Below are 144179 nucleotides of genomic sequence, written 5' to 3'. Positions count from 1 at the left end.
ATGTCAGAACTATATTCAAGCCTGCATAAAGCAGCATTTTCTCCTTCTCAGGGGAATTATTCAAAAGCTACAAGAAGTTTTTAATACATTCACAAACCATTTTTGGAGAACTTGTAAACACATATAATTCCCAGACTTCATTTTATATCAAACACTGACAAAAGCAGATGACATTCATTTGGGGAAAAAAGGAGGCAGTGGAAACAAGACTTTGTAGAGAGAAATCTCAAGATCAGGGAACCAGTGAAAACAGATGTCCAAAAGCATCAGCAAAAATATACTTCCCGAAAATTGAGGTACATCTTGAAGTCAAAAAGTAATATTCCATGGCTATGATCCTGGGCGTAAGGACTAGCTGGAGCTGGTACATCTAAGAAAGACCCTCATGTCTTTCTTACTTTGAAGAGGTGGGGCTATAAAAAGATTTATACAGAAAAGTCATATTTGCAGGAAGAAATATGACTCTGTAACAGAAAAAAGAGAAAGCCCATGCTCTGTGAAAACTAGCAAGCCTAAAACCTGACCTTGTCATTTTCTCCCAAAAGGAAAATCTTACAAATGATGAATTCAAGAAAGTGTAACCCATTAATGATGATATTTACATTAACACTTTAAAATTAAAATTAATATTTTAAAAGGACAGAATTGATTTTCTTAAATACCCTTTTTAAAAAGATTTTATTTATTTATTTGACAGGCAGAGATCACAGGTAGACAGAGAGGCAGGCAGAGAGAGAGAGAGGGAAGCATGCTTCCTGCTGAGCAGAGAGCCCTGATGTGGGGCTCAATCCCAGGACCCTAGGATCACAACCTGAGCTGAAGGCAGAGGCTTTAACCCACTGAGCCACCCAGGTGCCCCCGTCTTAAATTCCATTTTTAAAAGTCTTTTCTCCCTTTCACTCTTTAAAAAATATTTATCTATTCCTTTCACCTCCTTTCTCTTGAGGCAGCCAAGGCCAGTGAGACCTATAGGGCCAAGGAGACTGTTGAGGCTTTGAAGCAGGAAGAGTAGAGGAGTAATCAACTGAGTCAATAGTTTGATTACATATAGAATGAATGAGAAAATAAGTAAATGATTTAAAAATAATGAAAAACATTTTTCACTATTAGAAAAAGGCATTACAAGTATGGAAAAACCAAAGACCAAAATCAGCCAAATTCAACAGTATTGAATTGGAATTGGATTATCACTGTGAATGCATGCTATTGATTATATAGATGTAGATCTAGAAATAGATACAAATGCTTGTAGGTAAGCATAGATGGATGATTGGATGGATGGATGGATGGATAGATGATAGATAATAGATAGACAGATAGATGGATGGATGGATATTTCCTCTACCTGATGGGAAAGCTTAGAAGTCACTGCATACCAGAAGCAGCAAATAGATCTAGTGGTCAGATTTTGGTTTCTAAATAGAATTTTCCACTATATAGAATGAGAACTCCTTGGGAAAATAAAATAATAATATGAACCTGGAGATCTTGTGCCAGAAAGTAAGAAAGAGCTGAAAAGAAAATGATAGGAAATTATTATTGATTGAATAACAGGATATTTACATAATTTCAAAATATCTCCCTTCAAAATACTTCTAATTACAAAGAGAATAGATAAACGTGGCAGATACCACTTAAAAAAGAGATAAATTTATTATCACCAATAACGGAACAAATTGATAACATATGCTTATTAATATAGTACAATAAGAACACAGCTTTACTTCTATAATATTCCTCAAAACACATAAGCTGAATGTAATCATAAGGAACATCAGATAAATCCAAAGATGAGAGGCATTCAACAGTTTAACTGGACTGGCATGCTTCAAAAAATAACAGGGTCATGGGAAAAAAGGAAAACCTGAGGACTGGCTCCAGATAATAAACAGACACGATAACTAAATGCAACATGTAACCCTTCATTGGATCCTGGACCAGATTTTTTTAAAAATCTAGTTATCTATCTAATTATCATAATTAGATAGGTAGATAGATATATATAGGGAGGAAAATAGACAGATAGATAGATAGATAGATACTGCTGAAACATAGAAGATAAAACTAAAAAATGAACCAGTGAAAGGGAAATAAATTTAAAATTAATGAAGACAATATAGAAGATGAAGAGGGTTGGATCAAGCAACTATGATTGGAACCTTCAAAGAAAAAGCTAAAATAATGAAATAGAACAAATAGTTAATCACATAATTTATAAAAATATTATAGTTGCTACTCTAAAATGAACACAGTAATTACTTAATTGAGACTGAGTTTAGGGGGACTAAGATGACCGCAGGACTTTTCATTATCTGAAATATGACCCAAAATGATGAAACCAGATTCCAGATTTCTTCCATTGCCACAGGAAGAAGTAGCATCATGACTTAGAAGAGATAGTGGTAGACAAAAAAAAATTGCTTTATTTCTAAATTTATATGTTCAATCTATCAGTTACATTTTTATCTGTGTCTGTGAATATATTCTGTCTAGAAGAGAACCATAAACTGGCATTAGAGGTTGCTGCTGGGGAAAGAAATTTGTTGGAGATTTGGAGGACAAAAGTGGAAGAGAGGCTTAATTTTGGTGACCAACTTCGCTGCCACACAAAAAAAGAGAAAAGGCAAGAAAGATCCAGCCTGCTCAAGCGCACTCATTTTTAATTCATGATAAGGAAGATATCAACGGATCCAGTTAAGGATTCTATCTTCAGGCACATCTCAGTCTGCTGAGGATTTTTTTTGCCACTCTCATGTCAGAAACCTGAACTTGATCTCCCATTTTAACACTGCCTTTGATGTTTCTGCTGTTAACTAGCCATTCTCTACTCTCTTCCCGCTTTGACTTGGAAGTGTGTTAACCCTCTTTTGTTTCTTTTCTTTTTTTTTTTTTTAAGATTTTATTTATTTATTTGACAGACAGAGATCACAAGCAGGCAGAGAGGCAGGCAGAGAGAAAGAGGAGGAAGCAGGCTCCCTGCCCAGCAGAGAGCCGGATGCGGGACTCGATCCCAGGACCCTGAGATCATGACCTGAGCCAAAGGCAGCGGCTTAACCCACTGAGCCACCTAGGCGCCCGACCCTCTTTTGTTTCTTAATTTGTTTCTTGTTTGCTACGTGCACTTCCCTTGGATCCTAATTTCTGTATTCCAGTCACATACTACTGATTTTATCCTTAGTCTTAATCATTCCAAAGAATTTAATGTTGTTTTTATTGCTGCTACTTCTGCCTTTTACCTGGAGGATGGTAATACTTAGACAAATTAGTTTGTTCTAATATTTTAACCCAAACCCCTCAAATAAATACTTCATGGATGGCTATCTGTTCTACTTATAAAATAAGATTTTAATTTTTCCTTGGGAAATAAATTCAGTGTATAGATTCTTATTTAGAACCCTTATTTATATCCCACGTAATAGATTAATCCAGTTTTCCCACTTTGTCTCATTTTATTCTCAATGGAAATATAAACCACCTAGTTACCATGTTCTGAAAAAGAGGTATATTTGAACAGTGTTTCCTCAAGCATAACCCATGATATGTGATATGTTAATTGTTTTGTTTTGTCTCAGGAGACAGGAAGTCCTGAGGTTATATAAATTAAACACTGGCTTAATAGGTTTATCACAGGATTTCTCAAAACCTGTAAAAGTAATATGTGCTGTGAATCTCTAACAGAGAAAACACTTATTTGAAAAAGATCTCTTTACTTTGGTCCCCCCTTTTACTTCAGAATTCTCCTTTCTTCTATTTTCCTTATAGAATTGTGATGAGGATTAAATGAGTCAGTACATGTAAATACTTATAACAGCATGCATATAGTACAAGTTTTGGATTATAACTGTTATTATTATTATTATTATTGATGGTGTTGATGATAATAAGAGTCATGTAGCAACGAGGCAATTATTTTTCCTATCCTGGAAATAAATGTGCCTTCAAATTGAACATAAAACCAATGAACTAACTCGGCAAATGGATAAACGGTCAACTAAAATATTCTTGTTGACTTTTACTTTTTAAATGGAATATCATTCAAGAATGTCAGCTCTCTTAAATTGAAACTCATGTTTTAAAAGTAAATCTATATTATAAAAATATCAGAGTCAATGGAAAAAAATTGCTTCTGATAATTCAAACACTGCCTAGATAGATTATTAAAAAGAAAATAAATCCGGTAATAACTTAAAACCACAATTCATGTCAAAAATAAGATTTTTAAAGTGCATTTATTCTAGAGTACTCCATTACCTTGCCTTGGGCAGGACTAAACCTTACTGCAGAGAAACGATATGCACAATCTCTTTTAAATCTCAGGCTATTTTGCACTCCATATATTTCTCCCCAGGACATAATCAATAATGTAATAAATAAGTCAGGATTCTTACTCTTAAACATTCTGACCCAAGTTGCAACTGTTTCAGTGTGTAGTTTCCAAGATAAAATGTAAACACCAATACAGAATAAAACTCCTATTTGGAAATGAAGTACTAATTTAAACATAAATATATACAGAATCAATAACCTATTTTTAGAAGAGATAGTCAGCTGTTCTGCTTCCTCAGACAAAACATTGGCTATATTTATATAAAAGCAACCATAGTTATTGGCTGGCATAAATGATGCCCACACAGATCTCTCAAGCATTACAAAGCCTGCTGTTTATGACGCCGACATGCTGGCTTTACATACAGACGGAAGGTCAAGCTGTGAAAGTCAAAAGAATTTATGACATTGTTCCACTACTAGAGCCTACAGAAGAGGGTATTACTGAAGAAGCACTAAAGAGCTCTTAAAGAATCAAAAATGAATCCATTTGCAGCTAGCTGTTGGCTGCAGACATTTATGGAAGAGGGAGTAAATGCACTAGAAAAATCTTATTTTTACTTGTAAGTAAATACCAAATTATACGTCCTCTGGGAGTTTGGGGAACAACAAATGACAAATTTTTTAAAATGACAAATAAGATGTGCCTGTAATGATGGAATTATTTGCAAGCACACTACAGGTGAGATGTTTTATTTTTTATTCACTTACAAGATATTCACATTCAAGCTTTATCCTTTCAGTTTAAGATTTTATTTATTTATTTGTCACAAAGAGAGAGAGAGAGCACAAGTAGGCAGAGTGGCAGGCAGAAGCAGAGAGAGAAGCCGGCTCCCTACTGAGGAAGGAGCCCAATGCAGAACTCCATCCCAGGATCCTGGGATCATAATCTGAGCCAAAGGCAGCGACCTAACCAACTGAGCCACCCAGGCATCCCTATCCTTTCAGTTTAATTTGTTTTTCTATTTCTTTCCTCAGTGACTGAAAACATTTCATGGATTTTGTTGTTAAAAGCAATCATATTTTCTGTAAGACTTGCTTCCTTCCCTGCATCTTTTTAATTCCAATTCTCCATGTCAGGACTGATACCATCTGGAAAAGAGGATGAATTGAATGCCATGAACCTTTAAATTTGCATGATATTTCTAAAAACTAAGAGGAAAAGTTTTTAAATTCTTCAAGATTTCAAGGTCTTTCTTCCTTTTTTTCTTTTTTCCTTCCTTTCTTTTTTTTTTTTTTTTTTTTTTTTTTTTTTTTTTTTGGCAAGGTATTCCTGAACTAAAATTCATAGCATATCATATTTCTGGCTTTCTAAATCTTACAATTTGTAGCAACTTTTATTTCTGGCTTTCTAAATTAAATTCTAACCCAAGCCATCAATTCAAGTTTTGTTTCCAGGATAGTCACTTATCTATGCACTCATGTACAAAAGAGGTCAAATGTTTTCAATCTCATTCATTAGACAAGGAAATTTGAGATATTTCATTATAATATACCACCCTTATTTCTGTAACTGAGGAAGAGCAAAGTCAAAAACAAAATTTTGCTTTGTGAGCTAGAGGTCAGTTTAATATTGTTTTCCATTAAAAATCTTCTATTTACTGGAATTTGGAGGCGGGGATAAGAGATAAGAAGGAAACTCAAAGAGATTTTCTTGATAGTATCATAGATTGCTTTTCTCTAGATTTGCTAATGTTCTAAGATTTAGTAATTATTATTCATTTAGGACCATAAACATGCTTGCTTGTCTTCTTTCATAGAAAATAATAATCCATCTGGGAAAAATAAATATGATTACCAGATTATGATATCTTGGATTATTTTCAAGAAAATAATTTTGAAAAGTCTCAGAAAATTTGAGTCTCCTAAAGAAATACTTTCACAGCAGAATCAAAAACAGGTGAGATATGCCCAGGTGACTCAGTCAATGAAGCATCTGCCTTCAGCTCAGGTCATGAGCCATGGGGTCCTGGGATCGAATCCTGCATCAGGCTTCTTGCTCAGCCAGGAGTCTGTTTCTCCCTCTGTCTGCCACTCACTCTGCTTTGGTATCTCTCTCTCTCTGACAAATAAATAAATAAAATCTCTAAAAAAAAAAAAAAAAAAGGTGAGAAGGGACCTTAAGTAACTACTCACTGTCATCCAAATCCTTCTTCATTTATTTCCTCCTGCTATGAAATTTACCCTTAAGCTCATTGATTTATATTTAATATTTAACTAATTTTAATTAATTAATTAATTAATATTTACTGAATGTAGGCTATGTACAAAGACATGCCCAGTACCTTCAAAGCATATAAAATAATCTATGGCCTTATGGAATTTACACTATATGGGACATTCAAGGAGGGATGATTCACAGAAAGAAAACCAAAGGGAACTATCAAATTCATTTCACACCGGCAAAATTACATTCATTTAAAAATACATCCTATGTAAAAGGCATGTTCTCATTTTACAAATATAGCAAATTGTAGGGGTATCATGTGATTAAATTTTGAGTATAGTGTTTGAGGCATGATAAAGACCACATATATTTAAATGTGGTAGCAGTAAGGTGACCTTAAGGATACAAACCAGATTAGTCATTAAAATTTTCATGTAACTACTCTGCAAATGTGTTATTTATTTTTCAATAATATTAAAATATTTTCTTAAAAGATTAGGTTATTTTCCACAGACAACAATCACAAAAAATTAAGGAAAATAAAAATTTATTAATCAAAAAATGACAAACTCTACAGTTATTGCCAAAATCAGAGCGCCTGTCCTAGTCCAAATAGCTCCTCTGAAGAAGGGCACATCCTAATTTCTAGAATCTGTGAATATATCACCTTATAAGGCAACGGGGACTTTGCAGGATAATTAAGATAAAGATATGGAGGTGGGAAATTAGCCTGGATTATCCAGCTGGGCTCAATGTAATTGAAAGGGTCCTTATAAAATAAAGAGGTAGGTAGAAAAATAAGAAAGAGATATGACAACACAAGCAGAGATCAACGTGATAAGCAGCTATAGGCCAAAGAATGTCAGTAGCCTCTAAAGCTAGAAAAAGCAAGGAAATGGATTCTCCCCAGAACGTCCAGAAAGAATGCACCTTAATTTTAGCTCAAAGAGACCTATTTTGGACTTTTGACCCACAAAACCAGAAGATAATAAATTCATGTTGTTTTAGGCCACTGGTTTGTGCTAATCTGCTATAGCAGCAACAGAAAAATAATTGTAGCACCTTTAGAGCATTTGCTCTGTGCAACTACACATTTAATGTATTTAATCATCCTAAGAGCCCTATAAAGTAGATACTGGAGTTACATCAACAAGGTGGTGTCATAGGTCAATTTCCTCAAAAGAATAATAACTATTCAAAAACAAGATACCAATGAGACAATCCTAGAACAGGAAAGTGAGACTCAAGCACCCCTTGCACCACAGAGACCAAGACAGACCGCTTTACAAGGGTAAGGGAAGCAGTTACATGTTGACCACACTGCCCCTACACTAGGCCAGTGCAGCACCACAAGAAAATGAAAAGTCTCTTTTGAGCTTCCAGTTCTTCCAGTAGGAAAAGAGAACACACAGGGGATAACCAGCTTTCCCCCAACGTTGTGTGTTGCTTTGTGGGAGCTTGTACTCTGATCTTGCCCCAGGGGGATTGCAGGGTAATTTGCCAGACTCAATCACTGTGAATTTGAATGACAGAGCAGGGAGGATGGGCCTGTAACAACCAGCATAGGGATGTTGGCAGACTGAGTTCTTACCTGCAGTGCACAAGTACTAATTCAAAAGGTAGTTTTGCTCATCTATAGAACCTAGTCGGGTATACACTTGGATCAGGGAACTCAGTACAGTGCATATATGCCTGGTTTGGATCCTCAAACATCTCTCTCTCTCTCTGTCAAATAAATAAGTAGAATGAGTAAAAATCTTAAAAAGGAAAAAAAAGCACACAGATTGAAAGTTGGGGATAGAAGGTCATTCCAAGCAAATGGTAACAACAACAAAACAGGGTTAGCTATACTTATATCAGAAAAATAGACTTTAAACTAAAATATGGTATAAAGAGACAAAGAAGGTCATTATACTACGATAAAGGGGTCAATAATAAGACATAACAATGGTAAAAATGTATGTTCCCAGTATTGGAGCACCTAAATATGTAAAGCAAAACTAACAGATCTAAAAGGAAAAATGAATGGTAATACAATAATAGTTGAGGATTTCAATAACCAACTCTCAACAGTAGATAGGTCATCCAGACAGAGAATTAATAAGGAAATAGATCAGAAAACACTATAGATCAAATGGAGCTAACAGACATATACAGAACATTCTATCCAATGACAACAGAATACATATTTTTTTCAAGAGCACATGGAACATTTTCTAGGAAAGACCATATGTTGGGCCACAAAACAGTCAAATTCAAGAAGACCGGAATCATACCAAGAATCCTATTTGACCACAATGGCATGAAACTAGAAATTAACAGCAAGAAAAAAACCAGATAATTCATAAATATAGATATTATGAATAACTAATGGATCAAAGAAGAAATTAAAGGGTTATAAAAAAAGGTGGAGACAAATAAAAATTGAAAACTAATATTTCATAACTTATGGGATGCAGCAAAAGCAGTTCTAGGAGGGAAGTTCATAGAAATAAGTGCCTACAACAGAAGTAAAAAAGGTCGGAAATAAGGCACTTAACTCTATGCTTTAAGGAGCTAGAAAAAGAACAATCTGAGTCCCAAGTTAGCAAAAGAAAGGAAATAATAAATATTAGAATGAAAATAAATTAAATAAAGAACAGAAAAACAACAGAAAAGATTAAACAAACTAAGGGTTATTTCTTTAAAGAGATAAACAAAATTGACAAACCCTTAGCTAGACTAACCGAGGGGGAAGAAAAGAAGGCACCTAAATCAGTAAACCTATAAATGAAAAAGAAGACATTACAACTGATATCACAGAAATACAAAGGATCATTAGAGGCTACTGTGAACAACTATATACCAATAAACTAGAAGTCTAAAAGAAATGGAAGGGTGCCTGGGTGGCTCAGTCAGTTAAGCATCTGACTCTTGATTTCTATTTAGGTCTTGATCTCAGGGTCAGGAGACTGAGACCCAGCATGGGCTCCATGCTGGGCAAGGAACCTGCTTAATATTTACTCCCCCTCTCTTTACCTCTGCCCTACCCCACTCTCTCACCTCTCTCTAAAAAAGAAGGATGGATGGATGGATGGATGGATGGAAGAAAGGAAGCTAGACTTCCTTCCTTTAGTTCCTGCAATTTCTTGCATTAATAGAAAAGAGAAAAAAAATGGAAAAATGCTTAGAAACACATATAACTTACCAAGACTGAATCAGGAAGAAATAGAAAATCAGAATAGACCAATTGTATCATTTAATAAGAAATTAACACCAATCTTTTTCAAACTCTCCAAAACAACTGAAGAGAAACAACTCTCCAAAACAACCTCATTTTATGAGGTCAGCATTATAACGATTCTAAAACCAGAAAAGGATACTACTAGAAAATTATAGGCCAAGATACCTGAGAGATATAGATTCAAAAATTCTCAAAAAAAAAAAAAATGCTAGCAAATTGAATACAGTAGCACACTGAAAAGATCATTTACCATGATCAGGTGGAATTTAACTCTGGGACACAAGGATGGTTCACCATATAAAAATCTATCAATGTGATATATCGATGTGATAGAATGAAAGAAAGAGCAAAAGAAAGAATTGATAGAAAGAAAAGAATGATATAATTATCACAATTGGTACCAAAAAAGCATTTGACAAAATTTAACATCCATTCATGATTAAAAAAGAAATAAAGAAAGAAAGAAAAAAAGAAAGAAAGAAAAAAAGAAAGAAAGAAAGAAAGAAGAAAGAGCTCTTCACAAATCAGGAATAGAAGGAACATATCTCAATAATGACTATATATGACAAGCCCATAGCTAAACTCATACTCAATAGTGAAAGGTTGAAAACTTCTAAGATCAGAAATAAGACAAAGGTGACCAATCTCACCACTCCTCTCAACATAGTATTAGAAGTCCTGGCTAGAACAATCAGGCATGGAAAAGAAAATGTATCAAAATTGAAAAGGAGAAGTAAAATTATCTCTATTTGCAGATGACATGATTTTACATATGGAAAACCTGAAGGCTCAACCAAAAACCTGTTAGATCTAATCAATGAATTAAGTAATGTTACAAGATACAAAATCAGCATACAAAATTCAGTAGAAGTTCTAAATTCTGACAACAAATTTTATGAAAAAGAAGTTAAGAAATGAATCCCACTTACATCAAAAACAATAAAATACTTAGAAATAAATTTACCCAGGGAAGTAAAAGATACCACTCTGAAAACTACAAGGGACATGCAAGAAATTGAAGAAGACAGAAATAAATGGAAAGTTATCCCATGTTCATTAATATTGTTAAAATGTCAATTCTACCAAAAGCCATCTATAGATTCAATGTAGTAACTATTAAGATTCCAATGGCATTTAGAATTACAATTTACAGAATTAGAAAAGAACACTCTTTCAATTTCTATGGAACCACAAAAGATCCTGAATAGCCAAAGAAATCCTGAGAAAGAACAAAACAGAAGGCATCACACTTCCTAATTTCAAGCTATCCTATAAAGCTATAGAAATTAGGGGTGCCTGGGTGGCTCAGTGGGTTAAGCCTCTGCCTTTGGCTCAGGTCATGATCCCAGGGTCCTGGGATGGATGCCACTTCAGGCTCTCCACTCAGTGGGTAGCCTGCTATCCCCTCCCCCACCTGCCTTTCTGCCTACTTGTGATTACTCTCTCTCTCTGTCAAATAAATAAATAAAATCTTAAAAAAAAAAAGCTATAGAAATTAGAACATTATAGTTACATTGTAAAAACAGACAAATATGTCAGTGGAACAGAACTGAGAACTCAGAAATAAAACCCAAGTATATGTGGTCAACTAATATTTGACAAGGAAGCCAAGAATATTCGGAGAAAAGACAGTCTCTTCAATAAACTGTGCCAGGATAACTGGATATTCCATGTAAAACAATGAAACTGGATCTCATCTTACACCACTCACAAAAATTAACTTTAAATGGATTAAAGACTTAAATGTAAAACCTAAAACCATGAAACTACTAGAAGAAAACATAGGAATAAAGCTTCTTGACATAGGTCTTGGTAATAATATTTTCCAAAACACAAGCAACAAAGCAAAAAAATTAACTACATCAAACTAAAAAGCTTTATACACCAAAATAAAACCATCAACAAAGTGTAAAGGCAGCCTATAGAATGGGAAAAAATATTTGCAAACCATATATCCAAAATATATAAACAACTCATATAACTAAGTAACAAACAAAAAAACAACAAAAAATAATCCAGTTAAAACATGGGCAAAAAACTGAGCAAACATTTATTCAAATAAGACATATGAAAGGCTAGCAGATACATTAAAAATTATCAATATCACTAATCATAAAGAAAATGCAAGCTAAAACCACAATGTGATATTACCTCATGCCTAGTAAATGGCCTGATATCATCAAAAGAACAAGGGATAACAAATGCTGGTGTGGAGGTGAAGAAACGGGAACCCTTGTCCAATGTTGCTGGGATTGAAAATTGGTACTATGTAAATAGCCACTATGTAAATAGCATGGAGGATCCTCAAAAAATTTAAAAAATGGGGATGCCTGGGTGGCTCAGTTGGTTAAGCATCTGCCTTCGGCTCAGGTCATGATCTCAGGGTCTTGAGATCAAGTTCCGCATCAGGGAGCCCAATTCTCCCTCTGCCTGCTGCTCCTTCTGCTTGTCCTCTCTCTCTCTCTATCTCTCTCTCTTTCCCTTTCTGTGTGTGTGTCAAATAAATAAATAAAATCTTTAAAAAAGAATTTAAAAAACAGAACTATGATCCAGCAATTCTACTTCTGGGAACATAGCAAAAGGAAATGAAAACACAAACTCAAAAGATATCTATATGCCCATGTTGGTTACAGCATTATTTACAATCACCAGGACATGGGAATAAACCAAGTGTCTACTGGTGGTGAATGGATAAGGAAGTTATGGTGTATGTACACGCACGCACGCACACACACACACACAGAGGCATATTACTGAGCCATAAAAAAATGAGAAAACCCTACCATTTGTAACAACATGTATGGACCTTGAAGGCATTATGCTAAAAGACATAAATCAGGCAAAGAAAAGACAAATACTATACATTTTTACTTATTATACATTCTTACTTACATAGAACCTAAACAAAGCAAAACAAAAAACCCACTGCCCCAAACTCATATGAGTTTCTATGAGATCAGACTTGCAGTTACCAGAGGCAAAGGGTTGGGGATGAAGAACTGGAAGAAGTTGGTCAAAAGGTATGGACTTCCAGTTATAAAATAAATCAGTAATAGGGATATAATGTACAACACGATGACTGTAGCTAACACCATCGTATAATATACAGGAAAGTTGTTAAGAGAGTAAGTCCAAGGAGTTCTCATCAAAAGGAGAATTTTTTCTTTCTTTTGTTTCTTTCTTTTCTTTATATTGTACCTATATGAGATGATGAGTATTAGCTGAATCTATTAAGGTAACCTTTTCACAATACGTGTAAAACAAACCATCACGCTGTAGGCCTTAAACGTGTATAGTGACATATGTCAATTATTTCTCAATAAAACTAGAAAAAAGTAAGTATTATAATTATCCCAGTTTCCCAGAGGAGAGAACTAAGACAAACTGTTTAAGGAATTTGCCAAAGATGCTGAACTCTTAATCATCACTAGATTTCCTCCTGACTAAGCAAGATGATACATACACATGGATACCAAAGTACTAGCAATTGTACTATCGAAGTGTTCTACCAAAGTGTTCATAGTTTCCTTAAATTTTGTTTTATACTTTGATGGGAATTTTCTAAGTTTACAATATTACAGATTTGAATGAGTACTTGAATTTCATGATAAATGTAGTGACGTTTGTTTATTCTTGATGACTGTAAACCATTTCCAACATTTTCCATTTGTTTCACTTCTGGAAATTTGGTGAGCTCTCTGCCACTGTTTCTGTCTCCCTCTCAGTCTTGTACCAAGACTACCAACCCACACCATACATAAAAGATATTTGAACAACTTGAGGATAAGCAGTTTATTTAACCAAGGCTGCTTGAGGGATAGTAGAGCTGTCATTGTTTAAAAATAACAAGAAATTGTTGAAGCAGTTTAATAAAGGTATGGATTTTATGTCCCAGTTTAAGCTTTAACTCATTTCTTCATTGCAAACTTTTTCTAGAAATGAAAGAAAAATATTCTTTAGCATATATATAGGTATTCCTGTTTAGATTCCAGGTATATGTAATCAAACATAATATGAAACACCCACAGATATACCTTCTATTCAGCCATATGAAAATAGAGAAAGTATCTGTCAACATATTAGAAATTGTCTTTTATAAATATTTATCAGACTACGTAATTTTGATTATCCCTAACAATAAGAATGTATATAACTTATTTTATTATATCTTTTGTTTGGTTAAACAATAAAATGTGCTTCTTCATATTTACTCTTTATAGTAAATGGTCTAATAGTACTACCTTCTCTTCAAAACAAAAAAGAAAAAAATATTATATGATGCTCTTTTTCATGGGTCTGTCTTTATTTCCAAAAGGTTTATAGAGTAATTAAAAAACCAAGTTCAATGTAGTTTTGCTTTTGCAAAAATGAGAAAGACATATGTTAGTTTTATATTGCTAAATGTCAGAGATATATTTCTCAAGGAGTTAAAAGTGAATACTAAACCCTTAAACTTGACATTAAGGTATCTGGTGTTACTATATATAAGAAAGCAACTGATTTCTGTACATTGATTTTGTATCCTGCCACATTACTGAATTGCTGTATGAGTTCTAGTAGTTTAGGGGTGGAGTTTTTTGGGTTTTCCACATAAAGTATCATGTCATCTGTGAAAAGAGAGAGTTTGACTTCTTTGCCAATCTGAATACCTTTTATTTCTTTTTGTTGTCTGATTGCTGTTGCTAGGACTTCTAGTACTATGTTGAACAACGTAGTGACAGTGGACATCCTTGTCGTGTTCCTGATCTCAAAACGAAGGCTGTCAGCTTTTCCCCATTGAGTAAGATACTCACCATGGGTTTTTCATAGATAGATTTTATGAAGTTGAGGAATGTTCCCTCTATCCCTATACTTTGAGTCGTTTTAATCAGGAACAGATGCTGTATCTTGTCAAATGCTTTTTCTGCAGCAGTTGAGAGGACCATGTGGTTCTTCTCTATTCTCTTATTGATTTGTTCTATCACATTGATTGATCAGTGAATGTTGAACCACTTTTGCATCCCATGGATTAACCCCACCTGGTCATGGTGATAATCTTTTTAATGTACTGTTGGATCCTATCAGCTAGGATCTTGTTGAGAATCTTGGCATCTGTATTCAGCAAGGATATTGGTCTGAAATTCTTTTTGGTTGGGTCTTTGCCTGGTTTGGGGAATCAGGGTAATGCTGGCTTCATAAAAAGAGTCTGGAAGTTTTCCTTACATTTCCATCTTTTGAAACAGCTTTAGGAGAATAGGTATTATTTCTTCTTTGAATGTTTGATAGAATTCTCCAGGGAATCTGTCAGTTCCTGGGCTCTTGTTTTTGGGGATGCATTTGATGACTACTTCAATCTCATGACTAGATATTGGTCTGTTCAGGTTGTCAATTTCTTCCTGATTCAGTTGTGGAAGTTTATAGGTTTCCAGGAATGCTTCCATTTCATCCAGATTGCTTAACTTATTGGTATATAACTGTTGATAATAACTTCTGATGATTATTTCTATCTCCTTGGTGTTAGTCATGATCTCTCCCTTTTCATTCATAATTTTATTAATTTGGGTCCTCTCTCTTCTTTTGGATTAGTTTGGCCAATGGTTTATTGATCTTATTGATTCTTTCAAAAAACCAACTTCTGGTTTTATTGATGTGTTCTACTTTATCCCTAGTTTCTATCTCATTGATATCTGCTCTAATCTTGATTATTTCCCTTCTTGTGTGTGGGATTGGCTTAATTTGTTGTTGATTCTCCAGTTCTTTAAGGTGTGTATTCTGGATTTTTCAATTTTTTTGAGGGAGGCTTGTATGGCTATGTATTTCCCTCTTAGGACCACCTTTGCCGTAACCAAAACCCATAGGTTTTGGACCAAAGTGTCTTCATTCTCATTGGTTTCCATAAATTGCTTAAGTTCTTCTTTGATTTTCTGGTTAATCCAAACATTCCTAAGCTGGGTGGTCTTTAGCTTCCAAGTGTTTGAATTCCTTCCAAACTTTTTCTTGTGATTAAGTTCCAGTTTCAAAACATTGTAGTCTGAGAATATGCAGGAAGTAATCTCAATCTTTTTGTATCAGTTTAGCCCTGATTTGTGACCCAGTATGTGGTCTATTCTGGAGAAAGTTCCATGTGAACTTGAGAAGAATGAGTATTCTGTTGTTTTAGGGTGGAATGTTCTGTGTATGTCTATGAGGTCCATCTGGTCCAATGTGTCATTCAATGTTCTTGTTTCTTTATTGATTTTCTGCTTGGATGATCTGTCTGTTACTGAGAGTGACGTTTTAAGATCCCCTACTACTAATGTATTCATAGCAGTATGATTCTTCATCTTTATTAACAGTTGTCTTATGTAGTTGGCTGCTCCCATATTGGGGTCATAAATATTTACAATTGTCAGATCTTCTTGGTGGATAGACCCTTTAAGAGTGGTGTAGTGTCCTACTTTATCTCTGACTACTAACAATGAAAAAATAGAAATGGAAATTAGAGAATTGATTCCATTTACTATAGCACCAAGAACCATAAGATACCTAAGAATAAACCTAACTAAAGAGGTAAAGGATCTGTACTCGAAGAACTACAGAACACTCATGAAAGAAATTGAAGAAGGCACAAAAAGATGGAAGAGCACTCCATGCTCATGGATCAGAAAAATAAACACTGTCAATATGTCTATACTGCCTAGTGTCATCTATACTTCCAATGCTATCCCAATCAAAATTCCACTGGCATTGTTCAAAGAGCAGGAACAAACTATCCTAAAATGTGCCTGGAATCAAAAGAGACCCCAAATTGCTAAGGGAATGTTGAAAAAGAAAACCAAAACTGGGGGCATCACGTTGCCTGATTTCAAGCTTTACTACAAAGCTGTGATCACCCAAGACAACATGGTTCTGGCACAAAAACAGACACATAGACCAGGGGAACAGAGTAGAGAGCCCAGATATGGACCCTCAACTCTATGGTCAAATAATCTTTGACAAAGCAGGAAAAAATATACAGAGGGAAAAAGATAGTCTTTTCAATAAATGGTGCTGGGAAAATTGGACAGCTATGTGTAGAAGAATGAAACTTGACCGTTCTCTTATATCATGCATAAAGATAAACTTGAAATGGATAAAAGACCTCAATGTGAGACAGTAATCTATCAAAATCCTAGAGGAGAACATAGACAGTAACCTCTTCAACATCGACCACAGCAACTTCTTTCAAGATATGTCTCCAAAGGCGAAGGAAACAAAAGTGAAAATGAACTTTTGGGACTTCATCAAGATCAAAAGCTTCCGCACAGCAAAGGAAACAGTCAGCAAAATAAGGAGGGAGAAGATATTTGCAAATGACACTGCAGACAAAGGGCTGATATCCAAGATCTATAAAGAACTCCTCAAACTCAACACACACCAAACAGATAATCACGCCAAAAAATGGGCAGAAGACATAAACAGATACTTCTCCATAAAACAATTGGCTAACAGACACATGAAAAAAGTGTTCATCATCTTTAGCCATCAGAGAGATTCAAATCAAAACCACATTGAGATACCACCTTACACCAGTTAGAATGGCCAAAATTAACAAGAAAGTACACAACAAGTGTTGGAGAGGATGTGGAGAAAGGGGAAAACTTTTACACTGTTGGTGGGAATGCAAGTTGGTGCAGCCACTTTGGAAAACAGTGTGGAGATTCCTCAAAAAATTAAAAATAGAGCTACCCTATGACCCTGCAATTGCACTACTGGGTATTTAACCCAAAGATACAGATGTAGTGAAAAGAAGGACCATCTTTACCACAATGTTCATAGCAGCAATGGCCACAGTCTCCAAACTGTGGAAAGAACCAAGATAACCTTCAACAGACAAATTGATAAGGAAGATATGGCCCAGATATACAACGGAGTATTATGCCTCCATCAGAAAGGATGAATACCTAACTTTTGTATCAACATGGATGGGACTGGAAGAGATAATACTGAGTGGAATACATCAAGCAGAGAGAGTCAATTATCATATGGTTTCACTTACTTGTGGAGCATAAGGAATAAGAAGACATTGGGAGTTGGAGAAGAGAAGTGAGTTGGGGGAAATCAGAGGGGGGGAAGAACTATGAGAGACTGTGGTCTCTGAGAAACAAACTGAGGTTTTTGGAGGGGGATGGTGGGAGGGTGAGTCTGGTGGTGGGTATTATGGAGGGCACGTATTGCATGGAGCACTGGGTGTGGTGCATAAACAATGAATTTTGGAGCAATGAAAAAAAATTAAATTAAAAATATATATATATATATGATGTTAGATTACATGAAAGTATTACTTTTTATATTACTAAAAGGCTAACTTTTCCAGTTATATATTACAAAAAGAATAATACCATGTTTCTCTTACACTGCAGAATGAGAACTGTCAGCTACAATCCAATTGCAATAATTATTACTGATGAGGATACAAAAAACAGAAATAGCACTACTTACTGACAGATTGTAGGTGGATTGTGGGTTACCAGAAGCAATAAAAATTACATTTCCAGTTGAATAGCAAACTTGCTATGGAAATCTCTGAGAAATGAATAGGTTCACTCACTGTAATCTTAATCACACAAACCGATGTTGCTGCAGCTGAGTTGCTATTTTTTTAAAGTTATATCTACACATGTTATTATTTATAAATGTTTTAAAAACTAAATTCTAAATTAATGCATTCTTTTATGCTCAGGAATGTTATGATACTGGTCACATATTTTGAGAGTTGTCTCTCTAAATAATCTATTTATTCATTCAACTAGCTTGATTGTTTATCACAGGCCTTACGCTTTTTTTTAACCTGAGAATACAAAAATGCCTAAGACAGTCACTATTCTCAAGAATCCTAGTATGGTTGGGAGATAAAAGCACAACGAATAACAACAAGAGATGCCAGTAACAATATAATAAATGTAGGCATGCAAAACTGCTCAGGCCTCATCGAGAGTAGATAAATCATCATACTTAATGTTTGAGATTAGCCAAAAAAAGGAGAAGCTGTCAGGAGATTTCTTGCAGGAGCTGCAACTGAGTATTAGCTGATGAATTGGTATCAGCTATAAAAAAGCATTTATGAGAAATGGTGCTGGTAGAAATACATACAGAAGCAAAGACAGGAAGATTAAAAAGTCCATGGCATGTTGGGTAAACTCCAAGCAATGTGGAGTGACTTAAGCATAAAATAAAATGCAAGTCACAAGAGTAGATTTCCAGTTTCAAGGTGGAAGTGAGATGTGGCATTTTGCTTAGTCTATTTCTGGAAGTCATCCAAATTGAATGAGGAGAAAGAAAAACAAAAATATGATCTCATTTTCAAAGTAAAATCAAGGGTAGCTAAATTCCCAGTGAAATTGAAGAAAAGGATGACAAAAATTACTGGAGAAGAGAAGGGGATACATTCAAGAGGAAGCAAAGGGAGGATGCCTTGGCTATAGATCCCCGAAAGAACCAGCAAAATCCACTTATCAATGGAAAAGGGCACACTTTGACGTGAAAAAATACATTCTTTATTTGCAATAATGAAAACCAATTGTAGACAATGGTTCTAATGTTTCTCTGGACCTAGTTTGGGTATGAAAAGCAGAGGCAGGGTTATCTGAGGATCATGAAAATAAGCTCAGAAGAAAAACAAAAGAGAAACTTTTGGGGGGTGGTAGGGGATAAAAACAATTTGCCCTAAGGAGAAATAAAATATAAATAACACCCCTCATAATCTCCCCCATCAAAAAAAAAAAAAAAAAAAACCAGGTCAAAAAATTTCAGATAGGGTGGAAAGTGGTGCTGGCCATTTCTCCATATAAATTTCCTTTAATTACTAAGTCCAGGACCAAATTCACCATTTAAGATGAGAAATTTAAATATTATAAGCACAGGAATGATGAAAAGAGGAAGAAGAAAAACAAATAGCAGATGATGCTCATAAACCAGAGGAACCATAACCTTAAAGAAGCAAACTGACTTCTATGAAGCAATAGATCAAAGCAAAGACTAAAAGAACTCAGTGAAGAAATGAGGAAATAACAGGAAGAGAGAAATGTTAATAGCAGATGTGAGGCACTAAGTGGTAGAAGGTGAACAACATAAGACAAATAAAGAGTTTAAAATGGTTAGGGAGAAGAGTTTGTATGGGAGGCAGGTAAGAGAGCCAACATTAAACAGTTGGTTCTTATAGAAGAAAAATAAAATAATGGAAATAAGCAAATAACTTACATTTATAATTCAAGATAACTTTCTTGAAAAAAAAAATCTGTACTTTCCTTTAATGGTTTCCCCATACTCCAGAGAAACCGGATTCGGAATGTTCAATACCAAGATATATCCTAATGAAGTTACTGGACTTGGAATTAATAAAATAACACTTTGGAGATGAAGGTTAAAAACATTAGATTGCATATAAAAGGGAAAAAAATTAGACTGAGCTCAGACTTCTCCTCAGAAACATTTAATTTAAATAAAAAAGACAATTGATATACATCTAAAAAAAAAAACTTACAAAAAGAGAAGGTGATCCAGTAATTTTATTTCTAGGCTAACTACTATACAAATACAAAGGCAAAAACAATCTAAAACAGGGAATAACTAAAGGAATCTTGTTTTCATCAGTCCTTTCTTGGAGAATCCACAGAGAAGAACTTCACTAATCAAAAGATGATTTAAGAAACTACAGCAAAATACTGGAAGTGAACACTGACTATATTTTACTATAGAACAAATATTAAAATAAACATAGAACTGAGGCGGTCAGAAGAGAACTTAAATGTTATAGGCCCTCATGCCTTAGAAATAACAAAATAACAAAAACTGAGGCAAGAGGATGAGGGAAGAAGTGTAAGAATGCTGATTGCTTCAGTTAAAACAGCAAATGATATCATTTAAAGCAAATAAAAAGAAAGTAGGAATACTCATATAAACATCAGAGAAAGTGAACAGTAAGGTATGACACAGCAGAATGAAGAAGGATTCAGTGTAATAAAAGTTATAATTGAACAAGTTCATACAACCATAAACTTGAACATATCAAAGAAACGACTAACCACCAAGTAAATACTATGAGAAATTATAAGAAAAAAGTGATTTAAAAACTTAATAACAGTGGGAGATTCAGCAGACCCCACTTACAACTGGATTTATCTAGCAAATAAAAAATAAAGACAAAGGAACTAAATAATAGATGTAATAACCCTAATTTAATAGACTTGTGGATCTTTAAATTCCTTTAATAGACAATGTACTTTTTCCTTTTTATGTCAGTGTGATGTTTAGAAAAACTAATCAGATGCTTGGTCACACACTGAAAAACTAAACCAATAACATAAGTCAATAACATTAGAAAAGTTGTAAGCCAGTAACATTTAGAAAAGTCTTTTCTATTTGGAAATTGAGAAATATCATTACTGCTGATAACATTCATATCAAAAAGGGAATTTTAAAGGAAATCATAACCTTTATATAATGCAATGAAAGGGAGAACTTTTCATACTATAAGAAATGGAAAATATTATTCAGGGGAAAAATCTATTGCTTTAACTGTCTTCACTATTAAAATAGAATTATGAGTAATAAAAGACATATGCATTCATACTGAGAAATGTAAAATATTTGTAGAAAGAATAAATAATTGAAAAATGAAGAAATGGAGAGGAGACTGGAGACATAGGCAGATAAGCTACATGGCACCTTCAACTTTATTCTTTAGACCAGGAATAAAAATGCACATGACTTCAGAATAATATATATGCTTGAAGAAAATTCAACACCTAAGACATTGTGAACCACTGAGGGGAAATTAAATATCTTTACCTCACCCGAAGATATTTAATTATTTTTTTCTAATCATTTTGCAATTGTTTAAGTATTAGATCAATCCCAACACCATTGTCTCCATTGCTCTTGACTATAGAGTAGAGCTGCCAGGTCTAACTGTTCAGGACAGGTACCATACAGGGGGGTTCCTCATCTAAGTAAGCATGATTTACAGCATACAAATTTTTATTAATAGGAACACATTTAATTGTAGTATAAATATTACTGACTCTAGTGATGAGTAATTTGTACAATTATTTTCCACTATATTCTAATGAAGTATCTTATCTATTAACTCTGTTAAAACTAATTTCAAATTGATGAAAATAAATGTCTATCTTAACAGGGTTGATACATATTATGCTACTTGAATTTATGCAAGAGAAATATGCCAGTAATTGAACATCCTTGGTGTGACTGCTCTTAAAATATTATATTTAGCACTAATTCCAAATACTTTTACAGCTTTCAGAATTTTTATATTCTGTATATATTTTTATTTATGCAAATATACAAATATATTTATGCAATATTATTTGCCAGTGGAGGCTTCTCAAAATTAAAAATTATTAACGACTAGTTGAGGTGTACAATGCCACAGGAAAGACTTTCAGATCTAGCAATCATTTCTATAGAAAATGAGATTGAAGCACACAAGATTTGGCTTTCAAAAGAATTTTATTTCCCGGACCCCTAGGTAGCTCAGTTGGTTAAGCATCTGCGTTTGGCTCAGGTTATGATCCAAGAGTCCTGGGATTGAGTCCCACATTGAACTCCCTGTCAGAGGGGAGCCTGCTTCTCCCTGCTTCTGCGCTCGCTTGCTCTTTCTCTCACTCTCTCAAATAAATAAATAAAATCTATTTTTTAAAAAAGAATTTTATTTCCTAGAAAAGAAGATGGGTAGTTATTTTATAGAAAATTAGTGTTCTGGGGCACCTATGTGGCTCAGTCAGTTAAGCATCCAACTCTTGATTTCAACTTGTAAGGACCTATTTTATATTTTTATTTTGGCCAGAGGCTTCCATTGAGGTTAAACAATAACTTTATTGTTTAACCCTTAAACTGTCCCTGCTCCCCTTCCCCCAGGGGACTTAAAAACAAGTCCCAGAAAACCAGCTCCAGGTGTGAAGGCCAAGAAAAACAAGGCTGTACCCACCTCAAGTCTAGCCCTGACTTAAGTACAGCCATCTTGGCAAAGCAAAAGCCGGCACCTTGCACTGTAAGAGTGGGTTAGCATAAGAATGGCCATCCTGAAGGCCGGGAAGCCATTTTACTGAGCGTCCCTAACCAGCCGCCAGGCGCACATAACTTGAGATAAGAGAAAGTAGCTAAAACCTAAGAAACAACTTAATCATATACCACCAGGGTGGTTAGGCGGTGGCGCCACAGGGACCGGATATTAAAGAAAAACAAATAGTTAACTTGCAGAGATCACAATCCTGCAAGACAGGAGTCTCCCTTGGTTTGCAAATGTCCTGGTGATTTACAACAAAAAGGCCATCTCTTCAATGGCCCAATTTCCAGAGACAAATGGCTCAGTTCCTCAAGGCCTAAGGTCACGCTCCCCACCGTAAAACTGAAGGAGGCTGAGGCAGAAGGAAATGTAAATAAAGTTAAATTTCTTCTAAACCTAAATCTCACTTAATTGCCAGGATGATGCCAGGGTGATGCTGTGGTGGCAAAAAGTTAAACAAAGTTAAACTGTCAAAGTGGGGCGCAAGATATGTATGTAGCCATGAAAAAGTGCCTTGAAAATGCTATATAAAATCCTTGGCTTTGAGTGTTCAGGGTCCCTGTTGAAACCCGCTGCACCGGGCGGATACTTGGACCCTAGCTAGCTGGAAATAAACCTCGCTGTGTGATTTGCATTATTGAGAGTGTTTTCTGTCTAATTGAGGGGTGGTCGACTCCGTACCCTAACAATCTCAGGTCATGATCTCAGGGTCCTAGGATCAAGCCCTGCACTGGGCTCATGCTCAGCACAATCTGTGTGAGATTCTCTTTCTCCCTCCCTCCCCGCTGCTCTCTCTAAATAATAAATAAATATATGAAAAAATCCTTTTTTTAAAAGAAATTTAGTATCCTACTGATTTAAGTTCCTAATTATTGTGAATAAAAATTTACATTTTCTATTTACTTATGAAAACGGTATTTTAATTCTAATTTTTATTATTGAGAAGTTATATACTGAATTTTAAAACATTTGCTTGAGAATGAAGCAGCTTCTAGACTGGAGGTGGCTTGGTTATTGAACTTCAGTTTTGTTCAGGTTTGATCCAAGACTGCGTTCTTCAGGGCTTTATGGTGGGAATACTGATGAGTAAATCTATCATGGTATCTCAACTCCTTTTCTCAAGAATTGTTTAAAGCAGATACATATAACACAGTTCTGATCTTGAGACTGAAGAAGAATCTGATAACAGGTGGTCAGGGCTTCTGGAAAATACTTTCCTTCCTTGAGGAAAAGAGATGTTTGGTAAGGTGTAAGGAAGGTACAAAGAATTTCTCTCTTTTTCAAAATTATCAGGCTTAAGTGCGTAATTTAGCCAATCCTAGAACTGTTCTGCCTCCAGGATAGATTCTAAATGGCTCCATTCTCACCTCCTCCTGAAATGGGGTTTTTAGTAAGATTTTAAAAAGAAAAAATTCTCTTAACAAAACAATGTATGGCAATTGTACTTTGATAAATTGTGTGAAAATTTAAAAACAGCAACAAGAGGGGCGCCTGGGTGGCTCAGTGGGTTGATCCTCTGCCTTGGGCTCAGGTCATGATCTCAGGGTCCTGGGATCGAGTCCCACATCGGGCTCTCTGCTCGGCGGGGGGCCTGCTTCCTCCTCTCTGCCTGTGTCTCTGCCTACTTCTGATCTCTGTCTGTCAAATAAATAAATAAAATCTTAAAAAAAAAAAAAAAACAGCAACAAGAAAAAACCTCGTTTAGATGAAGACCGGAGGCCAGCAGGGGGAGCTCTTACATGTAGCACCAGTTACCAATTGCACACCCAACAGAAGAAAGGGACCTTACAAGTCCCTATCAGAGAAAGGAAGATTTCTTCTTGGCCTGGCAACAGCCTAGCCAATGAAAAGCCTCTATACTTCAACCTCCCAATTTACTCCAATTGACTTTAGCCTTATAATAGTCCCTCCCAGCTACCTCTTTACAGAACACTCCTCTCCTTTGTTTCCCATACCTGCTTATGATTTTGCTGCAGCTTACTTGTCCTGGATGGCAGTTCTCGGCTATTCCTGAATAAACCCTTCTTTGGCTGACAAAATAACTGGCAGTTTTATTTTCAAGGTTAACAGTTAATACAAATTAAGGAAAAGGCCTGTTTTGTCTTGTAGTTACTTACTTAGCAGGACCTGAAGCCTATGCATACCATATTCTCCCTTCAGTTTTATTGCGGAGAAAATTAGATGGAAACATTTGACTTAGAGCCAGACACAGGGTTTCAAACATTAAGAAACTATGGGGGTGGGGGGAGATACTAAAGAAAAAGAAAACAGAAGAAAAGTCCCTGTTATCTAGGAGTAGCTAATATTTATTGAGTACCTACTGAAGCCTAACACCCTTCTGTGCACTTTGCTTGTTTCATTTAATCCACACAGCAACATTGTGAAGAAGGTACTGTTACTCTCCCATCTTAAAGTTGACGAATCTGAAGCAAAAAAAATGAAATTTGCCCAAGATTACACAGCTAATTTGAGGTGGGGATAGCATTTAAGCACAGGCATCCTTACTTCAGATTTAAGCATGTCTCTAAACACTTCCTCAACTGACATTTAATCCAAGGTTGTGTCTATATGGAGATTCAATGGGAAAAGTCCATCTTCTGGACTCTGTTTGCATGAGAGAACTCCTTTTTTAAAGCACAATTCTCATGTATTACTATATTAGCCAACTTTTGTTTTTCTCTCTTACTGAAGACTAACATTTGGTATTGCTGAACTATGGTGCAGTGTCTAACCATGCCTGAATCAAAGTATTAGCCTAAATTATAAGAACTTAACATTTACTCTTCCTACAGTCTCTCAGATTTGATTTTATGCAAAAATAAATTAGATGAAACCAATTCAATGTCTGAAGTAAATTAGCAGGCTGAAAGCCACTTTACTCTGAAATATCTATGATTTATACAAAGAAAATTGTGTTTATTTATTTAGTTTGTACTGGGTTCTTTGGATAATTGCTAATAGATAATTGCTTCGTTCCCCCCACTTAGATATACATTGTACAATGTGGGGTCTATCAAACTCTTGTAATGTGGCGGGTCTGAACTGAGATGTGCTATAAATGTATAATATAAACTAGATTTAGAAAACTTAACAAGAGGCATTCCTGGGTGGCTCAGTCTGTTAAGTGGCTGCCTTCTGCTCAGGTCATGATCCCAGGACCCTGGGATCCAGTACTGCATTGGGCATTGGGCTCCCTGCTTAGGGGGACTCTGTTTCCTCTCCCTCTGCCCCTGCCCCTACCCCTGCTCTGCTCTCTTGTTCATTCTCTCTCAAATAAATAAAATCTTAAAAAAAAAAAAAGGAAAACATGAAAAATAATGTAAAACATCTCATTAGTAATTTTTATATTAATGTCATGTTGAAATTATATTGGGTTAAATTAGATGTATCATTAAAATTTTATTAAAATTAATTTAATCTGTTCCTTTTCCTTTTTAATGTGGCTACTAGAAAATTTTGAATTATAAAAGTGGCTCATATTATATTTCTACTGGAAAGTGATGATTTAAACATTGCCCTAATAACGTATTTAGTAAGAATTCAAAAATCTGATAAATGCATAAATAGAAATAGTTGGCTCCTTTCTACAGCCTAATAACATTTTTTTGGTGAATTAATGCTTGATTTTAATAGTTCTTCAAAATATGATAACATTAAATTTTATCAGCTCCTATGTGAGGACAATAAATCCTTAACATTATTTTAGCTAATTGCCCTTGAGAAGCAAAATGTTTTATAAATGCCATTAGCATTTCTTCAAGTATTCATTCTAAATGATTATAAAATAGCATTTAAACCCTAGAAACATTTGAATTCTCTATCACTTCATTATTTACATTGTGAATATTTGCCTTTTTCCCTAAATTTATATATGTTCTACCTGAAATAAATATTATACTTTTGTCCTCATCTACGTATAGACATATCTGGTTGTCATGGGAATTACTGGCTTACATTGGGCTGGGGGAGGGAAAAAAAACCTGTGTGGAAATAAAATTGTTCATAGGCTATCTTAATATTAAGGTAATAAATTAGGAGGGTGTTTTACCTTTATTATGTCTTGATTTTTAATTAAAAAATCAAAATATGTCTTCACTAACAAAAGCATGTCTTTAATCAGGATACAGCCTCTTGCAATTCTAAGTTTATACTGACCCCTATAGGTTATTTTGTCCTAATCTACTCCTAGTTTATTCTTATTGAACATATGTTAAAATATTTAAACATGTTTACATTTAGAATTTAATTATTTTAGGATTAAAGTCATAACACATTTTTCATAGATCCTTTCTCTCCTTGTATTGTACAATATAAACTATGCATAAATTTTATTCATCCTTTAAGACAATTTATTTTGAGGGAAACTAGCTTGTATTTATGGTCTACAATAGGCTTACACTGTGCTTTAATTTTAAGACCACGTGATTATTATTTAATCCCCTCAACTCTTTAAGGTTGATATATTACTAACAAAAATTCTGAGATTCTGAGAAGTCAAGTACCTTACTAACACTATTTTCACAATGTATATTGAAAGCAGAATTTAAAACTCAGAAGAACTTGAAAGGAGAAAGAAAAGAACTTGAAAGGAGAAAGACTATTGAAAGGAGGGGTGTGTAAATGACATTAACCACAGTGAGAAGTTAAAAACTAAGTCAATAGCTTCTCCCCACTTGGTAATTTTTCCAGTGGTAAATTTTTTGGATTCATATTAAGGACTCCTGTAACTCTACAACATTTCTCTTTGGATATCTACCTCAATCCTCTATCTTTTTAAAAATGACTTAAGTAGAGCCATTTTAAAAGGGAGCCAGAACAGCCATTTCAGGACAACTGGTTTTCACATCCTGTTTCTTGAACCTTGAACTCGGCCAAACGGTCAACATTCAAGAAGTCAACAAGCAGGAGAAAATCCCTTTTGAAACGACTAATAAAAGTGAACTTTTGCCTAGGGATCACTTCACCTGACCAATCAATGAGTGCAAATCCAGCCCTACCTGTCAGCACCAATGAACTCTTCTTTAAAACTATTTACCCAATCTTCCTCCTTTTTTTCTTCATGAAAATCCTGTCAACCTCCTGAAATCTGGACACTATTTGGGATTCTACATAAATCTTTGTACCTTAATTGCAATTCTTTGATTCCAATTAAATGCTCTGCTTCTCGAACTGGCTTCTTGTTTTCAGGCTGACATCTTCAACTCTAAGGGCAATTTAAGTTACTTTAAATTTTGCATCTCATTACTCTTGGTTTTTAAGCTTGCATTTTCACGTGCTGAGGGATAGCATTTCTGAGACTTCAAGTTCAACATGCCCAAACTAAACCCATTGTCGTTTACCGAATTCCATTCCTTCCTTTTTACTACTTATTTAATGGTCACAGTTCTAGAGTCCTAGGTGTTACTTCACCTTCACCCATCTAATTTTTGTAATCTTTATAAAACTGTCATTATTAATGACAAAGACTATTTCTATTTTATTTCTGTGCACCAAACTGTTCTCCCAGATTATCTTTTTATATCACTATAAAAAGAATTAGAACTTTGTGTACTCACTAGAGATGATCACTACCACTTAATTTGCAAGGATTCCAAATGTCCCCTGAACAGCTCATGACGTTCAATAAAATCAATGCCATATTTAAGTCTTTATAATCAGTATGTCTTTTCACTTAATTAAAATTTTTGAACGGGCAAACTTCCTGTAACACCTTAATTGGACGAGAAATTAAAATGCGTGTCAACAACAAAAAGTGATACAAAGAACTGTTAGTACCCAAACGAATGGAAATACCCCAGTAGAACTTGTCCTAGGCAGTGGCCTGCAGGAATATCTGAGAATGTAAGTGGGGCAAAAAGACGCTAAAGTGTAAAAACGAGAAATAAGTGGACGAACGTATGAGCACCGAGAAGGCAATCCTTCAAAAGCGGTTAGAGGACAAAATCATCAAGCACCACCTCAGCCTCTACTGAACCCAAACTCAAATAAACATTACGCAAAGGCGAGTTTTTCTCACACCGTTTCCTTAATGTAGCAAACTACGACCACTGCATTAGCCAAAAACTTCCGCCAGCGGTGTTAAAAGAACCCTGCTCCGAAAGCAGCCCCAAATTCCAAGAATGCGCACGCGCAATCTGATCACGACGCCCTCCTCCACCCCACCCAACTCAGGCCTGAAAGGAAGTGACGCAAAGCTGAGGGGCGGGGTGAGCTATGCGCCGGAAGTGGCTCGCAAATAGTAAATAAGGCCCGAAAGGGTGGAGAAGTACTGTCTCCATCTTGTTGCCTGTGGGTGCTCCTGCGACGTTGCGGAGATGGGGAACGTCTTGGGACTGTGCTCCATGGCGAGCTGGGTAAGGAGGTTTTTTGTGACATTCATGGTGCTAAGCGTAAGAGGCGAAGGCGACAGGAACCCGAGCCGGGCTGGATGGGTTGCAGAGGTAACGTGGTACCCCACCCAACAGGGAGTGCCTTCCGTCCCCATTTTCTCCCTGTATCCCGTGGTCACGCCGATTCAGCTTTAGGGCCCCGAGTCTTGGGTAGAGCTGTCAGCAGTGGCCGTGAGGAGCAGTGAGATGGAAAGTTAAACCCCGATGGGAGAAGCAAAGACGAGACAGCTGTAGTTTCCCACCCCTAACTGTCTTTCGTGAGTAGCTTTCATGAAAGCTACTCCCCATTCTTCTAGGTGCCTTTTTGTTGCTCTTTTTCCTGTGGCTGCGTAGGCCGTCTGTACGTAGGTTTTAGGCCCATTCCGTGGAGTACCCTGTCTTTTCTCGTCCTGTTCCCAGCGACCTCAGACTGCAGCACTGTCATCCCTGGAGGCATGTTGGCCTCTTTGTTCTGTCGGGCGGACTCTGCAGTTAAACGCCCGCTATTTGGGACAGCTTGGTGGTAATATTTACTAGTACTGTTTAGTCTTAGCTCTGTGGCTGGGTCCTCGACCTTCATGCTAGGAAGAAATTACTGTATTTCTCAAGTAATAAATGTATGTATCTGTAAAAGCTGGTCAGTTCAGTGGTGTTACAAATCTTGTATCTTGACGTAAAGCATACTTCTGTAATCTGAAATTTCATGTTTAATTCGGTGTAGGTTGCATTTTAATTAGATAGCATCGTTAGAGTGATACTATTTTTCATTATAGTGGTACAGTTTCTTTATTCAGGTGGTGCAAATAAACTTCAGTTTAAGATAATCATTCCATCCCCCCCCCCCCCACAGACTGCATATTAACATTAGAGTTACTAAAGTTATTTTTAATTTTGGGCGAGGTATTTGCGTTAAAATCATATTTCATTAATCCATGATTTCTAAATTCCACTTCTAACGCTTGTCGGATTTCCCAAATGATTCCCATTATATACACGAGTCCGAATTTTACATAAATTTTACATAAATCACTATTTTTTCATAAAGTTTTGATATTGCTTGAACTGTAAGTGTTACATTTTAATAAAATAATACCTGGAGGTTGTTAATTCAACTGAGATCATTCTCTTGATTATATTTCTTGTAGTTGGGCATGGAAAACAGGTATTTTTAATCTCAGTAATAAACTGGAATATCTACTTGAGTCTGTTTAATACAAAAGAGGCATAGGGTAATAAATATATTACAGAATAATAAATTTTAAAACACTACTTTTATTTTTTGGGGGTAGGAAGAATGTGTGATTTGTAAAGTCAGATTTTGGCCATTTATCAAGTAGGCATGTTCTTTGTGTATAGTAAAGACTTAAAAGGAGGGATTCATGTTTCCAGTTTTGTTCTCCTCTCCAGAACCATGATGAACACCTTTTTTTCCCCTTAAAAAACAATTATGGTTGGGGGAGGGGTGTGAAGGATTTTTTTTTTAATATATATTTTTTATGTTTATGTGTTTTAAATCAGAAAATCACTTTAGTGAACAATATGGAAAATTATATTCCTATTAAAATTTCTACAACTATTTCTTCACCTTTATTGACTAGGAAACTGATAAAATTGACACTGCATTTTAGTCACTGTTAATAAGTCACTATCTCTGGCAGGTAGGCTGGGTGGCCAAGGTTGATCTTAAGTATGCTAGATTATGGTGGCCAGCCTAGGAATTGACTCTGTAGTATGTAATTCTATGTAGTATATGATACTACCTCCTTTCATTCTTGGTGCTTTTGTCTCTATTCATGAACTGTTCAGTTTTAGTGTAGTTTGTTAGCAACTGGAGGGGATTTTGTCTTGCATTAAGTCCGATTTTTCAACAGTCTTAATAGTCAATATGCTTATTTACTTAAAGGTTTTGACAAATTCAAAACTTAATCAAATGTTCAAAAGTACTCAAGTCATTAAATTAGAACAGTTAAACTGTATCTAAACAAGGCTTACTTTTTACTCAGATTTTTTGAGGCTTAATCTATTTTTTGTATGTTTTTTTTTCTGATTTATTTATAAAACAGCTGTAGAAAATTTCTGAGCTATAAAAAAAGCACATAAAAGAAAAAATACATGTTCTACTATTGTGTATTGATTGGAGCTTTAATTTTTATTTTGAGCTTCTTTGGTAAGTGTCCTAGAATTAGATTGATCATAAATCTTGGTTCATGTGGCTGTCTTTTGGATCGGTGATTACATTAACCACTTAAATATCTGGATCTTTCACCTAATCCTGGAACTACATTACCAGCAATTTATGCCTACTTCAGTGCCTTTCTCCACCCCAATATCAACAATGATACTAAGGACTAGAATTGATTTTTTGAATGATTGGACTTCATTTTTTTTGTCCAAGTTACTTAGTATACTTAAGAAGAAAGAGCTAGTGATTACTGCCTACATATTTTGTGTCAGCTTTTGCTAGATTTTTATTTTTTAGTACGATGACTTGTTTTTGCAGAAATGATTCATAGTCACTGAATAGTCAAGCAAAGCAGAGTACACAAAGTTAAAGTGTCACCAAAAAAAAAATGCCACTACCAATAATATTCCTTCTCTCTGTGTATATGTACATAGATGGGTCATGGCATGCTAAACATGTATTTTTAAACAAAGCATTAAATCTAATTCTTCTGGAATTGAATTTGGGCTGTGTGGTTCCCTTAACTTTCCACATAAATTTTTAAAGCAACTGATTTATTTCTACCAGCCTCCTGCTGGGATTGTGATTGGAATTTGGTTGTCTATAGGCAAGTTTGGAAAGAATTGACATCTTAAAATACTGAGTTTTCAATTCATGAGCCCAGAGTATCTTGCCGTTTATTTAAGTCTTTGTTTCATCATTGTTTTCTAATATTCATCATTTGGGATCTAGTATATATTTCATTAGATTTATACTTTAGTATTTCTTTTTGTTTAATTTCAGTTTTCAGTTGGTATGTTGGATTATAATTCATGTGTGTATAATGACCTTGTATCCTGGGACCTTGTTAAACTTCCTTGTACTTCTAGTAGCATTTTTAAGTTTTTTTGGATTTCCATGTAAACAGTTATTTGTGAATGGAAGAGTTTTAGTTTTCCCTTTCCTGTGTATATTCCTTTTTTTTTTTTAAAGCTTTTTTTTTTTTTTAAAGCTTTTTACTTATTTATCAGAGAGAGAGATGGGGAGAGAGCGAGCACAGGCAGACAGAATGGCAGGCAGAGGCAGAGGGAGAAGCAGGCTCCCTGTCGAGCAAGGAGCCCGATGTGGGACTCGATCCCAGGACGCTGGGATCATGACCTGAGCCGAAGGCAGCTGCTTAACCAACTGAGCCACCCAGGCGTCCCTGTATATTCCTTTTTTTTTTTTTTTTAAATTGTCTTCTTTTATGGACTTGACCCTCTAGTGTGAAGTTAAATATCTGTCATGAGAGCAGATACCCTTGCCTCGTTTTGACTCTTAGGGGAAATAGACTTTCACCATGATGGCAGCTATAGATTTCTTGTAAATACACTTTATCAAGTTGAGGATATGGTGTTTTCTTTGCAGAAAGTTTTGTTCGATCTGTCATGTGTGGCTATTGAATTTTGTCAAGTGATTTTCCTCCATCAGTTGAGATGACCATAAATGGTTTTTCCTTATTATGTGAATATGATGAATTGCATTGGTTGATTTTCAGAAATTCAGTCAGCCTTAATTTTTCTCACTAAACCCTACCTGGTTACAATGTATTATCCTTTCTTTATTTTATTTATTTATTTATTTATTTATTTATTGAATTTTATTTAGCAGGGAGAGAGAGAGTGAGAGAGCAAGCATACAGGCAGGGGGAGCTGCAGGCAGAGGGAGAAGCAGGCTCCCTGCTGAGCAAGGACACCCCACCCCCCGCCTGCCTTGGGGGGGCTCCATCCCCAGGACCCTAGAACAATGATCTGAGCCAGAAGCAGATGCTTAACCAACTGAGTCACCCAGGCATCCCATATAGCCTTTATTTTTAAAGGTTTCTCTAGAGGCACCTGGGTGGCTCAGTTTTGTGTCTGACTCTTAATTCCTGTTCAGGTCATGATCTCAGTGTCGTAAGATTGAACCCTGTGTTGGTCTCTGCAGTGAGCATGGAGTCTGCTTAAGATTCTCTCTCGCCCTTTCCCCCGTCCCTCCCCCCACCCACTTTTACACTCATGCTGTCCTTCTCACTTTAAAAAAAGGGGGGGTTCTTTAGAGCAGTCTTAGGTTCATAGAATAATTGAGAGAAAGATAACAAAGATTTCCCATATATCCCCTGAACTTACTAAATCCCCCATCAGAGTGATACATTTATTAAAATTAATGAACCTATGAACCTACAGTGACACATAATCACCCAAAGTCTGTAGTTACAGTATGGTTCCCTCTTGGTGTTGGACACTCTGGGAGTTTGGGCAAATGTATAATGACATGTAGCCACCATTATAATAGTATACAGAATATTTTTACTACCCTTAAAATCCTCTATGCCTTGCCTATTCATTCCTGTACCTACTCCAGTCACTGATCTTACTGTCTCCACAGTTTTGCCTTTTCCAGAATTTCATACAGTCGAAGTCATACAAGTTGTAGTCTTTTCATATTGCCTTCTTTTAGTTAGTAATACCCATCTAAGGTTTCTTCATGTCTTTTTATGGCTTGAGAGCTCCTTTGTTTTCAGCACTGCATAATGTACAATTTTTTAGAGATACCATAGTTTATTAGTTCATTCACCTACGAAAGGACATTTTGATTGCTTCCAAGTTTGGGCATTTAGGAATAAAGCTACTATAAATATCCATTTATAGGCTTTTGTATGTACATGAGTTTTAATATGCACTTCCCATATGCATATGAAATATGTAGAAGTCCTTTTATATGCTTATTAGCCATCTATAATTTGGTGAGGTGTCCAGTGACCCTTTTTCTTTTTTTTTATTAACCTGTAATAATGTATTATTTGTTTCAGGGGTACAGGTCTGTGAATCATACGTCTTACACCATTCATAGCACTCACCATAGCGCATATCCTCTCCAATGTCCATAACCCAGCCAACCTATCTGCCCGCCCCCACGCCCACCAACCCCAGCAGCCCTCAGTTTGTTTCCTGAGATTAAGAGTCTTTTATGGTTTAGCTCCCTTCCCAGTTCCATCTTGTTTCATTTTTCCCTCCTTTCCCCCACAACCCCTGCCCTGCCTCTAAAATTCCTCATCAGAGAGATCATATGATCTCTTCTTTTTGATCATATGATCAATTCTTTTTCTCTGATTGACTTATTTCGCTTAGCCTAATATCCTCTAGTTCCATCCACATCATTGCAAATGGCAAGATTTTGTGTTTTTTTGATGAGCTGCGTAATATTCCATTGTATACCACACACACACACACAAACACCACTTTTTCGTCATCCATTCATCTGTTGATGGACATCTAGGTTCTTTTCATAGTTTGGCTATTGTGGACATTGCTGCTATAAATATTCAGGTGCACATACTCCTTGTTTGTATCTTTAGGATAAATACTCCGTAGTGTGATTGCTAGGTCATAGGGTACTTCTGTTTTCAACTTTCTGAGGAAGCTCCATACTGTTTTCCAGAGTGGCTGAACCAGCTTGCATTCCCATCAACAGTGTAGGAGGGTTCCCCTTTCTCTGCATCCTTTCCAACATCTGTTGTTTCCTGACTGGTTAATTTTAGCCATTCTGACTGGTGTGAGGTGGTATCGATTTGTATTTCCCTGGTGCCAAGTGATGTTGAGCAGTTTTTCCTGTGTCTGATGGCCATTTGGATGTCTTTGCAGAAATGTCTATTCATGTCTCTTGCCCATTTCTTAATTGGATTATTTGTTCTTTGGGTATTGAGTTTGATTAGTTCTTTATAGGGGGTATCCAAAACCAGCCCTTTATTTGATAACTCATTTGCAAATATCTGTGGAAAAGCTTTTGATCTTGATGAAGTCCCAGTAGTTCATTTTTGCCCTTGCTTCCCTTGCCTTTAGCGATGTTTCTAGGAAGAAGTTGGTTGGTGTGGCTGAGATTGAAGGGGTAGCTGCCTGTGTTCTCCTCAAGGAGTTTTGATGGATTCTTGTCTCACATTGAGGTCTTTCATCTATTTTGAATCTATTTTTGTGTGTGGTGTAAGGAAATGGTTTCAATCCTCTGCATGTAGCTGTCCAATTTTCCCAACACCATTTGTTGAAGAGACTGTCTTTTTTCCATTGGACATTCTTTCTTGCTTTGTTGAAGATTAGTTGAACATTGAGTTGAGGGTCTATTTCTGGGCTCTCTATTCTGTTCCGTTGGTCTATGTGTCTGTTTTTGTGCACTACTATACTGTCTTGATGATTACAACTTTGTAAAAGAGCTTGAAGTTTGGACTTGTGATGCCACCAACTTTGACTTTCCTTTTAAACATTCCTCTGGCTATTTAGGGTCCATATATATTTTAGGATTATTTGATTTGTTCCATGTCTTTTAAAAAAGTTGCTGGTGTTTTGATAGGGATTGCATTAAATGTGTAGATTGCTTTAGGTAGCATAGACATTTTCACAATATTTGTTCGTCTAATCCATGAGCATGGAACATTTTTCCGTTCTTTGTGTCTTGCTCAGTTTATTTCACGAGTACTTCTTAGTTTTCTGAGTACAGATTCTTTGCCTCTTTGGTAAGTTTATTCCTAGATACCTTAAGGTTTTGGGTACAGTTGTAAATGGGAGTGACTCCTTAATTTCTCTTTTTTCTGTTCTTGCTGTTGGGGTATAGAAATAAAACTGATTTCTGTGAATTGATTTTATATCTTGACACATTACTGAATTCTTGGATGAATTCTAGCAGTTTTGGAGTGGATTCTTTTGGGTTTTCCACATAAAGTATATCATTTGCAAAGAGTGAGCGTTTGACTCCTTTTTTGCCGATTTGGATGCCTTTAATTTCTTTCTGTTGTCTGATTGCTGAGGCTAGGACTTCTAGTACTGTGTTGAATAGCAGTGGTGATCGTGGACATCCCTGATGTGTTCCTGACCTTAGGGGAAGAGCTGTTTTTCCCCATAGTGAATGATAATTTGCTGCGGGTTTTTCAGAGATGGCTTTGATAATATTGAGGTATGTACCGTCTATGCTTACATTGTGAAGTTTTGATCAAGAAAGGATGCTATATATTGTCACATGCTTTCTCAGCATCTATTGAGAGTATCATATGGTTCTTGTTCTTTATTAATATATTGTATCACATTGATTGATTTATGGATGTTGAACCAAACTTGCAGCCCAGGAATAAAGCCCACTTGGTTGTGGTGAATAATCCTTTTAATGTACTGTTGGAGCCTGTTGGCTAGTATTTTGGTGAGAATTTTCACATCCGTGTTATTCAAGGATATTGGTCTGTAATTCTCCCTTTTGATTGGGTCTTTGGTTTTGGGACCAAGATAATGCTGGCCTCAAAATGAGTTTGGAAGTTTCCTTCCTTTTCTGTTTTTTGGAACAGTTTCAAGAGAATACATGTTAATTCTTTAAATGTTTGGTAGAATTCCCCTGGCAAGCCGTCTGGCTCTGGGCTCTTGTTGGGAGATTTTTTATGGCACCTTCAGTCTCCTCACTGGTTATGGGTCTGTTCAGGTTTTCTGTTTCTTCCTGGTTCAGTTTTAGTAGTTTTTATGTCTCTAGGAATGGAACCATTTCTTCCAGATTGTCAAATTTGCTGGCGTATAGTTGCTCATAATATGTTCTTATAATTGTATTTTTTTTTGGTGTTGGTTGTGATCTTTTCTCTCTCATTCATGATTTTATTAATTTGGATACTTTCTCTATTTTTTTTTTTTTTTTTTTTATAAATCTGGCAAAGAGTTTATCAGTCTTACTAATTCTTCAAGGAGCCAGTTTTGTTCTACTGCTCTACTGTTCTTTTGGTTTCTGGTTCATTGATTTTTGCTCTTAATATTTCTCTTCTGCTGGGTTCTTTTCAGCTCCTTTAGGTATAGGGTTAGATAGTGTACTTGATACTGTTCTTGTTTCTTGAGAAAGGCTTGTATTGCTATATACTTTCCTCTTTTTTTTTTTTTTTAAGATTTTATTTATTTGACAGAGATCACAAGTAGGCAGAGATGCAGGTAGAGAGAGAGGATGAAGCAGGCTCCCCGCTGAGCAGAGAGCCTGATACGGGGCTCCATCCCAAGACCCTGGAATCATGACCTGAGCCGAAGGCAGAGGCTTAACCCACTGAGCCACCCAGGCTCCCCTATATACTTTCCTCTTAAGACCACCTTTGCTATTTCCCAAAGATTCTAAACTGTTATGTTTTCATTTTCATTTGTTTCTCAGAAGTTTTTTAAATTTTCTTTAATTTCCTGGTTAACCCATTCATTCTTTAGTAGGATGCTCTTTAGCCTCCATGTATTTGAGTTCTTTCCAACTTTTCTCTTTTGATTGAGTTCTAGCTTCAGAGCATTGTGGTCTGAAAATATGCAGGGATGATCCCAATCTTTTGGTACCGGTTGAGACCTGATTTGTGACCCAGGGTGTGATTTGTTCTGGAGAATGTTCCATGTGCACTAGAGAAGAATGCATATTCTGTTGCTTTGGGATAAAAGGTTCTAAATATATCTGTGAGGTCCATCTGCTCCAGTGTGTCATTTAAAACCTTTATTTCTTTGTTGATCTTTTGCTTTAGATGCTCTGTCCATTTTAGTAAGGGGGGTGTTAAAGTCCCATACTATTACAGTATTATTGTCAATGTGTTTCTTTGATTTTGTTATTAATTGGCTTATGTAGTTGCCTGCTCCCATGTTAGGGGCATAGATATTTAAAATTGTTATTTCTTCTTGTTGGATAGACCCTTTAAGTATGATAAAGTGTCCTTCTTCATCCCTTATTAATAGCCTTTGGCTTAAAATCTAATTATATGTTATAAGGATTGTCGCCCCAGCTTTCTTTTGATGTCCATTAGCATGGTAAATTGTTTTCCACCTCCTCACTTTAAATCTGGAGCTGTCTTTGGGTCTAAAATGAGTTTCTTATACACAGCGTAGTGATGGGTCTTGTTTTTTTATCCATTCTTATAACTTGTGTCTTTTGATTGGGGGCATTTATTCTATTCACATTTAGGGTAACTATTGAGTGCTCGCTTCGGCAGCACATATACTAAAATAGGGTAACACTTTGAGATGAATGAAAAATGAAAGAATGAAGATCTGAATCGAGTGCCATTCTTTTGCTTGTAAGGTGACTATTACTGTATATTGTGTCTGTTCCTTTCTCATCTCTTTAAGGTCCTCTCTTAGAAGACTCCTTTCAGTATTTCCTGTAGGGCTGGTTTGGTATTTGCAAATTCTCTTAATTTTTGTTTGCCCTGGAAGCGTTTTATCTCCTTCTATTTTCAATGAGAGCCTGACTATATACAGTATTTGTGGCTTGCATTTTCAGGCTCAGCTGGCTCCTTAATAATTGTCATTCTGAACTCTAGTTCTGACATATTACAAATGTTTGTATTGATTAGGTCCCTAGCCATTGGTACTGCCTTTTGTTCTTTTCTTTTTGGTGAGTTTTTCTACCTTGTCATTTTATCAGATAAGAATAGATGAATAGGAACAAAATACCAAAAGAGTAGCAACAACCTCAGAAAAATATACATTAACGAATCAGAAGAGACCTGAAACCAGGGGGAGAAGATGGGGAAAAAAAAGGAGGGGGATATACATACACATACACACACATATATATACACATATACAAATACATGTACATATACATATACATACACTAATTAGACTGGTGAAGAGAACAGAGCCACACGCTTGATTTTGGGTGTATTTTGGTCTGTTAGAAGAGACTACCTCCCAAAATTTTAAAGAAAGAAAACATCTATATACAAAAATAAGGGTAAACAATGTGGAGGGATAAAAATGACTGTAAAGATGAAATTTTTAAAGATTTTATTTATTTATTTGTCAGAGAGAGAGGGAGAGAGAGCGAGTACAGGTGGACAGAATGGCAGGCAGAGGCAGAGGGAGAAGCAGGCTCCCTGCCGAGCAAGGAGCCCGATGCGGGACTTGATCCCAGGATGCTGGGATCATGACCTGAGCCGAAGGCAGCTGCTTAACCAACTGAGCCACCCAGGCGTCCCTAAAGATGAAATTTTTAAAAGATTCTAAACAAGGAATTGATAAGTTGGTTGGGGGAAATAAAAAAGGGAAAAAATGTGATCAGGCTGGAGATTAGAACATAGCCATGTACCAGATTTAGGGTATATTTTGATTAGAAGAAATTGTATCCCAAAATTTTAAAGAAAAATCTATATGTAAACAAAAAATAAGGTTAAATACAGTGAAGGGGTAAAATATGATTATAACAAAGAAAAGTAAAAAAAGATTTTAAAAAAGATATTGGTAAGATAAAATAGTTAAAAAGCCTTAAAAAAGTAAAGAGGAAAATTTTGAAAAATAGAATATGAAAAAGAATTTTAAAAATTTAACTTTGAAAGACTAAAGAAAGGATCATGGGAGAGAAGCTGTGAACTCTTATTTGTTGCTTTTCCTAGCTCTGGAGTTCTGCAGTTCTCCTAGATCAGTGAACTTGGTTTTGGCTGGATGTTTTGGGGGATCTTCTGGGGGATGGGTCTGTTGCAGGGATTCTCAAATATCTTTGCCTGAGGCAAAATTGCACCGCCCTTGTCAGGGACCAGCTAAGTAATGTGCTTAGGCGAGCTTTTGATAGCTTTTGTTCCCTGAACACTTTCTGTACAGCTTTGGAGGAGGAGAATGAAAATGGCAACCTCCAATCTGTGGCCCTGGAGGAGGCAAGAGCTCGTGGCCCCACTCCTCAGTGCACTTCCAGTGAAAAACAATCACTCCCATCTCCCTGGTCTCCGGCTGTGCTCTGTGCACTCCTGGCCTGTGACCGAGCATTTTTATCTCTGGTGCACAGCACCATTTAGAGTCTCCAAACCCAGCAGATTCCTGCAGCGCTGCTGCACTGCCTCTCCCGGAGGAAGAAGGAGAGAGTCTCCCCAGATCCGCCTCTTGTGTGGTCTCTGCTCAAAGAGTAGTGGTCCGACTGTGCCTCAGATCACAGTTTAAAATAACCCTGAGTTGAGAACCCCCTTCTTAGCTCCATCTCTGCAGCCAGCTTCCCTGCTTCAATACCTGGGAGCTCTGCCACACTCAGGCATCCCTGGTCTGTGACCCCATGGTTCCTGAGACCACACTGTCCCCATGAGGGTTCCACCCACCCCACCCCCCAGGTAGCCTGTGGAGCAACATCACTCAGTGGAGCAGTCCTCTAAAAGTTCTGATTTTGTGCTCCCGTGCTTCACTGCTTGCAGGGAGCTGGCCCTTCCTGCTGTGTTATATCTTTGTGTGGCTTCAGATTCACTTCTCCCCAAGTCCTACCTTCCAGAAAGTGGTTGATTTTCTGTTCCTAGAATTGCTGTTCTCGTCTAGCTCTAGCTGTTGGGCTGGTAGGTGTTCAGAATGGTTTGATAACTATCTAGCTGAACTCCTTGGACCTGATGATATTTCTGTCTCTTACTTCTCCTCCATCTTGCTCCCTCCTCTGTTTGATTTTTTTTTTTTTTTAAGGTAGAAGCGCAGATTGTTCCATTGAAATCTTCATTTTGTCTAATGTAGTTATTTGTTTAGTACTGTAAGTTTCACAAATGTAATGTGTTATTTTCATTTGTTGTAACTTCTTTTAGGTATTTTTTTTTTCCCCTGTGGGTTAAATAGAAGTGTGTTACTTAGTTTCCATATATTTTTTCTGTTACTGATTTCTAACTTAATTCCATTGTTGGTCAAGAATACATGGTGGTGGTTTGATTTGAGACATTTTGCATCTTTATTGAAATTTGAGATTTGTTTTATGGCCAAAAATGTCTGTTTTGGTGCATTCTGGAAAACAATTTGTGCCCTACTTTGGTTGTATTGAGTATTCCCTAAATGTCAGGCACAATTAATTGGTAATGTACAAATTTTCTTTATCCTTACTGATTTTTGTTTGGCTTCTTAATGAGTGAGTATAAATGTGAATTTGTTATTCTTTTCAGTTTTATTGTTTTTCCCTAGCGTAAATATGTAGGATTAGTGGTCTCCTCCATGAATATACCCATGTATGTCTCCTTTTCATTATGAAGTGTCCCTCCTTAACGTTGGTAGGTTCTTTGCTCTGAAATCAATTTAGTCTGGTACTACTATAGCATGGTATTTATTTTTTCTTTCTTTCACTCTTAACCTATATGCATTTTTATATTTAAGTAAGATTCTTATAGAAGAGAGAATTGGATCTCAAGATTTTATCTAACATAGTCTCTGCCTTTTTGTTGGGAGTCTTTATGCCATTTACATTTAGTGTGATTATGTTTGGGCTTTAATCAACCATTTTTCTATTTTGTGTTTGTGTATTTGTTTTCTGTAGGTTTTTGTTTTGTTTTGTTTTGTTTTTTGCATTACTTTACGTTAATTAGCCATTTTTAGTGTTTTATTTCCATCGCTTTACTAGTATACTTCTTTGCCTTGAGTTTCTCAGAAGTCACTCTAGGGTGTATATTATTCATTTTTAACTTTCTACAATCTGTTTTCATTCATTCATTCATTCATTCAGTCATGCCACTTACAATTTAATAATCGTGCAGTAGTATAAAGTTGAATGTCTTGAATGTCTCCTCTTGCATGCTATTTGCAGTCATCATATTATTTTTCTTCCACCTTTGTTATAACTACCCACAGTATTTTTGCTTTAGTTTTAATCGTTTTAATAGTTTTAAACACAACTAATGAATCATTGAACACTACATCAGAAACTAAGGATAGGTACTGTAAGTGGCTAACTGAACATAATAAAAGGATAATTATCCTTTAAAGGATTTCCTTGTATTTTGTCATTTGCATTGTTCTTAATTCCTTTTATATAGATCTGCTGTCTGGTCTGATCTTTCTTCTGCTTGAAGGATTTCCTTCAACATTTCTGGTAGTTCAGGTCTGCTAGTTTTGGATTCTTTTGTCCTTTGTCTGAAAGTGGTTTTATATTACATTCATTTTTGAAAGACTTACCCTGAGCCTAAAATTTTATTGTTTGTGGGGATTTTATTTATTTATTTATTTATTTAAAAAAGATTTTATTTATTTCTTTGACAGAGAGAGATCACAAGTAGGCAGAGAGGCAGGCAGAGAGAGAGAGAGAGAGAGAGAGAGAGAGGAGGAAGGCTCCCTGCCAAGCAGAGAGCCCGATGCGGGACTCGATCCCAGGACCTTGAGATCAGGACCTGAGCTGAAGGCAGAGGCTTAACCCACTGAGCCACTCAGGTGCCCTGTTTGTGGTTTTTTTAATGTTAGCCATTGTTTAATTAAATTTGACCCATTCCTTTGTTTATATATATATAAAAACCTTAATTTTTTTGCCTGCTTTTAAAATATGTCTCTATTTAAGGTTGTTTTTAAGCTGTTTGTGGTATAAGTTGTTATGGTTTTCCTCATGCTTATTTTTCTAGAATTTCATTGAGCTTGGATCTGGGAATTTATAATCTTGATTAAATTGGGGAATATTTTGACAATTATTTCCTCAGTAGCACTCTTCTGGTCATCTCCCCTTTTGAGAACTCCAGTTTCACTTATATTAGGCAGCTTGAAGTTGTCAACGTTGCTCTTTTCATTTTTATCCTAGCATTTTTGTCTCACTTGTTTTGCTGTGTTTTGGGGTTCACTGATCTTTTTTTGCAGTATATTAGTATTTTTTGGTTTATTTTATTTTTCATTTCTACAGGTTCTGTGTAGATCTTTTATATTATCTTCTATGGCTCTCCTTAACATATTGATGGGGTTTTTAAAATCTTTCATATTCCTTGAGAGTATAAAGTACAGTTAAAATAGTAATGTTATGCCATTGTCTATAATTCAGTCATCTGTGTTTAATCAGATTTATTTTGACTGATTGATTTTTCTTATTAAAAGTTGTGTTTTCCTAGGGCGCCTGGGTGGCTCAGGGGGTTAAAGCCTCTGCCTTCGGCTCAGGTCATGATCCCAGGGTCCTGGGATCAGGCCCCACATCAGGCTCTCTGCTCAGCCGGGAGCCTGCTTTCCCCTTCTCTGTCTGCCTGCCTCTCTGCCTGCCTGCCTCTCTGCCTACTTGTGATCTCTCTTTGTCAAATAAGTAAATAAAACCTTTAAAAAAAAAGTTGTATTTTCCTACTTTCTTGCATAACTGTCAAATTTTTATTAGATGTCAGGTATTGTAAATTTTATTTTCATGGAGTTGGATGTACTTGTATTTTAAAAAGAAAATATTGGAGGCTTTGTTCTTGGGCATAGGTGAGTTACTTAAAGAAAATTTGATGTTTTTGATGTTTCCTTTATGCTTTGTTAAGCGAGACTGGAGTAGCCTTTAATCTTATGCCTTACTTTTATTCTGAGTAATAGCCTATAACTCATTGCCTCTTGGATTACAAGGTTTTTCCACTGGCTGGTGGGAATACCATCTCTTCCCCTCCTTGGGTATTTTATTCAGATGGTTGCAGTGAGAAGTGCTTTGCTGAAGATTCAAGTTGAAGCCTCTGCAGATTTCCAGAGCTCACTTTGTAGCTTTCTTTTCTCCAGGATTCTGCCCTGTAAACTCTAGCTGCCTTTACTTTTCTGAGTGACCTATTCTGTTCCAGCTCCCAGTTGTCTCCTTAATTCAGGTGGACTGCTGGCCCCTGCTTAGATTCTCCTCCCTGTTCTGGAAGCTTTCCCCAAGCAGAAAGATGGATCAGTTCAGTCATGGAGTTCACATTGTTTCCTTTCTCAGAAATTACTGTCGTGTATTGCCTATTATTAATTGTCTGAAAAACCATTTTTTTGTTTAACTTTTTCCATTGATTAAGGCAGTATAGTATGTCTGGTCACTATTAACTCCCATCATGACTTAAGTTTATAGTAATTATCTCAACCTTTTTTCTGTTTGTAATTTTATTTTCAGCTGTGTCTGTTTTGTTCCTTGATAGTATTCTTTGTTAGACTTTCTTTTTTCATTATCTTATTTTATTCTTTTCCCATTCCAGTTTTGAACTCTTACATTTGCTTTTTGTTATTTTTCTGTAGTTTAGGTAAAACGCTTGTACAGAATTTCCTTTTACTAAGTTTTGTTTTGTTTCAGGCAGGATTCTTCAAATGTCTCTCCCTCATCCTTTTTTCCACTTCCCTGAGGGTTGTGCTTATTTATTTATTTCTTTTGCTAGAGTATGTGTGCATAGTTGCTATGACTTTTATTTCTTTCTTTCTTAAGCTTGCTATAAACAGCTTTGTCTCTGCATTATATGGGTTGCTGTAGTGTGTAGGACTGCTGCCATACTCCCTTCCCTTGGTTTCTGAGACTTTTCCCCCCAGAGCTGCAGCTCTAAGTTTGGAATATACTAGTCTGTCCAACTTTCTGAAGTCTGGTAGTATGGGGAGCTCAACCAGGGTTATGGTGAATCCTTGTGAGAACACTTAATGCTTAACCTTTCTGAAATATTGGCAGATTCACTAATCAGTGTTCATCTCTCCTGGTGAGGGAATTACCCGGTTTCCCTGGTATATTCCAGTAGTTTACTGTGGAGTTCCAGGGGAGAAAGTTAGCTAGCCTCAGTTTTCACTGTTTTCACTACTACCATCTCAGAAGAGGAAAAGATAAGGATACCAATTCCCTTTTTTTTTCTCTTCTGGGGTATTTGAGAATTCTCAGAATTTTGTGAATTCACCAGTATGATACCTGGGGGCTAGAGGACAGGAGCCAGAGATGGGCTTGTTATTATCCCAGGGTTTTGGTTTTTTGTTTGTTTTTGCTGAACTTTGCTGCGGTTTTTTTTTTTTTTTCCCATTGTTTTAGCTGATTTGATTTATTTTAATTGATTTAGTGGTCAAACACTTTTATTTTTGACTTTGGCCCATCTTTACACAGAAAGTACATAGAAAGTTGTGGATAATTACATGTGAACCGAATACATTTTGTTCCTTGGTAATTACTTTAACATCAGTCTTTTTTTTTTTTTTTTTTTTTTTTGAGTAGGTGAAACAAATTCTCAGTGTATCATTTTAAAACATACTAATTTTTAATACTCTTTTCCCCAGATACCATGTTTATGTGGCAGTGCCCCATGTTTGCTGTGTCGATGCTGTCCTAGTGGAAACAACTCTACTGTAACTAGATTGATCTATGCACTTTTCCTTCTTGTTGGAGTGTGTGTAGCTTGTGTAATGCTGATACCAGGAATGGAAGAACAGCTCAATAAGGTTAGTTTTGTTTTTGTTTTTGTTTTGTTTTGTTTTGTTTTAATTGATTAACTGAACCTGTAATGAGTATGCTTAAAACCAGTTGTTGGGTTTTGGAAATTGTAATGTACAAAGTAAGATAACTTATAATTCCAGTTTTAGTAATCCTAATAGTCTTTTAGGAAAGAAAGGCAATGTAAGACTAATATAAGCTTAACTTCTGTGATGGTTGTACAGAAAATGTGCTGTGGTAATAAGGAGAAATAAGTAATTCTAACCAGTTAAATATCAGAACTCTGGGTCTCATGGAAAAAGCAACATTCTAAGAATGAGAACTTTTATATGCAGAGATTGAAAATAGGAAGCAAAATGAGGATAAAGAGCTTGTTGAGCAGAATATGTATGCTTTAGGAAGACTGGTAGTTAAATGTGGAGGCTCTTTTAGTTGTGTAATCAAGAATTGTATAGGGGGCCAGCAGTAGCTTTTCTGAATGTAGAATTAACTGAATCTGGATTTGAAAACTGGCAGTGATAGTCATACATAATACCCAGATTCTGATTCTGGACAACTAGCAGGAAACTTATTGTTAACCATGGTGGGGAATGGGGGTGATGTGTTTTATTTTAAAAAAATTTATTTTCAGGGAGTCAGGTTATAAAAGGAAATGAGGAAAATACTCATTTAGTTTATAAAACGTTGACTTAGAAATATTGCACCACATAGGTGTTCAAGAAAGTGTGTGTGTGTATCTAACAGGAATTAGTATGTAACAAAAAAGTGTGTAACAAAAAAGAAATCCTAGCTGGAGGTGTTTTGGGAATGAAAGTTGAAACCATGGCAGCATATGCTGAAGAAGACCATTCAAAGTGAGCAGACTGTAACTTTTACAAAAGCTGTTATTGAAAGGGGTTGGTAGAGAAAAGGGAGCTTTAGAAGGAACAATGAAAAGGGGTGAAACAGGTGAATGCCCTGTTGTGCAGACCTTAGGAAGAAAGTATTTGACAGCCAGTATATCATTAGTGTTTTGAGAAAGTGATTTCTTTAGAGTGCTGGGATTAGAAGTGGAAGGAGACCCAAATAGCTGTGAGGAAATGTATCTAGTAGTTATAAACTGCTGATTCGAGGAGTTTTGTAACAAAGATGATGGTCTCAGAGGGCAGCTGAGTTAAGGATGAGATTTAGTCATTTATATTTTGATATGAGCTTTAATCTGTATGGGGGAGAGAGGGAGGAGGTGATCAAGAGAAGTTACAAAAGTTGGCTTTCCACCAAGACAAGACGAATGATAACAGAAAATTTGAGGTTGAGAAGGATAGTATGGCAGTTGACCTCCGTTTTAAAGCACAGTATCTGCTTGATGTTGGCTTTAGGATAAGGAAAGGTGGTGAAAGTTTGGAAAATGAGATTATTACGATTTTAAAAGAGCTAGCATTGTACATAGTAAATGTGGATGACCAGCTAATGGCATCCTTGGCTATAAGCAAAAGACATAAGGTTTTGTCATGGATCCAGTTGACTGTGGTTTTAAAATAGTTTAGATGGTAGATGTTAATTCTCATCACCAAATGTTTCTGCTTCTCTGCTTTCTGAAGGTCATCAATGATTTGCATTTCCTAGAGTGCCATGTCTTTAATACTTATTCATCAGTGAGTTGTGAGTTGAAGAAATACTTATCAGCTTCTACTTACTGATAGAAGATTTCCTTTTTTCAATTTGTCACAACATGTACATCATTTGAAATGGTGGCTTCTCCAACAGCCTGGACTCCTGAAGTGACTATCAGAACCAGTTATGTACATGCACAAGAGCAAGAACTATATATTTGCTGTTTTAAGCCACTGATACTTGGGGATTGTTACTGAACTAGCTTAACCTGACTGATCTTAACCTGACTAATTAGTGATGGGAATTTGCCAGGTAGTGTCCTGCTACCACACAAGGGAGTGGGATAATTAAGGATGTCTAGTTGTGTACGTGTTGCAAGTGAGTATGGGTAAGTATATACTGCCCTAGGGCTTACACTGGGTTGGAAAGGTGAGATTTGAGTGAGACCAGGAAAGGGTTTATAGACTGTGCAGGAACTAGCAAAAGGAAGTAGTGCCTGTCCATTAGCTTAAACACAATTATAAGTTCTTGGTTTTAAAGGCACAAATTAACAGTCATATTTGGCATATCCATTTGCTTTAACATTTTCTAGAGGAAATTTGTTCTCATATGTAGTAGTAGTGTATGTGGTTCTGAGGATTGCTCCCATTTATTTCATTTAAGGTCCTTTTGTTTTGTTTTTTGTATGTGTGTGTTCAGATTCCAGTGTGACTTTCAGTAATGGCCATCCAGTTTTTTTCAGATTTCTAAGTTAAAATAAATCAGTGGCAGCTATTTTTTAATCCAGATCAATTCATTATCAAAAATAACACCTGTAGAATAAGAGAACAAAACTCAAAATGTATTTAGGTCACATTGGCTTCAAGAAGCTATCGTTATTTTCCTTGGTATTTAGAAGCTGACTTAACTTTATAATTCCTTGAACTTTTATTGATTATATTTCTTTCTTATACAGATATTTGAGATATCACGGGAGAATGCAAGTTTTAGGACATTTGGACTAAGTCTGCAAGTCAAAATAAACATCCAGTTTTGGATCAGTTTATAGTTTATCATGGGTTCAAAAAAGTGAAAAGAAAGTTAATTATCTAGCTGATGAAAATGTTCCAGACTTACCTTGCTTACATATTCAGCAGAAACTGTAAAGCATATTTCTGTTTTCTAAACCTGAAAACTATCTGATTACCTAGAACTTGTCTTTATTTGAAAAAATTCGACATCATAAACTCTTTGTTTTTTCTAGATTCCTGGATTTTGTGAAAATGAAAAAGGCATTGTTCCTTGTAATATTTTGGTTGGCTATAAAGCTGTGTACCGTTTGTGCTTTGGCTTGGCTATGTTCTATCTTCTCCTCTCTCTCCTAATGATCAAAGTGAAGAGTAGCAGTGATCCAAGAGCTGCAGTGCATAATGGGTATGTCTTTGAATAATACAAAAGTCTAGGTGGTGTTTTCTCAGTTATTTTAGTTTGTCTACAGAAACTATAAAATAAGTTATGCAATTTTCAGATTTGTTATTCATGAATGACCAGGTAAAAATATCTTTTTGTCTTTACTGAGAATATCAGATTTTAGAAATATATTAAATAGTAACCTTGGGTCATTTATTGGTATAATCTCTGATGCATGATGTTTTATAGTTCATGATAAAAAGAGGATTTACTGGGGCACCTGGGTGCGGCAGTCAGTGAGCACCCGACTCTGGGTTTTGGCTCAGGTCATGATCTGAAGGTCATGAGATTTAGCCCGCCTCGGGCTCCACACTCAGTGTAGAGTCTACTGGCAATTCTCCCTCTCTCACTGTCCATCCTGCTTGTGCATTCTTTCCCTCTAAATAAATTTTAAAAGGTGGCAGGGAACTGCCATATCTGTTACTAATAACAGGGAATTCATTCTTCCTTTTCCTTGTAGTTCTTGGTAGATCAGTGTTACTACTACATGAAACTGAACTTGGTTACTTAGAACTACAGTGCGACCAAAATGAAAAATTTTAATCCTCAGCAGGGTGATTTTCTAAATGGTTGGTTGTAGTAGACAATCTAGAAAAAAACTTTAGGGTCCTTTTTACTAATCTTCCTTAATGAAGAGCATCACTTCCGGTACTTAATTTGAATGTTTTGAATTTTATCTGTTCTTTTCTTCCCATAAAAATTAAAAAAAATTTTTTTTTGAATATTTGCTGTTGCTTATTTATTACTAAGACAGGAAGAATGAGCAAGTGAGAAATACAAATGGTAGTGAAAAATACATTGTGCCAGGTTGAATTTATTTTGTTTATTTTGTTCTTGTAGTCAACTGGTATTTGTTTATTTGCACTTTTACAACTATAATTATTAAATGTGTTTTTAAACACTTTTCAGCGTGCATCACAGAACGGCTATTACAGCTATTCGCTGAGATAACACTCTACTCAAAGTAGCATGCTTGTAGCACACTTAACCATTTTCCTTACATGTGTTTTCATTTTAATTGATATAATTAACATATAACATTGTAGATTTAGCACCTACAAAATGTTGATTTCATAGATTTGTATATTGCAGTGTTATTACCATTGTAGGGTTAGCTAACACCTCAGTCATGTCACTTAGTGATTACTTATTTCTTGGGGTAAGAACAGTTAGCAGCTTTGAGGTCTGTAATACAGTTTTGCTGCTTACAGTCACTATGCTGTGCATTAGATCTCCAGGATTTATGTACTTATTGCAAGTTTGTTCCCCTTAATGACCTGTCCCAGTTTCGCCCCCCACATACCCCATACTCTGGTAACCATTCTACTCTCAATAGAGAATTCTATTCTCAGTGAACAAGCTTGGCTTTTCTAGGTTCCACCTATGAGTGATATCATGTGGTATTTGTTTTTCTTCAGCTTATCTCAGCACAATGTCTACAGTTAATATATGTCCTTGCAAATGGGAGGGTTTGCTTCTTCTTTGTGGCTGTATAACATTCCATTGTGTATCTGTCTATACCACAGTTTCTTTATTCATTGACAGACACTTGGGTTGTTTTCATATCTTGCCTATTGTGAATAATGCTGCCATAAACATGGGAGAGCAGGTATCTTTCTGGTATCTTGTTTGTACTTCCTTTGGATATGTGACTAGAAGTGGAATTGCTAGATCATATGGTAGTTTATATTAATTTTTTTTGAGGAAACTTTATACTGTTTTTCATCATGGCTGACCTAGTTTATATTCTCACCAGCAGTGCGCAAGGGTTTCCTTTTCACCACATCCTTGTCAACACTTGTTACTTCTTGTCTTCTTAATGATAGCCATTTCAGTTTAACAAGTGTGAGATGATATTTCATCTTTATATATAATGGCTTTGATTTGCATTTCCCAGATGATTAGTGATACTAAGCACCTTTTTAAATACCTTTTGGCCATTTGTATGTCTTTGGAAAAATAGCTGAGTTCCTCTGCCCATCTTTTAATGGATTTTCTTTTTCTTGATTTAATCTTGATAGGTTGTATGTTTTTAAGAGTTTATCCATGTCTTCTGGTTATGCAATTTGTTGACGTAAAATTCTTCAAGCAGTTTCTTATGAATGTATTTCCATAAAATCGGTTGTAATGTCTCCTGTTTTTGATTTTGAGTACTCTTTTTCTTAGTCTAGCTAAAGGTTTGTCACTTTTATCTTTTTGAAATACCAGCTCTGGTTTCATTGATCTTTTTTTATTTTTTTTCTGTTCTGTATCACGTTTATTTCCACTCTGATCTTTGTTATTTCCCTGCTTCTGCTAACTTTGGCCTCGCTTTTTCTAGTCCTTGAGGTATATAGTTAAGGTTATTAGAGATCTATTTTCTTTATATATGCATTTTTCACTATATACTTCCTCTCAGAACTTTTTTTTTAATGCAGGTTTTATTTTCTTTATTTTTTTATCTTTTTACTAATTATTTTTATTGACCTATAATGTGTATTATTTGCCCCAGGGGTACAGGTATGTGAATTGTCCGGTTTACACATTTCACAGCACTCACCATATCCCATACCCTTCCTAATGTCCATAACCCAGCCACCCTCTCCATAACCCCCCTCCCCCCAGCAACCCTCAGTTTGTTTTATGAGATTAAGAGTCTGTTATGGTTTGTCTCCCTCCTGATCCCATCTTGTTTCATTTTCCCCCCAGACCCCCATCCTGTGTCTCAAATTATTATTATTATTATATATATATAATATATTATATATATAATATATATTAAGATGATGTATATATACACATGTTTTTTATCAATTCATCTGTTGATGGACATCTAGGTTCTTTCCATAGTTTGGCTATTGTGAACACTGCTGCTCTAAATATTCAGGTGCAGTGCCCCTTCGGATCACAACATTTGCATCTTTAGGGTAAATACCCAGTGGTGCGATTGCTGGGTCATAGGGTAGCTCTATTTTCAACTTGTTGAGGAACCTTCATGCTGTCTTCCGGAGTGGCTGCACTAGCTTGCATTCCCACCAACAGTGTAGGATCGTTTCCCTTTCTCCGCATCCTCTCCAGTATCTATCATTTCCTGACTTGTTAATTTTAGCCATTTTGACTGGTGTGAGGTGGCATCTCATTGTGGTTTTGATTAGTATTTCCCTGGTGTCGGGTGATATTGAGCACTTTTTCATGTGTCTGTTGGCCATCTGGATGCCTTCTTTGCAGAAATGTCTGTTCATGTCCTCTACCCCTTTCTTGATTGGATTACTTGTTCTTTGGGTGTTGAGTTTGAAAAGCTCCTTATAGGTTTTGGATACTAGCCCTTATCTGATAAGTCATTTGCGAATATCTTCACCCATTCAGAACTGCTTTTGCAGTGTCCTGTATGTTTTATTTATTATGTTGTTTCTATTTTCATTTGTTTAGAGATAATTTCTCTTTTGATTTCTTCTTTGATCTCTTGATTTTGCAGGAGTGTGTTGTTTAGTTTCCATGTGCTTGGAAATTTTCCAGGTTTCCGTTCTAGTTTCATTCTGTTGTCATTGGGGAAAAAAAAAGTTGGTATGATTTCAGTCTTTTTAAATTTAAAAAGACTTTCTGGGGTTCTATCATGTGATTTCTTCATGCTGGAGAATGCTCCGTATGCACTTGAGAAGCATGTGTATTCTGTTGCTGTTGGATGGATTGTTCTTTAAATGTGTTCATTCCATTTGGCCTAAACATATTGTTCAAATCCAGCATTTCCTTGTTGATTTTCTGTCTGGAGGATTTATCCATTGCTGAAAGTTTGGGGTATTGAGGTCTCTTACTGTTACTGTTACCCATTTCTCCCTTAAATTTTGTTAGTGTTTGCTTAATATACTCAAGTGTTCTAATGTTGGGTATATATATATTTATGATTGTATCTTCATGGAGAATTGAGTTGGCCCTTTTACTATTATTTAACAGCCTTCTTTGTCTTATTACCTTTTATTTATTTATTTCTTTAAAGATTTTATTTATTTGTCAGAGCACAAGCAGGGAGAGCGGCAGGCAGAGCAGGTGGAGGGAGAAGCAGGCTCCTGGCTGAGCAGGGAGCCCACCCGATGCGGGGCTTGATCCCAGGAATACCCGAGCCAAAGGTAGACAGACGCTTAACTGACTTGAGCCACCCAAGCATCCCTCCTGTTACCTTTTTTGTCTTAAAGTTTTCTTGTTTGATATAGGTATGCTAGCCCTACTTCTTTTGCTCTCCAATTGCATGGAATATCCTTTACTATCCCTTCACTTTGAGCCTGGGAGACTTCTTAAATCTGAAGTGAGTTTTCTATGCAGCATATAGTTGGGTCTTGGTTTTTTATCCATCTAACCACACCATGCCTTTTGATTGGTAAATTTAGTCATATACACATTTAGGGTAATAATTATTGGTAATAATTATTGGTATGTAAGGCCTTAGTAATGTTACCTTACTTATTGCTTTTTGATTGTTTTGTATTTCCGTTGTTTCTTTTTCCTCCATTTCTGCTTGCTTTTGTAAATTGGTGTTCTTTGCTTCTTGTTTGCCTTTATCTTTTGTGAACCTACTGTAGGCTTTCCCTTTCTGGTTACTGTGGGGCTTATCTAAAACATCTTTTAGATAAAACAGGCCATTTTAAGCTGTTAGCATAGCAGCTTAACTCCAATTGTATACAAAAGCTCTATCCAGTTAATCCTCCCCTTTTAGAGTTTTGATGTCAGTTTAATAATTTTTATATTATGTATTAACATAGTGTAGTTTTTTAATAGTTCTTACTAGCCTTTATAGTTAGATATTAACATTTCATATTATAGAATTAGTTTCCTAAATCTTACTGTTTATCTTCACCAGTCTGTTATATATGTTCATACACTTTCATATCACTAATTAGCATTTTTTCACTTAAGCTTGGACTGTCACCAATGTTTTTTTTTTTTTTCCAAGAACTCAGCACTCACCTTTTATTTATCTGGGAAAGTATTTCTCTTTCATATCTGAAGGATGACTGGTAGAAGGAATATTCTTGGCTGGCAGTTTTTTCTTTCAAAACTTAGAATGTGTCGTTGCCCTCCTTCCTGGCCTGGAGAATTTCTGCTGAGAAGTCGGCTGCTAGCTTAGTGGGAGATCATTTGTAGATTAAGATCCTTTTTTCTCTGGCTGCTTTTAGGATTCTTTTTCTTCCATCTTTTGACAGTTTGTGTTTTAGAGAGGGTCTTTTGCATTGAGATAATAGCAGTAATAAATTTATTAGATTTGTGAACTCAGGTGTATAATACTTCCCAAGCTTGGGAAATTTTCCATTACTTCTTTAAATAAACTTTCCCCCCTTCTTTCTTTCCTCTCCTCTGGAACACTAATTATTCTAATATTTAAATACCATAGATCAAATGGCTGGCTTCACTCTTTTTCATTCTTTTTTCCTCTGTTCACTCTTATGGGGGTATTTCAAAATTTGTGTTCTTTGGGTCGCTGATTCTGTTGGACATTGGATGTACCCTGCTGCAAGTGCTCTCTTGCATTTTTCATTTCTTTCATCATATTCTTCGGCTCCAGATGTTGGTTCTTTTTTTTACGGTTTCTGGCTTTGCTAAAGTTCTCGTTTTGTTCATGTATTTTTTTTTCCTGATTTTGTCTTTTTGTGTTTTCTGGTAGCTCATAGAGTTTCCTTAAAGCAGCTGCTATTCTTTATTCACTAGATTACAAGATACTGTGCCTTTGAGCTCAGTTGTTGGATTATTATCTTCTGTTGATGGGAGTGTTTTCTTGTTCCCTATAGTTTTGTGTTGTTGCTTGAGGTAGCAGATAACTCAAGTCTCTACTGTTTGTTTGCCTTCAGATGCGGTGTACTCTTGATCCCAAGAGTTCTCTGTGACCTTGTATTTATACACTGGCTGCATACTTCTTGCTCCCTTTTGTGGAAGAAGTCTTAAGCTTTTATGACTTCTCGGGTTCTTAAAAAAACTCACCTCACTGGCTACTGGAAGTCTTTTTTTGTTTGTTTTCCAGAAGGTGGCACTATGGCTGAAGTTTCTGGTTTCTCCCTTCCCTCCCTTCTCATTTCTGGATTGGCTCTTTCTGCCACACTTGGGAGCACACACAGAGAGCTGGCTGCAGAGTGGGTTTAGTACTCCAGGTGTTTAGAGTCCCACACAGCCAGCAGAAATATCCTTGGCTGAGGATCTCCCAGAGACTTGTGAACATATTTCCTGCTTAAATCCTGAATGTAATTGGCAGAAACTGTGTTCCTTTAATGCTTTTTGATGTTCTTTGCTGCTGCTTTCCCCATTTCCTGTTCCCCCTTAGTCATGGAGGTCCTGCCTCCATAATCTGGGTGCTTCTGGAGAGAAATGGGTTTCTTTAGAATTGTCCCACAGGGTTGGAGTAGCTGTCACTCAACAGTTCTCCTTTTGCCCCAGGGGAGTGGTTGCTGCCAGGTAGTGTCCATACTCTCTTGCCATCGTGTAGGGGTGGTACTGACAAAGTTTCTCTTCCCCTCTCTGTTGCACTGAAACTCATCTCCCTGACACACATACAGGCCATGCAGGAATCTTCCCTCAGGAGAGCTAGACTTTTATAAATTGTCTCTCATTCATGGGTATTTGCATACATCAGCAGTCTAGGTTTTCCCCAACTGGGAAAAGGTAGGAGGGGTTAGGGGTGTTTATTAGTTCTACAGCCCATACCAGAGTCTGTCTGCCTATTACCAAATACACAGGTGCTGGAGATGATTTTCCTCTTAAATGTTTCTTGATCTCATATTCTGCTGCACAGAGACCCTTCTGTTAATGGTTGGAAGCCTAATTAGTTGTTAAGAACAGGGGAACCAAAAAATAGGCTCTTTGCCATCAAGATGCTGATGTCCTAAAAGCTAGTGTTTTTTTTTATTACCAGAGTTTTGGATGGAGCATTTATCATGTGTTTATAAAACCTGTTCATTTGTATAGTGCACCTTATACTTTCACATATTATTTTTAATTTCTTATTCATGTAAAGTTAACATACAGTGTTAACGTTAGTTTCAGGTATACAATATAATAATTCAACAGTTCTATATATTTCTCAGCATTCATCAGGATAAGTGTACTCTTAATCCCTTTATCTATTTCACCCACCTTCCCTCTGGCATCCACTCGTTTGTTCTCTGTATATAAAGTCTGGGTTTTTTGGGTCTTTTTTATTTTGTTCATTTGTTTTCTTCCTTAAATTTCACTTACCCATTCATTATTTAAAGTAAACCTGTGAATATAGAATATTCTCATTTTCTCATAGTGAATTAATTATCTTTCTTTTTTAAAACAGTCCTAAACAGTCACATAAACTTTTTTTCACATGCTCTTAAAAGATTTCATATATGAAACTATTTATTGAGTGAATCTGTATTAGTAAACTATATTTCTATTTCTTTCAGATTTTGGTTCTTTAAATTTGCTGCAGCAATTGCGATTATTATTGGGGCTTTCTTCATTCCCGAAGGAACTTTTACAACTGGTAATACATCTTTTCATAATTGTGTGATGTTTATATTTTATAAAGAAACTGAGATAACTGCTTCTTGGAACTGTAACACTACTTGTTTTGTTTTGTTTTGTTTTTTCCTCTTGTTGGCAAAATCAAGACATTTGTATAAAATATTTCCTTTTGTGTATTGTGATTACGAAGGTGAAATAATAAAAAGTGAACCAGCCAGTGATTTGTATTTTTTTTTTCTTTCAGTGTGGTTTTATGTAGGCATGGCAGGTGCCTTTTGCTTCATCCTCATACAGCTAGTCTTACTTATTGATTTTGCCCATTCATGGAATGAATCATGGGTTGAAAAAATGGAAGAAGGGAACTCAAGATGTTGGTATGCAGGTAAGCTTTTTCTTGGAGCATCTTCAAGACAGGTGAACTTGGAAGGTGAGAGCATATATGTAGACTAGGGAAATAAAGATTTTTATGATGTTTTTGTGAAGTGGTGTTTACTTCAAAAGTTTATAAGTGCCATCTTACCACATTGTGTTGAAATAGTTTTTAGGTAATCGATAAGAACATACCTAAGAGCCAGAAAATAATCCAGACATTGTACCTTGAATGGCTAAAATAGATGTTGCAAAGGCTGTGTTCTATGACTGACAGTATGTAGTTTTTACAGCATAATTTCCTATTTTACAGCAGGTTAAAAATACTAAAGGGACGAGGACTGCTAGAAATAAACAGTGGCATAATTCATAAACATCAGCATGCAGAAAAAATATAAAAAGCAACTCTAGAACATTTCTTTTTATATAAGTGGAAAGATGCCTTTTTGTGTCAGTAACACGTAATTGGGTTCTTAAAGTACTGTGACTGTTTTATTTGTAATGATGAGCTTGAGTCCAGTGGTTATACTGCAGAACAGGGATCAGAATTCATTTGCTTGCCCCAGGTGATGAAAAGGAGGGAAGAGACTCAGGTTAAAGTGCATAGGCAATCCTTGTGCAAACAGAACTGTGATGACTGTATTTTATTTAAGGTGCATAGCTGCTGCTCAGTTTCATACAGTAGTTGCCTTGTGGAAATGTGGGCTCAGTATTGCTTGAATTTTTTCTGATTCCTTTCAAAAGCAGCCATAAATATAAATTTTTATGTGAAATGATAAGAGTTTCCACTAAATATTTTAAATCAGATTGAAAGCTATATTCATTCTTATCTGCTAGCCTGATACTTCTCTCACAGCTAGTTTGTCTTATTTGATCTCAGTGGTTAAAATAGAGTTTAGTATCCAAAAAAATAAACTTCAGTCATTTGGAAAATTCACTTTTATAGAACACGTCATTCTTTAATGCAAATCTAATGCAAGAGTTTGTTTTGTTTCCTGTTGTATCCCCAGTGCTTAGAACTTTGCAGGCATTCAGTAAATATTTGTTGGGTGGATCCCGGCAGGCATATCTGCATAAACACCTGTATATTAAGGATGCATTAGCACAAAAACACACTGTGTATTTTAATTTACATACAAGAAACTTGGGTTGTCTTATTAAATAATAATGACTTATTGTTATGTATAAATTTTTTTTTAAGAGATAATTAGTTAAGGGGTGCCTGAGTGGCTCATTCAGTTATGCATTAGACTTGATCTCATCTCAGGTCTTGATCTCGGGGTTGTGAGTTCAAGTCCTGCATTGGGATCCACATTAGGCATGAAGACTACTTAAAAAAATTTTTTTTTAATAAAAAATAATTAGTTAATACAGGAAAGCGTTGTTTTATGGACTTAACATTAAGTAATTTTCTATTTTTCTGTATTTTGAAAATTAAGGCCACTGTGTGTGAAAGTGTTTATAATGGAGCTATTACTGTTAATGAAATTTTTTATGTTACCTTACTGTCCTTAAAAATACTATAGTGAGCTATGTGTAAGGAGTATAAAATCACTGTGATAAAGTTCAGAAATACTCTTCTCTGCTCTTATAGCCTGCATAATGCAGACCGTGTTAGTTGCTTAAAATACGTTTTGAATGATTGTTTTTAAAATGAGCCCTATGCCTAACTCCTAATATTCGTGATACATTCTAATTGTCCAATTATATTTCTTTCACAGCATTGTTATCAGCTACAGCTCTGAATTATCTGCTGTCTTTAGTTGCTATCGTCCTATTCTTTGTTTATTATACTCATCCAGCCAGTTGTTCAGAAAATAAAGCATTCATCAGTGTCAACATGCTCCTCTGCCTTGGTGCTTCTGTAATGTCTATTCTGCCAAAAATCCAAGTATGATCTTTATATCATTAGTTTTTAATGAAGCTTCCATTTTTCTAAGTTTCCCCTAAATCTTGAATGATGTCAGAATATTTGTCTTAATTTTTCTTTGTAGGAATCACAACCAAGATCTGGTTTGTTACAGTCTTCAGTAATCACAGTCTACACAATGTATTTGACATGGTCTGCTATGACCAATGAACCGGGTATGTTTTGTTTGCTTGGGTTTCTTTCTTTTTTTTTTTTTTTAAAGATTTTATATATTTATTTGCTAGAGATTACAGGTAGGCAGAGAGGCAGACACAGGGGTGTGGCGGGGTAGTAGGCTCCCTGCTGAGCAGAGAGCCCAATGCGTAACTTGATCCCAGGACCCTAGGATCATGACCTGAGCTGAAGGCAGAGGCTTTGACCCACTGAGCCACAGAGGCGCCCCAAGAGAAGTGTCTTTTTTTTTTTTTTTTTTAAAGATTGTATTTATTTGACAGAGAGGGAGAGTGAGTGTGAGTAGGCAGAGCGTCAGGCAGAGGGAGAGGGAGAAATAGGCTCTCCACCGAGCAGGAAGCCCGACGTGGGGCTTGATCCCAGGAACGTGGGGTCATGACCTGAGTCAAACAGCCACTTAACCGACTGTGCCACCCAGGCGCCCCTTATTTCTTTTTAATGAATTCTGCAACTTTTTTTTTTCATAGATGATTATTTTGTGAAAGTAAGCTATTTAAAAAATAAGCCTCTGGGGTGCCTAGGTGGCTTAGTGGGTTAAGCATCTGACTCTTGATTTTTGGCCCAGGTCCTTGATCTCATGCATCCTGAGATGGATCTCTGGGTCACTCAGGAGAGTGTCTTCTTGAGTCTTTTCTCTCCCTCAGACCCCCCTGCCACCCAACGCTCTCTTGCTCTTTCTCTCATTCTAAAATAAGTAAATAAATCTTTAAAAAAGAAAAATAAGCCTCTAGAAGAAAACAGTATGGAAATAATAGCATTTTCATATTTGATGTACTGCTATGTATTTTTTTCACTTTGCTTCTTTTAGTAACAAATTATAATCATATGAAAATTATAACAAATATACCTAATTTGAACAGTCATATTTATGGTAGTGTGTGTGTGTATATATATATAGAGAGAGAGAGAGAGGGTGTGTGTGTGTGTGTATTAGAAAAGCTATTAAAATGCTCCTTGATTCATTGCTAAGCAGTATAGTTTTGCTTTTAACTAATTAAGATACTGTTTTTGTCTGTGAGTACCTTGCAAGTGAATATAATTAGGCTTTCTAATGAATCTCTTTATAGGCCAGTTATATTGCATTCCATGAGATTAAGAAGCCAATATAAATCATTTGGGGTGAAGCAGATGAGCAAGAAATTAGTTACTGATTTTGAAAAGGAAGAAGTGGTGCCTTTTACTTAAAATTACAAAATGTTATCTGAATCTGATTTCAAGTTTATAAACTCAGTAGATGCTTTATCAATAGTGGGATGAAGGCTGTTTTTTTTTTTTAATTAAAGATTTTATTTATTTATTTGACAGAGATCACAAGTAGGCAGAGAGGCAAGCAGAGAGAGAGAGGAGGAAGCAGGCTCCCTGCTGGGCAGGGAGCAGGTCCTCGATCCCAGGACCCTGGGATCACGACCCAAACCGAAGGCAGAGGCTTTAACCCACTGAGTCACCCAGGTGTCCTGATGAAGGCTGTTTTTAGTATTACAGAAAAGAATTATTTTTGTTCAGGTATTAAGTCGTTAGAAATTTTTTTTATTAATTTGCTTTAGAGCTTACTCTTATCTGAATGGCTCTAAGAATCAATTTTGTCTTATTTTTCCCCCTAATTAATGATTGTTTTCATCATAAGATGATAGTTGATATACCTGACTTTGTGGAAGAGAGAAACATTTTGGATACTTTAGTGAATACAGACTTTTTCTTACAAAAGTTAACAGTATGGATTAGGTCATTATGACTTATTTGGACATTTCCACAAAACACTTGTTAAAATTCTAATAAACTAGTAATTTTATGTGTAAGCTCCCTTGTCTACATAGCAATGTACTTTGACCAAAGTTTATAAATTTCATAAAGTCAGTATTGTTCTCCTACAATATATATTAGGAAAAGCCACTGAATCTTCATTTAGAACACCTGAATTTTATTCCTAACTGTACCAGGGTTTTATTATACTTATGAGAGCTCATCTCAGTTTCACCTTTTTCTTGATCAGTTTAGAGCTTAATATCATCTCCGTTCTGGACATTTTTCTGGGCACTTCTATAAAGTTAGCACTGTAATATTTAAAAGGTATCATTATCAATAAATACAAGTTTTTCAGATTACATTTTTCTTATATTTGTGCCTTCTTCCAGGAAAATTTTTTGAATATGCAAGGGCATAAAATTAAAAATAAAAAAGAAAAAAACACTTTTAACTAGGTCCCCCAAAATAAATTATTTCTTATACTGTCTGGCATTTTAATTTGACCTTAATTTACATTACAGAAACAAACTGCAATCCAAGTCTACTAAGCATAATTGGGTACAATACAACAAACACTGTCCCAAAGGAGGGGCAGTCTGTCCAGTGGTGGCATGCTCAAGGAATTATAGGACTGATCCTCTTTTTATTATGTGTGTTTTATTCAAGGTAAGAAAAACTGTGGATTATTTTTTAACAAGAAATCTAGCCATTCATTTAAAAATCAGTTTTTTAAATACCCCTTTTCCTTCTTTCCTGTCTTTTATGCAGCATCCGTACTTCAAACAACAGTCAGGTTAATAAATTGACTCTAACAAGTGATGAATCAACATTAATAGAAGATGGTGGAGCCAGAAGTGATGGATCACTGGAGGATGGAGACGATGTTCACCGAGCCGTAGATAATGAAAGGGATGGTGTTACTTACAGTTATTCCTTCTTTCATTTCATGCTTTTCTTGGCTTCACTTTATATCATGATGACCCTTACCAACTGGTACAGGTAAGTACATTTCATGAAAACTTTGCATGTGGAAATTTCAGTGTTTTTCATCATTGTATTGTATGTAAAACGGGTATGAAGTACTTTTGATCCTCCAATGTATTTCAAAATTTACATATAAATGAATGAGATCAGTATAAGAAGTGCAGACTTTACTTCCTTGCTTTGGCATTAATATTGAAATACTTCCAAATCTTGAAGAGATTAAAATCAGAAGCTTCATGAAATTACACATTTTTTACAGAAATTACCATGTTAATAATAGATTATTCTTCATTTTAAGAGCAGACTTTACTGACATTTACTATTGAAAAATAAGCATTTTTTTAAAAAGTCCTACACTGCGGCATATTAAGTGATAAGAATCCATGTAGTAGTGTTCAGTAATTCACAGCTTTGGCTGTCAGATAACAAACATTAAGACCTTAGATTGGGGCACCCTGCTGGCTCCATTAGAGGAGCATGTGACTCTTGATCTCTGGGTTATGAGTTCGAGCCCCATGATGGGTGTAAAGATTACTTAGAAATAAAATCTTAAAAAAAAAAGAAACCGTTAGATAAAAAATATTTTTGGTATGTTTCATTTGTACAAAAACCAGCTAAATTTGGAATGTATTTCCTTCTGAATCTCTTAAATCTGAAAAGGCTGAAGGTGAGAGAGTGGTTCCAATATACGCTTGGAATAGATGATACTTTTTTTATACAGGATAGGATTGATATGTTAGTTAGTTAGTTATCAGGGAAAGAGAGAGCACAAGCCAAGGGGCAGGCTTGGCTTCCCTCTGAGCAAGGAGCCTGATGTGGGACTCGATCCCAGAACTCCAGGCTCATGACTGGAGCAGAAGGCAGATGCTTAACTGACTGAGCCATCCAGGTGGCCCTAAAATTGATAAATCTTTTATAACAATATCTTACTTATTAACCAGGCACCACAGTCCATTTCCCTGTTGTCTTATGACTGCTAAGCCAGAAGTACAGGATTCCCCCTACTTTTTACAGTTTGCATTATGCTACTTCATTTTTATTAAAGGCTTATGCTAGTACCTGCTTTTGCTGACTGAAAGAAACACAAAGAGAAATTTTGCTTTTAAGAAAAAAGCCATTTACTTTACTCATACAGGTTTTTTGTAAAAGCAAAGTGGCCTAACAAACGTACAGAAAGTGGGGACCTATACATAAAGAACCCGAGTATTAGTAAAAGAGCTACTTCAGAAGGCCAATGTCCTTTACTCCTTTAAAAAGAAATTCTTAATTTTTACCTTCACATTAGTTGCTAAAGTAGTATGACAAGCAGAGCAACAGATTAGCTCAACAATTGTGTATCTGTTACCACAAACTATACAAAGAATACCTCGAAGTAAAGTTAAGTAGCGTGATGGCTGAATCTCTCTTTCCCTTTTATTTTTTTCTTAAATTTTAGGTATGAGCCTTCTCGTGAGATGAAGAGTCAGTGGACAGCAGTATGGGTGAAAATCTCTTCTAGTTGGATTGGCATTGTGTTGTATGTTTGGACACTAGTGGCACCACTTGTTCTTACAAATCGTGATTTTGATTGAACAGGACTTCTGGCATGAAAGTCCCACTTTGGTCATTGCTTGTTTGAGATTAACAGTATTCCAAACTTTTGTAAAGTTGTGTATGTGTGTGCTTCCCATGTAACTTCTCCAGTGTTCTGGCATGAACTAGATTTTATTGCTTGTCATTTTATCATTGTATTTTTGCCATGCACATTGATAAGTGTGTTAGAATGAATTACAAAGGGAGAGAGATAGGAGTCTGGTGGTGAAAAGTGGACGTTGTTAGGTTTATCCTTAGTTTCTGTGCCTGTGAAATTAAGAGTAAAAACAAAACTGCTTCTTGACAGTATGATTTTTAAATTGTGCTAGTCCCTAAGCTGTTTTAGAAAGTATAAAAGGAAATGTATGGCTGCCTTTTGAAATATTTGATGCCTTGCTCTACAAGAGACTGCAAAGAAGGTGGCTATTGTAAAATTGTATAAATAAGTGACTTAAATGCTGGTTGTTTGAAAAATCTTTTCAGGTTTTTCCCCTGATGTGAAGATAAGGAGCTTAAACAGGTAGGGAGTGTTTGATGGACAATAGTGTAAATTATGATGGAGATTAAGAGACAGAGGCTTCATAGAAAGATTGGGGATAGTGGGTTACTAATTTGAATACCCAGTTAGGTTGTAATCTTCCCTGGGTAGGGATGGCCTTTCATATCAACATACCAACTTTGTTTTAGTCATTATAACATAAGCAAAAGTATAGGTTCAATGGAGATGTTAGGTACTCTGAAGGATTTATACAAAGCTTTTGAAAAAGGTAATCGTGGGTTAGAAGGTGTACTTTGAAAGTTCATTAAAATCGAAGGTAGTAAACTTTTGACAGGACATTACTGTAGTATAGACTAAGCCTCAGGAGATAAATTAGATAAAATCTAGTCCAAGCCTTCGTTTTAGAAATGAAGAAAACTGAAGCTCAGATAACTGATCAGTGACCAGGCTAGGAAATCCCAAGTTTCCCAAAAACAGCTGGCATTTCTTTGGCATTGAAAAACAACTTCTATTCAAAATACATGCGTAATAGATTACACACCTCATTAGTGGTGGTGAATTTGTTATGTGATTTGCTGGTGTCCAGCTTGCCTTCTACCCATAAACCGAGGCCAGGAGAATGATGGAATGCTATAGAATATAAACTGCTTATAGTATACTATACCATAGGTTCAGAAGATGTTTAAAATGCTTTTGTATTTGCTGCCATTTAATTGAAATATATAGATTATAGTCTTTCAACCTGAAAATCAAGCAGTATGACAGTTAACTTAGAAACTTAGTTACTTGTGTATGTTTAACTAGTGTCATAATCTTAAAATCTATATTTGCTTCTTTTAAGGTATTTATTAATGTAAATGAAAGATAACAATTCAACTTAATTCCCCAACTTTATTCTGTGTGTTGATATTGTGTTCCATCATTTTGAATGGCTGTGTTCTATCTCTAAATAAATGAATTCAGAGAAAGTGTGTGGTGTACTAATTCTTTAGCAACTCAAATTTAGGTCACTATATATACTCAGACCTACTTTTTCTCTTCTGTATAAAGGAACCCGAAACAGGGTTTACTGTCCATTGCATTTGCTGAAAACCTGTATTATTTTAAAGGTGATAGTTACACCGTTTTGGTCGTCTGTAAATAACCCATGAAATTGGATCTCAGGTAATTCAAGTCATGTTCTCCTAAAGAACCTTTAATAGATGGGCCAGTTTAGTTTGGAGAATAATTTTAACCTGTGTCCAAAGGCATTTTTTCCTAAGTTGTAAATGGATGCTTTCTGACACAAGAGGATATAAAAAAGTTCCTTAACAACAACAAACAGAAATGAAGTACTCTATTCCGTATGTTACTAAGGCTTGGTATATTTTATTCAGTAATTCATTTAAAATGGCATGATTTCTCCAATATTATAAGCAAGATAGTATCTATGAAGCCTTGGGCATTTTACTCAGAAAAATCTTAATGTTCACACAAAACCTATACAGGAATGTTTATTGCTTTATTTGCAGTAGCCCAAACTGGAAACAAACCAAAAAAGTCTTTCAACTGTGTTTAAATGAAATGTTTAAACACACAGTCCTACATCTATACCTTGAACCTACTAAACAATAAATAGAGGAATAAACTCTTGGTACACAAAACAACTTGACTGGATCTCCAAGGAAGTACGCTACTGTATTAAAAAGCCAATCCCAAAAGATTACATAGAGTATCATTTCATTTGTAATATTTTTTTTTAAGATTTTATTTATTTATTTGACAGATCACAAGTAGGCAGAGAGGCAGGCAGAGAGAGGTGGGGGGAAGCAGACTCCGCATTAAGCAGAGAGCCTGATGCGGGGCTCGATCCCAGGACTCTGGGATCATGACCTGAGCCGAAAGCAGAGGTTTTAACCCACTGAGCCACCCAGGCGCCCCTATACTACTCTTTCAATGATGAAAATAAAGATCAGTGGTTCTTTGGAACCCGTAAGTAGAAGAATCCTTGAGGGCAGGCTAAATGATTAGTTCTACAAGAAACTGCCGTCTTCTGACGTGTTCACACCATTGATAAATGAACCGTTCGGTTTCTTTGCATCCTTGCCCGCATTTGGTATCACTAATTTTAGCCATTCTGATAGAAATATTGTGTTATCTCATTGTAGTTTTAATTTGCCTTTCCCAAATTGCTAATGGTGTTGAGTATCTCTTCATATGCTTATTTGCCATCTGTAGGTCCTCAGTAAAATGTCTATTCATGCCTTTTGGCAATTTTGTAATTGGATGGTTTATTGTTACAATTTGTTGAATTTTGAGTTAAAATATTCTAGATATACATCCTGTATCAGATAGTACGTAGTTTACAAATATTTTCTCCTAGTCTGTATCTTTGTTCTTCCATCTGAACAGGGTCTTTTGCAGAGCAAAAGTGCTTAGTTTTGATTAGCTTCAATTTACCAATTTTTAAAAGACCTAACATGTTTTTCAACTTGTCACTACTTGGCCAGCCCAGCACACTTTTAGTACTGCCGTGTAACAGCTCTAAAAGCATCCCCATTTACTGGCAGATTCTCCATTCTTACACCCTTGATTTTCTATGTTCTAAGATGTAAGATAAAGAGAGCTTTTTGTTTCTTTTTTTTTTTAAGTGTATTAGGGTTCTCCAGAGAAAAAAATAGTAAGATACTTTGATAAATGGTAAAAACGGCACTTCACCCCTGTGGTCTTTCTACCCCAAACCCATTAACTCCTATAATCATGGGAAAACAGTAAACCCAAATGAAGGTCACTCCACAAAATACCATGCCAGTACTCCTTGTAACTGTAATGGTCTGATTTATTTGTATTATAGTTAGTCTGTTTGATGCCAATTCCATGAAATTTTCTGATTTGCTTTATGGCCTAATATGCAACCAATTCTCAAAAAATATTTCATGTGTGCTTGAAATGAACATTAGGCTCTAATTCTTAAATGTAACGTGTTCATCACAACAAATACCATTTCATCATCTTCCCAGTCTGCAGACTATTGTCATTTTTAAGCCTCATCACTTGAGTATACCATCCCTATGAAAAACAAGGTGACACACTCAAAGAACATTCAGCTCTGTTCTACGTGATTTCTGATGCCGATACTTACAACCACCCCCCTTAAATGAAAGAAAGTTATAATGAGGATGAAGATAGGGGGCACTCTTGAAATTAATGGTCTTCATACTGTGGTACTTGTTTTCCAGACAGTACAGAGACTTCCTCTGGTAAGCAAGAGGTATTAGAGATCAGTGTCCAGATCTTCAATTTCCTTATTACTCCTTCCTGAACTTGGATCTGCCTGAAAAGATGCCTTAAGAACATCAGGGCATCATCCCTCTCTTAGCAATCACTTTCCACATTTAACAAAGATGTATCTCTTAGGCATTCTGAATCTAAGGCATTACTAAGGCACTGGATAAACTCTCAAACACCCAATAAAGACAAAATTTTAAATACTGGTGAGAAAGAATGACACTGGGGGCAGAATACTTTTGCAATTCAGGTAGTTTCTGGGTTTTTTTGCTGTTGATGAAATTGAAAGATGATCTAATTAAGTCACCAGTGGGTAACTAATTAAAAAATACAATAGTTCTAGCATATAGTTATGAAGGAGTTAAAAGGACTGATAGTGCTATACCAAATTCCTTCCATCATACACTTTTTTGTATTACAAAGTTTTTAAGAGTTGTACACTTACAAAAACAAAAAGGAATGAAACTGATGATGCTTACACTGATAATCTTCAGCTTCAGATACAAAAAAATTGGGGAAGTACTCCTTCCCCCCAATCAAGACCTGTTCAGGCCACTAAAAATGTTGTTTCTCATACAATTTTACTGTTTAATGTTTGCCAAAATTTGAGTATTAGTGAACACTAAGATCAATCCCCCCACCCCAAAAAAAACCCGAAGGCAGAACATAATAGTTTGTTCTCCACTCACCTGAAGTCTACAATAGGTGTCCAAGATTGATGGGTGCCTCTCTTCTAAGCAGTGATTCAGGAAGCCAAATTTCTTCCTTCTTGAATGTATACTCTGAAGCCATATACTCCTCTGCATCAGGCTAGTGGAGGAGTAAAAGAGCAAGGAGGATTGCAGAGGGGAGGTTTTCACAAACCAGACCTGGAAGTTCTGTACATCACTTCTGATTTATTTATCAGAATTCAGTTACACAGCCACCCTGTTTATGAAGTAGAAATAATCTAACTCCATGATAGAGAAAATGGTTTGGATAATCATACTGTTTTGATGAACTGTGTATAACTGGACACAAATTTCTTTATAATGCTTAGAATCTTAAGGTAATAGGAAACAATTTCAAATTTAGTTGCAGAGAAGTAGGACACTATCTTCAGTGTAGGACTTTCACACATAATAAAAGTAGGATAAAATTCTTTGGGAGAAGTGGAATGGATGATGATGGTTATCAAATCAGTACGGTATTTAGATTCCTTTAGATACATTTTAAAAAGCATGTAACTTTTTAAACTAAGTTATATTTTTAAGTGGTAGTATTATCAGTACCCTAAATTCCTTCCAACTAAAGGTGAAAAATTTTAATTTCAACTCAAAAAAGTACTGGAACATATTTTTCAAGATTTTTAGAATATTTCTAAAGCTCCAAAATGTCCCCAAGAGAAGAAACTTAATCATATTCCACACTGAAGAAGAGAAGGGAAAAAGAAAATTCTCTTAAGTTCTGTCTCTCAGGCTCTAAATTCTTGTTCTCACTTTAACAACCTCTAAGCCAGTGACCTCTACAGCTTATGCAGAAACTAACTTCTGGGGACTTGAATTAGTTCACCAGGATGCCATTGTCAGAGCCAAATGTTTAAAGATCTGCTAAGGAAGGGTTTCCTATCTCTCTGTGGTAGGCTTTATTTTGAATTTTTACATTATAGTAATAGAAATTCCAGGATATTGACAGAATATGGCCACAAGGAGGGCCATATTTGTGATTCTTCATTAAATAGCCCTATAAAATATTCAGATATAAACTGCTCTGCTTCCAGGCTCTGCCTGAAGGTAGAATTCAACTTGATAAACGTAGTGCCCGCCTTGTATTAAGCTCTATAAGCCTGTTCCAAAGGGAGAAAGTGTTACTGTTCCATCTCTAGGGACAAAAATTACAGGCCTTGGGGCGCCTGGGTGTCTCAGTGGGTTAAAGTCTCTGCCTTCAGCTCAGGCCATGATCCCAGGGTCCTGGGATCCAGCCCCGTATCGGGCTCTCTGCTGAGCACGAAGCCTGCTTCCCTCTCTCTCTGCCTATCTCTCTGCCTACTTGTGATCTCTTGTCAAATAAACAAATAGAATCTTTAAAAAAAAAAAAAAAAAAATTACTGGCCTTTGGGTGGCATCCAGTGATCATGTTCTTACCTCATCTGGAACAATGAGAGGCATACTTCTCTTAGTTCTTTATTAGAAATATCGGCAGCAAGCCAGTATAATTTTTAACACAGAAGAACTTTAAAACACATTAAGTTTAGAGACCTTATATTCCTTCGTTGTTGTAATACACAGTCTAACTCTTGAGATGAGGCACAAAGATCTTGGTGTGAATCAAAAATGGACAACAGACAGTTTACAATTTAAATCTACTTCCTATAAAAAGGAAAAAATTTTACATGTGGGTGTCACCTCTAAAGAAGACACGTAACAGACATTAGTACGCAACATTCATTATATTTATTTTACTAAATAGTATGGTTCGAAAAAACACAAACAAATCAGAAAACTTTTACTTAAAACTAGTCCAACGAGATGGATGGGGTTGATGCCATCCCATCCCCCTTCTTTTTATATATATGGAGCTGGAGCCATTTCTGACAGCAAGCACTCATGTTTACTTTGCCTTTCCTTTGAACATGAATGAACTTCTCTGAACAAGAGAGACAAATGAAGTTTTACAAGATACAGGCACTTTATGTTCCCAGTTTTAAAAATAAGCCAAGTGAAAAATATTTAATAAAAGTAACTGGAACAGACAAAGGTTTAAGAGTTCTACCATTAGTTCTAGTGACTTACACTCAATGCAAACAGACAGCATCAAACAAGTAAAACAAACAAAAGTTTAACTGGGGTTAATGGGCATATACGTAAAAAAAGAAATCCAAGTTACTACAACTGGAGAAAAATGGCCATTTGAATCCAACTTAAAGATATGCCAACAATGTGCATTAAATCTTGTGTACCTATGTAGCTGAGTAACATCTGAAAGCTTTGCCAGAGTGTGTAAGTGAGAAAAGCAAAAGGTGCTTTTGATTCCACAGTATCTGATTAAACAAAACAAAGCAATTTACAAAAAAAAGTACCAAATGATACTTTAAAATAAATAGTTCATCATTTTGATGAATATATACATGTAGAGTCCACTTCCTGGGGATTTAGCTATCTAAAAGTGGCATATCACTATCCAGAGGTGCAGGAGCAAGTTCACATAAATAAAACAGTGTGGCTTCACTAGCTTCGGCTTCAGTCAATGGCTCCAGGCGAACAAGCTTACTCTGGGTTGGCTCTGGATCTAGGCTGCTATCCAGAAGCTCATCAACTTCTATGGGTTTATCTACTGAGGACATAACTTCTGATGATGCTGTACTCCCCTGTTCAACAGTAGAAGCAGGGTTCCCATCGAGGAATGCAAGAAGTGGAAAGGCAGTGTACTGGATAAGCTGCTTATCTATAATAAAGATTAGAAAAATGCTCTTTTATCACCAGCTTATACAGAGTTCAAGCTGAAGGTGGAAAAAATGGAAACAGCTGTGCATATATGCAATCACTACCCTTATACACCCAAATAAGAAATATGATATTTCGTGTCAGTAAATTTTAAAATGTACTAGTCAAAAAAGTCTTTCATTCAACAATTGAGAGTTCTTTCAGTTCTCCTACAGTTAAATTAAAAAAAAAAATGACTTAAAGAATTAGTACCTCACCAATTTAATTTTTTCCATAAGCTGAAACCTTGATACATTATGCATAGAACTGAGAACAGTACATTCTGTGTTCAACTGCTAAGTATGGCAAAGACTTTCCTTGGCTCACATTAGTTTCTATGTATGACTCTTAATTTTAAAAGTCTGTAAAAATTAATACCACATTTATACCTACCTGTTTTGGGTTTAGATTTTCTTCCCTCTTCTGAAACTGGCTGAACTACATTGTTCTTGGTAGTTTCTAATCCTTTATTCTCAGACTAAAAGAGAAAAAATAATATAAAAAATACTTGTTTCACATTTTATATATTCCTAAAAATAGCAAAAAAATTTTAAAAAGCTGGTACGTTATGTGAATATTGGTGTATTATCTGAAATACAGGGGAAAAGGGAACACCGGGAAAGAAGAACTAGAGAGAGAAAGAGATCTGAATAGGTAAGACTGGTTAAGACCAGTTAAGAAAATTATTGCTGTCATCAAGTGGATGAAACAAAGAACCTGAACTAGGATGACAGTTAAGTATGAAAAGAGGGGACATTTCAAAAGAACAGACAGAATTTGTCAGAGGTAAAAGATGGGAACGAATCAAAGATGGCTGGTTTCAAACTAAGAGATAATTCTTTAGGACAATTAACTCAAACAGTTTTGATTAAAAATGTGTATCACTCATTTCACTCACAAACAGAATATTTAGCGTAAGTGAACATATTTAGAGTAGCTCAGGATGACATGGTGATATCCTTAAAACTATTATTTCTGTATTTGGAAGCCTCAAAGTTGAGGTGAAGTTTCTTCATTCTCCTTCTGAGATTCTTTCAGTTCTTTTCTGTCACTTAAATTGCTTCTTTCAACCACTGTCTTCTCTCCTCACATCTGACTGTAAAGGGGACTAAACCTTTAATGTTGTTTAGTTCTTTGGTGCTCTTTTCAATGATGTTCAAACTGAGGGGCTGAGGTTCACAATTTTTCCTAAATAGCTGTTAAGTCCCAGACACCTGCATGCTCACTAAGTATACAGGGTATAGAAAATATACTAATTCCTAAAATTGCCGATAATCATCATAAAATGATGCAGTACAAGTTTCCAGATTCAAAAATAATGACCTCAAGATATAATAAATTAAAACTTCCCAAAAATGTACATAAATATGTTTCGGATTTAGCAATTGCAATAAACAAACATTAAGGAAAGAATACCATCATTATCTTTTACTTTTTAAAATAGGTAGTTTCCAAGGATGCCAGTTATTCTAAAACATGTGAGAATCAGGATGACAAAAGGAATTCATCTCCCATGCAAATTCTTATTTGTTAGTAATGGCCACTTAGATGGCTCTACTGAAGTGTATAAGTGTCCTGATAATATTAGAAAAAGAGTGTTGTGATCTATGTTAATACAATACTCGTCATGAGCAAGGGAATGACAGCTGATGTGCCAGTTATTTGAAAACATTAATTTAGATTTTAGAACTATAATGAAAAGTCATTCTCTAATTTCTCTATAGCACTTTAGAACAATATGCAATTTGCTGTTTAACTGCTATTCCTGAGAACTGTAATTAAGATATTGGTTTTGCGATAAATAGGATAATCCAAGAATAAAGAATGACTCAATGTATAGCAATAAACAAACAGTTCAGCACATTGACTAAATAAATGCATGATATGGGTTCATTCACCTTAAGACCTAACATTTAATAATACCGTATTTACTAAAACCCAGGGTGTTGAGGTAATCCGCAGAAACTTAAAATATAAATCCAGGCAAAATTCAGCATGCTGCCTGTTTTGGTAAATAAAATTTTATGGAAGCACAGCCACACTCATTCTTTTATGTATTGTCTATGGCTGCTGTCACACTACAATTAGTGTTAAGTAGTTGTGACAGAGAACATATGGCCTACAAAAAAAAGGTAGTATCTACCAACTGGCCTTTTTATAAAAAGTATGCTAACCCCTGATAAAAATTATCCAAATATTCAATGTATAATCAACTTTTTAGTTCAAAAATTCACAAATTCTTTCAACTCTAAGTTACACAGCCTGTAACTTTGAGTATGTACAAGAACTGGTCATGACATTAGAAAAATTCTGCATTCTTACTCTAATTACTTATATCTAAGTGTTCATTTTTAGACAACAAAGAACAAAAAACAAGTAAAACTTTAAGTTCACTAATCTAGAACCTGTACAAATATCAGAGGACTTGATTTACACCTTTGCATTCGATAAAAAAATGGGACTGAATAGTATGGTATAAATGCAAGACAAATGGAGTATACACCTAATCTATTTTAAAAACATTTAAAAATCTGCCTATTGTATAAGCAATATACAAACTAACAGAATGACTCTAATCATTTGCTCTTAACAACTGCAAATTGTCCTTATTACTCATTAAAAACCAGTTCTAAAGAATTTCAACATTTGCTAATCCCAAATGGACTAACAAAATAACAAAACCATTACTTTAAAAAAAAGAAAAAAAACCTGTCCAAAATCCGTATTTCATTGTTTCAACCTGCTGTACCTACAGTTAGTAAAAACTTAGTTCAAATCCCTGAGCTTTTACTGCATGCTAATAAAATGAAGGAACTATTTAAGAATATGGGTACCAGTGGATTTTCAATAAAAAATGCTGAGACACTGTTCATAGAAAGAATATGAATGTAAACTGAAGCACATAAAACATGAAAAAATATTTTAATAATTTGTTTCAGTGATATACCTGATCATGCCAAGTTTAAGTCAGTTGATTTCCCAGCATTTGAGGGCTCATTTCATACTGTTAATCACACAGGTACCTACAGAATTGGGCAATGACTCACCCCATAACCAAAAGCTTTTTTTTCAGCTAGAATTTTACTGTCTTGATCACACATATAAGGTAAAATACAAAATGTTTTTTGTAACTGGGAGTGATACTGCTCTCTACTTACTAGGGCTTTTTTTCAGATTCTTACAGCTACGGGTCCTGAGCAACATGAATTAAAACTTACTTTTGTATTATTGATGTAATCTGTGGGATTCATCTGCACAGAACTAGTGAAAAGCTGAAAGACCAAACAAGAAAGATGATAAGTTTAAAAAATATTAAAAAAGAATTAACTGCGTGTTCAAAATTTTTATACAGCCATGTTGGGTAAAGAGATGTAGCTCCTGCACTAGGAAGTTTTCATACAGTATAACAGTTTGAAAGAGAAAAGCAGGAAAGCAGAAAGAAAAACACAAAAGCAGAGCAAGCTAGCCCATGCATCAGATGTTTTAAGAATTTCTCCATAAAACAGTGGGGTAAATCACTTAAGACAAATAGTGGTTTGCCCAACTTCTCATTTCCTTATTTTCTCTCTAAATGCCTTTGGTTTTAAGTGGCATCCGGGGCTGAGTTCCTTGCCCTGACAGTAAGCCTTCACTGACTACCTGCTAAATACGTGAGAAATTTACAGAACCTGCTCTGTGATGATGGCTCCTAAATTACACCTCAAACGAAGCCCTCTGACCAAATGGTATACCTTCTTGCTGCTTTTTTTCACCTCACCTAGCAACAGAAGACGTAAATGCTAAGACCACTGCTTACTGCATGCCTCTCAGTCCAGCCAGTTTACAGACATAACTTTTAAGTCATAAACTTCAGTTGTTCATTCCACAAGGATTTACTGAGCATCTAAAAAATAACTGACATCAACTGACATCATGAAGAATACAAGATGAAGACACTATTCCTGCTCTCTAGGAGCTTACAATCTGAAAGACAAGAACAAAATCAAATAGCAACATACAATCAGATACAATCCAATATTATAATACTAATGGATGGTGGAGATTAAAAGTACTGAGAGAAAGGAGAAAATCATGCATGTCTCTGTGTGTGTGTGTGTACACACACATGCACACAGGCACGTGCAAGATGAAACAAAGTCTTGATGAAGCTATCCAACACGTATCAGGCCCTGAAGAATGGTTAGGACTTGTAGAAAGTGGAGAGAAAAATAAATCATAACATTAACAATAATAAAGAAGGAATGGTTGGGAGTGAGGGTGGGTAAATTCTAGCAGTAGATAAGATGACCAGTCTAAATAACATAAAACTTTCTGAGTTGAATAGTAGGTTGTATGTGTAAAGTTCAAGAAGTAAAGCAAGGTCCGTCAGAGCATAAGGCCACATTCTTCAGCAGTAAGAGCCTTGGAAAAGGCCCGAGCAAGGAACTATAGTGATTAAAGCATTTTAAGAGAATGAACACACCAAATGGTTCACATGACAGAACGAAATGCAGATAGATCCCTCCTCCACAGTCTCTAGAGATTGATTCCTCTTCCTTAAAGTTCCATTTTCAAAAAAAAAAGTTCCACTTTCATGATAGCCTTAAAAATATCCCTAGTTCTTTCCTTCCTTTCATACTACCTACTGATCCATGTAAAGGAAGAGAATCAGATCCTTAAGAGTAGATACTTTACATGACCACCAATCTCTGCCAAGTTCAGCTTGTCACTGCCTCTGAGACCTGACCAGATTTTGTCCCTACTGAAAGTGGCATCTATAGAGTATAAGCTCCTCACTCTTTCTTTGCCCCACTCAATGCCACCCACCAAATCAGGGACACTTTCGTGTATTCCCAGCAGATGCTGAGTGTGAAGCAGAAAACAGTAGATTGTACATGAGGAGCTGACATAGTTGGTTGAATCCTACAGCCAAGCCTCTCCTGCTGACTCACAGTCACTAAGAACTGAACTCTGCATAGAACCCATGAACTCAGCACACCTATTCATGTCCTTACCATCTTTGCCATCTCAGAGAACAAGGCAACCAATGGGTAATTTTTACAGTCAGCATAATTCAAGGATGAAATAATGAAGATCTTAGATGAGAGAGGCATCAGAAAGTAGGGATTATCTGTGAGTGCTATTTTTGAAAATACACAGGACCTGAACAATGAGATAAAGATAAGGAAACCAAAATGACTCAGTGATTACTATTCTGGGTGAGTAAAGAGAAGTCTGATATCACTACAGAAAATAAAAGAAAGCTGAGAAACATAGCTCATTTAGAGAACAAAGAGAAGTTTGGCACTAAACACAAAAATCTAAGGCAAGATCTTAACTGATGATGGCATCAAAATTCAAGCAAAGTTTGCTTTAAAAAAAGATTAAGAGCTAGAGATATAAATTTGAGAGTAATCCTATAAGCCAAATACCTTCATAAAGGAAGGACAGAAAAAGAAAAGACCTAGAACAAATAAAGACAAAATAATGGGTACCTTGGGGATTACGCACAGGTAGAGAACAATAAGAAAAAGAAAGAGCAAACAAAGTAGAGTAAACAAAGAATAGTTAGGAAGACAGATAAACGAAGTCCAGTGACTCTAAAATCAAGAGAAGTCTCAGTGTCAAAAATAACCAGTATTAATATGAACAGCACTAATTATTTCTAATGCCCAAAAGAGCCCTTCAAGTTAGGCATCAGCCACAATTAACAAATGGGGAAACTGGGCAAAAGAGGTGAACTTTTCCAAGGTTAAATAGCTTGCCAGTAAGTGACATGAGCCAAATGAAACCCACCTACTAGCCCAATGGCCTGAATTAAAAACAAACAAACAAACAAACCTGGAGCCTACTCAGTATGGATAAACCAAGGCAGCACAGGCTTCAAGTGAATAAGCAAGATAATGCAGGGTTTCAAATAGAGTAAAAAAGAAGTAACAAATAAAGCCACTCATTTCTAATGTTTTGTAGTTAAAGAATTAGAGAGGCAAAACGGTAAATGAGCAGAGCCACACATCAAAATGTTTAAGAAGGAGATCTGTACCCACTGAAGCAAGATGGGAAAAATCAAGGACAGAGATAGAAAAACAGAGAGGCACAGGGCAGGTGTACAAATAAGCTTTAAAGAGAAAGCAAGCACTTCCTCTAAGAAAAGAAAAATGAGATTTCCCAACTTATGAGAGAACAAGAACATTGTGATTATCCTCTGTGAGAACAGGGACGAGTTGGCGAGATGAGGTCTTGAAGACAGACAAGTATGATAAACATTCCAAGGTTAAATTAAAATAACCTAGAAGACTGCAAGGCTTTGTAGAAGGTCAGAATTACGGAATTTTGTTTCCTTCTTATAACCTAAGGGACAGATATTCTAAAAGGTCCCTGTATTCAGGATGGGGACAAAGACTGACAGAATCAAGAAGGGCTGACAAATTACTATTAACAAAGTAGGTCATTAATATGGATGCTGAATTCCCTTAAGATGATAACATAGGCCAGAAAGGAAATCTTCAAAGAAAGTGAAATTTATCCTGTGACATAATGATGATTTGGAAAGAACAATCAAATCATGGATATTGACAAAGACTAAGAAGCAGATTGCTAAGGTGGCAAATTAATAAGACTGAAGAGTAAGAAAGGACTAATTCCCTCTATCCTCACTGAGAAGTTCTTAAAAGGGCAAGACTACAGAATATTTTGATGTGACAGACTGTACTTTAAGGCAGAAATGCAAAAAAAAAAAAAAAAAAAAAGAGAAAAAAACTTTTTGAGGACAAAAAAAGAAATTTAAGAAAAAAAAGAAAAAAAAAAAAAAAAAAAAAGGAGCAACAAACCTTTTCAGGATACAGAAACAGATTTACAACAGAAAATGGAAATCAGGGACAGAACAATATTCATCTAGATGGGACCATTCATCTGGATGGGACCAAGCCATAAGGGAGAGAGGAGTGGTAGGAGCAAGAGAGAAGACAGCAAGAAAGGTAGTTAGTGCCAGAAATGGTAGATAAGGATTCACAGTCCAGACAACATTGAAGTGATACTCATGTAGGTGGTGGTGGGGACTGGAACAAGATAACCTTAGGACTCAGGACATAAGCATTTTAAAAATATAGCAAATATATTAAAATATAATTCATGTGAGTGGAAAACATTAATACCCAAAGTATTAAAAAGTATCTCCATGCAGTTTCCTAAGTAACTCTCTTACTAAATTTCCACCCATTTCTATTCAGTGACAATCTATTCTAGAGCAGAACAAATACGGCAACAAGTCCAGAGAAGAAGTAGAAGTACTGTTGAACAGAACTGGTATGTTGTTACAGGAGGATTAACTGAGCTGCTATTCAGAAAGGGGTAGTGATCACCCTCCTTCACTGTCCTGAACCCATCTGCTCATTGTTTCTGATAAACAAAATCATTCATTTAAAAAAAAGAAAATGCAAAAACAGTGAAAATACAAAAAAGGTGTACTGATTTATAAATAATATATGTGAATACACAAACTGCCAGTACAGCAAAGATTATTCAAAGTACCTACATCAACCAGGAGATCTGGATCTATGCTAAACTGTCTTCCTGACAGCATGGCTTGGAAGTCCTCTAAGCTGCAATCAATGCTGTCAAGATAATCCAACAGCTCAACCCTAAGGAAAAAAGATTAAAAAAAAAATCAAATATTAGGTTTCCTTGCATTTAAAACCACATTATAAAATTCTTAATCTTGGGGCGCCTGGGTGGCTCAGTGGGTTAAGCCGCTGCCTTCGGCTCAGGTCATGATCTCAGGGTCCTGGGATCGAGTCCCACATCGGGCTCTCTGATCAGAAGGGAGCCTGCTTCCTCCTCTCTCTCTCTGCCTGCCTCTCTGCCTACTTGTAATCTCTCTCTATCAAATAAATAAATAAAATCTTTAAAAAAAAAAAAAAAAAAGATTTTAAAATTCTTAATCTTAAGAGATCCTATTCAGTACTTGAGATTCCTGAAAATGTAGTTAACTGAGAACTCACAGCCTTTACACACAAAACTTTATTATTTACAGAAAAGATTCTGCAACAATAGTCTGAATGTATCTTTTTTCCTCTACACTATAAATTATAAAATGTTTATTACTTATTAATGCTAATTTCTGCTTTTCTTATGCTATTAAGTACCTTAATAGAAATTGTGTTATTCCATAGTCCTAATAAAAACATAAATATGCATACACACACAATTTATGAACATTCAAAACAAGTATCTCATTAAAGAAATCTAAGGAATTGCCAAGAAAATCTCAAGACTCTCTCCGCATGATTAAATCCTTCTCAAAAAACATATGCAAAACTCAAAAAACAAAGAAAGATTACATGGATTCACAATCTGAAAGGAAGATCACTTGAAGAGAATAGAACATGTGAAGTAAACAAAGAAAGCAAATAAATTCAGATAACATCTATATGAACACTCACTTTCCCAGAAGATTGATGTTATCATTTAAAATGGAATCCATCATGGTGACAGGATCTTCTGTGGTCAGACTAGATGAGCCATTTAGCTGGACAGCACTAGACATGAGAGGACTGGTGCCATCACTGCCTGAACTTAGTGATTCTCTGGCTGGTTCATTCTGATCTCCACTCTGAATGACAGGTGCATACTCATCTTCATTGTCATCCTCAACAATGACAATATCAGGGTATTGGCTACAGCTAGATCAGCAATATGAGAAAGAACCAATTACATTTTCAAATGCATTCAATAAATTCATTCTGTCCATTCATTCCCATGGAAATTTTCTCCCCAAAGTTGGGGAGAAGCATAATCACAAATATTGATTCATCATATGATGTGAGATGACAAAGGATCAATTAAAGATGTTTAACTCCAAAATTTAAAAAAAATCCGAATTCTCATTACTTTTTGTTGGAAGTCTTTTTGCTGAGGGGAGAACATCTGGTTAAATAATTTGGCTGCTTCAGCTTAATAATCCAAATAGGAGTTTGGTAGTAGTTTATCAGAGTAAAGTTGTTTTGAATTAAGCTCTTTGATAACAAAAGTAACCAATATTTTCACAAATTTTACTTTGTAATTTCCTTACTTGGAAGGATCAGCTATAACATCCTCATTAGTTTCTGGAATAACTGGGATATTTTCTTCATCTGCATTATCATCAGTTACATCATAAATAATGATGTCATCTGAAATCCGCTCCCTTGCCTTTAAACCTTCAGTCCTACTGTGTGGAACCTAAAAAAATCAGGGAGAAAATAACAAACCTGTAATTATATTGACTACCGAACAATATACCATTTAAAAAGTGCTAACTGGGCACCCATTATTTACTAAATATTAAGTAAACAATTTAGCTATGTTCTCTGCCCTAATGGGACTTACACACTAATTGGTATTTGCACCAATATGCAAAGGTAGGAGGTGTGTTACTTCATTCTATTTAACTATTTCTTTTACTGTAAGGAATCATGAAGGTGGCATGCCTCAGAATAAGTCTATGGAAAGATCTTCACATTTTAAAGTATTTTTATATCCAAACGGTTTTAAAAAAAAAAAGTCTTAAAACTTCACCAGGAATTTCAAGCATAACTAGATGGCCACTGTGCTGATGAGGATTATTTTAACTCAAGCTACTCTATTTGACATATGTCTTATTCTTTCTTATTAAAATGCTTTAATAGGAAAAAAATTTTTTCAACTACTCCACAGTTAAATGTCAGCCTGAATTTTTAGCAATATTTTTTTTTTATTCAGCTACAGATCTATTCAGATCATAGGTACCTAAAAAAAAAAACCATTCAATTCTCTAAAGCAAATTAAAGTCTCATTATTATAATGAATAAATCTATAAATCTCAACAGTAGATAAATCTGAGGTAAAAGATGTAAAAGACTTAAAAATAAATAATTCCAGTTAGATTAAGAAATCTTCATCCATTTACACTGAGTCTTCAATCCTAAAAAAATAATAGGTATGCTTACTTTGAAACAGTGGTAAGACATGATGCTAACTCTGATTTGCTTAAGAAAAAAAATCTTGGTACTTCAGTAACAAATCTGAAGCAGTATTTAGAATTCTAAGATTTGAATGTAACCATGACAATCATCTATTAAAAGAAGTCTATACTCTGGACTGAACTGATTTGCCAGTGGGTTTAAGTTTGACAAATTATCCAGACAGCCCATGACAAAAATAAATGTAAACAAAAATGTTTTGCAATTGATAAAAAATCTAGTCTATGTAATTTATAATAAAAGTTGGAAACAACCTAAAATAACTAATAGATAAATGCATAATTACATTATCATAATATTCAACTGCTATCAGGTAGTAGTTGAGATGAACTAAATCTGTTTAATAAATCTCAAAAGCCAAAGTGAAAAAAGTCAAAATGTAAAATGATATGTGCAAAATAATATCATTCATATGAAGTTTAAATACATACAAAGTAATACCAAATATTGTTCATGAATTCACGCATATAAAAAGGACCATGGGGATGATAAATACTAATTCAAGATTTATCTAGGAGAAACTGAAGAGGAGGCAAAAAACAAATCAGGGAACAGGTTTGTTCCCATATCATCATATAATAAATGGTATTTATAATGCTTTATTTCTTAAAATAATCTAAACCAAATAATAAAAAATGTCATGATTTGATAAAGCTGGAGGATGAGCACTTAGATTATTATTCACTGAACTTTGCAAATGTGAGTGCATGAAATACTGTTGTAATAAAATCTGGTTTGAGAATAAATATAAAACAGAATTTAAACAAAAAATTACTTTATGATGGTGATTATCGGCTGGTTCTTTGACTATATGCTGAAACAGATTCTTCTTTTGGGCTCCATTAGTGTTTAGAAGTAGAGGCCTGAAAATCAGCATATATACATTAAATTCAGTGAAGCAAACATACAAGAAATTTAAACTGATTGTAATATTTTACCCTCACATGAACATAAACACTTCAATAATAAAAGATTTCAGGTGGTGACACAAAATAAGCTCTTAAAAATGGTCACATCTTAGGGAGAGAAACTAGAGGATGACTATGTCTAGGGCTTTGATTTCGTCATTCTTTTGTACTATTTTTGTTAAATACAATAAATAAATTATTCTCTCTGAATATATATCATTGCTGACCAAACCACATCACTCTTTATGAACTACAGTTACATAGTACAAAGTAAATAGATGATATCATAAGAATTAGTTTGTGGAAGCAGAGTTAAGGCCACAGCATAAAGTGTAACCATAACGAATCTTTGCTAAAATTTTAGTCTTACACGATAAATTTTTTCTCCTTCCAACTATTCTTTTGTCCACTACCCTTCTTAAGCTTTAATTATGACAATGGCAATTACTAAATTTTTCATTATCACAAGCCAGTCAATATACAGGTTTTCAAATTCCTTACCAATGAGATCAAGTAGAAAATTTTTTATTTTTTTCAACAGACAACCTTTTAAGAGTTTCCCTCACTGAAGCCTACTAATGATACATTAAATTGCTAATGTGAATAAAAATGGATTTCTTATTAACTATGTATGTGTCTGTAAGGTGACCATTTAGGCTATCCTTGTCTCTGAAAAACATTAGCAGGCTGACCGCAGAAAAAAGTAACACTACTCATGAAATGCTGAGAGTATAATTTAACAAGCACTGTTCATCTGGGACAACAGACATATACTCAGGAAATGTAGGCCATTCATGGTTAAACACTAAAATGTTCAGTTTTTCATGAATAGGTCAAATGAACGGTTTTACAACAAAAACTTACCTTTTACGTTTTAAACTCACAAGTTGGTTATTCTGAACCAACGTAACAATAAACTGGACAATCTAAAAGAAAAATATAAATAAAAAATTTCCATCATAGACTCAATTCCTAAGTACATATTATAGGTCTTAGAAAATTAGATCAAATACTACATATTTGCTATTCTAAGTCATATAATTTCTTATATTTTAACATATTTGAAATCTCAGGTGCATCCTACAATTGATATCTAAAGAAATACCAGTTTCCAGGCAGAAGAATAACCTGTTATAAAATTAAAGTTGCAGATACCTAGGATACCAAGATGACTAAGACCTTCATCTATCCATCCATCCATCCATCCACCCACCCATCCATTTATCTACCTAATACTCAGCCCAGTTATTTGCTTTGATGCTAAGAACCATGCATGCCTGGATACAGATCCTAAGTTTTTACTTAAAATTTTTTCAAGAAGATTATGCTGGGGGGGAAAAAAGTGACAAGCAACATTTTTCTTAAACTAAGTAATACAATTTGGGGCAAAAGAGACTGCTGGCTTTCAAAAGAGAGCATAAAATTTTCAAGGTAGAAAAAGCTTATTGGCTAATTCTAAAAAATTATGGCTTAATAAAAAATATTGTCATGGGATGCATCTGCGTGGCTCAGTTGGTTAAGCATCTGCCTTCAGCTCAGGTCTGGACCCCAGGGTCCTGGGGTGGAGTCCCACATCAAGCTCCTTGCTCAGCGGGGAGCCTGTTTTTCCCTCTACCTGCCAATTCCCCTGCTTGTGCTCTCTCCCCCTCTGACAAATAAATAAAATGTTTAAAAAATATGTAGTGTCATGAAGTATTTAATTATATACAAATAGAGATAAACCCCAAAATACAGTTAACTAGAGGTTATCCAAAAATAAATTCACAATATTGAAGCTGGAATACATAGAGTTTTTTCAAATAAACAATGAGCAGATTTTGGTTTGGATGGTTTTGCTCTTAAACATCCAAGATACCCATACTGCCAATCAGGAGAAGCTAGTTTAATTTTCAGAGCTAGATTAAATTTAAAAGGAAAAAACTACTAAGCAGATCAAGACATGCAAACAATCTTTCATGTTATGGCAGTGTAGACCATGGACCTGCAGTATTAGCCCAAGAACCTATTAGACACACATTAGACATTCTCAACCCCACTCTAGAAAACTGCTGAAGCTGAAATTCTGAGGACAGGGTCCAGCAATGTATGTTTAGCAAGTACTCCAGGTGATACTGATGTGAATGTGAGAATCACTGGCTTAAGGTATTAAATTTATTGTCATCTTCTTAAAGAAAAAGGTGAGGATCATATGGTGAACTATGAAAAGCAGTGTATCACTGAGAGGCTATAAATAAAGGCCAAAAGTGTCTGAAGGACTATTTAGACTCTTTGCATAAAAGTTAAACAGCATTACAGTCTTGAAAAGGAAATTAGCCACTAAATTGTTTATTCAAAAGAAAATGTTGACTGATGGCTGATGAAAAGAAAATTTAAGCCTAAAAGTATCTCTGAAATAATTTGGCTTCAATTACTTTTGTTAATTTCTAAGTATTATAGAAAAATTCTAACATTAGTGGTTGAATGTATAAGAATATGCAGCATTGACTAAATTTCTCCTGACATTTGTTTTACATATTAGTTCTCTTACGACAATTCTGCATCAAGCTGTACAAAGCTTGCTCCCTGAAAGAGAAGAAAAGGCATCTAACCTTTATAGCATCTGACTTCTGGACAAGTTCTTTAACAGGTACTATTATACTACCCTGTAACAAGTATCCGTAACAGGTAACTCTATTCCATTTAATCCAAGGCCAAGGAGTATATAGCAGATGTATGAAGCAATTCCAGGAACAGAGAGAAGATTATCAGCTATCACTATGCATTATGAGAACTCCCTAGCTCCACAAAACCACATATATTCAAATTCAAATTTGACAGATAGAATGTTAGATTTCATGAAAAACTGAAATGTTATGTAAGTATTTCGCCAACTTTCTCTGCTCTTAGGAAAAAAAAAATAGCATTATAAGCCAGTATTTAACTATAAAACGTTGTTTTCTGGAAAAGATTAAAAGATTTTTAAAAAATAAAGTACAGGTTTAATACTGTATACACCTATTGTTTTAAATGAGGTATTCTTAACAGGGCTGTAGGCTGGATTCAGCTCTGGAAGTTCTGAAAATATATGCACTTGGACTAAATACTTAGAAGTGAATTCTATATTTAACCTTCACCTGCATACTGATTTGGAAAAAAACAAAAATAAACGAAAAAAACCCCAGTATTCTAACTACAGGCCAAAGGCTGCAACCATTCATCTATGTTCTAAGCTTGCTCCACTAGACCCAGATCTTTCCTGTCAGTCATAACCCTATTTTTAGCTAAAGGCATCTCAGCACAAACCAGCTGAAGTACTCCCACCCTTCCTCCCCCCAACAAAAACCTGTTGCTTAAATTTAAGAGTCTAGTTTACTCATGAGCAAAAAATAGCTCCCTTAATTACTTTTATGTTTCAAGTCTTATTAACATATGAAAGCTGATATGAAAAGACTAAATCAAAAGGACACAATGCAACTGAGAGATTGTCAGCTCCCCCAGTTATTTTCAGCTCAGATACTAAAATCCAGAATTTATTTTACAACAGATTACTTTAACTGCTTTTCCACAGAGACTAATAAGGGCATAAAATGATGACTAATTTTTTAGAACTCATAATTTGATCAACTGATTTGAAAATTTTATTCATCTGTCTTCAAAGACCATATTTATCCCCTTTCAAGTAGAATAACAGTAAAAACAATAACAACAAACCCACACTGTAAGGCTGCCATTCATACTAAAAAATGTAAAGAAACTGGTAGTATATTATGTTCCTAAAAATGAAGTATCTTTAAAGTTGTTCTATAAGGCCAAAGGTCACTTGCTAAAAACTAGTGAGACTTAATCTGAGAGTATGGAATAACCATATTTAGCTAATGAGAAATGTTTCTTATTAAAAAGAAAATTTAACAGTTGACCTAATTTGTTTGATTTCATAGTTTCACTACTATATGTGAACCCAATATGTAAGAACTAAGACCAAGGGTGCCTGGGAGGCTCAGTGAGTTAGGCCTCCGCCTTCAGCTCAGGTCATGATCTCAAGGTCCTGGAATGGAGTCCTGCCTGCATTGAGTGCTCTGCTCAGTGGGGAGACTGCTTCCCCTCCTCTCACTGCCTGCCTCTCTGCCTACTTGTGATCTCTGTCAAATAAATAAATAAAATCTTTAAAAAAAAAAAAAAAAAGAACTAAGACCAATCACTAACTATTCAATAGAGACTTTATGGTTATGGCCATGGAGGAGAACAGCTTACCTTTCGAATAACTTGTTGCTGTTGTGCATGTTTTGCTCGTAATTCTGACACCTCCTTCCAAAGGGACTCATTCTCACTATGTTATTATTAAAAAATAAAACAAAATTTAGTCAGAAAGCCAGATCTCAATATCTTTAATTAAAAAAAAAAAAAAAACAGTGAACTTTGCTATATATATCTTCATGAAACTGGAAAAACTTTGATTACAAAAATGGCAACTACCTTGCTACAACTCCAGAATCATCCCTTCATAACTAGAGTACTTTCTACTCATGGCAATATAAACACAAAAATTTAAGACTCATGCCTATATCCACATAGTAGCAGGAAATTTACCTCCCTTACAATGTGGTTCATTACTTCTTGTTTAAAATAAACTAACCTTTCAATTTTGGTTACCAAGTGAATTGAGGACTTGTGCTTGGAAAAGAATCTTAAAGGAAGTGACAAGAATCTTAAAGGAAGCATAAGCACTACTTATGCTCTAGGGATTATGCTAAGCATTTTATATGTACTTCTTGTTTAAACTTCTATAAAGTCAGCCAAGAAAGGAATTATTAACTTCATTTTATAGAGGAGGACAATGAGACCCAAGAATTACGAGGACTTGCCTAAGATCCCAGAAATTATTCGTAGTTAAGTGTTGAGGTCAATCTAAAAGTCAATCAGGCCCTAAAACTGTCTATCTTAGGATCTGTTTCAAACATGAAAACACCAAAAAAAATTTTTCGAAGCATGTCTAAACATAAGACAAACCAGTAACTTGCCTGGTAGTAACAGTTTATTTTCCTTCACTAACTTTTATTGAAATTGCAGTTACTAAATGTCAGCAGCAATAACACTGAGAAGGCATGAAAGACAATCCATCTATTAAATACTTTAATTTTTGCTCTTATCAATTTCTATAATATCCATCTTCCTCAAGCTAAACTCTTACAAAACGAACTTCTGTATCTTACCTATAGAAGATACGAAAAATGAAACTTTAATACACTTACTGAGTAACTAGGGTATTTCCTCTGACTCAGATATTTAAAGATACTATCATCTGCCTACTAAACATAAGTTGAATGGTTACCTCTAAAACTTAGAGGATGAATCTGGGATCACATTCCTTAAGGGCCAAACCTGAGATTCAAGGAATTGGGTCAAAGGGCATCTCAGGAGACACAAGATATGTACAATAAACTGGCATAAGATATTGAATAAAATATTCAAAATTGGACAGCTTAAAATTAAGCCTTATTCAAAAAGGGAATGAAGTTCAAGGTTACTCTTTTAATGAATACACTTAAGACAGCTAAAATAAAGATAGCTAAGCTTTTAAGACAGCTCTCCCACGTTTGGAATAGGAGACAGAATACATAGAATAACTATTCTCAAGACCTCGGCCGCATTAGGATAAGAGAAAATGCCAACTACTTACTAAGATGAAGTACACATGTACTCTATATATAAGTTGTTACTGTGGCAAGTAATGGTGCCAAGGATTGCAATAAAACAAAAGCACATTTCTGTAGATAAAAGTTTTGAATAATACTTCACTGTGTCTAGGTAAGATAAATACCAAGTAGGGCAAGTTTCTTTCCCCCCGTTTTTGTGTCCTATTTTTTCCTAAGAGATAGGCCAACATAGAAAAGTTTTATGAAACCACCATAAAGAAGATGTAAGTCATATATGCAGTGTTTTTTACAGCTTCTGTGCCCTCATGTGTGTGAACATCATATGAAAGCTAACCTAAGTAGAATTTATTTCTCTCCTACATTGATTTAAAGATCTACTGTTTCATCAGTGAGGTTCGTGCATCAAATTGTTTTAATTGCCCAGATTTATATATTCTTTTAGAATATATATTATATATTCTAATATTGAATTTTAAAGAAAATTCAATATTGAGGTATCATGGGCTACAAATCAAAACTAAAGGGAATAAATACTTACAGAAAAATGACCTTTTATCCTGGCTTCAACAATGTGAACTAAGTACTTAGTATATGTGCTGCCAAAAGCGAGCACTGAACTAAGTACTTAAAGCACTAACTTCCAATCCCCAACACACACATACCAACCTCTATATTAAGATTTGGAAATAATATTTTACCTTTTTAATTCAGAAAGCCTGGACTCAATAGTTTCTTGTTTTATTTGAACCTTCTGAGCACTACTTATAATTTTTGTTAAATCTTCCTGACGAATCTTATTTTCTTCTGGTTTTGAAGAAGAAACCTTTTGAAAGCAAATTTAAGGAAATAAAATATTAAACATCATGTTTGTAATTCAAAGTTTCCCTATTGTAAGTGTATTTTGTAGCCCATTTAAGAACTTAGATTTAGTTCCAAAAAGCCCAAAACAGGATTCTATAAAGGAAATAAACTTCATAGCTCAAAGACAGAGGGTGAAATATATATATATATATATTTTAATGTGGAGAAGTTTCCACCAGCAGGAAAAATCTAGGCACTTTTTTTCATTCCCTTTCACCAAACTCACTGTAATTTCCCCAAGCCTCTTTATTATCACATTCCACATTTAATAAATTTATGCAGCAACAGCTGCACACTAGGCCATTTTCTTTCATGGTCCATTACTCTTTTATTCCCCTCTTTTGTGGATTTAGTAAAAATATTTTATTTCAGCAAAAGACACCATTGATCTAAAAATGTATTATTAAGTGCTTACTATATGCAAGGAACTTGTTCTCAGCATTGGATATTCAGCAGTGAACTACAGAAAAAGCCCTCCAGGGAGTCGACATTCTAAAAGCTTATATTTTTTAAGCTAAATTAGAAGGAGTGAGACATCCCAATATGGATATTCCTCACCCTCAGTCAGAATGTAAACATTTTCCTTCCCTCTAGAACATATTTGAAGACAGAGCTTTCAGAACAGCTAACCGCAGAGAAAAAATATAAAACAGAAGGAAATAATTAAAGCTTTATTAGTCTGAGTCATCCCAACAAGGAATACCTGTGTATTTCTGTACAGTCTTAATTTTAACAGGTGAAACACTGTGCTGACCAAGTATGCTATATGGTAATGCCTCAAATAAATCACATTAAAAATAGCTCACCTTCCTTTTAATGTTCTCCAACAAGTCATCCTGGCCTTGTTTGAAGTAAGGATGCTGAAATTCAACAGGACCATCTCGTTCCTGCTTTACAATTCCAGAGTCAATATGCACAACCTTACGGAAACCATCTGAAAAACATTAAAAATTTAGGCAACTACGCTAGAAGTAAAAAATTTCCCTTTCCTTTATCAACCTAATGGGAAAAAATGGTTTAATCAGTGGCTGATGACGTACTCCAAATAAACTACAGCCCATACTCACACATATTCAGTTGCCTCACAAAGCTTGCCATATTATTGTGCTTGAAATATTTGGGAAGAATTTCTTTTGCAAATCTTTGTTCATCCAAAACCAGAAAACTCTGGCCATTCTGAAAAAGAAAGAAAAAGTTAATTTGCTGAAGTCCTCCCAGGTGATCCAATATGAACCCCAAAACTGGGCAGTCCTTTCATGATACTATTAACAGCAACAAGAAACAACCTGTAATTAACTGCCAAACTATAATGAAGCTTTTTGATGTCAACCTCAAAAGTTTAGGAGTATGTCTAAAACCAAAGCTGCATCATACACTAAGGTGAAGTATTAGAATTTTCATTAAATCAGAAGAAAAGAAATACTGTAAGTATGCAACATAACTATTTAACACTGTTTTAAAGCCAATGCAATTAGACAAAATCAGACAAAATTATAAGAGGAAGTCGTATTTTATCATTAATTGCAACAGACCTATCTTTGCACAATCAACTGAAAAACTATTTTAAAAATTCAGTAAACTATCAGATTAATAATATTTAAGGTCACTTGTCTTCTTACATACAAAAAAATAATTTGAAACTTACTACAATACAGTATCAAAACAGCATGTTACTGGCATAAACACAGAGAGACAGATCAGTAGAACAGAAAAAGAACCACCAAATACACCCTTACTTATAAGGTCCAAAGATTTCTGACCAGAGTACTAATACCATTCTAAGGAGAAAAAATTTTCAACAAACAGTCCTGGGAAAGCTGGATACTGATGTGCAAAAGAACAAAATTTATCTTACACCATATACAAAAATTAACTCAAAATGGATCAAGGGCCTCAACGTAAATGCTAGAACTATAAAAATAGTAGAAGAGGCGGCACCTGGGTGGTTCAGTTGGTTAAGTCTGCCTTCGGATCAGGTCATGATCTCAGGGTCCTGGGATCCAGTCCAGATCAGGCTCCCTGCTCAGTGGGGAGTCTGCTTTTTCCTCTCCCTCTGTCCCCACCACCCCCCACCAGCTCGTGTTCTCTTTCCCTCTCAAATAAATAAAACCTTTGAAAAAAAACAAAAGAAAAGAAAACTTAAGCGGGAAAGCTTCATGACACTGGATTTGGTAATAAGATTTCTTGGTTTGGTTAACATGATTTCTTGGTTAACATCAAAAGCACATGCAACAAAAGCAAAAACAGACCAATGAAGCTATCTCAAATGTAAAAACCTTTATGCAAAGAACACTATCAACAGAGTGAAAAGGAAACCTACAAAATCAAATAAAATATACGCCAACTGTTTATCTGATAAGGGGTTAATATCCATAATAAAGAACTTCTACAATTCCAACAACAAAAAAGAAACAACCCAGTAAGAGATAGGCAAAGGACGAGAGCAAATATTTTTCCAAAGAACATATACAAATGTTAGCTAACAAAATGTAAGCAAAGATGCCTAACATTACTAATCAGGGACATGATAACAAAAACCACAAACACCACTTCATACCCATTAGGATGGCAATTATTTTTAAAAACACCAAATAAACTGAAAATAAGTGTTGGAGGAGATGGAGAAATTAGAACTGTTCTCATTGTTCGTGGAAATGTAAAATAGTGCAGCTGCTATGGAAAACAGTATGGTAGTTCCTTCAAAAACTGAACACAGAATTACTATATAATCCTGCAATTCTTTATCTGTGTATATTCACAGAGAACTGGTCAGGTACTCAGAAAGGTATCTGTATACCCGCATTCATAATAGCATTACTGCAACAGTTAAAATGGAAGCAACCCAAATGTCCACTGACAGATGAACGGATAAACAAAATTTGGAATATACACACAATGAGTACTCAGCCTTAAAAAGGAAGGAAATTCTGTAAACTAGCTACGAAAGGACAAATGCTGTATTATTCTACTTATACGAGATATCTGGAATAGTCTAATTCATAGAGACAGAAACAGAATGGTTATTAGGGACAAGGAAAAAGGAAGACTTGGAAACTATTATCTAGTGAGCATAAGGTTTCAGTATGCAAAGTTGAAAACCATTCTGGAGATGGTAGCAATGGCTGCTTAATAATGTATATCTACCCAATGCCACTGAACCATGTAGCTAAAACTGGGTAAAATAGTTAATTTTATGTTAGGTGCATTTTACAGTAACAATTTAAAACCAAAGTAGAATAAAAGATTTCAATAATAGAAAAATTTTACATAGCTAAAGATAAATATACAGAACATTTAAGAGAATATTAAACTATAGTTTTCTCTATACAGTACTGTAGCGCTGTCAATTCTAATTAACCAATACATTTGCAATAAATTCTCAAAAATATTTTTTGAGAGTATGTGAGGAGATGCTAACACAACCAAATATTAGGTACTAGAATTCACTTGTAAAATAATTATGTAACAATAGGCAAGAAAACACACACAAAAAAAACAATGAAAAGAGGGGTGTTAACCTATCCTAAAAAAGTGACAGAATTTTAGTGTTTGTAAGAGTTTGGCACTAAAGAATAGATAGTAAAAAAATAAATAAATGGAGAGATTAGAGAGAACAGAAGCAGAAACAAATCTACTTGAGAATTTAACAGGTAATAAGTACCAGTAACATTCAAATTGGGGAAAAATCAGGAGAAAAAAATTCATTCATGAACTCTGCATTTGGAAACCAAAAAGCAAAAGCTCAATGCCAACTCACTGCTCAATCATTCTTTATAACCGTGCTCTTGGAAGTTATAATGCAAACCTAGAAGTCATAATGTAAAAATTTATATTTTATTCATGGAAACTGCTAGCTGCCTACCCTATTTCCAAACTCTTCTACTTTATTTTTGTTATTTTAAAACTAAAATTGTATATTTTTAAGCTGTACAACATGATTTAATATATTTACATACATAAAGGACAACTACAGTGAAGCTAATTAATGTACCTTCTCCATCAAGCTAAAAAGCTTCTGCAGAGTAAAGAAAACAACAAAATAAAAAGAAAACCCAACAGAATAAGAGTATTTGCAAGCAATATATCTGATAAGGGGTTAATAATCCAAGTATGTAAGGAACACATACAACTCAAAAGCCAAAAAAAGGACACCAATTAAAAAAGAAAATGAAGCGACATTTTTCTAAGGATAAAGAAATGGCCAAGAAGTGTATGAAAAGGCATTCAATATCACTACTCATCAGGGAAATGCAAATCAAAGCCACAGTGAGGTACTACCACTTCATATCTGTTAGTTTGGCAATTATTAAAAAAATTAAAAATAACAAGTGTTGGTGAGGATGTGGGGAAAAGGGAAATTTCATATACTGTTTGTGGTAGCATAAATCAGTATAGCCATTATGGAAAACAGCATGAAGTTTCCTCAAAAAAACAAAAAATAGAACTACCACATGATCCAGCCACTCCTTTCCTGGGTATACACTCAAAGGGAATGAAATCAGTATCTCACAGAGTTATCTGTGCTCCCATATTCATTGCATAGCCAAGATATGAAAACAACCTAAGTGTCCCTCAATGGAAGAAAGGCTAAAGAAACTGTGATACACACACACACACACACACACACACACACACACACACACTGGAACATCATTTAGCCTTAAAATCAAAGAAATCCATTTGCAAAAACTTTCTTACTAACAGAACCACAATTCTGTTTGATGCTGCAACTACATTTCTCAGTCCCCCTAACAAACAGAGGCAGCTGAATGCATACCTGGCAATTAAGATATAAATAGAATGGACTGAGTAGGGCTACCAGAAAAGCTTCTAAAAGGGGAAAGATCCAAAGTGTCAAACCCCTATATCCCATATCCCTGCTTGGAACTTGAAGATAATGACTAAAGAAAGCTTCAACAACCACTGAGGTGGAGAAACTAAGTTTGGCTGAAAAGACCAGAAGGTAACCTCAGACTTAAGAAAATATATCTCTATTCTGTTTAAACCACTGTTTGGATTTTTTTTTTTAAGATTTTATTTATTTATTTAACAGAGAAAAGAGAGAATAAGCAGGGGAGGTGGCAGGCAGAGGGAGAAGCAGACTCCCTGCTGAGCAGGGAGCCCCGGAGGCCATGTGTGACTTGATCCCAGGGTCCCCTGATCATAACCTGAGAGGAAGGCAGATGATTCACGAAACTGATCCATCTGGGTCCCCCTATTGTTTGGAATTCTATTATTTGTGTCTGAAACTAAAACTAAGTCATAATAGAGTTATTGTGAAAATTCAATCAAGTCAATTAACATAAACATGTTTTAAATATTTATGACAGGTAACTGTATAATTAAAAATTTCTGACAAAACAGTAAGATGAAAAACCCAATGTAAGATTTAGAAGGGGCCCAATCTCATTATAACTGAATGTACAGAAAAATAAATAAATAAATAAATAAAATAATGATTTTCACTTATTAGACTGGCAAAATTTAAAAAGTTTGATGATAATCAGAGTTGGTTATTAGGCGATAGCTCTTTAAAATGCATGTTTTTTCCTATCTTAAAAAACTTCCTTTTACCTTACTTTCCTCTCAATCTACCCGCCCCATTTGTCTTTTCCTTCACGGCAAAATTTAACAAACAATTTCAAAGCCTCCTTCCCTAATGTAGTACCATCTACATATTCTTGCTAAAAATTGGTTTTGTTTTCCCTTACTCTACTCAGACCGTTTTTCTCTAAAATCTCAAATTCAATGCCTTCCTTTCAGTCCTGATTTTTCCACACCTCTCTGTGGCATTTCATTTGGCACAAATGACAATCCTCTCCTTAAATACTCTACTCTTTTGGCTATGAAACTATATACTATTGGGTCTCCTATCTCATATTTTCTTTCAGTTGTATTCACCTATTAAGAGGTAGTGTTTTTCAGATTTCTATCCTTGATCATGATACCCTATACACTCTCTCCTTAGGCAATCTCATCCACTCCAGTGTATATCTAACTACTGACTTTATTAAGTATGATGATTTATTAACTATAATCACATCTATTATCTCTGCCCCAACCATCTCAAATTTCACTCTTAAATTTTTGATCTGTTAACATTTTTTACATAATGCTCTTTAATTCACTATGTTCTCAACCTATTATCTATTTCAAATCCATCTTCCTACTCACCAAAGTCAACTTTTTTTCTGTAACCTCCCTCCTGGCATGCCCCCTCCCCTCTAGGATATCAACAGGGAAAAGATAAATTAAATTCTTAATTTGGGGGCACCTGGGTGGCTCAGTGGGTTAAAGCCTCTGCCTTCAGCTCAGGTCATGATTCCAAGGTCCTGGAATCAAGCCCTGCATCGGGCTCTCTGCTCAGCAGAGTCTGCTTCCCTTCCTCTCTCTCTGCCTACTTGTGATCTAAAATCTTTTAAAAAAAATTCTTAATTTTAATGGCTAATAACTTAAGGGGGAAATATGAAAAAACATTCCCTTTAAAAATAAGAAAAAGGGATCTCATGATCACTACTTCTGAGGTCTTAGCCACTGGGAAACACACACACACACACACACACACACACACACAACCAAACAAACAAAAAACCCAAAACTGTTTTTTAGGATATAAAGTTCTGAAAGAACAAAACTATCATTCACAAATGTATGGAAGTACACTTTAAGACCCCAAATCAGTAAAATGATTGGCTCACCAATTTATTATCAACATATGAATGTTATTCATATTTTTAACTACCAGCAACACCTAGAAATGTAATTTTAACTAATGAACACCACTTAAAACATCTTAGGATATCTAGGAAGAAAATCAAACAAACATGTTCAAGACATAATTACCAAAAAATATAAAACTTTATTAAACAAAATTAACTTAAAAATATGCCTTGTTTGTGGGCATATTCAAAATCATAAAGACATCCATTTTCCCTAATCTGATTTATAGTTTCAATGCAATCCCAATTAAAATCCCAGTAAGTTTTTTTTAATGGAACTTGATTTTAAAACATACAGAAGAGCAAAGACCAACAACAGTCAAGGTATTCCTGAAGGATAAGCTGCCCTCCCATAAATAACACACTATAAAGCTACAGTAATTAAGACACGTGATAAGAGAAAAAACAACAACAAACAAAAACACAAAAAAACAAAAACCTGTTCAATGAGATGGAATAGAGAACCTAGAAGCAAAAATCACAGTATCTACCTGTAATTCTGCTGTATGTCAGAGGGAGCAATACACATCACCATGGAAAGGAGGAAACATTCAATGAAGGAGCTAGGACAATTGAAAATTTATATGGAAAACAATGAAAATGGATTTCTCGCACCACACACAAAAATCAATCCCAGATGAATTAAATGCTTACACATAAAATGCAAACTATTAAACTTCCAGAAAAAAAAAAAGAAGAAAAATAGAAAAGTATTTTTCTCTCCCTGGAGAGGAGGTAAGAAAAAACATCCTGAAGAAACAAAAAGCATGAACAAAAAAGATGCATATATTCTACTGAAATTAAAAACCTCAAACTGGGAGAAGACATATGCAATACACAGACCCACAGAATGAACATACAGAATACACAAGGAATTCCTACAAATATTAAAAGACCAGCCACCCAATAGAAAAAATGGTGAAATACTTCACAGAAAAGGAAACACATAAGAAAAGGTATTTGAACACATTACTAATCGGAAATATAAATTAACACCTCATTGAGGTAATACTTTACATCTACTAGATTGGTAAAGAATTAAGAAGAATGAGATTACCAAGTTTTGAAGATGTGGATTAATGGAAAATCTCATGCTTGGCTAACGGAAGTATAAGATTATTCAATCTCTTTGGAAAATAATTTGAACTATCATCAGGCTGAACAGTTCATACTCTATTTCCAGCAATTCCAATCTTAATATAAGTATATACATCTTAAATTCCTGCTTATATACACCAGGAGTATATAAGAATATACATAACAGCAGTTGACACAGTTGATCACCTTCTAGTTTTTGAACCATTTTTTTCCATTAACTTCTACGACCTCACTCCTGTTTTTTTTTTTTCTGTTGCACTGTTCCTTCTCACTCTACCTACGTTTTCTTATTCTCATTTGCCCTCTAAAAATCAGAATGACATGTCTTTCACCTTCTTCTATCTTCATTTGTCTCCCTAGATGATCCCATCCAGTCCCATGGCTTTACCACTCATAAGCTCCAAACTCCACCCTGAATGCCACTGTCTCATATCCAAACATCCTGTTCAACATTTCCACTTGGATGTCTTGGGAGTGTAGAAGTCATTCAGGCTGTTCAAAAATATTCCTGTTTTCCTTCCTATCACTGAACTTCCTCACCTCCTCTGAAATTAAGCATGGTCATTTGACCAAGTGTGGTTGATGAAATCTAAGCTAAACGAAACAATTTTCAAGTAACACTAGTGTCCACTGTAATCTCAAAGTTAATATGGCCAAACGATATCCACCTGCATTTCTCTGAATTCTCCCCCATCTGAGCAAATGGGGTCCTCATTTATCTTGTTGTTCAGGCCAAATCTCAGTCATTCTTAATTCTTCTCTGTCTTTCCTGCAACTCCATACAATTTATTAGTAAGTTCTGCTTTACCTTTGAAGTAAATATCAATCCAACAACTTCTCATCATCTCCACTGCAAATATGCTAGTCTCAGCCACACTACTTTCACTAACAGAGTGGAAAGCTGTGGTAATCTACAAACTAGTTCCCTAGATTTCCAGTGTCCTTACCATAGCCCTAAGCCCCTATACCACCTGCTCCTGCCTACTCTGACCTCAATCTTACATTTTCCAGATACACTAACCACATGGGCCTTCTCCAATTACACGAACATGCCATGTTCAAGACTTTACATTTGCCATTCCCCTTTGCCTGGCCTATCTTTTCAAACTGTTCAGATCTCTGCTCAAACATCTCCTCAGAGAAGCTTTCCTCATCAGTCTACCTAAAATACCCACAAACCCCATTTATGTTATGTGCTAGTTTATCAATTTATTGCTCCAAATTCATTCCTCATTGTCTGCTTTGCAAATATAGAGGTGGGTCCCTTAAATATCTTTTTCTAGATGGCATGGTGATAAGCTTTGTCAACAGAAGACACTAGAGAGACACTACAAAAGAAGGGGGTTCTCCTTCCTATTTCCTGGTTCTTTAACAATGGCAGGTTCCTACAGTGCAAGCAGGTTCTCCAGCACCTAGCTCTTGCAGTACAGAAGGTCAGCACCACAAGGCCAACATTCTCTCTCTCTCCCTGGAGATTTCAAATCAGAGTATATCTGGAAAGACAGGTCCCCATGAACAGCTGTTAAGGGTGCTTTAGAACAAGGGCTGGTACATATCTTTTCGTAAGGCATTAGATAGTAAATATTTCAGGTTTGTAGATCATAACATCATAATACTGCCATTGTAGCAGCAAAGCAGTTATAAATATATGAATAGATTGTGCACGGTTATGTTCCAATTAAACTTTGTTTACAAAACAGATGACTGGCCCATGGACCATGGTTTGCCAACCCTGCCTTAGAAGGCATATCTTGGGGGCACCTGGGTGGCTCAGTGGGTTGAAACCTCTGCCTTCAGCTCAGGTCACGATCCCAGGACTCTGGGATCATGATTGAGCCCCGCATCAGGCTCTCTGTCAATGGGGAGCCTGCTTCCCCCTCTCTCTGTCCCTGCCTGCCTCTCTGCCTACTTGTGATCTCTGTCAAATAAATAAAATCTTAAAAGAATTTAAAAAAAAAAAAAAAAAAAGGTATATCTTGAAGGATGAACTTCCCGTAAGCTCCATCAGTGTGGCACCAGTGCCTTGCCATTCATTGAGATGTGGTCATACTCTTTTCATAACTGCCAATCCTATATTCTTTAGAGTTTTTACTCCAATCCCCCTGATACCGTAATTCTACTAAACTTTCCCTCTTTATATTTAAAAGCAGCTTTCTTCTTTTATACTACGTGACACTGGTCTCCTAATTGCACCCGGACCTCTCCTAATTGCACCCGGACCTCTCTCTTTACCCTGCTTTATTTCCTTTATGGTATTTACCACTAACTGAATTACATTATCTGTGTTTATGTGTTTTTTGTTTGCTTACATTTTAGTATCAGTGTCCTCCATTAGAATATAAGCTCTATGAAGCCACTTTGTTCACTACTGAATGAATCCCTAGTACCTAGGACACTATCTAGTCACAACATATTCATGATAAATATTTGTAAGTGATCAAATAAATGAATTTTTGGTGACAGTGGACCAAAATATCTTTTTAGAAGTTCAATTCTTGGATTATATCAAATGAAATGATGACTGCCCCTTGCTTGTATCTGCATGTGCTCTCCTTCTCATACAATTCTTATTCACCCATATTCTGTGTCTCTGCTTATGGTATTCCTTCAGTCTCTACTCTAAAATTAGAAGATGACCTCTCAGTGCAAAAATTCCACCTTACTGCCATTTAAACCTGTGAGGCTCAAACAATACAATACAAAACTCTCCCAACACATTCCACAAGGGGCAGAAAGCCATTACTGAGTGAGGCAGGAGAGATGGGTAGCTTCTTTTTAGGTTTTACCCATAAAGGCTGGCAAGCTTCCAAATAATAATTGTTACTGCTTGAACTGGTAGTCAGTTAAAAACATCCAAAATATTCTTACTAATCATCTTTCAGTCCCATTACTTTAAAATTCTTCAGAATATTAATTTGTAAATTTTTTTAAAACAATGCATAACTTATAAATGTTCACCAACCATTCCTTCTGAGTCTCTCATTCTCTCTTATGCATACAAATAAAAAATACTCATCAATCAGTCTTTCAACTTTTCGGTAGACTCATTTAAGGTGGATTTTACTCCCATTCTGCCACTTAGTGGTTTTGTTTTTACTTGAGAATAGTGTAATAATTAAATGGCTACTGGGAAGTTCAAAATGATACCCAAATATCAAGTTCTGGATGCTCCAATTTATCCAAAATAGCTAGAAAGCACTAGTCCAATACTGGTTTTGCTCCATTTCCTTCCTAGTTCCTGACTTGTCTTGCAGATTTGAGAGGGATGGAGAAATAACACATGTCAAAGGGCATAAAAAGGTGGACCAGATAGGTATGACATCTTTTTTTTTTTTTTTTTTTAAAGTAGGTTCCAGGCCCATCATGGAGCCCAATGTGCAACTTGAACTCACAACCTTAAGATGAAGACCTGAACTGAGATCAAGAGTTGGATACTTAACCAACTGAGCCACCCAGGCACCAAGGGTATGAGGTCTTTAGTGGAAATTATTTCTTGGTCTTCTCAAACAATCTGAAGAACAGAGACAAAGGTAGTAACACTAAAAAACAATGACTTCCAGTTCCTTCCTGCCTTTGTAACTACTTCACTTCAAAATACACTATCAAATTTCAGTAACAGTAAAGGCTGTTCCTCACTATCAATGGCAAGAGCTTCCAACTTCCCCAACCTCTTGTCCCTGAATATCAAGTTTCTGCAGTTGCTTCCAAGTTAAACTGGTGCCTTCTGTTTAGGACTTGGTTACACTTAAAACAGCTTTAGGTTGTCCAACAGCACTATCTCTGTCCCTGATTCTGGCAACAGACAGCCTACCAGAGCCAAAATAGCTATATAGAAGTTTGGAGTTATAGGAAATGTAAAAACAAAAAACAAAGAAAAAAGAAACTTTTTAGGGGAAAATATGGAAAAAATTAAAATATGTACAGATGTTTTAAAGACACTCAGGATCTAAAGGTATTTCCGTTGTTTGAATCAATAACATATTTAGTATAATTTTGATTGCCTGGATTTTTATAATTCATCATGAGAATGGGGGTATTTCACTTTTCATTTTTGTCATACTACAAGTTTCAAGGAAAACTAGTTGTATCAATAAGTCTTCAGGAATACTAAGCCAAGCTTTTCAAATTGCAGTTGGTTTTTCTCCCCCCTCACCTTATACTCCAGCTAGAGGAGTAAATTATTTTTCACAAGTGAAGAAAAAAAAATTGCATTTAAGATTGCCTGGTTTCCAAAACATCTGCTGCTTCTGAAAGGTCTTAATAGGATTTTCACTCAGATAGTATAAATGCTAAATTACCTCAACAGAAATTCAGCAAAATATGTTTGAAGGAAACCAGAAACAACCATAAATAGCAACTTTTAAAAGATGAGCGTAACTTATTTTGTTTTTTCCATTTAACGTCATTGTTTATTTAGTTTTACCTTTTATTTCATTGTTAACAATGCTTTTGGAAAAATCTGTGGGTAAGTAAGAGAGACAGACTTTCTAAGCAACCAAGCTAAGCCCTAGACAACCTTAATCCAGAATGGTTCACTGACTTGCAAAAGGATAACATTTTGATATAACACTAAATATTGTACCAACCTGCATTAAGTGAAGTGCTGTCGATGGAAGACTAATCTGGGAGGTCAGAAATCTATGTTAGGTCCCACCTCCAATAACGGCTAACTTTGTAATTATGGATAAGAAATCTAATCTAAGCCTCAAATCCTCATCTATACAATGATGAGGCTAAAGTAGATTACCCCTAAGAGTCTTTTCAGTCACAATTCTATCTTTATCATTCTCACCATTTCCATTACACAATCTAAGGATTTCATTGATACATCAAATATGTATTAAATACTTATTGTGTCCTCGGCACAAACACAGTCTCTGCCCTCACTGAATTTATACTTCAACTGTCCCATTATATATAGAAAATGAGTAAAACATAAGTTTAGACTTAATAATGGGATAAATAAGAGTTATTTTTAAATGGCCATACAAGCCAAAAAGGTATGATAAAATCAGCTTGGGTGGAAGAGAGACTCTCAGTCCAGTCTCTAATATGAATACAAGGCTGAGTAACAGCAGACTGTGCTGATCCATCCCTGTCAACTTTTAATCCTTCTGACTGATGAAAAGCATGACACATCTGTTTATTTTTAAGTGTATGCTGGCGGCTGGCTTTATTATTTTCACCTTTCTTTGTACGACTGTACAGGATTCATCGAATGCTTAATACACACCATCCAGCTGATGATACTGACCTTCAAGAAAATTAAGTCCTAGAAGGGGTATAAAAAAATGAACAAATGACAGTAATATGAGAAAGAATACAGTGTTACAGAGGTCAAAAACTTCATGTACTCAATACAGTGCTCCCTTTTAAGCTAAAAGTAAGTAGATAAAAGTAAGTAAAACGGAGAGCTTCTACAATAGGAAGGGAATCGAAAAGGGAGAAAAACAGAAGGCAACATTTACTCAGCACTTAACAGGTGCCAGGCACTCTGAGGGTAGTTTTCACTTACTATTCTCCAGCCCTCTAAACAAGAAAATATACCCAACAGGTGATCACCTAAAATAAGAAAAATCCACCCCCCTTTACAAAATTATTCCAAAAGCCTGAGAGTGCATTTGAACGCAAATGCATTGTTTATGTAATAATCATTCTGCTCAGAATCTTGGTATTTGGAACTTGTAGAGTCTTGGATCACCCAGGCAACCCCATTCATCTTAAGGACGATGAAACTTCGGCCAGTCAAGATAAGGAGCTTGACTAAGGTCATCCCTGTTTAGTGGCAGAGTTGCGATCAAACCAACAATCAAGGCATCATATACCACTTTCCCAGCAACTGTTCAGTGAAATTTAGTGATTCATTTTAGCTTCTAAATTACTGAACACCTATGTGTAAGAGCACTTTTATTAAAATAATCATAAAAATCCGTTTCTACAAACGGCTCAAAATTCGCAAAGAATGATGTACCATTTTCTACATAAAATCTCGAAACCTGACAACGAGTAGCCTGCGTTTACTGCGTTTGAACATTTTTCTATATCCCTGACTGCTCTCAAAACGATTCAGGTGCAAAGCGAAGTGTATTTTTTAGTGAGAACCAGGTCGCTGAGGTAAAGATTTCTCAAACCACTGCGCCCAGGGCTCTCCGTGTCCTCAGCGATTCGTAGCCCGCGAGCCGGGAGGGAGGACGGAGAATGAGTGTGCAATAACGTGGCTCCCGCGCCCTCGGCTCGCTGGCCGCCTTCGTGCTGCCGGGCCGGTTCCGAACGCGGACGGGGCCGGACCGTTACGGGGCCTCCCGGGCCGCTGCGCCCCGGCGCGGGCTGCCCCTCCCCCCACCGCGGCCTGAGCCAGCAGCGCTGGCCCGGACCCCCGCGGCTCCCCGCGCGAACAATACAAGGGTCCCTAGCGAGACTGAGCGCCGGGGCCCGCGCTACCCCGCCACCCCGCGCCTCGCAGAAGGCATCGAGTCGCAGGCCGCGACAGACAACCCCACAGGAGGGAGAGAGGAGGCGGTTAGTCAGGGGGTTCGGAGGCCGCTGTGCCCTCACCCGTACCTGGCTCCAGGTGATGAACTCGTTGGTGTGGGTTTCCTCCACAAGCGTCCACAGCTTGCTGAGGAAAGCCGGCACGTTCGAACTCTGCTTCATTGTTAACGAGACGCAGGGATTCCAAATTCTACACCCGAACACGGCGGCAGCAGTAGCGGCGGCGGTAGTGGCGACGGCGGCGGCGGCAGCTGCTGCTCCGGGAGAACGCCCACAACGCAGGCGCAGCAGCTCTCGGGCCCCGCCCCCCAAGCCTCGCCAGGCGCGCAGCGAGGCGGGGTGGACGGGCGGCCGCACATGACGGACAAGTCTCGGCGTTTGGCCCGTGCGCACTGGTCTCGCGCTGGTCCCGTTTCCGACCAATCCCAGATGCGGACCGCACAACAAAGAAAAGCGATAGGATGCTGCCGACAAGAGGGGGTGGGAACAAAGGGGGCGCTGCCTTCTCATTCGCCTTTTATACAGGAGCCGTCACTGTAGCGGACCTTAGGCTTAGTGGACTGTGTTTGGTTGCTTCACGTGTAAACGGCTTTGGGTTTCCGAGCCGTGGGTGGGAGGCTACAGAAAGTCCTCGGGGGTATTTCAGACATCAGTTTGGCGGGCAAGTGTGGATTGCACCAGTCAGGAGGAAGTATAATAATTCACATGGGGGTTAGGGGGAGGGGAGGGACGCAGCTTTCAAACGTGACGTGCTAGGCCTCAACTTGAAACTCTTAAAAATAGTAAACCTTGCCCTTAAATTTTCATTAGGAGAAAATGGTTACATTAAAATACGTTTATCAAAAAGAGGAATTTAAATATTAACTCACTCTTAATCAGTATGTACTCCAGTGAACCAGGAACGTTAATAGGCATGTAACGCGCTGTTTTTTAATTCAACAGACACTGAATAACAACTATAAGCCTGGCATGAAAAGAAAAAAAAGTTTCACTGGCACTCTTGTAATAAAACAATTATTCCTGCACATACTTAACCAGTCTATTCTTGTTTCCCAGAGATTGTCTGATATAGTGGGGGGGGGGGGGGGGTCAGTGTATCTGAATTTAAACCCAGCTTCAAGGACACATAAGTGAATATTAAATTACACTGATTCTGTGTAGTTTAGAGTAATCTCTTATTCTGTCAATGCCAGACTTAGCTATCTCCTCATTGGAGATATGACTATCCCTCTTTTTACCCATGTAAGATGTGGCGATGTGAAATATCGTACAAAATTAAACTTTATTTTTTGCAAAAGTCAGCATGTGAATACAAGAATTTACAAAGAAGTTAGAGATAACATTTTATACTAATTCCCCACAGGATTGGTTTATTTCCTGGGTGCATGTAAAATAATACATTAAAAAAAATTAAATACAGGCAATTTCCAGTGAGCAAATGTTTATTGAATAGTGACTTCGTGTTCAGCCCTCATCTGCTTGCTGAAGCAAAATCAGGTGTATGGCAGGATATGGCAGGATATATCCAATATATCTGGATTAAAGAACTAATATTTGCGAGCACTTATATATGCCCAGGGCTTTATTATCTCTCCTAATTCTCCCAACAACCCAATAAAGCTGATCTTGTGATCCCATTTTTACAGTGAAGATTCTGAGGCCCAAAAGTGAATTAATTTACCTGTACTGCAGCTAGTAAATCAGAGAGAGAATTTGCCCCCAAGGTTTATTAAGCTCAAAACCCTGTGCTCTGGGGCGCCTGGGTGGCTCAGTGGGTTGAGGCCTCTGCCTTTGGCTCAGGTCATGATCTCAGGGTCCGGGAATCAAGCCCCACATCGGGCTCTCTGCTCATCGGGGAGCCTGCTTCCTCCTCTCTCTCTCTGCCTGTCTTTCCACCTACTTGTGATCTCTGTCAAATAAATAAAATATTAAAAAAAATAAAATAAAAACCTCTGTGCTCTTTCCTTTGCATGATGATGGCACCACCTCAGTGCTTAAGATGTTCATATTCTAACTTGAGAAACGAGATAAACACAATGATCAGCAATTATCATTTTTTTTAGAAAAAGCTAAATTGACAACATTAAAAATACTAGGAAAGTTTAGAAAGGGTTAAGTAAATTAAGGTAGTAAGGGAAGACATCATGGAGGATAGTGACCTTAAGTTGGGTCTTGAAATACAGTTGCATTGGGATAGCTGAAAGGAAGACAACAATGAACAAAAATGGGAGGCTAATGAGCATGATCTGTCTACGGAGAGTGACAGTTCAGAAGGTAAGATTGAAAGTATCTGAGGGGAATATATGGCCTACTTTCATGGCCTTGTACTATTTGCATCTGAAAAAAATGTGTATAGATACAAACAAACTGCTTTTTGGGCATTGGACCTGTGTAGCTGTAGGCTTGTGGGTTTGTAGGGCCCTGTACTTCAAATGTTTGGTTTAATGCTCTTCTGTCACTGTCCTGAAATTCTTCATTTTTTAACAAGGCAGCCTACATTTTAATTCTGTATTGAGCATTACAACTTCTGTAGCTGCTCTGCTCTTAATATATTGCATCTTACAGACAAGTGGTTCTCAAACTTAAATATGCAGCCAAGTCACTTGGAGGGAGGATACTTTGTTTACAACAAATAACAAGTATCATATAGATAATATTTATCCACTAATGAGGCCAGCTAACGGGATAAGTTATTAATCAGGAAACCTGGTGACGTGACCAGGAAATAGATGGTGTATCTAAAATCACATGGCTTTTGAATTAAAAACATGTTGTTGTTGTGGTTTTTTTTTTTTTTTTTTAAGATTTTGTTCATTTATTTGAGAGAGAGCACACACAAGCAGAAGAGAGGAGGAGAGGAAGAAGCAGACTCCCCACTGAGCAGGGAGCCTGATGCAGTACTTGATCCCAAGACCTTGGGATTATGACCCAAGCTAAAGGCAGATGCTTAACTGACTGAGCCACCCAGCAGCCCAGAACTGAAACTATGTTCTTCCGTACTCTGGAACATATTGGTTTTGTTTTGTTTTGTTTTGTTTTTCATTTATACCAGTGTGCCTCAAACTTTAGCCTATGTCAGAGTTGCCTGGAGGGCGTCTGGAAAAACAGATTGCTGCTTTTCCTCCCACTCTACTCAGTAGGTCTGGGGTTCAGGCTAAGAATATGTATTTCTCACAAGTACCCAGGTGATACGGATATTGCTGACCCTGAGAACCACTATTCTAGAAAGAAAAATTAGTAAACTGACCTTCCTTTAAAAACATGTACGGGGCGCCTGGGTGGCTCAGTGGGTTAAGCCTCTGCCTTAGGCTCTGGTCATGATCTCAGGGTTCTGGGATAGAGCCCCGCATCGGGCTCTCTGCTCAGCAGGGAGCCTGCTTCCTCCTCTCTCTCTGCCTGCCTCTCTGCCTGCTTGTGATCTCTACCTGTCAAATAAATAAATAAAATCTTTAAAAAAAATTTAAAAAAAATGTACAGATTTGTTATTCACCCTCCACCTTTTAACAAAATCCAGATGTTCCAGAAATAATTTAAACTACTGTGTTTTCTTTTTCATGAACTTAATCCTTAATATTTATTGTAATTAAAACTTAAAGTACTAACTAGAGACATTTTGAGGGGAAGAGAAAATTATTATTGACCCATTTGTACTTGTATTGTGCTCAGTTATAAAACTGACAAGGGAGGAAAACCAATCAAGCTAATTCACAATTATTTGCTGCTTACAAATCCCATTAATATAGGAAAAACAGATTTGACCCAGTGTCCACAATTTTGAAATTTTTACAATATTAGAGGATAATAATGTCACTTTCTTAAAGTGAATTGCCTCCTATTGACTCAAAATTTTAAAAGTTAAAATATTTCCATGGTTCATTTCCAGCCTGGGTTTAAGATTTAAAAGACATAACACAATAAAAAAAAAGATTAAAAAATAGAAAATATGAGTGACCTAGGCTTTTACTTAGGAAACAGAAAAGCAATATTGTGGAACACTTTGACGCTTCAAAGCCTCTGATTCAGACTGTACAAATTCTCTCTAATCAAATATGCAAAACTAGTTGGAATCAGCAGTACAAGCAGAACACATGCTTTTAAAGATTATTGTCAAGAATAGCCTGATTGAAACCAAAGGTGAACTGCATAGAGGTTTTCATCTATATTCTATCTGGACAAAGTGTTGAGTTTCTTCAATTTTGGAATGACCCAGGGTCCTTAGACAAATTACTGAACACCTCCAAGTCCTAGATGCTTATATATAAAATGTGAGTGAAAATACCTGTTATACACAGAGTGGTCTTGAGGATCAGATAAATTACATCTCCCTTCAGCCCACCTCATAATATTGAGATTAGATCAAAGAAGAAACTTCTTTTTTTGAAGGCTACAACTTGAGTGTAGAGACCCTGGCTGAATAAGCCTTTTAAGTAGAACATGCGTTAGTGCCACTTGTTCTGGACTGGGGGTAGGACTGCTCTACAAGAAACTTCCACCGTATTGCCATATTTGCTAAATCTGACCCATCACCCAACAAAGGTGATAAGTCCAGGTTTGCACAGGACTTTCCACTTTAGCACTGAAAGTCCTATATCTCAGGTACTCCCTCAGCCCCAGAGAAACCAGGATGTTTGGTCACACTAACTCTAGCTGCTTCCAGTTATTGATGTTGGACAGGAAGCAGGGACCCATTAAGCTAAGCCAAATAACTAATATAGCAGCCAGTGCAGATGAGAGATCTAAAATTTAAATGAAGTTCTTACTTGGCCTTTCTGGAAGCAGGGTGGAGGTACTCTTTCACAGGTATCCCAACAGCTAGGTGATGAATAGAAGAACTCCATATATTCTGCAAATCAATATCACAATGGAGGCCCAGACCCATGAAGAGGGACATTGACATGAAAGAAAACTTAAGGCCAGAAAACTTAAAAAGACTAGAAGCAATAGAAAATGTAGTAGATTAGCAACATGGTCTGTGATTGAAGAAGCCTTCCATTATTTCTAAGAATAGCATCATGCTAGGGCTCCAGTTTCCATTCCCCTGGAACTGGTCTTGTTCCAAGTAGAAGTAGTGGTTAAGGTAGGTGTTTGGACTTCATCTTTCTAAACAACAGGGTTTCAATGATCATTGCATTCAAATCATTGGATGGTGGAGATCTGAGCCCCTTCAACAATTAAGTGAGCTGGGTTACATGGCTTGAGTCTGAAATCTACTCATACCTTGAAAACAAGATTAAATTGAAGTAATTGGCTTCAGTTAGGAGGTAACCACTGTCATGTATGTGTGTCATGATCTGAGAGGTGTGTAGGGGGAGGTGGCAATGACTGGAACACATCTAACCTCTTTAAAGTTTAGCTCAGTAATATGAGCAGCATCCAGGGACCAGCTGGAAAGGGAGAAGTCCTTTCCAGTGTTTTATGCTCAAAGTGTGGTTAGAATAGATAGAACTGAATGACTTATGACCTTCCAGAGAAAAATCTGGCTTTGTTTGAATCAAGGACTTGCGAGAACACATGAAAGAACTGTTAATTAATGGCAGGGCTCTTATTTATAAAGATCTTACGAGAATTACTACATTTGCTATAATTTACTTTAAAATACTGATCTATAGTGTGATAATTCACTGTAATCTAACCCTGAGGTAGTTAGTTATCATTCGAAATACACTAATTAGGAATGCATACTCCAAGTGTGGTTAGTTAGCACTTGAAAGACCAATCAAAGTCCTACTCCCTGAAGGCTTTGTCTTAATTTTATTTTATTTTTCTCATCAACACCACACATTTTGTTAATTCAGCTAATGGATGTGGACATGATTTTTCCTTGGTGAACTGCATTCAGGATATGTGTATTGGCTAGGCTTTCTCTACTGTTGACTAACCTAGGGTTCAGGATATCTTGAGCCAGAGCCTATGCCCTTCTGTAGGTACCCTAATCTTTGATTATCATAGGTCCTGTCCTGTATTCAGAAGGCTTTCCCGGCCAGTCCCAGAGACTTGGGTAGCCTGGGTGAAGGTAAAAATGGAGGCCCACACACATATATTAGAACACTTAAAGATCACGTATCAACAGAACCATTGAATAAAATATGTTCTTTCTACCTTGATAAATGTCTTCATAATAATAAATTTGAAAGATATGTATAAAGCTATAGTTTTATAACACACTAAGTTGGTAAATATCCAAAAAGACCAAATTTAATTATCATTGTTTGGCATTCTATTGGTTGGGAAGTGGTGTCTTCGATGACCAATAAAATAAATACATATGTAATTCATAAATTATCATATATTTATTCTATAAAATTGTGTTTCCTTGCCTTTATTTCAGCAAAATCATTAGTTAGGTTGCTATCAAGACTTTCACATGATCAGTGTTCTATTAACAGTAATGATCAAAGTATTAAAAATGCAATCATCTTCAGTGAACAATTATACTTAAAATCCAAATTTGAATATATTTCATAAAATATTTAAAATAAGTTGCAAAAAATGACAAATTAAAGTTACATCAATATGTTTAAGTTATAAATTATTTAGAATTATGTAATAACATTTAAAATTAAATATAAATTAAAATTAATACATTTTAAATTTTAAATGGTTCCACCTTTTGGCTATTGTGAGTATCACTCCAGTGAACATTACAGCACATACATAATTTTATGCATTTTGCTTTTCTTGCTTGACAAGGCATGCTGGAAATTCTTTCAAGTCAACTGACATAGCTATAATTTACTTCTTTTAATGACTCCATGGTATTCCATGGTGTGTGTGAAGCACAATATATTCAGCCATTTTGCTACTTACTGATGGGCATCCTCTTTGTTTCGAGGCCTTCATTTATTTATTTATTTCACTCTGAAAGATGCTGCCAAAAAAAAAAAAAAAAAAATCCTTAGACATGTCTTTAAATACTCATGCTTTTATTTTCCAGATTCGTGAAATCAGATTTTCCTGTAGAATTTGCATGGTAAATCTACACTTTTCTATTATTGTACTGGTGTATAAAAAGAACGTCCTGCTGATTAAAAAGCCCCGTGTTTGAGCTAACAGAATGCTATTGTGTATGCATCCAGCATTCTGACGCTTCCTAGCAACAAGAAATATCAACATCATGTTTCTATGGCAGTAGAAGACGTTTAAGCTTGATAGAGAAGGATCTAATATTTGGTGCGACCGGGAGTTTTGACTATTAGGTGGAAATTAAAGGAGTACCTTTATTCTTTGCTGTTTGCACAATAAATTGATGCAAAGCCAGAAAACTATACATTTTATTAACACATGACTTTGCAGGCACTGGTGGCTGAAGATATGCGGCTTCTGAGCCAGCTTCATTCTAGTTTACTTTGCAATGGATTAAACTCCTCATTGTCAGCAATGATCTACCGTAGTCTTTGTCAGCTATGTGAAAAGGGTAAAGGAAAGGAACTAGTGTTATGAAGATATTTACTGAAACAGAGACCTAGAGAGGTTTGATCACATTTTCATACATTCACAATAGGTATGATACATATTCAGCTGTTTGATCTGGAACTTTGTTTACTTTAAAGCTATGTCCTTCCTCAATTTTACTTAGGATTTACCCTTCGAGGACCCTAAAGGAATTCCAACCAAACACAGTACCCCAAGTCTCCTAGCTGGTGTGCCTGGAGTGAGGACTTGGCTTTCCCTGTCAATAATAATGGTCTTCTCTTCTGACTCTCTGTACTCTTCTGGATCCTATATCTGGGATTCAGTTATACTTTCCTGATTTGCACTCCAATTCTAGGGCCCTGCCTGGAATGCCCACCCTCTAGGCTGGGCTGTTGCTTTCTTAGTCCTCTGTCAAAGTAAGACTCTATGATACTAAGTAAAGAAAGTGCAATCAAGTTCTGCATTTCTTATGATTACTGCTTTGATACTTTTTTAAAAACATAAATATCTGCAATAAACAAAACAAGCACAACCAAAAACATGATTGGTTCTCCTGTTTTGCCTAGTGCTTAGTTACATCATTGGGTGCTCTGGTCCCGAGTCTTGCTTCAACCAGATAGCTCCTTTAGATCTTGAAGCTAGGTGTTATGGTCTGGATTGTGTCTCCTGCCCTCTCCCACCTCAGGCCACGCAATTTATATGTTGAAATCTTAACTCCCAGTACTTCAGAATGGCACTGTTTGGAGATTGGGTCCTGGAAGAAGTAATTTATGAAGTCACACGGATGGTCCCTAATCCAGTACACAGACACAAGGGATTAGGACACAGACAACACACAGACAGAGAAGCAAGCATTTGAGGACACAGTGAGTGAGAAGGTGGCCAGGTGCAACTCAAGGAGAGAGGTCTCAGAAGAAACCAAACCCCAAAACCTCGCTCTTATACTTCTAGCCTCCAGAACAATGAGAAAATAAATTTCTGTTGTTTAAGATACTCAGTCTGTGACATCTTCTTATAGAAGCCTTAGCAAACTAATACCTAGGTGAGCATTGCAGCAGCCCAACTATTCCTTGGCTTCCCTTTTCTGGGCATCCATGCAGGCCTAAGTAGGGAAACAATTCACCACACCCATTGAATACTGTGATAGGATCTGCTGGCCAGCCCCTCCCATCTGGGCCGCAGCCAGGTTCCCTCTCCTACTCTGATTTTACCTATTCCCTCCTCCTCCCTTGCACACTGGCATTGTTGGGAGTCCTGCAACTGAGACTGCTAATGTGCTCTCTGCCTGAGGTTTGTGACCTTCAGGTGCACCAAAAACTCAGGTCATTCAAAAAATCCTACCATTCTGCTTATTAAAGCAACGCTAATCCAAATATTTACTAACCTAGTTGATTCATGACTGGATACAATGATGAATATATTTTAAAGGATATTAGTATTTTATTTTAATATCAAAACTTTATGATGATATAAGAAGGCATTATTCTAAGGCTAGGTGAAAAGATAATTATTTCTCTCTGTTAGAATTATGGTTTAGTCCATGATATTTATCATAAACTAGAAAAGGTTTAAGGAATATACAATTTTTAATATCTAAGAAGAAAAAAATTAACCATCAATATTTTAAAAGTAGTCAAATCATTTTTCCCCTTTGCTAGCCTACTTTAAGTTTTTATATGGCTTTATGCTATTTATTTTTAACTGCAAATATACATCAAAACATGTCACTACTCTGCTCAAAATTCTGCAGTCTTTCTATTTCCCTTTAAGCAAAAGCCAACAAGTTCAGGGTATCTGGGTGGCTTGATTGGTTAAGCATCTGACACTTGATTTTGGTTTAGGTCATGACCTTAGGGACCTGGGATCTAGCAGGGAGCCTGCTTATCTCCCTCTCCCTCTACCCTTTTCCCTGCTCTCTCTCTCTCTTTCTCTCAAATAAATAAATTAAAAAAAAAAAAAGCCAACAAGTTCATCTTTTCCTACCCTCATTTCTTCCCAGATGTACTGGACTCCTTAACTCTTCAAACACATCACGAACACATTGCTTTAGGGTCTTTGTACAAAGCTTCTTTGCCTGGAATGCATTTTCCTCAGTATCTCAGAGCTAACTCCCTGCTCTCAAGTGTTTGCTCGACTGCCATCTTTTCTATGAAGACCATCCTGACCAGCCTTTTAAAAATTGCAACAATTTCTTACCACCACCCTTTCATGCATCCCTAATCCCTTTTATTAGGGCAAGGATCTTTTTTTCCTATCTTCCTTACTTGCAAAGGCAAGGATCTTTGCTTTCTCACTGATGTATCTCAAGATCCTAGAGGAATGCCTGGCACATTATAGATACTCAATAAATATTTTTTGAAAAATGAATAAATGAATGCACGAGAAGAGCAAATTTTCCATAACACTCTATCAACTAAGTTAATAACCAGAGCTGGCTAAAGGACTTGACCCAAAGGCAAACTCTATTTAATAATGCATTAATCCTACTCCAAGCTATTAAAGAAATGGCTTACTCATGGGGTCAAGAAAAAATATAAGCTGATCCTTAAAAACATGAAATAAAAATTAGAGTACCTTATTGTTATTATGAATTTTGCTCCCTTGATAAGTATGTGCCCAATGTTTTCCAGACCATCTGTAAGATGAAAGTATTTGTTTCATCGTTGAAGAATTTCAATATTAATATGTTTTGAGATTTTGCAATAAAATTGTATGATTCAAACCTTTTAAATCAATTAAATTTCAGGGTGCTTGGGTGGTTCAGTCAGTTAAGTGTCTGCCTTCAGCTCAGGTCAGCATCCCGGGATCCTGGGATCGAGTCCTGCATCGGGCTCCCTGCTTGGTGAGCTTGCTTCTTCCTCTCCCTCTGGCTGCCGCTCCCCTGCTGTACTCTCTCTCTCTGTCAAATAAATAAATAAAATCTTAAAAAAAAGAAATCAATTAAATTTCAACATGTGATAGTTCTTGTTAGCTTTCCTTGGATAATTCTAGAACTATGCATTTTGATTTTTTATTCTCACTTATTTATATCTCCATAATCTTTTATCTATTAATATACCTGTTTTGCTGAAAAATAACCTTTTTTTCCCTCCAATTATCTTAGTAGAGCACATATAGTTCACTCTTGAACAATGTGGGGGTTGGGGCACTGAGCCCCCCACCCCCCGAGTCGTCAAAAATCTATGTATAACTTTTGACTTCATAGAAGCTTAACTACTACTAGGCTACTGTTGACTGAAAGCCTTACCAATAATGGAAACAGTCGATTAATACATATTTTGTATGTTATATGTATTATATACTGTACTCTTGCAATAAAGTAAGCTAGAGAAAAGAAAACATTATTAAGAAAATCAAAGCAGAAAATATATGTACAGCACTATACTGCTTTGAAAAAAATTTGCTTGTAAATGGGGCTGTGTAGTTCAAATCCGCGTTAAGTAAGGGTCAACAATACTTGGAGTTTTTAGACACAGATTTGGACCCTAGCTCTGTCGTTATTATTGACAGTGTGACCATGGATTTCTTTGAGCCTCATTACAAGGTCTCATAAAGTTGTTGTGAGAATTTAGTTAACTAATGAATTAGTTGTGTATAAATTGCTATGTAATAGTAAATGTCTAAGAAATGTCCCCTGATACTGTCAAATAACCCCCAAAGAGTAAAATACTGTTTTTTTTAAAGCAGTTTTAAGATATTGCCCAAACATATTTACAATTTTCAATTTTCACTAACAAATGAGCAGTCTTATATTTCATACTAGTTACTTATTAACTTGTAAGATATGGCATGCATCGATTCATTTAGCTAATGTTTCTTTGAGTCTTATTAGGTGTCCTCAATCATATTAGTTCCACAAATCAAACAAGTATACAATGCTTTGTGGTACCTGCCAAAGGAACTTATGATCACACAAAATGAAAATACACAAAGTAATTACAGAGTAATTAAATATTAACTAGGTAACACGAACAAGGACAACAATGAAATAAAAGATCAGAGAGGTTTGGGGAGATTAGAAAAAGCTTCATGGAAGGAGTATATGGCATTTGAGTTGTCCTCAATTAACTCTTAAAATACCAACAAGAGAAAACACTTTTACACTGCTTAATATGTTCCAGGAACGGTTGTAAGTACTTTACATATATTAACTCATTCAATTGTCGCCAAACCCTGATGAATTAAGTACTCTTTTTACCTATTTTACAATAGAAAAAAAAAAGATTAAAAAGAATGAGAATTGGTAATTGCAATATTCAGTCCTTCCCATTGAGATTACAGAAAGGTGGTAGAGGTTTACCAAAAGGCGGAGCCTGTTATGAATATTGCAGAAGGATCACCTTTATTGTCTGACAAATAACGAACAAAATTCTCAGCTCTTCTTCCACAATCATTCCCTTTCACCTCATATTATTGTTCGCTATACTCACTGATACTCCTCCATTCCTCAAGAGTCCTCATAGAGATTGCCTCCTTATAAAGAGTTTTCATGTTATCTTATATCCCCAGAGAAAAATATATTTTTCTGATGGTACTGATATTATACTGCTTTTATGTTTATTTGTGTCTGTTACTATGTTATGGACAACAGAAGATAGGAATTTTGTTTTGTTCATTTTTATCTTCCTTATTCATTCTTTCTTGCTACCCCCGCCCCCAACCCTGGTGCCTAGTAAGTGTCTTATACAGTGTAAGCATCTATCAAGCATTTATAAAATAACTAATTGAGTGAATAAAGTCACAGATATTGTTATCCCCATGACACCGAAGTGGAAAAGAGATAGCTTTGTAATAAATGTGAAAAAAGAGAAATTTTCTTGAGACGATGGCTAAGATTATAGACGAAGGGAATTTTATTGATGGAAAAAAGACCAGATGAAGGAAAAAAAATATTAGAAATGAAAGAGCAACAAAAACAGAAGTATAAAATGTGATAGAACAAGAGATAAATAAACAAAATGTGATTGGAACAAGAAATAAAGTAAAACTAGGCAAGAATAATTGGGAGACATTTGAGGAGAAGGAGTTGTGGAAATGAAAGAAAAATGAGTAAGTAAAATTCAAAGGAAAGGAAATATATGAAGAAAATAAGTGAGAAAAACATGAGACAATAGAAAAGAGATAGTGAAAAGGAATTTAAACATGCTTCATTTGTGGGAGTAAGTCTGTAACAGGGCCACCCTAAAAGCTCTTCTTTGGAGAAGTCAAGGGATTTGTTTTGGTTTACCTCCCAACCCCATGTGGAAAATCTTCAGGTAAGGAGCCTTGGATCCTTATAGAGGTGCTGAAATATTTGAAAATGATGCTTCCAGAGTATTTAAAAAATAAACTGACAATAAGACGTTTCCCACATTGTATTTGTCTCAGAAATAATATTTGGCAATAGTGGGGACCATTAAGGACAGTTGGCCTTTTTAAAAAAATACCACTTCTAAGAATAAAGAAACCTCTCAGTTATTTCCGTGTATATGCTTTGCACATTCTCATGGAGCCGAGTTTTGCATATGCACGCTCCTGAGAAGTTCAAGCAGGGTTAGGCCCTGGCGAAATGCTTTCGGACCGTAACCCTCTGGCCTGCCCCTTCCGCTCCCTCTGCTGTTCACGCTGCGTTACTGCTGCGACCTGCAGATGTGTGCACTATGCTGAGCTAAAAACAAAACCACAAAAAGACCTCACTTAAAAAACATACAGAAAACCCCAAAAACCTACCAAAGAAATTTGAATCTCATCATAAGAAGCCCTCAAATGGTGTTTAATATGATTAATTTCCTAATTTCCACTCTCCCCGCGCTAGAATTGCTTATTCTTAGCAAAACTACATCACAGAGTATACTTCAGAGTTGTATTTCTGAGGATCAGATTTTTTTCCCCCCCTCGGTTAACATAAGTTTTCCTTTCTTTTTCTTTTCTTTTCTTTTTCTTTTTTATTCTTTCTTTTCTTTTTTCTTTCCTTTCCTTTTTTTAAAAAATAAAAATGAAGTACAGTTAACATTATTATCAGTTTTCTTTAAATTAATGATAAGAAATGATTTTATTGGCAGGTATGATTTTTTTCAAAAAATGTCTAGATGATGTTAAAGACATGATTTCTCTGAGTTATTTCAATGATTCATTTAGGACAGTAGAATTTTGGAATACTCTTATAGTATGGTTCACATTTATTTAAAAGTTTTTAAAAATTATTTTCTTAAATTTAAAATGTATGGTCATTTCTGAGATCTTAGGAAATCATTTCAACATTATACTTATAATATTGAGTAAATTGCATTTATGACATGTATTACAATAATGAATATGTTACAGAAATCAACAAATTTTAATTTCTGAAATATCTATTTTCATGGTCACCAAGCCACTGAAAATTAAATACCTCCAATGGGGATAAGCAAGCACTGTGGGGTCACTAGCATTCTAAAGCTGAGGCAGGGCAACTAGAACAAAAGGAGAGAAGACAATAAAAGAGAAAAAGAGGTGGGGGAGGGGTGGGAATGAAAGGGAAGAAGAAAAAGAAAAGAACAATCGCGTACCCTAGCAAAGAGGAGTAGAGCACCCAAACACTCTTGCCCCCCAAATCACGGAAGAATGAGAATTTGGTAGTAGCACTCAAATTAATCCTTTAATTCAATTTGACCTTACCTAGGTTTTTACTAGTTCATAGCAAAGCTTAAAAATTCATTGTATAAGTTTAAATTTGGCATCTCTAAGCTTTGGAAGTAACCTTATTTAATGGTAAACGTGATTTTTAAAGTTATTTGAACAAGGGACTTTTGTTTTCAAAGTAGTATCCTTGTCAAAAAAAGTAAAATAAAGGATAAAGAGTGAAAATTAAGAGCCCTGTAGTTCCCTTCCTCATCTCCACCAGAACTAGTCATCAAAAGCATCAAATACATATCTGTTCATTTGTATGTGGCACTCACAAGGTATTATAAGGGATTTACATATATTAGCTCACATAATCCTCACGATAAATACCATGAAATACTATTATTATTCTCATTTTACAGATGAGGAAATAGGCACTGCGGGGTTAAGTAACTCAGCTCTCACACAGCTAGTAAATCTCTAAGATATCTCCAAAGTGTGCTTTATTCCTAAATGTTTCAGTATACATTTACAGTATACAATCAGCATACAGTATTATTTATTGACTTCTTGCAATGATAGCTGAGGAGTTAGCTTATTTTTACCAAATTTGAAAACTTCCCCATCTCCAAATATATTTCTATCAAAAATTTGATCTTCTATGCCATAGTTTTAGTCTAGTTGCGGTAGTATAATTTTTTTTACTACCTTTATTGCTGGCTTCTCAAACTACAGAGAGTAGCTTTTGTCTCCATTCTATAAAACACAGGCCCTTTTCCTTCTTTCAATTCTCCTATTTTCCTTTCTACCTGTCCCCTTCTGTCACTGTACTTTCGCTTTTATTGAAGTGCACACCCCTTCCATTCTACTCTGTAACCATAATACTTTCATATATTGTCCATAAGTTGATTCTACAATACAAAATTCAGTAGACACTGAAAATGTTATTGTTATTGTGTAAATACTAATCTCTGGAGGTCAAATTGAGCACTATATTTATATTTCTTTTAAGTTGTTTCTTGTGGAATTTCTAATTGGTGCCTTTTTTTCCTTGCATTATTTGTCATTATTACAATTAAATTTTGTTCAGACTTCTTGTTATATGGTCTATGATACTGTGGACCCCTTTTGCTTGGAGCTCTCCTCCTTCTTGTATTACTTGCTGTTCTGGTCATCCTGGAACTCACATTCACTGCTCCTCTGAGTAGGATTCACTGTGTGCTAGCATTTTTTTCTTTCTTGGCATTTTCTTCCTTTTTGTTGGAGTATATCCTAAAGGAATTTCCTCAGATACCTCCATAGTAGCTAAACTTTCTGATGGCTTACATGTCCGAAGAAAATTTTTTTTCTGCCCTCACATTTGATGAATGGTTTTACTGTACGGATTTTTTATAATATATAAGGGAAAATCAATTATATAATATATATGGGAAAATCATTTTCCCTTAGAATTCTGAAAGTATTCTTCCATTGTTTTCTATCATCTAGCACTGTGATAATTCTGATGATAGTCTATGTTTTATTCCCTTTTAAGGAACTTTTTAAAAATTTCCGCAATGGAAAATTTAACTATATTTTTTTATGTGTTGTTTTGAGGTTTTACAATGATATGGTGCTGTGTATGTCTTTGTTTTACTTATTGAGCCAGACACTGCGTGGGTTCTTTCAACCTGACTTTCACTGAAGTACTTCAGCTGTCGGAGATTTCTTCTATAATGGCGATTATTATTTATTACTATTATCCCCTCTTTTCTGTAATCTCTGTTCCCTCTAATGTCAGACATCTTAGAGTAATCATCTATGTCTCATTTTCTCTGATATTTTCTACTTCTTATCTTATTCAGTTATTCTATAAAATGTTTAACTTTCGTATTTTAATTTGAAACATTTTAATTTAACACATTTGATTTCTGGTTTTTAATTTTTAATGCCACCCTGTTCTTGTTCTTGTTTTTTTTTTTTTAAGGAAATTTATTGGCTCATTTATTTCACAATTCCAGTAGAATATCCTGGCATTCAGGCATGGTTGGATCTATGGACTCAGTCAGTAAGCTTTGGCCACTATCTCTTTCTTCATCCATAAGAATTTATTTTCTTTGGCTTTATGTTTTTGTTCAGACATTCCTTATGTGATGAGCAAGATGGTCTCTGAAGCTACATATGCATCACCTACCATTTTGCAATCCTGGATAAAGGTGATACCAATAGTAGTAGCAGTAATAATAGCTGGTATTCAGCTATATTTACTGAAAATTTACTTTATGCCAAGACATTTTTAAGTTGTTTAACATCCATTCCTACTCAAAAGAATGTTATGAAGAGGTGTATTATTTTTCATATTTTATAGATGAGGGAAGAAAAACTATTTTTTGCTAAGTCTATTAGAAAATTTGGGAAATCTCTATTCGACCTGGATTTCCTAAATTCCTGACACAAATTTATATCTAAGGCAGATTTCATATAACAGGTCCAGCCCACTTTAAATTTTACCCTTGTGACCAGGGAAAATGTGCAATATTCTCAAAAGAGGAAAATGTGCTAAAACTACCAATCCTTTACAGGTTAACAACTGAACCGCATCATGATCCACATCTAAATCCTTTTTTTAAAATTAAAAAAAAATTTTTTTTAATAAACATATTATATATTATTAGCCCCAGGAGTACAGGTCTGTGAATCACCAGGTTTACACACTTCACAGCACTCATTTAAAAAAAAATTTTTTTTTTATAATCTTGGTTTGTTTTTTAAAATTTATTTACTTATTTTAGAGAGAGAGCGGGTGGGGAGGGGTTGGTTCAGAGGAGCGGCAGAGGGAAAGAAGCTCAAGCAGACTCCCTGCTGAGTGAGGAGTTAGATGATGCAGGGTTCCATCCTATGACCCGGAGGTCATGACCCTGCGCCAAAATCAGGAGCTGGGACGCTCAACCCACTGAGCCACCCAGGTGACCCCTTTTATTATATGGTGTCTTCTTGAATATCTCTCTTGAATATCTCTGAAGATATAATAAGAAGTATTTTTTTTAAAGATCCCTCTATTGATGAGTTACCTATGTTTTTCCTGGGGTCATTTTTGTTTATTTTGATCTTTCTCATTCATATTGTAGGTTTCTTCCCCTCAGATTTTCGATGGTCCTTGCCTGTCCATTTATTTTTCAGAGGTAACAGAAAAGCTGAGTGAGTGACTGCCCAAGGCAGTGAATGTGCTGGCAAGCTTTGTTTTAAGGTGTGTGGGTGGGGAACTGAACATTATCATTGGGACTCTTAAATGTCAGAGTTCCAACTCCCACACAAGCTGCCCTACTTCTTCCAAGCAGTGTTTTCAATTATTATAGAGAAGATAATGACTGCTTTTACCCCTCCCTTCCTCCGTTCTTCCATCCATCACCCCCCATTATTTCTTTCTCTTTTCCTTTCTTTCCGTGATGAGGGAAAATGCTAGGTGACAGACCTTTTGAGAAAGATATTCGGTGACAGAGGTGGGTGTGGATGGAGAAAACACGTTTTGTCTGAACGCTTTCAATGAATCTCGACATTTTTAGCCTGTGCCTCACTTCTGCTCTCCACTGTAGGTGGCACTTCAATGTTCTCAGTCCTCTGGATTCCACTGGGAAGATTAACTTCCTGTATAGCCCTTTCTGTGTATATACCTTATAGCAATTTCCTTTACTTTATCAGTCATTGGTTCATTATCTCCTTTCAGCCTTCCCCAAATTTGTTGAAATCATTTGAAGGTTGTCCTGCTTTCATTTTCTTCTTCATAGTTGTTTATACCACTTCTGTATACCTCTACTATTATTTCCACTGAGTCTTGAGAAAGAGAGGAGATAAACAGTTACGTTGTCTTTCATCTGATTTTGTTTTCCTTGTAATGATAGAAAGGTCCATTGACATTCATGACTTCATTTGCTCATCCAATAAATATTTATTAAGTACTTATTAATTCTATGCCATGTACTGAAAATAGAATGAAAAGCAAGACCACAGAGTGTTTCTATGCTCATGGGGATACCAAAGGGGGCAGGTAAGAGAGGGCATCTGGCCTAATTTCAGGAGGTAGTTTCCTTGAGAAAGTGAGTTTGAATTGAGAAACAAGGGATAACTGAGAATGAGGTAGATTACAACAGAGTGGGAGGAAGAATGTTCTTGGCAAAAAGCATCTGTACTTACAAAGTTCCAAGAGAATGGTGCCTAGAAGAACTGAGAAAATTCAGGTGGTTACAGCATGGAAGACCAAGGGAAGAGTTGGGTGACATGAGAGGGGTAAGCCGGTACTGGCCAGATGAGGCTGGGGAAACAGGGCCTTCTTAGGTAGCTTCAGAGCTGAAACCTCCATCCCTAGGAGCACTGGGAAGCCACTGAAGGTTTTAAGAGGGTTTGTGGGGGTGGAAACAATGTGAAAACAAAACAAAACAAAACAAAAACAACAGTCTGGCTGTTGGGTGTTGAACTGAGTATAGGGACATGTGATGAAGGGAGTGTAGTCATGAAGGGAGAGGAGTTTGGAAACTATGATAATTGTCTGAACCAGAACCAGAAGTGTTGACTGTTTGAAGTAGAACTTCAGGAGTGGAGGTGGACAGGAGTAAACAGACTTAAGAGTCATTTAGAAGCTAAATCAGTGATCTGGACAATGGATTAGATTTGCAATGAGACGGAGAGGCTGTTTTCAAGGATAACTTCCAAGTTTCATGGTGCCATAGCCCATACCAAGGAGAACTGCAGAAGAAGCAAGTTTTGGGGCAAAGATTAATGATGGTTCTGAACAATGCTGAGTTGAAATGCCCCTGAGAGGTGCAACTAGAGATTCCGAGTTGGCTTAAAAAAAAAAAAAAATTAAAAGATTTTATTTATTTATTTGTCAGAGAGAGAGAGAGAGAACACAAGCAGGGGAAGTGATAGGCAGAGGGAGAAGCAGGCTCACTGCTGAGCAAAGAGCCTGATGTGGGACTCAATACCAGGACGCCTGGATTATGACCTGGGCTGAAGGCAGACACTTAACCAACTGAGCCACCCAAGCGTCCTTCCCTGAATTGGCTTTTGAATATATTGATATGAGAGCTTTATTACAGGTATTAACTTGGAGTCGGTGGCATTTATCTAAGACTTTATTATAGAATGAGACTAATTAGGAAGAAAGATTGTAATGTGAAAAGAAATGAAGGCACAGAATTTTAGTTCTGATTAACTGCTTTCAATATAGGATAGTAAGAGTAAGAAGCTTCTTCCTACTTAAAAAGATGTGTTTGTAAGTCATAGTAATAATTATTATTAGAAAATAAGTGGAATTGTCTTCTATAAAGACAGAGTTACATATTAAAATATTTACTCATAGGAGGTAGGGTAACTATTAATTTAGCTCACTTAACCACAGTGATGCTATAAGACCTAGAAAGATATTTGCCAAACATTTTTGGTAATGAAGTTCAGTTCTTTAACCTTCTCTTTTGGTAATAAAACATTTAGGTTTGAAAGTTTTCCTAACCTACCTTTCAGTTTTCCTGTCAGTAATACAGATTTTGCTTTTTTATGGAGAACTAAGGAGAGAGGTTTTTACTTGTTTAAGCTATCTGTTCGTCACACAGTGTTACATTTAACTTAAAAAAAATAGAGTTGGTTTAATGTTAAAGAAGATCTAGCTTTAGGCTCTCTAATTTACCAAGAGAAATTGGAGTTTATATTACATTCATGAAAAAAAATTTTAAGTAATTTCAACTATAAATATCCATGTTAGATTCCAACTGACATCTGACTTCATCATTGAAAATCATTGACTACTGAAAATAACCTCAGGCAGGTGAAAATAGTTTCCATTTTATAATTCATGGTGAGACTGTTCAATCAGTAAGTGGTTCAGGATAAATTTTACAAATTTCCTCTAGGTGGTGTACAAGGCACAGTTATGTTGAAAAAATCAGTAGACAATACATAAAGCCTTTCTATATTTAATTCTGCATTGGAATAAAACCAAATCTCTTTTATCTGTGCATTATAATCTAATAATTGAGATGATATTGTTCCATATTTTTGAGATATTGGCATGTATATAATATTGTTTGAAGTATAATAAACTCAGGTGTGATTTTTTTCTTGGTATTGGAATAAAATTATTTTTTAGATCTTAATTATGAAAACTTTGACATATCATATCTATTTCTTTCAGTTATTTCGAGTGAAGGATAAATATCCAACTATCAAAACCATCATCAACTATACAACTAGCAATGCAGAAAGAAACAAAGGTCTACATCCAAGTATTTAAGATTAGCTCTTGGAGGTATTGCTGCCATGCCTTCATTTACATTAAACAATTCCCGTTTCTTCCGTAACATCGATGAAAGGAATAGGAGGTCTGATTGCAGCAGCATATACATTTTGGATTAGCTTTCCCCTATGCTTGTTGCATAGGACAGACTTCACCACAAGAGGGCAGGGCAGGCTTTTTGTGGGAAATGGTTGACAGCAATGGATTGAGGAACACTGGACTGGTACAGTTGGTATTAGACATTCATATGAGTTTTAATGGTCTTTAAAACTTAGATTGCTTTTTAAAAATAAATACACATGTTTAAAAAACCCTGAAGTCTTCCTTAATTAAAACTGAATAATTATTTAAGGTTGTATTTTTTTCTTCTAAATCACTAATCAACTCAGAAGTTTAAGACTAAGGTATTTAATTAAAGTCCACGTTTCTCAAAATATTATTTTTTTTCTTACAAGGGAAGTCTTTTACATTTTTCTTAAAGATTTATTTATTTATTTTAGGGGCAGGAGGCACAAAGCGGGGAAAAGAGACTTTTAAAAAAAATTTCAGCACATATTTTTTTTTTCAGTAAAGTCATTTATTACATGTAGCAATCCAGTGTTCATAATTATAATTATAAAATATTATAAAAAAGAAACAATACTATCCAATTTGAGGAAAAAAGTCTTAAGCAGACTCAATGCTGAGTGTGGACCCTGACCCGGGGCTGAGTGGGGTCAATATCACGACCCAGAGATCATGAGCTGAGCCGAAATCAGGAGTGAGTTATTCAGCCAACTGCCCTACCCAGGTACCCTGCCTTTTACATTTTTTTGATAGAAATAGCCCTCCAAACACTGAAGTACTTTTTGTTGTTAAGGAATTAGGGTGCCTATTTTCCCAAAGGTGTTTATTAACACTTTTTAAAATTTTGTCTTTGCTTAGCTGCTGGATTAAAAATTGTATTTCACTGTTTAAATTAACATACCTTTAATTGTGAATAAAGATAAACCCATTTTAAAAATACTATTAGTTGCTTGTATTTCACTTAGAAAAAAGAAATGTGAACATATATTCAGGAAACAATGAGCAAACTATTTGGAGCTGAGTCTTTGGGGATTAGAGATGTAGGCAAAAGAATGTGGAATTTAGTCTAAAGACTGATGAATCACTGAAGAGTCTGTGAAAAGTCAGTATGTAGTGTGTCAAAATTGGGAAACTAGAAGTGGTAATTCACTTAAGGTATTACTGTGTACTTCAAAGTCTAAAATGATGAGGTTCTATGCTAGGCATGAGAGTAGTCCTGGAAAGATTGACCAGAGGGACATTTTCAAGGAGAATCAACAGGAGATACTCCCGGCACAGATTTTGCAAGAGAGTAAACTCCAGATTGATGTTGTGATCTAGTGAGTGTGTGTGTGTGTGTGTGTGTGTGTGTAAAATGATATACTTTATAGAATAAAGAAAATTTGGATGCTAAGGACTGGGTGGAGGTATTTCATTTTAGACATTGTAAGTGAAAAAAAAAACCAAATATTACTTGTAGTGATGACAATGCAGCGGGACCACAGACATGCTTTTACGTACGGTGATGCTATAAGTACTTTAAGTTACTGGTATTTTGCACTATATCTAAAATAATTGCAATTTTGGAGAGGGTGATGGGAAGAAAAGGGTAAGATATGGTTGTCATGGATTAAAAAAGATATGAGAAAGTTAAGAATTTCCAAGTCAGGCAGGCCTAGGTTTCAGTTCTGACTTCACATCTTTTGAGTTTTGTGATCTCAGGCAGTGTTTAACTCCTAAGCTTTAGTTGTCTTCACTCTAAAACAGAAACACAGTTGACCCTTGAACAACAGGGGTTTGAACTGCACAGGTCCACTTACACGTGGATTTTAAAAAACGTTTTGTTGTTGTTGTCATTTTGCTGTGAAAAGCTTTATTTCCATTTGGCCCAGGGCCTGAAAGAGGGCTCCAGGGTCATTAAAAATCTGCCCAGGGGTGGAAGGGAGAGGCTCAGGCGGAAGCCCTAACACCAGGAGAACGCCAGAGGCACCCCTCAAGGCCCGCTGGGCTCTGGGGGCTCCTAATTCCTGCTTGACCTTGAGCCTTTCCAGAGACTGGCCCAGGCCAGCCTGCAGAGGAGAGTGGGGTGGCTGCCTGGCCTCCTCCCTGAAGCGGCTCGTCAGGGAGCCAGAGGTGGGGTCTGGCTGCCTGGGCGGAACCCAGGGCCTGCAGATTCCCTGCGCCTGGGCAGGTTCTCATCCAGGACCGTGGCTACCTTGGGGTGTCCTGGTTTTTTTTTTTTTTTTAATAAAGATATTTATTTATTTATTTGGCAGAGAGAGATCACAAGTAGGCAGAGAGGCAGGCAGAGAGAGAGGAGGAAGCAGGCTCCCTGATGAGCAGAGAGCCCCATGTGGGACTCAATCCCAGGACCCCGGGATCATGACCAAGCCGAAGGTAGAGGCCTAACCCACTGCGCCACCCAGGCGCCCCTGTCCTTGTCTTCAGGCGGCGTGCACAGGCCAGGGAAGAGGGCGCGGTTCCTAGCTGGTTTTGCTTTTGGAGAGCTGGGAGGCCTCCCACTTCTCCTCAGTCGATGCCAGAGGACATGGCCACTTCGTCACCAAACAGAGCCACTTCGTCACCAAACAGGCCCAGAGAGAGGCAGGTGTAGGAGCCCCCCAGGTGCGTGTTGTCGCTGGAATAATTCCAGTGAATCTGGGGCTCATGATCAATGGCAGTGAGGAGCTAAGTGCACAAAATCAAAACAAAACAAAGAAAACAAAACACCAGTGTTGGCTGGTCCTGGAGGCAGGGGATGCTGCGACCATGGCTCTGAAGACTGCGACTGGAAAAGAGGTTGGAGGGTGGTCCAAGGCTGCCGGAAGGGGTCGCCTCGGGTTTGGTCATCCAGACACTGTTAAAGCAAGAGATCTCTGGGCCCGCAGTCTGCGCTGCCTATATGTGGATTTTTTATGATACTGTAAATGAATTTTCTTTACGATTTTCTTAGGAACATTTTCTTTTCTCTAGCTTAATTTAAGAATAACAGTATATAATACATATAACATATAAAACGTGTTAATCGATGCTTTATGATATCAGTAAGGCTTCCCATCAACAGGAGCCTATTAGCAAATACTTAGGGAGTCAAAAGTTATGCATGGATTTTTGTCTGCATGTGGTGGCAGCCCTTAACTACTGTATTGTTCAAAGGTCAACTATAATAGTAGTGATTGATGCATCAAGTGAAATAGTCTGTGTAAGAGTGCTCTGCCTCTAACCTCTTCGATATCAGCCACACTAACTTAAGATATGTCTCCAAAGGCAAAGGAAAAAAAAAGCGAAAATGAACTTTTGGGACTTCACTAAGATCAAAAGCTTCTGCACAGCAAAGGAAACAGTCAACAAAACAAAGAGGCAACCCACGGAATGGGAGAAGATATTTGCAAATGACAGTACAGACAAAAGGTTGATATCCAGGATCTATAAAGAACTTCTCAAACTCAACACACACAAAACAGATCATCATATCAAAATATGGGCAGAAGATATGAACAGACACTTCTCCAATGAAGACATACAAATGGCTATCAGACACATGAAAAAATGTTCATCATCACTAGCGATCAGGGAGATTCAAATTAAAACCACATTGAGACACCACCTTACACCAGTTAGAATGGCCAAAATTAGCAAGACAGGAAACAACGTATGTTGGAGAAAATGTGGAGAAAGGGGAACCCTCTTAACACTGTTGGTGGGAATGCAAGTTGGTGCAGCCACTTTGGAGAACAGTGTGGAGATTCCTTAAGAAATTAAAAATAGAGCTTCCCTATGACCCTGCAATTGCACTACATTTACCCCAAAGATACAGATGTAGTGAAAAGAAGGGCCATCTGTACCCCAATGTTTATAGCAGCAGTGGCCACGGTCACCAAACTGTAGAAAGAACCAAGATGCCCTTCAATGGATGAATGGATAAGGAAGATGTGGTCCATATACACTATGGAGTATTATGCCTCCATCAGAAAGGACGAATACCCAACTTTTGTAGCAACATGGATGGGACTGGAAGAGATTATGCTGAGTGAAATAAGTCAAGAAGAAAGAGTCAATTATCATATGGTTTCACTTATTTGTGGAGCATAACAAATAACATGGAGGACATAGGGAGATGGCTAGGAGAAGGGAGTTGAGGGAAATTGGAAGGGGAGGTGAACCATGAGAGACTATTGACTCTGAAAAACAACCTGAGGGTTTTGAAGGGGCGGGGGGTGGGAGGTTGGGGAAACCAGGTGGTGGGTATTGCATGGAGCACTGGGTGTGGTGCAAAAACAATGAATTCTGTTATGCTGAAAAGAAATAAAAAAAAAAAAAAGCATTAAAAAAAAAGAGTGCTCTGCCTCAGTCCTTGCATGTAGTAAACACTCAATATTTTAATTAGTATGCTTATTATTTTAATTACAATTGCACAAGATTGTGTAAATGTTCTTAGCCCTACCCCCTCTAATTTCCCCTGAAGAGGATTTTGGTTGTGCTCACTTAGCTTCCTTGCCTTTACCAACTTTCAAAGGAATTCAGAGATTTCCAGAAAGGATATTACATTTTCGTAATGTCCAGTAAGGACAGTAGGTGCGGATATGGAAAAGAAAAAGTCAGTGGGCTGATCCATGGGGAGAAAAGTCATGGACATTCCAGATGATGCCTCTCAGGAAGTCAGTCTGTGGCGAAGGTTTGGGAACATCAGGCGCAAAGGAAAATGGAAAGAGAAGAACCAAGAGTGAGAAGAGGCAGTAAAAAAAATCTTGGGTTCAGAAACCAGGGGTTTGGGGACTGAGAGTTTCTGGAAATCTGGTGGGAGCAGGGGAATTGAGAAGAAAAGGATTCTACTGTATTGTTGTGGACATGCATTTAGATCTTCCTTTCATGTTCTTTGATGGATTAAAGTAAAATGTTCACGCCAGAAACTTACCTTCTGTTGTACGCTGTGTCCCACTGATGTTACTGGTAGTGCTGCCAGGCAGGAGGCAGTAAGGTGATTGGCAGAAAACTTCTTCTTCCATGCCCTTTCATATGTGTACTATTAACTAAGAACATACTTCTTGGCACATAGTATGTAGTAAGTAAGTGCTTATAAAGCTGAAAGAGTAGTGACATCAGGCTAAGCTCTGCTTTCTCTCTCTCTCTCTTTTTTTTTTAACAGCAATGCCATCATTGTTCAGATTCTTCCCCTACTCCCCAAGATAACATTTTTGGTGTCATCTGTGAAATTTTCTTCCTTTTACTAACCTGGTACCAATCTATCATCCAATTCCATCTATGCTTATTCAGTAAAATTTTCTTTACTCCAGCTGTGATAATGCTGTTCCAGGGGTCACACTCAAATATCTACTAGGGTTAGGAGAGTAACAGAGCTGTCTGGTGTGAGGCAATAGGGTGTTAGTTGGGCTTTGAGAGCCAGATAAGGGTTTGGAGAAGAGCAGTACATAACATCAATCTGCTTCTTTCCTTTGTATTCTAATTCAGTTGAGACAGACAAAGAAATCTAGCAGAGGAGGATCTAAATGCTCATTTTACTATGGCCAGAATTGTTAGGACACTGGGGTATGTGGCAAAGATACTGAACTCCATCTATAGTGAATCCCATAAATAGACTTTCCCACTCACAGGCCTGTCTGGATTCTGGCAGGCCTCTTCCCCTGGGGCAGAGTTGTAACATTTCAGTTGTGTTAAGGATAGAGGATAATGTGTACTTTGTGCAGGCAAATTGTTCCCATAAAGGAAGAGGGGTGGGAAAGGATCTCAGCTCTGCTTAAGTTCAGCTCTGCTTTTCTGGTTCCTTTTCCCAAATTCATCAAAGAATACATGGAGTTTCTTGTTACCTCCATTTGCCGAATTCCATGGAGTTATTGTTTTTTTTTTTTTTTTTTTTTTTTGCTGTTAACTCTTGGGTTTAACTATGAAGCCTTCGGTGGTTAGTCAGGAGTGTGGCTCTCCTTTCTAGGGGACCAGAGAAACTTTTGAGATGGCTTCCCTTTTCATGAGGCCACTCACTACCAATTGCTGTGCCTCTTCTAGTTATCTAGTTAGTTCAGAGCCTAGAAGGCTCTGAAATAAATTGGACCAGTTCACTAATTAAAGTAGTATTTTGTAACCAAGGCTCACCATAATGTTCAAAATCCCTAGTCAGGTTTTCAGTAAGACTGAATACAAACACAAGACACTTTGGTAATAAACTGCCATCGGCACAAAGATGTCCCAAACTTGAGTATAAATGTCTTCTAATTATAATATTTCAGGGAGATTCCAAAGACTTGAAGTCTCAAATTATATTGCTAAAATTTAATTAAAATCAAAGGACTTTAAGTCTTCCCAAATTTCAAATTCTCTCTGTCTGGTGCCTGGGGAAAATCAGGTTCTTTTAGCTTGTGTGGTCAGTTTTTCACTAAAATGCAGTTAGTTCCTTCAGTTGTATTACTTAACTCTTTCATACTATTGCTTTTTAAAAAAGTGTCCAAGGATTTAATAGAAAAAAAGATGATCTGAACACCCACCTAATTTAGAAAACAGGCCAAGTCTAATCTCACAGAACAGAAATCCCAATGAAAGTGTGTTCTGAGGACCCCGTATTTAGTGTTGCTAAAGTCCCAGTAGTATTTAGAGAAAGAAGTTCGGTGGAGGTATTTTTCTCAGTTCAGACTTGCTGTGATTCCCATCTATGAGTATAGTTCTTTCAGATCTATGATTAGGGATCTTGAAAGCCTGAGCTCTCTTCTAGCCAGAGTTAATTTTGGCACTCTCCCATGAACAGAATTGGGGAAGGGAAGCTATCCATGTACTCTGTATTTATTTCCTCTAAGCTTAGAAATTATGGTGGTGGCAACTTTGGCCCATGGGTCTCTTCTGAGATGTTTTTCTTTTCCTTTTGCTTATTTATACCCTTTCAATTTCCAATTCACTTTTTCTATTTGAATCTTGTGCTTCAGACAGTCGAGAGCTTAATGAGTGTGGACGCTGTCTAGAGACATAGTCATGCAGGATCTTGTGACAGGCCTTTTTAGCCTGTACCTGTTCTTTCCTTTTCCTATGAAGTGCCTAATACCAGGAGTTGCTGTAGGAAGTTATTCCTTCGCGCTAACCTGAGGGTTCCTCTGATAGATTTCTGAACTAAAGTTCCTTTTGGTAATTCTGAAAATTGTGTCCTTAGGGGACTGCTGGTTAAGGCATTGTTCTTGGTTTTTCAATGTTCCAGGTCTTAAGTAAAATTATTTTCTTCCACATATTCTTCTGTAGCTGTAGGATATTTGTCTCTAGTTTCACTTTTCTCTACGCTTCTGTTAAATCTTCAGGGAAGCTCAACTGAATTTTTAATCAGCTTCTAAATTGTTTCATTTCCTTCTCTTAGCACCTTTTGCTTGCTCTAAATGTTTTTTTCCCCCTTTAACTTATTCTTTGTAATACTACCCTGTTCCTCCAGATTATGTGTCGATGCTGATAGGGGGATAATGGGATTCTGGGACTATCAAAACCTCTGCTTGTCAAATATATCTTGTCCATTTTATACATTTTGAGTTGGATAATCCCACCTGGGAGGTGTTCTCCCATCTGGCCAACATGTAACTGAGACTCCATCTGCTTTTGTTCTGTCTGGCTCCACTGTGCTGTGCCCCATCTTTTCAAAAATCCCCGTCTTTGGTTTGCCATCCCTTAGAGTCCTAATTTCACCCCCATTTCAGGCACATACTTTCAGGGCACACTGTCGCCCTGAAACTCACTTAATAATTCTTAATGTATTTTTATGCTGATCCTGACTTTCTCCCCTCAAATCTATGCAGGTTTTTATTTTAACAACTTAGTCTTGGCTTTCCTAAGCCTGAGGGGTTGTTTCCCAACAACTTTGACAATGGACTCTATATTTGTAGCTTGAGAAGCCACCTGTTGATAGTTTCCAGGATCCTGGTCCACCTCGGGGGATAATTTTTTTTTTTTTTTTTTTGAGATTTTACCTCTGTCTTCCTCTCTCAGATGTTGTTGGTCCCTAGTAGCCATTAGATCTCGGTCTCTACTTCTCCTTCTTAATTTTTTCCTAATACAATCCTGGATACTCAGTGCATTTTTTTCCCCCTATTTGTATTTCTACTGTGGCCTTCAGAATCTTGTTTTCTCCATTATATTTGTCTATCCTTATTTTCTGTATTTCGATTCTCGCTGGTCAAGATGTCTCTCTTCCTCTAGTTTAGATAGTCTCTTCTTTTACTTGTGTTCAATTTTCCACCAGAAAAGTGAGTTTGAAGAGGCCAATTTGAGTCAGATTTTAGAGTTCCTTGAATATAAATCCTATTCTATAGATTCATGTGACTGTAGATTAGAATTACCTGGGGAACTTTAAAAAATCCAATATTAAGACCCTGTGGGCTTTCGGCGGTCTCCTCTGCCAGTGGGCTCAGTGGCCTAGTGTTCCTATCCCTGCCACATGTGATCACAGTCTGAGGCCTGCAGGGGATTGCCAGCGAGATTTCCACCGATCCACAAGTGACAATGCGGCAGCCATCCCCTCCAGGGGTTCACTCATTCTTCCCTCCTCCCACAGGACTGTTACTAGCACAGCCTGGGTTCCACTTCCTTTGACAGCTGCTGTGGAAGTGTGGAGTACCCTGGGGAAGTCATCCCTCAACACCCCATCTTCACGAGGCCGACTGGGGTCACCGGTGGGCAAACTTCTTTTTGGGAGAAGTCCACTCTCCTGTTTGTGGCTATAGTGTTGGAGTCCCCAGAATGCTTGAAATCTTCCCAGGCCGCCAGTGGCACTGTCAAGTCACCTGTGAGTTGGCTCTGGAAGCCATGAGAAAGCAGCCTGGTGGTCTGCCTGGCAAAGCCAACACCAGGCCCTAATCCCGAGTGGCCACACTACCTGGCTTCAGGAGGTGCTAGGCTTGCCTGAACTCCTCCCCTCCACCCCCTGCCCTCCCCATAGACCTGGCAGGCTGTGGCAAGCAGAAACAGTTGGGCTCTTTCATATGGAAACAGCAAAACACCAAACAGGAACTTGAGAGAAGTCCAGGTTTTGCCATCCAAGCCACACACAAAGCTTCCTATCACCCTGTAACTGCATGTTTTGTATGGAGTGGAAAATAAACTCCAAGCAGCCAGTAAAACAAAACAAAACAAAACAAAACAAAACGAAACAACACAACAACAACAAACAATGTTCAGGGCTCACTGTCAGGGATTCCGAATTAATTGATATAAGGGAGACCGGACATGAGTGTTTTAAAATTCTAATTCTCAAGAACTGTGAAGGGCTTGAAATTTTACTCTGATAGCTAAAAAGTTAGTTTCAAGGATGCTGGTATAAAACATGAGAGTCTTTTGTCAGAGATGAAGGACAGTTTGTGACTGGTAGAAAATCAGAAGCCAGAATATCAGATTTTTTTTTTTTCCTGGTTCCTTGAGTCCTAATTCCCATAGAGTGATAAAAAAGACATCTGTTACACACAGTAGGTTTCATTATAAGAGAGGATCCCTGAGTTTAGGGGACCAGAATATTGTAGACTGGAAAGTAGCATGACTCTTTTTTGCTCCAGAGGGAGAGACATTGTATCTATTTTCCTTATATTCCATTGTATCTATTTTTCCTTATATTCTCGAAAATAACAATCTAAAACAAAGGGCAGTCAGTGCTTTGTTTCACACAATGAACAAAATGTGATAGGCCTGTGGGAAACTGACTCCCAAAAGAGTTGAGACTGTTTCTGTAAACAAAGGGGAAATCCTAAAGTTGTTTTAAGTAGGTAAATAAAGGCAGTGTTTTAAGAAATATAGAGATTTTTACCAGGAAAGAATTAAAGCAGAGTAACAGCTTAGAAGCTATTATACGAATTCAGGCAAAAGCTGAAAAAGGCTTTTGGCTAGGTGGTCGTAGAAGACAGGGATTGAAATTTTAAAGAAAAATTGATGAGCATGGGTTATTGACTATATACAAGGGGAGAAAGATTGTGACAGTGGAAAACAGTTTTCTTTGTGGAAAAGTTAATTTTTATTTCTTTGTTCAGGTTATCAGTTTCTCTTCAAGTGAGATTTGGTAGTTTCTAAGGAATTTATCCATTTCATCTAACTTTTTCAATTTATAAGCATAAATTTGTTCATTAGCCAGACATATATAAAAATAATTGTCCATTGGTTTTAAACCAGTGAAAATATAAAAGATTCTTCTTCCCACTAATAATAGTCTTTTTTTTCTCTTTCTTATTTCCTTTTTTTCTCTATCTCTTTCCTTCTTTCTTGTCTTCCTATATCTCTGGAGGAGTACCATGGCATTGGGAGAAGTGCCTTCAACTTTGGGATTGTTTCGACTTCCCTTCGTTATTTATTGAACGCCTACTGAGTGCTTGGCACTGTTTTGGAGCTGAGGGTACATTAGTGAATTATATGGTCTGCCCTGATTAATATAATATTCAAGTGAATGAAGATATTATTGATCTCTGAACTCTAGCTTCATCATTTCTAAAATGGAACTTTCCTAAAATCAGGGTGTTGTTACTTAATGAGGTAATGAATGTTAAGTTCCTGGTGCATAACGTAGTTAAGAAATGTTACCTATTATTATTATCATTATATTCTGTAACTAAGCTTTTGCATTTTTTTTTTTTTTTAATTTGCTGAATTCTAGGTAGAGTGGCCAGCAGTCTGAAGTTCCTTGGTAACATACAAACATACAGTTGTTTGCTGCTCATTAGTTGCTTATTTTTTTTTTTTAAAGATTTTATTTACTCATTATTCATTTGACAGAGAGAGAGGACACAAGTGGAGGGGAGGGTCAGAGGCAGACTCCCCACTGAGCAGGAAGCCCACCCTAGGACCTGGAGATCATGATCTGAGCTGAAGATGCTTAACCATTTGAACCACCCAGTTGACCCTCATTAGTTGCTTTCTTGAACTTCCCAAGCAGGAGACTCAAAATCACCTGTTGAAAATTGATTAGCTTTTCTAGAAGTTCTTTGAGGATGACATTGTTCTACTGAATGTATGAAAAACACATTTCCCTCTGTTTACCTCACTGTACCCATGGTCTTTTTGCCTCATTTGTCACCTAGGTGACTGACAATGTTTCTGGTGTCTGTATGTAATGTAATTGGTAGAGTAGCCAGAAACCAGGTACAAGCTGTAAAATTTGTTTTAAGCCAGAGAATGTTACATGTGGTTTCTATCCCGTGGTACATCCAAACCAAAGGGTGTTGTGAACTTGAGGAGAAGGCACAGGAAGAGGTTAGCATGTTGCAGATTTTTCTTTATCCATCTATATTAATTTCAATTCATAATAGCAGTATTAATGCCAAACAAAATAATTTCTGTTGATTTATGCAGTTCTTGTGAATCATTTTGCTTTCGGAGCCTTACAACAGCTACTTGAGGTATGATCTATGATAACCACTCAGAAATGTGCTGCCTAGCAGGCTGCCATGCTTAAATAATCTAGTTTTGTTATTTCACTCAGCAGTAATGTGGCTTTGAGGGAGATTAATCCACTGCCAAACACGCTTTTCTAAAGTAACGCAAAGTTCGGAGTCTTAAAGGAGTAGACATTTCCCTTTAAGAGGCTTCTGATTATTGAATGTTATGTGGATTATCGCTGTCCCTGTATGATAAAGAAGCAACCAACATTTGTATTCTCTTATGATAATCAGAAGTAATTTTATTTATTTATTTATTTATTTATTAATAAAAGATTTTATTTATTTATTTGACAGACAGAGATCACAAGTAGGTAGAGAAGGAGGCAGAGAGAGAGGAAGGGAAGCAGCCTCCCTGCTGAGCAGAGAGCCCTATGTGGAGCTTGATCCCAGAACCCTGGGATCATGACCTGAGCCGAAGGCAGAGGCTTTAACCCACTGAAGTAATTTTCAATTCAAAGTATGTTCAAAGACTTTTTCTAAAATTGTCACGCATGACTGGTTTTTAGTGACCAAATATATGACTATATTTGGACCTAATACATATAGATAGCTTCTGAGTTTTCAGTGGGACCACAAAGATTATTCAAACTAGATAGTTCACTTGATGACAAATTGATTTCAATAAGGTCAATATTACTTCTCTCTATGTACTAGTTAATGTTACATAGAAACACATACTGTTCCTTGGCCACAGGCTTTATTCAGGTCTCTGGAACAGCTGTTCCTTATATACTCATCAAAAATTGAAGATTGGTGTAAATACATTTATTAATGGGAATCAACTTGAAGTTGATTCTTGTGATAGTTCTTTGGAATTTCATCTGTGAAATCATCTTATCACTAAACTATTGCTTGTAGTAGGGAAATGTAGAAAATAAGAGAGTAAGTAAATACATATTCAGTGAAGCACTGAATAGTTTGGGGAGTTTTCTACATTACTTAGAAGAGTTTGTTTGTTGTATGTACATCAGTGGTATTTAATAAATGTTTTCACAAGATAGCCTGTTAAAATTATTATGGAAGTATTTTCTCTCTAGCTATCAGTAAGTGCAATTAAATGAGCTTATAAAGTCTTTTTAGTAAATGCAGTACATCACTGGAGAATTCACGTATTTGGTTGATCATGTGAGTTATTAGCAGTAGCACTAATAACATAAGTGCTATGGGGAGAGAATGGGTTTTGGAGTAAGAAAAATTTGGGTTTGAATTCTTATTTCCCATTTGCCCACTGTCTGAGCCATGATAGTCTTTTACTAATAGAAAGTCAATAATACATACTTCTTGAGATTGCTGTAAATATTGTATTTAATGCCCTCAGCAACAAAATGGGAACATAGTAGTTATTCAATAAATTGGGTTACTTTGCCTCCTGAGATTTTCAGAAGTATAGCAAGGGGGATTGACCTATACCTAGGCTTTTTGCTATTACCATGAATGTTTGTGAGATTACAATTGTAAGAAATAAAATCTTCTATGCTTCTCTAATTTACTGATGGTGAAAACATCTAACAGAGACATAGTAATTTCTAGTGTTGGTTGTAAATGTGAAGTATCTTACTTTCATTAGCTCAGAGGTCTGTATCTCTTTTCCTCAAAGCAAAGTGAACAACTCTTCATTTTGTTAATTTTATTAAAAACCTTGTTATTTTTATCTCTATTTATTTTATTTAAAGATGTGTACACAAAAGGATTTTAAACAAAAAGAGTACCTACTCAGTGTAACTGAGAAACCAAGCAAGCTTTATATTTTTTGATATATTTCTGTTGAGGGCTTGAGAGGTTAGATATTTAATTTTTTATTCTTCCTGTCTCATTATTTAGGTCTAGTCTTCTTTGGGATTGCTATAGAAAATAGCAAGGGAGAGGACAAGAATACATTGACCTGGATTCTGAATCCTCATTCTCTCCTACAAAACATTTTTTTTACCATCTTTTGATTTATTTCCATGTCAAGCACCCAATAAGTTCTTTGCACAAAAACCATGCTAGCTTTGAAGTGCTTAAATTAGTGTTTTGGTTTTTAGTGGGAAAGGACAAAATTCATGTGGGTTGTTGCTGGAACAAGATGTGCATTTGAGACTTGGGAATTCCACGGTGATTTTTATCTTTTTTTTTTTTTTTTTGTAACAACTATCGGAGTTGGGATATTGTATTTGTGCTGTCTGTTTAATTTATCTTTAAAAGGAATTGAAATTTGTACACAAAATGAGTTTTCAGCTTGTTAGAGCATCAATGTTGGTGACTTAAAATATAGAATTTTTCTTTTGAAATAGTAATAAATCAGTGCTTTACAATCTAATTAGTTCTGTGCTCCTGGGAAATCTTAAAGTTCCAACTTCTTATAAGAACAGCAGAAAATTTCTCCTTGATAGTAGGATTTCCCCAAGAACATTACTAAGGTGACAATGTTTTTGAGCTATATCTATTTTTTTCATTTTGATAGTTACTTAGCACAATTTAGATTCCTTATATCCTTCAAACTGGTGATATGTTATTTCTCTGTTGTTTGAATTTAATTTTTAATTTTTTTTTTTTTTAGTGAATTGCTTCAGTAGCTATTATATTTCACCCTAGGAGTATCTCTGTTTTTCAGGTGAAAATGAATTATCTGTATCTTGTAAATGAAGCTCAGTAAGAGGATAAGAAGAAGGCATGGATGATAGGATGATACATATGTATGCTAAAGATCAGGCTACAACTATTGTTAAATTTGATCTCAGCACGGGGACCACAGCTAAGGAATAAAGAAACTTGTGATAAATGAAACCTTGAGCTACAAGATGTGACATTTGGCTTCTTGTCTTAAATCTGCCATCAATTTCCTATATGATTCTGCATACTTAACCTCTCTGAGTTCAGTTTCCCTATCTGCAAAATTACTGTGTGTTTTGCAAGATTCCCCCCACCCCTGCACTCTTTAACATTATGATCTGGGTTTAATACAAATATCATCAAATTACCTGGTGGAAATAAGCCCAGAAACATCCCTGGCTACAAAAAATTTAGTTTGGAACGCTGCTAGAAACAAGGATGGAAAGCAAGAGTCAAGGTGTACTTGCATGTGGAAATCAGATACCCTGATGGGACTCAGGAGGGAACATAGGACCAAGGATAAGGTAAGCCAGAGGTTTCAAAGTCCGAGAAGTCTGAACCTATGGGACTCACAAGAACAATTAATTGTAGGGCAAGTGAATAGAAGGATAGATTCAAGGCAGTAGCTACAAGAAAACTTCAATGGTTGAGGTCACACTTTGCCTCTCAATACCTTTTATACTCCCTGTTCAGGCAGTATTCAAATCCAATTATGTCTGGTTTAGGAACTGAAGAAAAGTGAAGTACACTAGGAATATATTGCTGATGTGAACTGAATCTAGGTAAATAAAAAGAATAATCCTTTTACGTATGTAGATCAAATCAGTTTTCTCTTTCATGTATGATTTTTAATTAAAAACACCCTCTTATATATGTCATTGAATTTAGGCATGATTTGGTATCTAAGGTCACATAGTGTGACTTTTCCTGTGGTGATCACTTAATTTTTAAAAAGTACTGTTTTTTGAATGACGTAAACGTTTTGAGCCTCTACATTGCTGAAACAAGGAATATAAACTAGAAATTTGACATCTCCACAAGAATGGAAGGATTCATTCTCATTGAGTTGTCTTTTCTCTGGATCTATAGGTATGCAAGATATAATAGGTCATATATATATCTTATATATATATAAGATATATATAACATCTAACTTTTTTCCCACCCCTGTTGCCATCCTGATCAGCAACCTACCCATGCCCCCCAAGCTGCCATTACCTTCTTTTTTTCTTTTTTTTTTAGACTTATTTATTTATTTATATGAGAGAGAGAGAGAGAGAGAGAAAGAGTAAGAGAGAGCCAAGGAGAGCAGTGGGGGGAGGGGCAGAGGGAGAGGGAAAAGCAGACTACCCCCGCCCCCAGCCTCCCACCTTGCGTTGAGCAGGGAGACTGAGGCTTGATCCTAGGACTCTGAGATTATGATCTGAGCCAAAGTCAGACACTTAACCGCAGACAATTAATCTGACTGAGTCACTCAGGTGTCCCTGCCACTGCCTTCTTAACTTATTCTCACTATATTCTAATTACTTGTAACTTCCATACATCTCTTTATTTTCTCATTCTGAGTTTTATGTTTTGAAAAGTTCTAATGATAAAATAAACTGCATTTGTAAGTGGGCCTGGTACTTAGTTAATTTATCTGTATTTTATAAATCTAAGATATATAATATATAACTACAGTAAAAGTTTGATCCACATGTAATAATCAGCATAACCACATCAAGCAAATATGTTCTTCAAACATCCTGTACAGTCCACCATTCATGAACCAGGCATCTTGGGGCTATAGGCTACATACCTCTGTTCTAATCCATTTGAGTATTAGAGGAAAATACTAACTCCATTACGTGGTTAGTATATATGTGAAATATGTATATGTATATTTCATATATATATATATATATATATATATATATATATGGTCTAGGGAGACCACATAATACATTGTTCAAACTGGAGCATTTTGGAAAGTTAAAGGGAGTGGTATCAGTAAAGATAATTAAGCTTGGGCAGTGGTGTAAACTGGGAGTGTCCCAGGAAAAGTGGGAAGTAAGATCATTCTAGTCATGTTGCTCCTTCTATAAGCTCAGTGTCTTCCACCACCTATGAAAAGAAATAAATCTTTTCTAACTTGGCATTCAGGAACTTCATATTAACTCTTTATGTCTTTCTGGTGGGTGAATTCACTGATCCTGTCACATTCTTTGCTTAAACTTTTCTACCCTTGCACCTTTGCTCGTGTTACTCTCTTCCTGAAATGTCATCCCTACACCACTTCACCCATTTAATCCCTACACAACTTTGAAAGTAGAGTTTATCTCTCCAGTTTCGCACAAAGCTCCCCTACTTGAGTTATTGTGATGAACTACTCTTTTCTCTGAACTTGTAAGTACTGGTTGATCACTCGGTCCATACATGAAGGCTCGCACTGAAAAGATTTTTAGGTTTAATTATCTGATATCTTTCAAATGGATTTCAGATTGCCCAAAGCTATTTTTCCTATCTTCTACTTCCTTTTGGGACGTTAGGGTTTTCTTTTACCCCTTCTTCCCACTGTTATTGTCTAAACACTGGTTACCTCCAAGGAGCTCTGGAGATGATGTCAAAATGAAGGAAGGGATTCTAGAGGCCAGAGACTGAAGAAAGAATCTTCCTGTGAGATGAGAGATGTGGATGGTAGAGAGGTAGACAAAACTACAAACTTCATGCATGCACCAGAGCTAACAGAAGGGGTTGGAGTGGGGTGTCATGAAAGGTGGGTCATGGAAAAGAGAGAGAGGTTGGGAAGTTGGGAGGCAAGGCTAGACAATGAAATTGTCTAGCCTTGGAAATTTGGTGTTCAGGATGGTCCACAGTCCAGGAGCACTGGTATCAGCTGGAAGCTTATTAGGAATGTAGATCCATAGGCCCGACTCTAGACCTGCTGAGTCAGAAACTTCATATTAACACAATCCCTGGGAGATTCCTTTAAGAACCTCTGGCCTACAAGGTGCACTTTTCTTTGCACCTCGATTTTATCATGTGGCTATGTCCTGGTGCATGAGTGGATCTCTCTGAGTTGAATATTGAAGGGCGACACTCAGGATATCCAGTAATAAAGATGGGTAGAGTAAGTGCTGGTTTGAAATCTAATTTATTTTCCTATTGGTTTCTTAATGCGTTAAATGACAGTGTAGTTTGTACAGATTTCCACAAAGGTGGGGATGAAGGAGATTTGAGCTCAGTGTGTATTGGAATAATATTTTTCAGATAACAAACTGTGACTTAATAAGAATTGGGTGGAGGAGAATAATCGAAATAATCTAATTATAGAAGAACCAGAGTTTTCAAGTGTCTGTTCATGTCATTAGGATCTGTAAGATTTTTGACCTCAAATATCTTCTTGCCAGTTTTAAGTGCTTCAGGACAGGAAAACAGTTGGCCATCTGGTTTTACTAAACACTTTCTCACGTACAAGGACAAAATGTATTACTTGGAGCAGCTGAGCAGTGCACTGTTGGAAGAATTTAGGACACTTCTCTATACAAACTATTTCTCAAGGATGAAGAGTTTGGCTTGTATCAAAAATTAAAGGAATTTCTGTGGGGAGTACGTCTGATTCTTTCTTCCTATGTTTCAATTTTCTGTAAATGTTGATGAAACTAAGCATTTATTTAACCAGAGAAGGTATCTCACAGTATGAGCTACACATAGCCACTTGCCCACCCTTCTTTTAATGTAATAGAAACCTTTGCTATCTAAAATTTTGTTAAGAGAATTCTGTTATATATTTTTCTTATTATTTTCATTATTGGATTAGAAATGACACTTGGCTAGTTAGAATTCTGTTTAAGAAAAAAATAAAATCACATACTGAAAAAGACAATGATAAACCTTTGATAAAACATTAACTGTATTGTTCTGTAAGAAAAAAGGCAACAAAAAATAACATAAAATAACAAAATTCTGTATTCTAAACACTATTTTTACCATAGATATAATACCCTCAGAAACACAAAAACCTTTCAACATTACTAATTTTATACTTTTTTGCTAATTTTATACTAAGTATACTTTTTATTTATCCCCCCATGATTTGATCTAACTTGTCTCCAGCAAATGTTATTTTTTTCAGTGATCCTTGTACACAGGGTGCTTTGTCAAAGAGTGTTTGGATCACAGTTAATGCCAACACAAAAATACAAGATCAAAACTATGGATTTATATTCAGGTAGAATAGATTCAAACAGATGTCCGCTAGCATATATATTTGTTCAGCAAAAGGCAAATATTTAGTAGATTGTGTTTCTTGATTTTTTTGTATTTGGTCCATGTGTTTAATAATTTGCTCCTGAGGCAGCATCATATAGGCATTCATCAAAATGGGAACCACTGCAATATATTAACCAATTCCTCAATTTTATATATAATGGAACAGGAGGAGTAGGATATTTAAAGTGGGAATCAAGAGAACTGATGAAAGTGAAGATAAGAGATAATGAAATAAAGAGGCAAAAAAAGCGAAACGTTTACAAAACCAAACATGTTTGCACATAGTGCAGCCCAAAGCTTGTGTAGAGTGGGATTGTATGCATCCTTTCCTCTGGCACTTCCCCATCCCTACTGCTGGTACCCAGGGTGCCCATCTTAACTCCTTTCCAGTTTTCTTGTCATGTGTCAGGCTGTTCTCAAGGAGCCATGCAAATTAAGGGATGCACATTTCTTGAATAAGAGGGACCATTCTCACTTTGCCTATGGATCCTATGCCTCCTCGATAGGGTAGTGCACAGAAGGTAGGAGTATGGTCAACACTGTTGCATTATAGTCAGTTGTGCGGTTCTACATTAAATGTTGGTTACATTTCCCACATACTCCGGGTAAGACTGTACTTGTGTTGTGCACTTATAGTTTGAGAAGATTAGCAACAGTTGGGTTAATCACTGGAAGCCAGTATGTAGAAGCATCATAAGTAACGAAGCAAACAGCATTAGAGAACCTTGGCGAGAAGAAGATATGAGTTGTTTCAGTTCACATGGGCTCCAAAGAACTATGGCATTGTGATGATAACAGTCTCACAGTGAAAGATATCTGACAGTGAAGAACAGAAAGAGAAAGTTCCTAGACCTGAACAGGAAGAGATGGCATCTGGACATTATGAAGAATCTTCACAAGAACTGATTAGACAATAAACAATTAAGTACATCTTTTCTACCTGTTATTCTAAATCATTATCAGTAAGTTACTAATCTTCATAAGGACCATGAATTTTGTAATATATTTTAAGATCAAACATATTATATTGGTAATGACTCTGCAAAAATATTTTTCCCAGGGCCTTACACTGATAGAGTGGCCCCCACTTGCATAAGTACTTTCAACTGCAATTTCAGACTTTGCTGCTGAAGTTTTCATAAGTTCATTTTAACACTGAAGAGAGACTGATGAATAAAACAAAAATGAGAAAGGTCGACTTTGCTGAGCTTCCTTTACAGGACTTTTTAGCCAGAGTCAGGCTTTGGAGTTAGGGTTGGAACTTGAAGATGTAAGTGGAGTAGAACCTTCATTTTGCTCTTTTTGTGTGACCCTTGGCAAGTCTCTCACTGCAGCAGGTTTGTTAATTTATCTCTGGAATGGTCACAGGATCTCTTTTCATAAGATTGTATATAAAGATAGAATAGAATAATTTTGTAAAAAATTAGCATCATGTTTGGCACAGAGTAAGAATTCAATTCTGCTTAGGTTATTTTTGCATATTTTTATTAAACAGAGAGGCTAATGCAGCAAGATTGAATGCTTAAGATAGTGTATGATTTATCAATAGTCTATTTTTATTATTTCTTACCAGAAAGCTAGACATTTGATTTTATATTTTGCCTGAAAAAAAAAATTAAGCTTGGTCTTAATCTTCAATAAGTCCATATCTGGTATTATGTTTGTTTAATATTTTATGCAGACTCATCCTTGGGGTTGACTCATTACTATAATTTCCCAAAGAATCAACTTATTTTTTTAAAAGATTTTATTTATTTATTTGACAGAGAGAGAGATCACAAGTAGGCAGAGAGGCAGGCAGAGAGAGAGAGGAGGAAGCAGGCTCCCTGCTTAGCAGAGAGCCCAATGGTGGGGCTCAATCCCAGGACCCTGGGATCATGACCTGAGCCGAAGGCAGAGGCTTTAACCCACTGAGCCACCCAGGCACCCCAGAATCAGCTGATTTTTTAAAGAAGATTTTAAAAATTTATTTATTTGAGAGAGAGCGTGGCATGCACCAGCTAGGGGAGGAGTAGAGGGAGAGGGACAAGTAGACTCCCTGCTGAGGGGACCCCAAAGTGTGGGGTTCCACCCCAGGACCCTGAAATCATGACCTGAGTTGAAGTCAGACACTTAACCAAGTGATCCACCCAGGCGCCCCTCAACTGATATTCTTGAACGGCAGGTAGTGACTCAGATGTAGTGGGAAAGTAGAAAGAGGTTTTCTGTCTTCTGCTCTTCTAAAATGTTTCAGGCTTATTTGAATGATATCAACACTAAATGAATTCCACTCTCTCTTTCATTCAATTTGGGTTTCTTGTAATGGATACCTGCCTCATTTTTTTGAGGGACTGGAGGACTGACCAACATCTGGAAAGATGTTCCTTCTTATATTTTTGGAATTTCCCTGTAATTAGTCTTGGAGAAAAGCAGAGCCCATTTTGCATAAGGTAGAGGCTGAGAATGTTTGATGTTTGACTTCCTAGGGTTTCTTTCTTCTAGGATCCCAGCACATAACCTATATTTGATCAAGCAGACAAGTGTGTCCTCCTCCAGCTTTGAATAAGAAGTTATTTTTTAAAAAAGATTTTATTTATTTATTTATTTGAGAGAGAGAGGGAGAGAGAGGGAGAGCACAAGCAGGTGAAGGGGCTGAGGGAATGGGAGAAGCAGATTCCCCGCTAAGCAGGGAGCCTGAGTGGGGCTTAATTCTAGGACTCTGAGATCATGACCTGAGCCAAAGGCAGATGTTTAACCTACTGAGCCAGCCAGGTTCTCCAGAAGTTACTGATTCAAAAGAGTAGACGCTGGAGAAAATCCATTTTGGTGATGGATGGTGGCAGCAGTAGTGGCAGTAATACCCAATTTTTAGGGCCAACAAAGGCTTTTAATATCCAGTGTGAGAAGCAGTGGCAGAGAAGCCCATAGTATTCAGCAGTAAGTATTAGGAAGCAATGGTGATTTCTCTGGGTTGGTTTTGCAGAATGTCTTGACCATGGTTCCTTGCCCTCATTTGTACCTGTTTTTTAATTGACAGAAGTGTGAGTAACCTTTCCATTTTTCAACAAATTGTCTTTTTTCTAGAATCATGGTGAGTTTTTGTTTGAAATTATAAACCCTGATTGAAGAGTGTCCCATGCCCCTCTATTTATTCTACTTTGTTCTTATGCTGGAGCCCTTCCCTGATTTTTTTTTTTTCCCTTTAAGGCCTCCTTTGATACCTCTCTTACCCTGACCTCCCTTTGTCCTCTTCTCTGATCTCCCCTCCTAGTGGGAGATGGGAACAGACAGTGTGATAAGCTTTGCTGTCATACATTTTACCTTGAGCACTAGCCCTGCTGGCACTTGGATGTGACCATTTCTTGCATTTAGGTCATTGAATGATATGTGAAGCAGAAGCCACTATATCTGAGTAGACAAAGCCTATCCACAGGTTTTGTGATGTTTCATTTACATTCTGTGACAGTTTCATTACTTGCTATGGGGAGATTTTGCCATGCAAATGGCGTGCATCTATTTTTAGGTAATTTCCTTTGTTAAACTGTTTCATGGTGCAGCTTCAATTGTTTAGAGACATGCAGTCCTAGAATGCTTTAATTTTACTGACATTTCCCCCCTCCTTTGCCCAAAAATTTCTGGGAAATTAAAGATTGTTAATGTAAGAGGCCTGAATCCTGATGCTTTCAATTTTAGTACTTGTACTGGTTTGTTTCAACCAAAATTCTAACTAATTTAGAATTATGGAAAAGTTACTATGCTGACATTTAAACTCATTTGGTGGTAACTGTGGTAAGGCTCTCTTTAAATACCATGAGGAAGAAAAGTAGCAATGAAAATCATTTTATGGGTTTTCAGTTATTTTTTTTTCTAAAGCCGTAATGGTGACACATTTTTTGAACACTGAAAAACAGAGCATAACCTTCAAAGTCAGACCCTAGGCAATTAGTTTAAGTAGTAAATCTTGTTATAAACCCAGCAAAATATTGCTTTCTTTTTATTTATTTAGTTACATATTTTTTTAACAATTTGTTTTCTTTTTATATCCAGATGCAGAGTTAGTAATGTATACTCTATTGTCATATGCAGAAATCATGGACTTCTACATAAAGAGACCCAATGGAGCAGTTATA

At 36.3% G+C, this 144179-nt stretch overlaps 2 protein-coding genes across 3 annotated transcripts; one reads left to right on the top strand and one right to left on the bottom strand.

Annotated features, from left to right (window-relative positions):
* Window positions 1–28945: 28945 nt before the first annotated feature.
* Window positions 28946–64079, top strand: SERINC1 (serine incorporator 1). Its single transcript, XM_059400638.1, has 10 exons — window positions 28946–29093; window positions 45198–45359; window positions 48188–48357; window positions 55782–55861; window positions 56087–56224; window positions 57933–58102; window positions 58206–58296; window positions 60577–60721; window positions 60824–61054; window positions 62475–64079. The coding sequence occupies exons 1-10, from the start codon at window positions 29055–29057 to the stop codon at window positions 62608–62610; spliced, it is 1362 nt and encodes a 453-aa protein (XP_059256621.1). The 5' UTR covers window positions 28946–29054; the 3' UTR covers window positions 62611–64079.
* A 4711-nt stretch (window positions 64080–68790) lies between these two features.
* HSF2 (heat shock transcription factor 2) lies at window positions 68791–101819 on the bottom strand. Of its 2 annotated transcripts, XM_059400636.1 has the most exons (13): window positions 101596–101819; window positions 88285–88393; window positions 88024–88151; window positions 87055–87179; window positions 84954–85029; window positions 81588–81649; window positions 80591–80678; window positions 78888–79036; window positions 78259–78498; window positions 77352–77457; window positions 73057–73110; window positions 70232–70316; window positions 68791–69800 (listed from the first exon to the last, which is right to left on the bottom strand). In XM_059400636.1, the coding sequence occupies exons 1-13, from the start codon at window positions 101686–101688 to the stop codon at window positions 69508–69510; spliced, it is 1608 nt and encodes a 535-aa protein (XP_059256619.1). In that variant the 5' UTR covers window positions 101689–101819; the 3' UTR covers window positions 68791–69507. The 2 variants fall into 2 exon arrangements, with proteins under 2 accessions (XP_059256619.1, XP_059256620.1); XM_059400637.1 differs by lacking the exon at window positions 73057–73110.
* Between the last annotated feature and the right edge of the window lie 42360 nt (window positions 101820–144179).

This window comes from Mustela nigripes, chromosome 5 (assembly GCF_022355385.1).
Source record: "Mustela nigripes isolate SB6536 chromosome 5, MUSNIG.SB6536, whole genome shotgun sequence".
Classification (NCBI taxonomy): Eukaryota; Metazoa; Chordata; class Mammalia; order Carnivora; family Mustelidae; genus Mustela; species Mustela nigripes.
This window is presented reverse-complemented; position numbering and strand designations above follow the sequence as displayed.

Bases quoted from the DNA above. Each gene is read 5' to 3' on its own strand.
- HSF2 (XM_059400636.1), bottom strand. From the start codon at position 101,688: ATGAAGCAGAGTTCGAACGTGCCGGCTTTCCTCAGCAAGCTGTGGACG. The intron at 88,152-88,284 runs GTGAGTATGGGC...AATGTTTTTCAG, and splicing joins TGTGAGGCAACTGAATATGT to ATGGTTTCCGTAAGGTTGTG. The intron at 87,180-88,023 runs GTGAGCTATTTT...TGCTTTCAAAAG, and splicing joins TGGAGAACATTAAAAGGAAG to GTTTCTTCTTCAAAACCAGA.
- SERINC1 (XM_059400638.1), top strand. From the start codon at position 29,055: ATGGGGAACGTCTTGGGACTGTGCTCCATGGCGAGCTGG. The intron at 55,862-56,086 runs GTAATACATCTT...TTTTTCTTTCAG, and splicing joins CGAAGGAACTTTTACAACTG to TGTGGTTTTATGTAGGCATG. The intron at 58,103-58,205 runs GTATGATCTTTA...TTTTCTTTGTAG, and splicing joins CTATTCTGCCAAAAATCCAA to GAATCACAACCAAGATCTGG.